This window comes from Lithobates pipiens, unplaced genomic scaffold (genome assembly GCF_037356315.1).
Source record: "Lithobates pipiens isolate NorthernLeopardFrog02 unplaced genomic scaffold, aLitPip1_a1.2 Scaffold_1, whole genome shotgun sequence".
Classification (NCBI taxonomy): domain Eukaryota; kingdom Metazoa; phylum Chordata; class Amphibia; order Anura; family Ranidae; genus Lithobates; species Lithobates pipiens.
The window spans coordinates 45,825,766-45,969,944 of NW_027507685.1; the positions used below are offsets into that span (position 1 = coordinate 45,825,766).

Genomic DNA, 144,179 nt, shown 5'->3' on the forward strand with positions numbered 1-144,179 from the left:
CCTAACATGTCACACTTTAAAATTGTGCACGCTTGTGGAATGGCGCCAAACTTCAGTACTTATAAATCTCATTAGGAGACGCTTTAAAAAAATTTACAGGTTATATGTTCAGCGTTACAGAGGTGGTCTAGTGATAGAATTATTGCTCTCGCTCTATTTGCAGCCACTGACCTCACTGCACATTCCTGCTCTCTGCATGTACACTTGCATGCATATGCATGTGCACATTCAGTGTATGTGATAACCAAAGTCTATAAATAAAATTCATAGAGAGAAAAAGGGGGACAGGACTTTATATGAGACACAAAAGATGTGTCTCCATCCATATATTGGTTACAAAATAAAAGTTTGGGATTTTATATGAAGCATATAGCAGACCATAAAATGTGTAAAATTATCAAAGTATTTATTATCAAAAAGTATATCAGCACATAATATATACATGCAGAATTTATATATGTTCAAAACACGATTACATTGAATATACATTACATTGAATATATATACGTGCATATATTGCGTTGGTGTCAAGGCATGTGCTAGTGGCCGGTATGGTATGTAAGGCTTTGTGTGATTAGTAGAAGATAATAATGGTAAAAGCTATAAAGATATATAAAAGGAACATGGTGGATTGAAGTCATGACTGCATCCTGAATAGGCCCAATGCGTTTCATGGTAAAAAACACTCATCAGGGCGGATGTGTCGTCATGTCTGAATAAAGACCAGTAAATTTAATAAAAACCTCAAGAAGTAATATAGATACAGTATACAATAGCAAGGAAAGGAAGTATCCAGTCCTATAAGACTTACATGAAGCTAATAGGCAAAACATATGGTATAGTCCATCCTGGGACCCATACAATAAAATTCATACAGTGAAAAACACAGTCTCTGTCGACTGTAAATAGTGACAGTAGTGCAACAAAGAATATATATATAAAAATATGTAAAAACTTTAGAATAAATGATGATAAACAAATATGCTAGTAAGTGCTAATGTGCATCCATGTGGTAAATAATTATACCAAAATTAACAGGATCATAAATGATATATAATTTGATCCACAAGAGAAAGATATAAAGAAAAGTGCTTCTGTGTGCATATGTGACATCCAATTATATCAGTTCAAATGTGCTTTAATGTCCATGCAATTCGGAAACTGCTGTGTGGATAATCCAAAGCAAGCTGCAGTGATCACACTCTGGTGCTCCTCCCTAGGTATTAAACGCTCACCTCAAAGCATGTGACTTTGCACTTAAGCTCAGTCATAACACACCTGTATTTTTAGACATTTTCATTTTATGTAGAGTGGCGCACTGACGCGCCTGATCTATGTGAGTACCCCACAGGGGGGTTTTTATGATTAATAAACTGTTCAAACTATATTACACCATCCAGTCCTTTTTTTTTACTAAACCAAGGTATTGCACTGACGGACCCAGGAGTCTGGTTAAAACTGCAGAGGCCAGAGGTGGTTCACAGGTGTTTTATGACTGAACTTAAGTGCAAAGTCACACGCTCTGAGGTGAGTGTTTAATACATAGGGAGGAGCACCTGGATGTGATCACTGCAACTTGCTTTGGATTATCCATGCGGCAGTTTCCGAATCGCATGGGCGCCTTTGAACTGATATAATTGGATGTCACATATGCACACAGAAGCACTTTTTTCATTTTTATCTTTCTCTTGTGGATCAAATTAGATATCGTTTATGAACCTATGGACACTATTAATTTTGGTATAATTATTTACTACATGGATGCATGTTAGCACTTTATAATAGCATATTTGTTTTTCGTAGTTAGTAAGGTTGAATAAAGACACCAGTCCATCCAGTTCAACCTGAGTGAGTGTCTACAATTGTCCCTATCCTTGTATATTGCACACTCACATTGGTCCCTACCCTCAAGGAGCCCACAATCCAAGGTCCCCATTCATATACTAGGGCCAATTTTGGACAGAAGCCAATTACCCTACCTGCATGTCTTTGGATTGTGGGAAGAAACCGGAGTACCCGGAGGAAACCCACACAGGCACAGGGAGAACATGCAAACTCCAGGCAGGTAGTGTTGTGGTTGGGATTTGAACCAGCGACCCTTCTTACTGCTAGGTGAAAGTGCTAACCACTACACCACTGTGCCATCATCATTGATTCAAAAGTTTTTTTACATATTTTTATATATATTTTTTATTTGTTGCACTATTGTCACTATTTACAGTTGGCAGAGACTGTGTTTTTCACTGTATGAATTGTATTTATATTTATGCACTTTGGTTATCACATACACTGAATGTGTAGAGTTTAGTTTGTAAGCGCAGCGTATGTAGTTATTTTGGAGATTTCAAATCCCCGGACCGGTAAAGCGGCGACTCGATGTCTCACAGTGGGTGATTGTGGGACTCTAGGTCAGCGGGAACTGGGGAAGATGGGTAGGGGGGTTTTTGAGCTTCGTTCCTTCTTCCTGGAAACTCTCCTCCATGTTAGCCAATGTGTCCATGCATTCGATGGCTTTTCAGGAGTTTACAGGCATATGCTCTTACTCGTTTTTTTGAGAGGAGCTTTCGAGCAGAAAACTCACTTAGGTGCGCGAAAAAGCATGAAAAAGCTCAAACAAGGTCAAAAAACACACAAAAGAATTAGCTGAAGGGAGAGTTTGTGAAAAGAAAATGCTTATGCTCAAAAAAGTTCAAAGAAACTCAATAAAAACATGCAAAAGAGCACAAAAAAGCACACGCTTCTTCAAGCTGAAATCAAAGTTCAAAAAATGCCTGTAAAAGCAGCTTTGTTTATTGAGCTGTAGTGTGCATGAACCCTAAAAGCTATAGAAAAGACTATGTTTATGTATGTGTTCATTTCAGGAAACAGGAAAAACTTGTGCCTGGGAAGAAGATGCTATGGTTGGCGATGGTGAATGGTATTTTACATTGCAAATATCCCTGCTAGTCAAAAGCAGAGGCCCTGAACAACACATATGCTCTATTCTCAGGTCAGAAATGCAGGGTTGATAACTCTTATAAACATTTACGTGTTTTTCACGGACATCAGATTCTGAACTTGCCAAAGTACAGGGTTGGTTGAGCACAATCTGTGTACAGGATATGGAATGCAATGTTAAAGGGGCACCACAGTAAAGCTAAAGTTCACATAAAAGAACTATAAAAATAATAAACAAGATAAATTCATGGAGATCCACCCAAAAGTCAAATATGTATCACTCCAGTCCTACTATTTATTTATTTTATATTGTTAACCACTTCAGTACCAGGCACTTTTACTCTCTCACTGTCCAGGCCAATTTGGAGATTCAGATGATTGGTTGGTTGGCTGCATGGTACTATTGAACCTTACTCCTCCTTCATCTTTTGGTCATAACCTGGCTCCCACGCTCAATATACGAGGTAGGAACCATTATTTGTGGACACTTGCCATTTGCCTGGTTGCACTCATATGTATATATATTATATGCAATGTATTATGTCTTTTTATATATATATATATATATATATATATATATATATATATATATATATATATATATATATATATATATATATATATTGTAAATTTTCTTTGTGTATGTATCATTAATATTTGATTGATATGTACGTTTATTTACTACGGATGTATTGTATGCAATGTTTTTATTAGGGATGGGCTGAACTCCCCCGGTTTGCATCCAGAACATGCAAACGGACCGAAAGTTTGCGCAAACTTTTGAACACCGTTAAAGTCTATGGGACTCGAACATGAGAAATCAAAAATGCAAATTTTAAAGGCTAATATGCAAGTTATTGTCCTAAAAAGGGTTTGGGGACCTGGGTGCTGCACCAGGGGACAAGTATCAATGGAAAAAAAAGTTTTAAAAACTGACTTTTTTTGGGAGCAGTGATTTTGATGATGCTTAAAGTGAAAAAACAAAAGTGAAATATTCCTTTAAATATCGTACCTGGGGGTGTCAACGGTATGCCTGTGAAATGGCTCGTGTTTCCTGTGCTTAGAACAGTCCACAAAATGACATTTCTAAAGGAATAAAAGTCATTTAAAACTGCTTGAGGCTTTAATGTTGGGTCCCAGCAATATAGATGAAAATCAGTGAGACAAACTACCCATTACCAGGCCCTTTGCGTCTTGTATGGATATTAAGGGTAACCCTGCACCCAAATTAAAAAAAGAAGGCGTTGGGCCCCCCAGGCCCTATATAATCTGAGCAGCAGTATACAGGCAGTGCAAACAAGGCAGGGACTGTAGGTTTGTTCTTATGTAGAATCTGTTTGTAATTTGGAACAGGTACATTTTGTAAGTGTAGCTCCAGCCAAAAAATCTTTTTTAAAGATTTTTGGAAAACATAGGGAAGGGTTATCGCCCCTGCAACATTTGTTTTGCTGTCTGTGTCCCTGGTCATAAGATTTCACTTTACTTTCTGTCCCAATGACAATTGGATTTTGAAAATTTGGGATTTTTAAGGGAAACAAGCATTGGTGATAAATCAGTGGAGGAGACACCTTTTTCCCATACTAACTCTTACAGGAGAGAATTTCCCTTCCTATAGGTAGATTTCCTCTCACTTCCTGTTGACTCCCTCCGTTTGTAAGTAGGCATTGTTTTTAAGTCGGATTTTTGAAAATAGGGGACCGCCTGTATATACTATACGGCTTGCCCTACACACTCTGTGGAAAATTGGACCTTAGGTGTTGGTGGCACCAGAACACTGTAAGCCCTCACAGTTACTCTTGGTGGACGCTGGAAGGGGCCCTGCTGTGAAATATTATATCAAGAATTGTAATTACATGCCCCTGTTTAACAGGGGCAGAAAAATTGGACCTTAGGCAGTGGCGGTGGCGGTGGCACAACACTGTAAAGCCTCACAGATACTTTTGTTGAGCACAGGCCCTGCTGTGAAATATTAGATCAAAAATTGTAATTGCACGTCCCTGTTAAACAAGGGCAGAAAAATTGGGCCTTAGGCAGTGGTGGTGATGCCACAACATGCAACCCCTCACAGATACTCTTGTTGAGCGCAGGAACAAGCCCTGCTGTTAAATATTTGATCAAAAATTGTAATTACACACCCCTGTTAAACAGGGGCATAAAAATTGGGCCTTAGGCAGTGGTGGTGGTGACACAACACTGCAACCCCTCACAGATACTCTTGTTGACTGCAGGAATGAGCCCTGCTGTAAAATATTACAGCAAAAAGCCACTGGTGGTGGTGCCCAGAACCAAAAATGTTCTTAGAAGCTATCAACATGAACATTGAGGAGGAATAGGATAGTCACTCGGCATAACAGGATAGTCACTCAGCATCAGCATTGGCAGTCTTGAAGGGATCTCACATTCATAAAAAAAATGAATTGGTTACATTAGCATCAGGTGCTTGGTAGCTGGTGATCCAAGATTAATTTTTATGAAGGTGAGCCGATCAACCAAATCGGTGGACAGGCACACTCTGTGATTGGTTACAAAGCCTCCAGCAGCACTGAATGTGCGTTCAGAAAGAACACTGGATGCAAGACAGGCCAGTAGCTCAGTTGCATACTGTGCAAGCTCTGGCCAGTGATCCATCATCAAGACCCAGTAACCCAGTGGATTTTTGGTTGGAAAGGTCTCCAAGTCTAATCTTGCCCCTAGGTATTCCTGCACCATGTACAACAGACACTGGTGATGGTTGCTGGAACCAATCAGACCTTGGGGCTGCAAAATAAAAAATTGTCTGAATGCATCGGTCAGATGGCCACCTTCTCCACCACTCCTTCTGTGACTGACCGAAGCCTCAGCAACACGTTGTCCAGGAGTACCAAGAAATTGTAACCTCTGAGGCTCTGGAAGTGCATTGCACAAACCTTTCTGCAAGGCCTCCCAAAGATGTTTCATCCTCTGCTCCCTCTGCAATGGCTGTATAAGTTCCCGGCACCTTTGTAACGTGGATCAAGAAGGGTTGCCAGCCAGTGCTGATCCCTCTCCTTGATACCACAAATCCAGGGGTCCTTTTGCAGGCTTTGCAAGATCAGGAAGGCCAGGCAGCATAGGTTTGGTGAGACATTAGGTCCGGAGTCCTATGGGTCACTAAGGACGACATGATCCGCAGCCACCTTTTCCCAGCCACGTACAAGTCCAATGGTTTCTGATGACTGAAAATGATCCCTCGACATGCTGATGCTGAGTCTCCACCTCCATGCCGAAACAATCCTCCTTTTCCTGTGTTATAGGCGGGCCTGCAGAAATACTGTCTGGATAAAGGGGGCCTTGAGAGGTAAAGAAGTCCTCCTCTTCCTCTCTTTGTTCTGCCTCCAGTGTCCTGTCCATTATTCCACGCAGCGTGTGCTCCAACAGAAAGACAAGAGGGACAGTTTCACTATTGCATGCACTGTCACTGCTCACCATCCTTGTGGCCTCCTCAAATGGTGATAGGGCAGTGCATGCATCCTTGATCATTCACCACTGGCGTGGCAAAAAAAAGCGAAGCTCCCCTGACCCTGGTGCCATACTCACACAGGTACTCATTGATGGCCCTCTGCCGCGTGTGCAGCCGCTGCAGCATTGCCAACGTTGAGTTCCACCTGGTGGGCATATCACAGATGAGGCGGTTCTTGGGCAGGTTGCATTCCTTTTGGAGGTCAGCCATCCGAGCACTGGCATTATATGACTGGCAGAAAAGTCCACAGACTTTCCTAGCCTGCCTCAGGAGATCCTGTAAGCCTGGGTACCTACACAAGAACAACTGCACCACCAAATTAAGGACGTGAGCCAAACAGGGAACATGGGTAAAGTGTCCCTGTCGGAGGGTGGAAAGGAGGTTGGTGCCATTGTCGCAAACCACCATTCCTGGCTGAAGCTGGCATAGCGTTAACCACCTCTGAGCCTGCCCCTGCAGCGCTGCCAGAATCTCTGCCCCAGTGTGGCTCCTGTCCCCTAAGCAGACTAGCTCAAGCACCGCATGGCATCTTTTTGCCTAAGTTCTTGAGTAGCCCCTAAACGCCTACGGAGCACTGCTGGTTCAGAGTCCAAGACATTGCCTTCCACATGAGAGAGCTGGAATGGCCTTCCGAGAAAAAAAGTTGGCATTTGGGAACCTGCCACTGAGGTACCATACATTCCACAAATTCTCGAAAAGGGGCAGAGTCTACCAACTGAAAAGGCAGCAGTTGGAGTGCTAGCAATTTAGCCAAACTAGCATTCAGCCGCTAAGCATGAAGATGGCAGGGGCATAATTCTTTTGCCGGTTTAGCAACTGGGGTAGGGAAATTTGCCTGCTACAATCAGATGTTGGTGTACCGCTATCAGATTGCCTGGAAGTGCTTGGGACATCTAATTCTACACCTTCATTCCTCTCAGTGCAGGTCTCTGAGAGGACTGACGTTATAGTGGGGTTGGAGATCCCAGCTGATGAGGAGCAAGGAGAGGTCTGCCTTGTTCTTTGGTGTGGGTCTGTTGGCTGTAGACACAGAGCCTGCTTGCCCTCTTTTAGTGGCCTGTGAGCGTCTGCCTCTCCTTGGTGGCTTTCCAGACATACTGTACAATTAGATTAGCAAAACAATGCCTGAAGTTTACTAAAAACAGTACACAGGAATAGCCTACAGTCATGTATAAGCTTGACTAGACATATATATATATATATATTAAATGAACTGCAGCTTACTGAGTCACCTGCTTGAAAGTGTCTTTGAACACATACTCCAGGAATGGCCTACAGTCAGGTATAGGCTTGGCTGGACTACAATGCAGTGGATATATTAAATGAATTGCAGCTTACTGAGTCACCTGCTTGAAAGTGTCTTTGAACACATACTCCAGGAATGGCCTACAGTCAGGTATAGGCTTGGCTGGACTACAATGCAGTGGACATATATTAAATGAACTGCAGTTAACACTGAGTCACCTGCCTGAAAGTGTCTTTGAACACGTACTCCAGGAATGGCCTACAGTTAGGTATTGGCTTGGCTAGATATATATATATATATATAGAGCCTGTATATATCTATTAAATGCACTGCAGCTAGCTGAATCAACTACCTGCCTGTAGTATATTAGAAACAGTACACCAGGTCTGCAGTGAGATTAAGCTAAACTGTATACAGTGTGTATATCTATATATAGATATACACAAAGCTGGGGTGTGTATGTATATGTATATATATATATATATATATATATATATATATATATATATATATATATATATATATATATATACACTGCAGCTAACTGTATCACCTGCCTGCCTGAAGTATATTAGCGACAGTACACCAGCTAGATCTCACTGCAGACCGTTCCTGCTGTACTGTTTCTAATATACTTTATCCAGGCAGTTGATTCAGTTAGCTGCAGTGTATTTCATATATATATATATATATATATATATATATATATATATATATATATATATATATATATATATATAGAGCCTGTATATATCTATTAAATGCACTGCAGCTAGCTGAATCAACTACCTGCCTGAAGAATATTAGAAACAGTACACCAGGTCTGCAGTGAGATCTAGCTAAACTGTATACAGTGTATATATATATATATATATATATATATATATATATATACACACTGGACTGACTGTATATATATATATATATATATATATATATATATATATATATATATATATATATATATATATATATATATATATATATATATATATATATATATATGAAATACACTGCAGCTAACTGAATCAACTGCCTGGATAAAGTATATTAGAAACAGTACAGCAGGAACGGTCTGCAGTGAGATCTAGCTAAACTGTATACAGTGGATATATATATATATATATATATATATATATATATATATATATATATATATATATATATATATATATAGCAGTCTGACTGGTCTGCAGTGAGATCTAGCTAAACTAAATACAGTGTATATGTGTATATATATATATATATATATATATATACACTGTATTTAGTTTAGCTAGATCTCACTGCAGACCAGTCAGACTGCTATATATATATATATATATATATATATATATATATATATATAAACCAGCATGCACATATATACTAAATATAGTTACATAGTCAGGTTGAAAAAAGACACAAGTCCATCCAGTTCAACCTTACACTGCAGCTAACTGAATTGCCTGCTCAAACTAAATTACATGACACTCTCTCTGCCTCTCTCTTAACAACGCCACCAACACACTACACACGGCCGACGTGCAGGCGGCCTTATATAGTGTGGGGCGTGGAATTAACCCCCTGAACCATAATTGGTCAAAGGCCTTTAGGGGAAAAGGTGAACACATGGAAGAGCGAATATATATACCCATTTTTGGAGGATACATTTGGAGAAGCGGTGGTTACCATTACCCTTGGTGGAGATTTCCATCTTTTCTGCACCTGTTGGTTTGCTTGGATTTCCACCAGCTTATAGAGGGGACGGTCGTATGGCTCATCCTGACAGCTTCACCTCATCATACTGGTTCCACGCTTGATAGATCCACCACCATACGGTGAGCTGGGTCCACTACTTCTGGTAAGGTATCCTCTCATATCCCCTAATTTCCTGGAAGGTGGAGGCACTCCTGGGTGTATTTTTCCGTTGTCTACACATTTGTACTAAAGACTGTTGGATATCCTTACTACAGGGTTCTTCTCCGTGCACTTTGGTGCAGTATGGACTAAGATATATGTGTTTTGACTTTTATTTACACCTTGTGGTTCACTTATCACATGTTTATGAATATACGGATTTACTCACGTATGTTGATACTTTGTGGTAATTTTTAGTAGTTGTTACTACTATTTACATATTTTAGGGCAAATCCACTTCTTGTTCCATTTAGGTTTGCAACAACGAAAATATTTCTATCACATACATGTGATGTATGTTGGTTTGATTTTCGTATGTTAATTATGCTCCCTCTAGTGGGCTATTCTACGTTTCTACATGTTTATTTTGATCACATTGGCACATTGTTATGCACTATTCACGTAGTTTATTATATATATATATATATATATATATATATATATATATATATATATATATATATATATATATATATATATATATATATATATATATATATATATATATTATTTATTTATTTTTTTTCTCTGCAATTTTCTATTGCACAAGGTTTTTTATAATCTTCAGAGTGCTATTCATATAGTTCATTGCTGCAGTGTGATTTTCTTCACAATTCATTATTGTATGAGGTTATATACCTTAATAGATATTTTATTTTTAGCGCTACACTTTTTATCCACATATTCGTTCACAATTAGTCTTATTGTTGTGTTGGCTGCTTCTATTTGGGGTTGGCGCAGTATTTTAATACTACAATTATATACTCATGTAACTGCCTTCGTAGCTGCCTATTCTGTGAGTGCTCAGAGGAAGACTCCGCAACACCTTCCAGTGGGCCTCCTACAACCCATACCCAATGGAGAGAGGCCCCGGACCCACCTGTCTATTTCATTGTGGAGTTACCCAACTCCCAGGGCAACACAGTTATCGTTATGGTGGTTGACCGGTTCTCAAAGATGTGTCATTGTATTCCACTTAAGAAGTTGCCCACTTCTAAGGAACTGGCTTTCATTTTTGCTCAGGAGATCTTTCACTTACATGGGCTACCCAAGGTAATTGTCTCAGACAGGGGTAGTCAGTTTGTGTCTCGGTTCAGGTGAGCCTTTTGTGCACAGTTGGGAATTCAGCTTGCTTTCTCCTCTGCGTATCACCTGCAGTGTAATGAGAATAAACCAATCAGTCCTTGGAGCTATTCCTACGTTGCTATATTTCTGACCATCATAACAACTGGTCAGACCTATTACCGTGCTTTGCCAATCACAGCGCCGGCAGCAAGGAGAGCCATGATTGGCCATAGGCAGGATGCCTGTGGCCAATCATAGCTCAGGTTGTGTAGTACACGCCCCACACTATATAAGGCCGCCAGCGCGGCGGCTTTGTGTAGTGTGTTGGCGTCTGTAGGAGTTAGTGGGTGTTCTGTGTACCTTCAACACAGTATACACCGATCGTTATCGGCCGATTTTGCGTTCTTGCTCTTCTGTAGTGGTTGTTGTCTGCGTACACCGCTATATCCACCTATATAGCTAGCTATATTTCTGTTTTTTAATAGAGCTTGCAGTCAGTTGTAGGAGATTGTGCGTGCTGTCTGCGTGCCCTGAACCCAGTATACACCGCTATATCCACCTATATAGCTAACTATCTTGCTCTTTTTTAATAGAGCTTGCAGTCAGTTGTAGGAGATTGTGCGTGCTGTCTGCATGCTCTGAACCCAGTATACACCGCTATATCCACCTATATAGCTAGCTATCTTGCTAGTTTTAAATAGAGCTTGCAGTCAGTTGTAGGAGATTGTGCGTGCTGTCTGCATGCCCTGAACCCAGTATACACCTCTATATCCACCTATATAGCTAACTATCTTGCTCTTTTTAAATAGAGCTTGCAGTCAGTTGTAGGAGATTGTGCGTGCTGTCTGCGTGCTCTGAACCCAGTATACAACGCTATATCCATCTATATAGCTAGCTATCTTGCTTGTTTTAAATAGAGCTTGCAGTTAGTTGTAGGAGATTGTGCGTGCTCTGAACCCAGTATACACCGCTATATCCACCTATATAGCTAACTATCTTGCTCTTTTTAAATAGAGCTTGCAGTCAGTTGTAGGAGATTGTGCGTGCTGTCTGCGTGCCCTGAACCCAGTATACACCGCTATATCCACCTATATAGCTAACTATCTTGCTCTTTTTAAATAGAGCTTGCAGTCAGTTGTAGGAGATTGTGCGTGCTGTCTGCGTACTCTGAACCCAGTATACACCGCTATATCCACCTATATAGCTAGCTATCTTGCTCTTTTTAAATAGAGCTTGCAGTCAGTTGTAGGAGATTGTGCGTGCTGTCTGCGTGCTCTGAACCCAGTATACACAGCTATATCCACCTATATAGCTAACTATCTTGCTCTTTTTAAATAGAGCTTGCAGTCAGTTGTAGGAGATTGTGCGTGCTGTCTGTGTGCCCTGAGCCCAGTATACACCGCTATATCCACCTATATAGCTAACTATCTTGCTCTTTTTAAATAGAGCTTGCAGGCAGTTGTAGGAGATTGTGCGTGCTGTCTGCGTGCTCTGAACCCAGTATACACCGCTATATCCACCTATATAGCTAGCTATCTTGCTCTTTTTAAATAGAGCTTGCAGTCAGTTGTAGGAGATTGTGCGTGCTGTCTGCGTGCCCTGAACCCAGTATACACCGCTATATCCACCTATATAGCTAACTATCTTGCTCTTTTTAAATAGAGCTTGCAGTCAGTTATAGGAGATTGTGCGTGCTGTCTGCGTGCCCTGAACCCAGTATACACCGTTATATCCACCTACATAGCTCTTCTCTAATTGAGCCATCTGCCATCTGCAGGAGTAAGTGGATGTTGTGTGTGCCTCCAGCACAATATACACTACCCAATTGCTGGTTTTCCCATCTCCCTTCAGGCCATTACCATGTCTGGAAGGCCAGCAAGGAGAGGCAGACAGGCGCGAGCCAATAAAAGAGGGCAAGCAGGCTCTGTGTCTAGAGACAACAGTGCTGGTCATGGACGCGGTGCATCATCATCATCAGCACGTGGCCATGGGACACGCTTGTCCTTCTTTTCGGCAGCTAAACATGTTGAGCCGCAACATGCCAACGACTTGGTAGAGTGGATGACCAAGCCCTCTTCATCCTCCTCATCCTCTCTCACCCAGGCTCAGGGTACTAGCAAAGCAGCTGCCAACGCATCATCTTCCCTCCTCTCAATGTCATCATCAGTGACTCCTTCCCTAGACCCACCACGTCCTCCTGAGGAGTCTCCTGAACTCTTTGAGCACAGTGTTGGGTACATGCTCCAGGAGGATGCCCAGTATTTTGTAGGCTCTGATGATGATACTCAGCTAGAGGAAGGCAGTAGCGTGAATGCAGAGAGAGGGGATGCTCAAGAAGGACAGCAATCTGGCAGTCATGTTCCACAAGCTGCAGCATACTGCCAGGTTTGCTCCAGCGATGAAGAGGGAGGGGATGATGAGGGCACTGACTCCACGTGGGTGCCTGGTAGGAGAGAGGAGGAGGAGGAGGAGGCACATGTCCAACGATGCAGGATGCCCTCCGGGGGCCAGCTTAGGGGCAGCACACCGACTGAATCACACCGCAGAACTCCGCCTGTGCAGGGCGCTGCCTCTGCGCGTTATTCTAAAAGTTCTTTGGTGTGGGCCTTTTTTGAGACGAGTGCATCAGATCGCACGCTGCTATTTGCAACATATGTCTCAAGCGTATCTCGCATGGCCAAAACATCAGCCGCTTGGGCACCACATGCTTGACCAGACATATGTTGACCTGCCATGCAGCTCGTTGGCAAGCGTACCTCAAAGACCCACACCAAAGAACAAAGCGGACCTCTCCTTGCTCCTCATCAGCTGGGATCTCCAACCCCACTAGACCTTCAGTCCTCTCTGGAACCTGCTCTGAGAGGAATGAAGGTGTACAATTAGGTGTGTCACAGCCAAGTGCTTCCGGGCACTCTGCTAGCAGTACACCCACGTCCGATTATAGCGGGCAAATGTCCCAGCCATCCACATGCCCAGCGGTTGAATGCTAGCTTGGCTAAATTGCTAGCACTTCAACTGCTGCCTTTTCAGTTGGTAGACTCGGCCCCCTTCCGTGAGTTTGTACAATGTGCGGTTCCTCAGTGGCAGGTCCCCAAACGCCACTTTTTCTCACAGAAGGCGATTCCGGCTCTCTACCGGCATGTGGAAGGCAATGTCCTTGCCTCACTGGACAGGGCGGTCAGCGGTAAGGTGCATATTACCGCTGACTCATGGTCCAGCAGGCATGGACAGGGACGTTACCTGTCTTTCACGGCCCATTGGGTCACTCTTCTGGCAGCTGGGAAGGATGCAGGACAAGGTGCAGTAGTGTTGGAGGTTGTTCCGCCACCACGCCTCCAAAATGCTACTATTGGTTGTGACACACCTCTCTCCTCCACCCCCTCCTCTTCTTCTTCCTCCATGGCCTCTTCCAGTGCTCTGTCCTCAGAACCAGTGGTGCTCCTTAGGCGTTCCAGGGGCTACGCAAGTACGCAGGCAAAACGATGCCATGCCGTGCTTGTGCTGTTTTTTTGGGGGGACAGGAGCTACACTGGGGCGGATGTTTTGTCAGCTCTGCAGGGGCAGGCCGAGAGGTGGTTGACGCCATGCCAGCTTAAGCCAGGAATGGTGGTTTGCGACAATGGCACCAACCTCCTCTCCGCCCTCCGACAGGGACAACTGACCCATGTGCCCTGTGTGGCTCACGTCCTTAACCTGGTGGTGCAGCGGTTCTTGGGAAGGTACCCGGGCTTACAGGATGTCCTGAAGCAGGCCAGGAAAGTCTGTGTGCATTTCCGCCGATCATTTAATGCCTGTGCTCGGCTGGCTGAGCTCCAAAAGGAGTTGAACCTGCCCAAGAACCGCCTTATATGTGACATGCCCACCAGGTGGAACTCAACGTTGGCCATGCTGCAGCGGCTGCACACGCAGCAGAGGGCCATCAATGAGTACCTGTGCGACTACGGCACCAGGACAGGGTCAGGGGAGCTCGGTTTTTTCTCACCACACCAGTGGGGCATGATCAGGGATGCATGCACTGTCCTGTCACCGTTTGAGGAGGCCACAAGGATGGTGAGCAGTGACAGTGCATGCATCAGTGACACTGTACCTCTTGTCCACCTCTTGGAGCATACGCTGCGTGGAATAATGGACAGGGCACTTGAGACAGAACAGAGGCAGGAAGAAGAGGACTTCCTTGCCTCTCAAGTCCCCCTTTATCCAGACAGTGTTCCTGCTGTGCCACCCATCACACAGGAAGAGGATGAGGAGGAGGAGGAGGATGATTGTGTCAGCATGGAGGTGGAGGCTGGCACTCAGCATCAGCAGCAGCAGCAGTCTTGTAGGGATGATTTACAGTCTCAAGAAACCCGTGGACTTGTACGTGGCTGGGAGGAGGTAGCTGCGGATCATGTTGTCCTTAGTGACCCAGAGGACTCCGGACCGAATGCCTCAGCTAACCTACGCTGCATGGACTCCCCGATCCTGCAAAGCCTGCGGAAGGATCCTCGTATTCTTTGGATCAAGGAGAGGGACCATTACTGGCTGGCCACTCTCCTTGATCCACAGTACAAGGGTAAGGTTGCCGACCTTATCTTGCCGTCACAGAGGGAGCAGAGGATGAGACATCTCTGGGAGGCCTTGCAGAAAGGTCTGTGCAACGCGTTCCCAGAGACTGGGAGGTTACAAACTCCTGGTCCTGGACGTGTTGCTGAGGCATCGGTCAGAAGGAGCGGTGGAGAAGGTGGCCGTCTGACCGATGCTTTCAGACAATTTTTTAGTCCGCAGCCCCAAGGTATGATTGGTTCCAGCAACCATCGCCAACGTCTGATTTACATGGTGCAGGAATACCTAGGGGCAAGGTCAGACTTGGACACCTTTCCCACCGAAAATCCTCTGGCTTACTGGGTCTTGAGGATGGATCACTGGCCAGAGCTTGCACAGTATGCAATTGAGCTACTGGCCTGTCCAGCATCCAGCGTTCTTTCGGAACGCACCTTCAGTGCTGCTGGTGGCTTTGTTACCGATCACAGGGTGCGCCTGTCCACCGACTCAGTTGATCGACTGACCTTCATCAAGATGAATCAGTCTTGGATCACCCACAGCTACCAAGCACCTGAAGCTGATGTAACCAAATAATTTTTTTAGAAATATCACATCCCTCTGCAAAGGAAAGGGGGGAAAAAAGCTCGCAACAGTCTGCCACAGCAGCTAAATTAGAACAATTTGCTCATAATCCTGTACAGTCATCTCAGACCCCTCCAAAAAAGGGGCAGACAAAGGGGCAGCAAGGAGTAATGCCTGAAAGGAAAAGTATGGGACAGTCAAACATTAATATTAATACGCAGGCTGGAGCAGTGGCAAAATGTTCGGTTAATAAAAATGCGGGTGCAGGGGAACAGAATATAGAGATTACAACGGGTGACCCTCTTCCGCTAGAAAAAGAGCCAACCATGTTACTGGCAGTAAACGCATGTAACATCTCATTGAAAGAACTTTGTAATCAAATGAAGGGAGTGAAGGAGGATCTATTGGCGGTAAGGCAAGACTTACAGAAAGTGGTGAAAAGGACGACAGAACTTGAGATAAGGACTAGTAGATTAGAAGACGACACAACCTTCCTAATTAAAGAAGTAGAAAGCTTGAAGGAGCAGTTTATTGGATATAGAACAAGAATGGATGAAATGGAAAATAGGCTCCGGAGGGATAATGTGCGCATAGTGGGTCTTCCTGAAAAAAGCGAGGGTGTAAATCCCGCTGAGTTTATGGAACATTTATTAATCGATTTGTTTGGAAGGGACTCATTTTCAACAACATTTTCCATAGAGAGGGCGCATAGAGTGCCCTTTAGAGCTCCACTTGAGGGGGGCCACCCTAGGCCATTGTTGATGAAACTACTTAATTATAAAGATAAAGTGGTGTTGTTGCGGAAAGCAAGGGAAATGGGGAATATATTGTACAAGGGTGTTAGAATCTCATTATATTCTGATTTTTCCCCAGAACTCCAGAGAAAAAGGGCAGAGTTTTTCCAGGTGAAGCGCAGATTACAGAAACTTAGGTTGACGTATGCTCTCCTTTACCCTGCAAAGCTACGGATTAATGCATTGGGGTACACCCAAATTTTTAGTTCTCCAATGGAAGTAGAAAAATGGATAGAAGAAAATAGAGAAAAATTCTAGTCATTATGTTTCCTGGTCAGGAGTATGAGTGTGGTAGGTAGGAAGGTAGAAGGGGGGGGGGGGGGGTATGTATGTTTTTTTTTTCTCTCTGTTTGGGGGGGGGGGAGGGAGGTAATACACGGTGAGAAGGAGTGGAGAAGGTGTATGTGGTATATATGGTGTAAAAATAGTGGAATAAGGTCACTAAGAAGCCCCTTGGGTAACACCTGGGTAGGTGGGGGGGGGAGGGAGGGAGGCTGGATGGGAGGGGAGGGAAAAATATGGGGGAGGTTGGGGGAAAAAAAACGTACTTGCACTAATGAATGGGGTTCAGGAGATAACTCAAATAAAGAAAAGACACAAAATATGGGGAGGTAAAAAACAAGGAAAATTTATTGGTTACACAGGAAAAAATTGTAATAAACAATTATACAGCATAACTCACATTAGGAGATATATAATATATGAAATAACGGTGATGGTTAGTCAATTTGTTACCTTATTGGGGATTAAGGTTTTGGAAGTTTTGTATGATTTAATAAAGAGGCATTTTTGAGGGGACTCCTGATCCAATCTATAGCAAAAATTTATAGAAAGTCGAGAGAGCAGGAGGTAAGAATAGGGAGAGAAGTGCTAGAGGCTGAAAGGGACTATATATGTGACCCCATTCAGGGAAAAGAAAAAATCTGGTTATATAAACAAGAAGAATTTAGGCTAATGATTTTGAAAAAGGTGGAGTTACAACATATGTTCCATCGTCAAGTCTCTTTTGCAGAAGGGGAAACTATGGGAAAAATGTTGGCACAACTGGTGAAGAATAACTCTGGGCCATCTTCAATACTGGTTATTAGGACAATGGAGGGAGAGGTTATAACGGAAACTGGGAGTATATGTCAAGCATTTAGAGAATACTATAAAAAACTGTATACTGCGCAGAAAGTGGGGATGGATGAGCAGATGGAAACATTTCTAGGTCACTTAGAGGTACCATGTTTGAAACAAGAAGAAAGAGAAGAATTGGAAGCCCCAATAACCTTGAAGGAGCTTCAGGAAGCAGTTGCGAGCATGTCAAATCAGAAATCACCTGGGCCGGACAGGCTGCCGATTGAAGTATATAAAAACTATGGTGAGATACTGCTTCCTGAACTTCTGGAAACTCTAAGAGGAGTAATTGGGGAGGGTAAATTGCCCCCATCAATGATGGAGGCAATTATAATTTTGTTGTACAAGGAAGGGAAGGACTCATTAGATGTAGCAGCGTATAGACCAATCTCTCTCCTGTGCACTGATGCAAAGATTCTGGCCAAGGTATTAGCATCTAGGCTTAATCGAGTTATAGCAAGATTAGTGCACATGGACCAAACAGGGTTCATAGCCAACAGGTCAACCAGCATAAATATCAGGAGAGCCTTTTTGAACCTACGGATCCCAACAGATAATGACACTCCGGGAGCAGTAGTGGCACTAGATGTAACGAAAGCATTTGACAGCGTAGAATGGGGATATATATGGAAAGTATTGGAGAAATTCGGCCTGGGTCCTTCTTTTATTGGTTGGATTAGGATGTTATATGATAAACCCAGCGCAAGACTAAAAATCAATAACGAGCTTTCCGATAAAATAGAGTTGGAGAGAGGGACGAGGCAGGGGTGTCCATTGTCACCCCTGCTCTTCGCTCTTGCCATAGAGCCCTTGGCCTGTGCGATTAGAGCAAATCGGGAGATAGTTGGCTTTTTGAGAAAAACTGGGGAGGAAAAAATTGCGCTTTATGCAGACGATATTTTGTTATTTCTGGGCGATATGGGACATTCATTGATAAAAGCAATAGGAATGGTGCAGGAGTTTGGAGGTTTCACAGGGCTGGAGATTAATTGGGAAAAGTCGGAATGTCTCCCTATGGACCCAGCCAGTCAGCAAACAGCCCTGGGAATCCCCCAAATGTCAATAGTGGATAATTTGAAATATCTTGGAGTAATTCTGACAAAGGATCCCAGGCAATTTATAAGTTATAATTTAGGCCCGTTATTAGTTAAGTTTAAACAAAAAATTGCTATATGGAAGCGAATGCCTCTATCGGTGGCTGGCAGATGTAATCTGATAAAAATGATCTGGATGCCCCAACTTCTATATATATTGCATAATACCCCAATATGGATTAATAGAAGTTGGTTTAATAAGATCGAGATGTTGTTCAGGGAATTAATATGGAAGGGAGGACAGGCCAGATTGCGATTGCGTATGCTCCAGCTACCGGTAGAGGAAGGAGGCTTCGCAGTCCCTTATCCGGAGTGTTATTTTTGGTCATCACAATTAGAACAGCTAGGGGGAATCGAAGTGGTGAATGGAGGAACCCCAAATGGGAGATTAGTTTTAACAGACTCCCCACATAGAACGCTGATAGAGACGTTGGAAGCAGATTCATTCCAGTATAGATGCCCTACAGTAAAAATGATGTTAAAGATATGGGATATAGTTAAAAAAAAGATGGGATATAGGGAAATAATGTATACTCCTCTCTGGAACAATAGGAAGCTACAAGAAATTTGGCGGGTTGGTAAAATCTTAGAATGGGAAAAATGGAGGCAGGGGTATTAAATCATTTGAAGAACTGCAAAAAGAATTTAAGATATCACAAAATACATTCTATGCATATATACAGGTGAGACATGCCCTAAAGACCCAGTTTGGAAATTTATTATTGGTATGGGAAGAATTGCCACTGTTACATCTGGTAGCACAAGCAGGTCCCACCAAAGGATTAATATCAAAACTTTATTCTCAGTTAGATAAACAGATTAATCGTGAGAGGAAAAATGGGGCTGAGAAGGGGAAATGGGAGCTAGACATGGGTAATATAACACAGTCACAGTGGAAAATGATTCTAGAGGCATGCCCAAAGGTTTCGGTCTCTCCTCCCCATAAGATATCTCACCTGATGGTGATTAATAGAGCATACTATACTCCCCAAAGATTATTTAGATTTGGTAAAAGAGCGGACGACAGTTGTCCCAGGTGTGGGGGGACGGGAAACTTAATACATATGCTCTGGAAGTGCCCCAAATTATTTCGATATTGGAAAGGAGTAGTAGAGACACTGAGCGGGGTCTTTGGGACCGCGATAGAATTAAATGCTGTGGTGTGTATCTTAGGATATAGAAATGAGAAAGTAGAGAGAAAGGGAGTAACTATTGTTATTCTAAGATGCCTATTCCAAGCCAGAAGGATGATCGCTAGGAGATGGCAATCAAACCTAGCCCCCACAGTAGAAGATTGGGTGAGAGCTGTAAACGAATATCTATGTAAAGAGAGAGCAGTATATGCAAAACGGAATAACCTAAAAGAGTTTGATAGAAATTGGCGAAATTGGATAGAGGAGATGCATACCCCGGTATAAACTATAATAACAAAAAGGAAGAGGATAAGGGGGGGGGAGGTGGGAGGGAGAAGGGAAGAGAGGGATAAGGGTATTGGAATCACTCTAAGAAACTGGGTATAAAGGGAAAGGGGAAAAGAAAAGAAGAGAAAAACACAGAAGGGTAAAAGTATAAACATAACACTGGGGGGAGGGGAGGGGGGGATGAAGGGATAGAAAGGGAGGGAAGGAGGGGGGGGGGGGTTATTTAACAAGAAAAATGAAAAAAGTGGAAAAACAGATGAAGAGGGAAGATGGGGAGTTATGGTATTGTTCAGATATTGTTTTTACTTTGTTTTTTTTGGAGTATGGATGCATATACCCAGCTCCCCCCTTCCTTAAATCTCAAACTCTTGAATGGAAGGAATTTGTACTGGAATGTTGGTAACTCTATGTTATTTTTAAAATGACTTAAAAGATGTTTGTATAATGTGTAAAATTTAATAAAGATTAATATAAAAAAAAAAAAAGACTGCCTATGCTGATGCTGAGTGACTGTCCTGTTATGTTGATTGTCTATCCTCTTCCTCCTCCGCTGATATGTTGGAAGAACATTTCTGGTTCTGGGTGATGCCATCAGCCCAATTTTTCTGCCCCTGTTTAACAGGGGCGTTTAATTACAATTTTTGATGCAATGCTTTGCAGCAGGGCTAATTCCTGCAATAAAAATAGAGTATATGGGAGAGGTTGCAGTGTCGTGGCACCAGCACCAGTGCCTAAGGCCCAATTTGTCTGCCCCTGTTTAACAGGGGTGTTCAATTACAATTTTTGATGCAATGCTTTGCAGCAGGGCTAATTCCTGCAATAAAGCAAGAGTATATGGGAGAGGTTGCAGTGTGGTGGCACCAGCACCAGTGCCTAAGGCCCAATTTTTCTGCCCCTGTTTAACAGGGGCGTTTAATTACAATTTTTGATGCAATGCTTTGCAGCAGGGCTCATTCCGGCATTACAACTAGAGTATTTGGGAGAGATTGCAGTGTCGTGGCACCAGCACCAGTGCCAGCAGCCCAATTTTTCAGCCCCTGTTTAACAGGGGCATGTAATTACAATTATTGATATAATATTTCACACAGGGCCCGTTCCTGTGCTCACCCAGAGTAACTGTGAGGACTTGTGGTGCTGGTGCCACAACACTATAACCACCAAAGGTAAATTTTTCTACCACTGTTCAACAATGGCATGTAATTACAATTCTTGATATAATCGTTCACAGCAGGGCGCTCCAGCGCCCACCAAGAGTCACTTTGAGGGCTTACAATGTTGTGGCAAAACCAACACCTTGTTCCGCCATTTCTGCAGAGCATATAGGGCAGGCCCCTACTTTCAAACATCCAACTTACAAACATCTCCTACTTGCAAACGGAAGGAGACAACAGCAAGTGAGATGAAAAAAGACGGACGGCAAAACAAATTATACAGGGGTGATAACCCTTCCCTATGTTTTTCAAAAAGCTTAAAAATAGATTTTTTGACTGGAGCTACACTTTAAAAATGTATCAGTTGAAAATTACAAACAGATTCTACTCAACACAACAAACCTACACAGTCCCTGTCTTGTTTGCACCGCCTGTATACTGCTGTTCTGAGTATATAGGGCCTGGGGGCCACACGTATTTCCTTTTTTTAATATGGGTACGGGGTTCCCCTTAATATCCGTACAAGAAGCAAAGGGGCTGGTAATGGGCAGGGAGGGCTACCCATGCCATTTTTCTCAATGATTTTCAACCATATTGCAGGAACCAGATATAACATTAAAACCGCAAGCAGTTTTAAATGAAGTTATTTCCGTTAAATGTCATTTTGTGCAGGGACTGTTCTAAACATGGGAAACACGTGGCACTTCACAGGCATACTATACTATAGACACCCCCCAGGCACGATATTTAAAGGAATATTTCACTTTTTTTTCACTTTAATCGTCATTAAAATCAGTGCTCCCGCCAAAACGGCCATTTTTAAAAACATTTTAGGCATTGACCAATGTCCCCTGGGGCAGGAGCCAGATCCTCAAACCCTTTTTAGGACAGTATCTTGCATATTAGCAGTTAAAATTAGCACTTTTAATTTCGAACGTTCGAGTCCCATAGACTTCAATGGTGTTCTAACGTTCGTACGAATTTGGGGTCCCTTCGGCTCATCCCTACTGACCGCAGATACCTGCCTGTGCCTTCCTACCAGGTTGGGGACAGGGTCTGGCTTTCATCTCGCAACCTCCGACTTCATGTTCCCTCACTGAAGTTAGCACCTCTGTTTATTGGGCCTTTCCCTATTCTTCACAGGATTAACCCAGTGGCTTACGCATTAGACCTTCCTTCTAATATGCGTATTTCAAAAGTATTTCATGTCTCCTTATTAAAACCTTTGGTCTGCAACCACTTTACCACTTCGATGCCACGTCCTCACCCTGTACAGGTTGAGAACCATGAGGAGTATGAAGTACAGTCCATTGTTGACTCCAGTAGGTTCCATGGGCGCATACAGTACCTGGTGCATGGGAAAGGGTATAGTCCGGAGGAACGCTCTTGGGTCTCATTCTCAGATGTACATGCCCCTGTCCTCCTCCATGATTTCCATAGACGTTTTCCCCTCAAGCTTGGTGGTCCTCCAAGGGGGAGTGGTCATTGAGGAGGGGGTACTGTCAGGACTGGGCTCAGCCCTTCTTTCTCTGAGCTGACTGCTCAGCTGTTGGCTAATTGCCAGCTCCTTTCTCTCCACAGTTAATCAGCTGTTGATGATATCCTGCTCGTCAGTCTTGCCTACTTAAGCCGTCCAGTCCAGAGAATCTCTGCCTTTGCCTTGGTCAACATCACAGAGACTAGCTCCTGCATTCCTGTTAAAGACTTGCTTGGCTGACATCCCTCCTGGTTCCAGATCCTGCTTGCTGTTTTACTGCACTCATCTCCGGCTCCCTGACGTTAGGCTTGTCTGACTATCCGTTCTGATTCCTGAACTCTGGCTATGTTTTGACTACGTTTGTTCTATTTACTTTTATTATTAAACAAGTGTGATTTAACTGTACTCCTGTCTCGGTCTGATTTCATGCCCTGACAGTATGACAGTGGGCAGTATGTACAGGAGAGAAATATATGACAGTGAACAGTATGTACAGGAGAGGAGTATGGAGGGTATGACAGTTGGCAATATGTACAGGGGATAAATGTATGACAGTGAGCAGTATGTACAAAAGAGGAGTGTGGAGGGTATGACAGTGAGCACTATGTACAGGAGAGAAGTGTGTTACAGTGGGCAGTATGTACAGGAGAGGATTGTGGGGGGGTATGACAGCGGGCAGTATGTACAGGACAGAAGTGTATGACAGTGGGTAGTTGTCACAAACCACGAATCAGACTGAGACAGAAGTACAATTAAATCACACTTGTTTATTAATAAAAATAAAAAGGTAAATAGAAAAAGCGTAGTCAAACATAGCCAGAGTCCAGTAACCAGATCGGGTATTCAGCCAGGCCAGAAGTCAGGGATCCAAGTAGAGCAACAGGAAGCAGGATAAGGAGCCAGAAGGGATGTCAGCAAGCCAGTCTTTAAACAAACTGCAGGAGATGGTTTCTAGTCATGTGATCAAGGCGAAGACAGAGGTGAAGTTAGCTGGAAGGCTTTAAGTAGGCAGGTCAGACGAGCATCATCAGGAACAGCTGGTAACTGTGGAGAGAGAAGAGAGCTGGCAATTAGCCGACAGCTGGGCGGTCAGCCCAGAGAAGGAAGGGCTAAGCCAGCCCTGACAGTAGCCCCTCCTCAATGACCCCTCTCCCTCGGAGGGCCACCGGGCTTGAGGGGAAACAGTCTATGGAACTCGCAGAGGAGGACACGGGCATGTACGTCAGAGGATGAAACCCAGGAACGTTCCTCCGGACCGCACCCCTTCCAATGCACCAGGTACTGTATGCGCCAACGGAACCTACGGGAGTCAACAATGGATTGTACCTCATACTCCTCATGGTTCTCCACCTGAATAGGGTGAGGACGTGGCACCGAGGTGGTAAATCGGTTACAGACCAACGGTTTCAATAAGGAGACATGAAACACATTTGAGATGCGCATACTAGGATGAAGATCCAACGCGTAAGCCACTGGGTTAATCCTGTGAAGGACACGGAAAGGCCCAATAAACCGAGGTGCAAACTTCAGTGAGGGAACACGAAGCCGGAGGTTTGCGAGATGAAAGCCAGACCCTGTCCCCAACCTGGTAGGAAGGCACAGGCAGGCATCTGCGGTCAGCATGGAGTCTGTACCGATCATTAGCATGTCGCAAAGCCTCCTGGACTTGTGCCCAAGTGGAACGAAGACCATTGAGATGCTCCTCTAACGCAGGAATACTCTGCGGAACAAACGAGTCAGGCAACATGGAAGGTTGAAAACCATAATTCGCCATAAATGGAGACAATCGGGAGGCAGAATTCAAGGCACTGTTGTGAGCAAACTCTGCCCAAGGTAATAGGTCAGACCAGTTGTTATGATGGTCAGAAATATAGCAACGTAGGAATTGCTCCAAGGACTGATTGGCTCGTTCTGCGGCCCCATTAGACTGCGGGTGATACGCAGACGAGAACGCAAGCTGGATTCCCAACTATGTGCAAAAGGCTCGCCAGAACCAGGAGACAAACTGACTGCCCCTGTCCGAGACAATCACCTTGGGTAGCCCATGTAAGCGAAAGATCTCCCGAGCAAAAGTGGAAGCCAGTTCCTTAGAGGTGGGCAACTTCTTAAGTGGAATACAATGACACATCTTTGAGAACCGGTCAACCACCATAAGGATAACAGTGTTGCCTTGGGAGTTGGGCAACTCCACAATGAAATCCATAGACAGTTGAGTCCAGGGCCTCTCTCCATTGGGTATGGGTTGTAGGAGGCCCACTGGAAGGTGTCGTGGAGTCTTACTCTGAGCACACACGGGACAGGCAGCTACGAAGGCAGTAACATCAGCCCGTAGACTAGGCCACCAGAATTGTTGGGAAATGGCCCAAATGAGTTGATTCTTCCTAGGATGGCCAGCTGCCTTGGGAGAATGGTAAGTCTGGAGCACAGCAGTACGGAGACTCTCTGGGACAAAGCAGTGGTCACAAGGTTTATCAGGAGGAGCATGGAATTGAGCAGCAAGAATTTTGTTACCCAAAGGAGAAGTAAGACTGGTGCGAACCGTTGCCAAGATACGAACAGGAGGAATCACAGGAACCGGAACTGACTCCGACTTGGAAGTGGAGGAAAATTGTCATGACAAGGCATCAGCCCTTACATTCTTAGTACCGGGTAAGAATGAGACAATGTAATTAAAGCTCGACAAGAAAAGAGCCCATCGTGCCCTTCTGGGAGAGAGTCACTTAGCCTCAGACAAAAATGTAAGATTCTTATGGTCAGTAAGAATAAGAACAGGCACAGTGGTACTTTCAAGGAGATGTCTCCATTCTTTCAGGGCTAAAATGCTCGCCAACAGCTCTCTGTCACCAATCTCATAATTACACTCAGCAGGTGACAATTTCTTGGAAAAGTAGCCACACGGATGCATAGCGCTCTCAGAGTTAGGACGTTGAGACAGAAGGGCGCCAACTCCAGTCTCAGAAGCATCAACTTCTAGGATAAAAGGCAACATAGGATCAGGATGTGCCAACACAGGAGCATAAACAAAGGCAGCCTTGAGCGTCTCAAAGGCCTTAATGGACTCCGGAGACCAACTCTGTGGGTTACCGTCCTTTCTGGTCATATCAGTCAGGGGCTTGACCAGAGACGAGAAGTTATGAATAAACTTCCGATAGTAGTTGACAAAGCCCAGGAAACGCTGCAGAGAATGTTAACCCATGGGTCGAGGCCACTGTAGGACTGCAATGGAAATGATATAGCCCAGGAATGTAACCTGTTCACGATGGAACTCGCGCTTCTTCAGTTTACAATAGAGATTGTTCCCTCTTAGTTTCTGAAGCACATGACATACATCTGTGTGGTGGCTCTCCAAGGACTTGGAAAATATGAGGATATCATCAAGATAAACCACCACACACAACTGCAACAAATCTCGGAGGACATCATTAATAAATTCCTGGAAAACTGCCGGGGCGTTACAAAGGCCAAAAGGCATTACCAGGTATTCATAATGGCCTGTTCTGGTATTAAACGCAGTTTTCCACTCGTCTCCCTCCTTAATTCGCACGAGATTGTATGCCCCTCTCAAGTCAAGCTTTGTGAAAATGGTTGCTTCCCTGAGGCGGTCAAATAACTTTGTAATCAATGGAATCCGGTAGGCATTCTTAATCGTGACATGATTGAGACACCTATAATCTATACAAGGTCTCAGTTCACCGCTCTTCTTTTTCACAAAGAAGAAACCAGCACCAGCAAGAGACGAGGATTTGCGGATGAAACTTCGAGAAAGTGCGTCAGCAACATACACCTCCATGGCCTTATCCTCCAAGACTGACAAAGGGTAAACCCAGCCACGAGGAGGTATGGCACCAGGTTGAAGGTCAATTACGCAATCATAAGATAGGTGTGGAGGCAAACTACTGGCTTGACCTTAATCAAAATCATCGCTAAAATTACTCCTATGGCAGGGAGGGGAGTGAAGAGGTGCACAGGACCTTGGATACCTTCAGGAAGCATGTCTGACTGCATTGTGGTGACCAGGAGAGAACCTCAGTATGGAGCCAATCAAAACAGGGGTTGTGCCTCTGTAACCAAGGATAACCAATAACCAGCGGAAACCTGGGTGAGGAAATAACTTGGAATTGGATTATCTCATGGTGAAGAGCCCCTACAGCCATGGACAACGGAACCGTCTCATGAGTCACATGGGCAGGCTGTAAAGGTCTCCCGTCAAGAGCCTCAATGGCAAGGGGAGTGTCAAGCAGCTGCAACAGAATCGAGTGCTGCAAAACAAATGCAGCATCAATGAACAGGCCTGCAGCCCCAGAGTCGATTAGAGCCTGTATCTCAATGGATGACTCAGCCCAAGAAAGGGTGACCAAAACCAGGGGCTTATCCTTTTGGATAACTGGGGACGAAACAACGCCACCTAAGGTCTGTGCATGGGTTCATCTTCACTGACCAACTCAGTACCAGGAGGCATGAGAGGTGAGGTGATGAAGGCATGGGTGGGACAACAAAGCTTGGAGGCAAACGCACAGGAGGCTTCCGCAAGCGCTCCTTAAGAGAAAGTCTTTCTCTGAGTCGGGAGTCAATGAGGATGGCAAACGAGATCAAGCTCTCCAGCTCAGTGGGTATATCTCAGGCTGCTATATCATCCTTGATGGATTCCGAGAGACCCTGAGAAAAAGCAGCCAGGAGGGCCTTATTGTTCCAAGGAACCTCTGCTGCTAGAGTACGGAATTCAATGGTGTAGTGGGCAACAGTTCTTGTACTCTGTTTGATGGACATGAGGCACTTGGCAGCAGAAGCGGAGCGTGCGGGAACGTCAAATACCCTTTTAAAGGAGGCCACAAACTGAGGGTAACTCAAGACAACAGGTTTTTGCGTCTCCCAGAGAGGGTTAGCCCAGGCCAAGGCTCTCTCAGAAAGCAAAGATATCACGAAACCTACTTTGCTTCTGTCCGTGGGAAGCGCCTGGGGCAGAATCTCGAAGTATATCTCAACCTGATTGAGAAACCCTCTGCATTGAACTGGATCGCCCCCAAATCGCTGGGGAAGCAGAGCAGAACCAGACATACCTCTTATTGAGGTAATACTCGAGGTGAGTGCCTGCACAGAGCCTAGTGCAGCAGCAGGGACAGCCTGTGACTCAGGTTGTACCGGAGCAGCCACCGTGGGGGATTTCAGGTGAGCCGTGCGATTCAGGAGCGTTTGTAACGCTATGGAAAACTGATCCATGCGCTGATCTTGCTCATCCAATCTGGAAAAAATATTACCAACAAGTGGATTGACTGTATCTTCTGAATTCATGGCCTTCGCCTACTGTCAGAAACCATGAATCAGAATGAGACAGAAGTACAATTAATTCACACTTGTTTATTAAAGTGGAAGTAAACTCCCCTATCGTTTTCAGCCAAGGAAGCTGCCATCTTTGCCTCTGTTTAATCTTCAACTGCTATGGTGCTGCACATGTGATTCGTTATGACACCAGCCATTGGATGGTTTGATAGTTTGGCTGAGAGCACAGCCAATGTGCAGTTAGCATTCCCGGCATGCCTTTTTTTTTTTAACTGTTTAAATCCATGGGTTTACTTCCACTTTAATAAAAATAAAAAGGTAAATAGAAAAAGCGTAGTCAAGCATAGCCAGAGTCCAGTAACCAGATTGGGTAGTCAGCGAGGCCAGAAGTCAGGGATCCAAGTAGAGCAACAGGAAGCAGGATAAGGAGCCAGAAAAGGGATGTCAGCAAGCCAGTCTTTAAACAAACCGCAGGAGATGATTTCTAGTGATGTGACCAAGGCGAAGGCAGAGGTGAAGTGAGCTGGAAGGCTTTAAGTAGGCAGGTCAGACGTGCATCATCAGGAACAGCTGGTAACTGTGGAGAGAGAAGAGAGCTGGCAATTAGCCGACAGCTGAGCGGCCATCCCAGAGAAGGAAGGGCTAAGCCAGCCCTGTCAGTAGTATGCACAAGAGAGGAATGTGGAGGCTATGACCGTGGGTACTATGTACAGGTGAGAAGAGTGGAGGGTATGACAGAGGGCAGTATGTACAAGAGAGGAGTGTGAAGGGTATGGCAGTGAGCAGTATGTACAGATGAGGAGTGTGGAGGGTGTGACAGTGGGCACTATGTACAGGTGAGGAGCATGAAGGAATCTGGGAAGGAAAAATGTAAAGGTTTGTGGAAGGATGCTTAGGGACTGAGTAGTGGTTAAGCGGGCCATACATGGATTGAAATTAACCAATTAAGCAGAGACCAGCCATAGTTGATCTATGTATGGGCTAGCTGGTTGTACACAAGTCAATATATTAATCGACTTGAGTACAACCAGACAGTCAGGTTTTTCCCAAAACAATCAGTGCTACCTGCTATAGTTAGCAACTCTGATGATTGTTTTGTGTGGGTAGGGAAGGCTGGTAGAACAGAATCCACAGGTCAGCAGGTGAGAGAGTGTGTGGGGACAGGCTGGAGAGAGAAGTCTGTCAGCTGGGAGATGTGAGGTGGTCATGGAGGGATATCAATCAGCGGGTAGGAGTGAGTAATTGGGAGTGATATCTAAAGCCGCGTACACACGGGCGGACTGTCTGTCCAACTTAGTCCGCCGAAACACATTTCAGCGGACAGTCCGCTCGTGTGTGGGCTTCAGCGGACTTTTTCAGCGTGCAGTCTGGCGGACTAAGTATTTCGGAATTTCCGTAATATTGTCCGTCCAACTTTGGTTTCAGCGGACAGTCCGCTCGTGAGTAGGCTAGTTGGACGGACTAAGTATGGCGCATGCTCAGAAAGGATTTACACGGCGAAAGGTCGCATTGCTGTGTATTGGACGTCCTATTTCTAGTCCCGTCGTACGTGCTGTACACGTCATCGCGCAAGCTTTCAACGGACTGTTTGTTCATCGTGTGTGGTCAAGTCCGTTCATTCGAAAGTAGGACGGACTGTCCGTCGGATTGTCTGACGGACTAAGTTGGCCATACAGTCCGCCCGTGTGTACGCGGCTTTAGGGATAGGGTCTGTCATCTGCAGGTTGGGAAATGGTCACCTGTGATATAAGTTGAAGGGAGGTGGCTAACATGGGAAGTGGCTGGGGAATGACCTGGTTGGTGATGAGTGTGAAATTGATGTGTTTCAAGTTTCTTTCACATTTGCGGTAATGCTTACTGCCCTCTGAAACATAATCTGTGGTGGATTGTTTTTCAATGAATGTTATAGCAGCAGCTGACAGACATTAATGAGGTGCTACTGCCGCCTCCTTGTTTTTTTGTATTTTTATTTTTACATTGCTGAATGGTATTTTTACATTGTTGGACTATGCTGCTACTGCAAGCGAGTATGGCTTGCAGTTGCAGAGTGGCCCTATTGAAATCAATAGGCGAGTTTGACAGGCGGTGATGCCTGTCAAACTCTGCAGGCTGAGTTAAAGATGCTGGAGCTAAAAAAAAAAAAAGGTTGCAGCTGTGAAGTAAAGCATCATAGCTACGGCATTTGTACAGCACTGTCCAAATGTATTTTTAAGATTTGGGTCAGGGACGTGCGGTGAGGTCAGCGGCTGGTGAGGCACTCGCTAATATTGGCGTCGGATACACACAGGTTACATACACTGTGACCGTTAGAGCGAGAGCAATAATTCTATCAGTAGACCTCTGTAACTCTAAACATGTAACCTGGAAAAAATTTGAAAGCATCACCTATGGAGATTTTTAAGTACTGAAGTTTGGCGCCATTCTTCAAGTGTGCATAATTGTAAAGTGTTACTTGTTAGGTTATCTATTTACTCGGCGTAGCACCATCTTTCACAGTATACAATAAAAACCAGCCTAACTGTAGTGTTTATTTATTTTTATTCATGTTGGAACACAATAGCTCAGCAGGGGGGGGGGGGGGAATCGCTGTACTAACTTTGCTTGTGTACCTGGCTCATGCTGTCTGGTGATAGATAAATGAACAGGATAGTACAAGCATCAATCTGGTCACAAATCAATGAACAGGAAAAAACACTAAGATCTCTGGTAACATATAAATGAACAAAAGAGTGTGCTAAGCTTAAGTGTGCTTACAGATAAATTAAAAGTAAAGTACACTGTAAAGGCAATTCATCTAATGTCAAATGCATTATACAGTCAAATGTGTTATCTGGTAATAGATGAATGAACTAAAAAATGCACTTAGCTCTACAGTGACAGATGAATAAATTATACTATTAAATCAACTCTCCAGTGGCAGATGATATAACTGTACCATGCACCAAGCATTCCAGTGAATGATGACTGAGATATATAATGCATTGAGTTCTGCAGTGACAGACAATTAATATATATAGTCAACTGAGCACTGCAGTGACAGATGATTGAGATATATAGTGCATTGAGCTTTGCAGTGACAGTTTATTGAGATATATGCTGCACTGAGCTCTGCAGTGACCGTTTATTGAGATATATAATGCATTGAGCTCTGCAGGGATAAATTATTGAGATATATAGTGCACTGAGCTCTGCAGTGACAGTTTACTGAGCTATATATAGTGCACTAAGCATTGCAGTGACAGATTACTGAGATATATAGTGCACTGAGCTCTACAGTGACAGTTTATTGAGATATATAATGCATTGAGCTCTGCAGTGATAAATGATTGAGATACTGTATAAAGTGCATTGAGCTTTGCAGTGACAATTTACTGAGCTGTATATCCACTTTCAGACCGGACCATTTTGCTGGCTTAAGACCAGACCACTTTTTGCGATTCGGCACTGCGTCGATTTAACTGAGAATTGCGTGGCCGTGCGACGGGGTTCCCAAACAAGATTTACGTCCTTTTTTTTCCCACAAATAGAGCTTTCCTTTGGTGGTATTTGATCACCCCTGCGGTTTTTATGTTTTGCGCTATAAACAAAAATAGAGCGACAATTTAAAAAAAAAAACACATTTTTTTTACTTTTTGTTATAATAAATATCCCCCAAAAATATGTAAAGTTTAGGCCGATACATATTCTTCTACATATTTTTGTTAAAAAAAATCGCAATAAGCGATTATTGATTGGTTTGCGCAAAGGTTATAGCGTTTACAAAATAGGGGATAGTTTTATGGCATTTTTATTCATTTTTTTTTTTTACTAGTAATGGCGGTGATCAGCGTTTTTTATTGTGACTGCAACATTATGGCAGACACATCGGACATTTTTGACACGTTTTTGGGACCATTGTCATTTAAACAGCAATCAGTGCTATACAAATGCATTGATTCCTGTGTAAATGACACTGGCAGTGAAGGGGTTAACCAGGGGGTGGCAGTGTAGGGGTTAAGTGTTCCTAGGGGCGTGTTACTAACTGTGAGGGGCTGGGCTTTGTGTTACTGAACACTGATCTCTGCTCCAATCACATGGAGCAGATATCAGCGTCACTTGTTGCTAGGCAGAACGGGGAGATGCTGTTTACAACGGCATCTCCCCGTTCAGCCGCCCCGTGAGACAATCGTGGACCCGCGACTGGACTCACGAGGGTACCGACCGGCACGCTAGTGCGCCGGCACGCACACGATGGCAGGGTGGCATATAAAAATGGACATACCTGTACGCCAATATGCCTGCCCGTGCCATTCTGCCGACATACATTGGCGTGCGTCGGTCGGGAACTGGATATAGTGCACTGAGCTTTGGAGTGACAGTTTGAGATATAGAGTGTAGAGTGCACTGAGCTCTGCAGTGACAGATTACTGAGATATATAGTGCACTGAGCTCTGCAGTGACACATTACTGAGGCATATAGTGGACTGAGCTTTGCAGTGACAGTTTATTGAGATATATAATGAACTGAGCTCTGCAGTGGGACTTTATTTGGATACATAGTGCACAGAGCTATCTAGTAATATATATTTATATATATATATATATATATATATTTTTTTTTTTTAACAGAAGGAATGTTTTTCGAGATATTCAATCAGTTACATGTTAAGCATAGCAGTTATTACAGCCATAAAAAGACAACGCAACATCGCAGAAGGGTCAAGTGACGGAACCAAAGAAACAAAATATAATGCATCCAATGGGCATGTTCCATCAAGGTTATATCCCAGAAGGGCTTGAGGACAGAGTGATATCTGAATTTAATCCTGCGTAAAGATTGTCATTTGATATGCTAGATAGTACATAATTACCAGCCTCAAGGTACTTAGATGATGAGAGCAATTAATACAGTCCATGGAGGAGGGGGGGGATGGAAAACGACACTGTCTGGAGTTACTGGGCAAGGTGGGGGGGACCAGGAGGATCCCCAGGAGGGTTAGGGAAGGAAGTGGAAGGGCGGGACCCCCCCCACGTATAACTATACCATGAGATGTCTGGCCTCCGCCCATTCCGCCCAGATTTTCAGCTTATAAAGTAGGAGTTCACCAATTCCCTCCAAGTGGAGGCCTGGAGGGGGCTCTGTCACCTTCTATTAATATTGTTTTCCTGGCATAATATGCCGCATAAAAGTTTTTTGTGTGTGGTTGTGGACAATTGTCTGTGATACCCAGCAGCAGAACTAGGGGATCAAGCCCGACAGATTTCCCACTAATCGAGGATATGTCAGCAGCCACTGCCTGCTAAAACTCTTGCACTTGTGGGCAAAACCACACCATATGTATGTAATTATTAGGGATGAGCTTCAGTTTGCCCGTTCGGCTAATTCTGAACGTTATGGGCCGTTCGCGCCAAATTCGAGTGACGCGTTACGGCCCATAATTCACTGTGGCATCGCAGTGCATTGCTGGCTGCTGATTGGCCAAGCATGCACTATGATCCGCATGCTTTGGCCAATCACATCGCATAAAAAACGGAGAGCCATGATTGGCCAAAGCCAGGGTGGCTTTAGCCAATTATGTCTCAGGGGGTTTAGTACATGCCCCACACTATATAAGGCCACCTGCGTGGTGGCCTTGTGTAGTGTGTTGCGGTGGTGGAGAGAGATAGACAGAGAGACAGTCTCATTTGATTTAAGTTACATAGAATAGGCAGGCGAGTCAGTACAGTGTGTAGAGGATATATATGCATCCCAGGTGTGTTGTCTATATATTTATACACTGTATTCAGTTTAGCTAGATCTGTTCCTGTTATTCTCTTCATAATATATTGACAGGAAGGGAGCTGCACTATTTTCATTTACTGTACTATGTCCTTTGCACGGTGTGCACCTAAAGCTTTAACTGAATACAATTGCCGGCATTCTCATACAAATACAGGCACAGAGCTGCAGTAGTTTGTTTTAGTGTCCTTTGCACAGCGTGCACCTAAATCTTTACCTGAATACAATTGCCTGCGTTCTCATACAAATACAGGCAGGGAGCTGCAGTATTTTGTTTTTGTGTCCTTTGCACAGTGTGCACCTAAAGCTTTACCTAAATCCAATTGCCGTCGTTCTCATACAAATACAGGCAGGGAGCTGCAGTATTTTGTTTTAGTGTCCTTTGCACAGTGTGCACCTAAAGCTTTACCTGAATACAATTGCTGGCGTTCTCATACAAATACAGGCAGGAGCTGCAGTATTTTGTTTTAGTGTCCTTTGCACAGTGTGCACCTGAAGCTTTACCTGAATACAATTGCCGGCATTCTCATACAGATACAGGCAGGTAGCTACAGTATTTTGTTTTAGTGTCCTTTGCACAGTGTGCACCTAAAGCTTTACCTGAATACAATTGCCGGTGTTCTCATACAAATACAGGCAGGATCTGCAGTATTTTGTTTTAGTGTCCTTTGCACAGTGTGCATTTATAGCTTTACTGGAATACAATTGCCGGTGTTCTCATATTAATAATACTACAGGCAGGCAATTGATCCTGCTAACTGCAGTATAATCAGTATATATATATATATATATATATATATATATATATATATATATATATATATATATAATAACAATAAATAGTGTAGCGCTTCTATTAGGTGGATATGTGATCCAAAAAGAAAAGAAAAAGCCAAGGTGTGATCACACCTTGGCTTTTTCTTTTCTTTTTGGATCACATATCCACCTAATAGAAGCGCTACTGTCACGTACCTTCTAGTAGCGAGCCCGGATTGCGGAGAGAGGCCTCCTTTACGACTCCCACTACCGGTTTCCTGGCAATACAACAGGGAACACAGGAGTAAGGAGGGGTACAGGTGCCTGGCAGGATCAACAGATGGGTAGGATGGGTAGGCGAGGATCAGTGGAGCAGGTGATCACAGTGAAGGGACCAGCAGGTAGTTTATAGCAGATACACAGTTCAATGGAGCAGGTAACTTGGAGATAAACAGTGCAGGGAAGCAGGTCACTAGTAGCAGGTGAACAGGGTAATATACACAAGTGCTTGCAGCAGATAACAGTCAATATAAGCAGGTACTAGAAGCAGATGGATAGTGTAATACTAGCAGATCACTTGTAGCAGATAATACAATCCAGTATAAGCAGGTGACTTGCAGCAGACAGGTAGTTCAATATGAGCAAGCACTTATAGCAGATGAACAGTTCAGTAAGCAGATTATTTGCAGCAGATAGGTAGTTCAATATGAGCAGGCACTTATAGCCGAATCGGATACCAGGCGGGAACGAAGTACAAGGGAACAGGCAGGAGAATAGTCACAACAAGCCGAGGTCGGGTGCAGGCGGATAGCAGATGGGTCACAGGCAGGCCGGGTCAAACAGGAACAAACAACACAGATCAGGTCTCACAGGTATAACGCTGTTGAGCAGACAGCAAAGACTGTTGGCAAGAGGCTGGTTTAAATAGGCCGTTTGGCGCCAATACGGACGCACGCACGCGACCGTGCGCGTGCCCGCGCACGCGCACCTGTGTACGAACGTAAGGGCGTTCGTACGATCGTGCGTACCCGCGACGATCGTACATCAGAAGACCTGGAGGACAATCTCTTCGTGAGATTTTCATGACAGCTACACTATTTATTGTTATTAACTGTTTGACTTTGTTTGAAGTGTTGGCAGCTGTTTTTTTCACTTATCTTTCCTGTTATAGCGCGATGTTTTCCCCCTTTTTCTTTCGATATATATATATATATATATATATATATATATATATATATATACGTCCCAGCTTTGTGCAGCTACATTAGTATGTCTGGAAGGCCAACAAGGAGAGGCAGACAGTCACGAGCCAATAAAAGAGGGCAAGTAGGCTCTGTGTCAAGAGGCAACAGTGCTGGTCATGGACACAGTGCATCCTCATCAGCATGTGGCCGTGGGTCACGCTCGTTCTTTTTTTCGGCAGCTGGCCATGTTGAGCCGCAACATGCCGAAGACTTGGTAGACTTGGTAGAGTGGATGACTAAGCCGCCCTCATTCTCCTCATCCTCTCTCACCCAGGCTCAGGGTACTTTGTCTGGCAAAGCAGCTGCCAACGCGGCCTCTTCCCTTGGCTCAATGGCATCAGTCACTCCTTCCCTAGCCCCACCATGTCCTCCTGAGGAGTCCCCCAAACTGTTTGACTACAGTGTTGGGTACATGCTCCAGGAGGATGTCCAGCGTTTTGAAGGCTCTGATGATGGTACTCAGCTAGAGGAAGGCAGTAACGTGAGCTCAGGGAGAGGGGGTGCCCAAGAAGGACAGCAATCTGGCAGTCATGTTTCCCCAGCTGCAGCATACTGCCAAGTTTGCTCCAGTGATGAGGAGGGAGAGGATGATCAGGTCACTGACTCCATGTGGGTGCCTGATAGGAGAGAGGAGGAGGAGCAGGAGGAGGAGGCACATCTCCAACGAGGCATGATGCCCTCCAGGGGCCAGCTTAAGGGCAGCACACAGACTGCATCACACCGCATGTGCAGGGCGCTGCTGTCTCTGTGTTTTATTCTAAAAGTTCTTTGGTGTGGGCCTTTTTTGAGATGAGTGCATCAGATCTCACCGCTGCTATTTACAACATATGTCTCAAGCGTATCTCCGTGACCAAAACATCAGCCGCTTGGGCACCAAATGCTTGACCAGACATATGTCGACCTGCCATGCAGTTTTTTGACAAGTGTACCTAAAAGACCCACACCAAAGAACAAAGCGGACCTCTCCTCAATCCTCATTAGCTGGGTCTCCAACCCCACTATACCTTCAGTCCTCTCTGAAACCTGCACTGAGAGGAATGAAGGTGTAGAATTAGGTGTGTCACAGCCAAGTACTTGCGGGCAATCTGTTATCGGTACACCGATGTCAGATTGTACCAGGCAAATTTCCCTGCCCCAGCTTCTGCACCACCGAAAGAAGTTCACTCCCAGCCATCCCCATGCCCAGTGGTTGAATGCTAGCTTGGCTAAATTGCTAGCACTTCAATTGCTACCTTTTCAGTTGGTAGACTTTGCCCCCTTCCATGAGTTTGTGCAATGCGCGGTTCCTCATTGGCAGGTTCCAAAAAAACCACTTTTGCCAAAAGCGATTCCGGTTCTCTACCGGCATGTGGAAGGCAATGTCTTGGCCTCGCTGGACAGGGCGGTCAGCGGTAAGGTGCATATTACCACTGACTCATGGTCCACCAGGCATGGAAAGGGACGTTACCTATCTTTCATGGGGCATTGGGTGACTCTGCTGACAGGTGGGAAGGATGCAGGACAAGGTGCAGTAGTGTTGGAGGGTGTAACGCCACCACGCCTCCAAAATGCTACTACTGGTGATTCTGACACACCTCTCTCCTCCACCCCCTCCTCTTCTTCTTCCTCCATGGCCTCTTCCTGTGCTTTGTCCTCAGAACCAGCGGCGCTCCGTAGGCGTTCAAGGGGTTACGCAAGTACGTAGTCAAAAAGATGCCATGCGGTGCTTGAGCTGGTGTACTTGGGGGACAGGAGCCACACTGGGGCAGAGATTCTGTCAGCTCTGCAGGGGCAGGTTGAGAGGTGATTGACGCCATGCCAGCTTAACCAGGAATGGTGGATCATGTCATCCTTAGTGACCCAGAGGTCTCCGTACCAAATGTCTCAGCTAACCTATGCTGCATGGCCTCCCTGATCCTTCAAAGCCTGGGGAAGGATCCTCGTATTCGTTGGATCAAGGAGAGGGATCATTACTGGCTGATGCACATTACAAGGGTAAGGTTGCGGACCTTATCTTGCCGTCGCAGAGGGAGCAGAGGATGAAACATCTTCAATTGAACTACTGGCCTGTCCTGCATCCAGAGTTCTTTCAGAACGCACATTCAGTGCTGCTGGAGGCTTTGTAACTGATCACAGGGTGCACCTGTCCACTGACTCGGTTGATCAACTGACCTTCATAAAAAGGAATCAGTCTTGGATCACCACCAGCTACCAAGCACCTGATGCTTATGTAACCAAATATATTTTTTGAAATGTCAGATCCCTTCAAGACTGCCTATGCTGGTGCTGAGTGACTATCCTGTTATGCTGAGTGACTATCCTCTTCCTCCTCAATGATCATGCTGATAGCTTGTAAGAACATTTTTGGTTCTGGGCACCGCCACCAGTGGCTAAGGCCCAATTTTTCAGCCTCTGTTTAACAGGGGCGTGTAATTACAATTTTTTATGCAATATTTTGCAGGAGAGTTTGTTGCTGTGCTCAACTGCAATATCTGTGAGGAGTTGCAGTATTGTGGCACCAGCACCAATGCCTAAGGCCCAAATTTTCAGCCCCTGTTTAACAGGGGTGTGTAATTACAATTTTTAATGCAATACTTTGCAGAAGGGCTCATTCCTGCGCTACAACTAGAGTTCCTGTGAGGTGTTGCAGTGTTGTGGCACCAGTGCCTAAGGCCCAATTTTTCTGTCCCTGTTCAACAGGGACATTTAATTACAATTCTTGATCTGATATTTCACAGCAGGGCCCATTCCTGCGCCCACCAAGAATAACTGTGAGGGCTTACAGTGTTGTGGAAACACAACCACCACCACCACCACCACCACCAAAGGCCCAATTTTTATGCCCCTGTTCAACAGGTGCATGTAATTACAATTCTTGATATATTTCACAGCACGGCTTGTTACAGTGCCCACCAAGAGTAGCTGTGAGGACTTACAGTGTTGTGGCACCAGCACCACCACAAAAGGCCCAATTTTTCTACCACTGTTCAAAAATGGCATGTAATTACAATTCTTGATATAATAGTTCACAGCAGGGCATTCCAGCACCCACCAAGAGTAACTGTGAGGGCTTACAGTTTTGTGGCAACACCAACACCTTAGGCCCAAATTTCTGCAGAGCATATAGGGCAGGCCCCTACTTTCCAAACATCCAACTTACAAATGTCTGCTACTTGCAAAGGGAATGAGACAACAGGAAATTAGATGAAATCTACCCCTAGTAAGGGAAATTCTCTCCTGTAAGCCCTTGTACATGCGGTCGGACACTCCGACGGAAAATGTCTGATTGGACCGTGTTGTCGGATAATGCGACCGCGTGTGGGCTCCATCAGACTGTTTCCATTGGAATATCCAACCGCCAAAGTTTTAGAGCTGGGCTATAAAATTTTCCGACAACATGATCCGATCGGACTTTGTCCGATCGTTTGTAGGGAATTCCGATCGGACACGTGCCACGCATGCTCAAATTTCTAGACCAAAGCTATTGGCTACTAGCCTGAACATAGTCCCGTCGTAACGAAATAACGTCATCACGTTCTGAATGATCGGATTTTGTATGCAACACCAGTTTCTGGCAAAATCCGACGGATTTGGTTTGTCGGAATGTCCGACCGTGTGTACAAGGGCTTAGAGTTGATATGGGAAAAATTTGTCTCCTCTCCACTAAGGCAGCGTACACACGGGCGGACTGTTCGCCCAACCTTGTCCGCTGAACAGTGTTTGGGCGGACAGTCCGCCCGTGTGTGGGCTTTCAGCGGACAGTTTCAGCGGACAGTTTGACGGACAAAGTCTTTCGGAAATTCCGAAAAACTGTCCGCTGAAACTGTGTTTGAGCGAACAGTCCGCCCGTGTGTGGGCCTGTCCGCTGTACTTTCGAAATGAGCGGACTGTTCCCGCTCGCAAAGTCCGCCCATTTCGAGCGCGTGTACAGGTAGGCGGGGCCCGCGAAGGAGACGTCGCGGGCTCCGCCGCCTGGAATGGGCTTAAAGGGGAACCCCAACGCCGAAAAAAATCGGCGTGGGGGTTCCCCCAAAGTCCACACCAGACCCTTGTCCGAGCACGCTACCCGGCCGGCCAGGAAAGGGGGGCGAGCGAGCGCGCCCCCCCTCCTGAGCCGTACCAGGCCGCGTGCCCTCAACATGGGGGGGTGCCTTGGGGAAGGGGGGGCCGCGCGGCCCCCCCACCCCAAAGCACCTTGTCCCCATGTTGATGAGGACAAGGGCCTCTTCCCGACAACCCTGGCCGTTGGTTGTCGGGGTCTGCGGGCGGGGGGCTTATCGGAATCCGGGAGCCCCCTTTAAGAAGGGGGCCCCCGGATACCGGCCCCCCACCCTATGTGAATGAGTATGGGGTACAATGTACCCCTACCCATTCACCTGTGAAATAAAGTACAAAAAAAAACACAACACAGGGAAAAAATATTTTATTGCACAGCTCCGGGGGGTCTTCCGTCTTCGGGGGTCTTCTCGCCGGACTCCTCCGCTATGTGTGTGTAGCTCTTTTACTAGCGGAGGAGTCCGGCTTTCTTCCTCCCCGCCGCCGGCCTCTTCTCCCGACTTCGGGGGTCTTGTCCCCCTCTTCGGTTCTTCTGCCGGGCCACCGCGCCTTCTTGTAGCTCTTTTACAGGCGGTGGCCCGGTCTTCTGTCGCCGCTGTCGTCGCCGCCGCCGCCTTCCGTTCTTGTTCTTCTTCTTGTTCTTCTTCTTCTTCTCCTGGAGATGTTGACTCGACGAGCTCTCCGGCCGGAATGCCAGGGACACGCTCCGCTGCCACTTATATAGTGACAATGGGGCAGTGTCACATGGTATATGTCACATGGGTTGGTCACATGGTGACCCCGCCCCCTTACGATGTCATAGTCCCCATGTGACATCAACCCATGTGACCAACCCATGTGACATATACCATGTGACACCGCCCCATTGTCACTATATAAGTGACCGCACAGCGCGGCTCTGGCATTCCGGCCGGAGAGCTCGTCGAGTCAACATCTCCAGGAGAAGAAGAAGAAGAACAAGAAGAAGAACAAGAACGGAAGGCGGCGGCGGCGACGACAGCGGCGACAGAAGACCGGGCCACCGCCTGTAAAAGAGCTACAAGAAGGCGCGGTGGCCCGGCAGAAGAACCGAAGAGGGGGACAAGACCCCCGAAGTCGGGAGAAGAGGCCGGCGGCGGGGAGGAAGAAAGCCGGACTCCTCCGCTAGTAAAAGAGCTACACACACATAGCGGAGGAGTCCGGCGAGAAGACCCCCGAAGACGGAAGACCCCCCGGAGCTGTGCAATAAAATATTTTTTCCCTGTGTTGTGTTTTTTTTTGTACTTTATTTCACAGGTGAATGGGTAGGGGTACATTGTACCCCATACTCATTCACATAGGGTGGGGGGCCGGTATCCGGGGGCCCCCTTCTTAAAGGGGGCTCCCGGATTCCGATAAGCCCCCCGCCCGCAGACCCCGACAACCAACGGCCAGGGTTGTCGGGAAGAGGCCCTTGTCCTCATCAACATGGGGACAAGGTGCTTTGGGGTGGGGGGGCCGCGCGGCCCCCCCTTCCCCAAGGCACCCCCCCATGTTGAGGGCACGCGGCCTGGTACGGCTCAGGAGGGGGGGCGCGCTCGCTCGCCCCCCTTTCCTGGCCGGCCGGGTAGCGTGCTCGGACAAGGGTCTGGTGTGGACTTTGGGGGAACCCCCACGCCGATTTTTTTCGGCGTTGGGGTTCCCCTTTAAGCCCATTCCAGGCGGCGGAGCCCGCGACGTCTCCTTCGCGGGCCCCGCCTACCTGTACACGCGCTCGAAATGGGCGGATTTGCCTCCTCCTTACGTGGGCGAGTCCGTTCATTTCAAAAGTTGAGCGAACTGTTTGCCCAACCTTGTTCGTCAAACAGTCCGCTCGTGTGTGGGCAAGTCCGCTCATGCAAATTTTGAGCGGACTGTTTGCCGAAACTGTTTGACGAACAAGGTTGGGCAAACAGTCCGTGCGTGTGTACGCGGCCTAATGCTTTACCACCAATCCTTGTTTCACTAAAAACCTCGCATTTTCAAAAAACATTTGTCATTGGAACAGAAAGTGAGGTGAAATCTTCTGAAGAGGTGCACAGACAGCAAAAAAATGTTACAGGGGTGATAACCCTTCCCTATGTTTTCCAAAAAGCTTAAAAATAGATTTTTTGACTAGAGCTACACTTTCAAAATGTACCAGTTCAAAATTACAAACAGATTCTACTTAACAACAAACCTACAGTCCCTGTCTTATTTGCACTGCCTGTATACTGCTGTTCAAAGTATATAGGACCTGGGATGCAGGGCTCCCCTTAATATCCATACAAGATCCAAAGGGCCTAATAATGGAATGGGAGGGGGGGGGGGGGTACCCATGCCGTTTGTCTTACTGATTTTCATCCATATTGCTGGGACTAGGCATTACATTAAAGCCGCAAGCAGTTTTAAATTACTTTTATTCCTTAAAAATTGCATTTTGTGCACGGGAAACGCGCCACTTTACAGGCATACTATAGACACCCCCCAGGTACAATATTTAAAGGAATATTTCACTTTTTTTCACTTTAAGCATCATTAAACTCAGTGCTCCTGAAAAAACGTGTTTTTTTTTTGCATCGATACATGTCCCCTTGGGCAGGACCTGGGTCCCCAAACCCTTTTTAGGACAATAACTTGCATATTAGCCTTTAAAATGAGCGCTTTTGATTTAGAACGTTCGAGTCCCATAGACTTTAACAGGGTTCTAAAGTTTGCAGAAATTTTCGGTCCATCTGAAGTTTCTGATGCGAACTGAACTGGGGGGTGTTCGGCTCATCCCTAATAATTACCAATGTCTCTGTTACATTTAGGACATTTATCATCAGGGGTATGAAACAGTAATGCCAGCCTTTGGGGCGTATATAACACCCTATGGAGAAATTCTAACTGTATAAATTTGTACTTTACAGAGATCATAAGAGGGATAAACTGTTGTAGGACCTCAGACCAGTCCTCCTTAGTCAGCGTCAGAAGGTCACGATGCCAGTCTCAGAATGCCCTGTTAGCCCCAGATCTTCCTGCGCATGTAAGTCAGAGATAGATGGAAGATAATATTCTATCTATGATGCGGGATGTAAGCAGTCTCTCCACTGAGTGGGGTTCAACCTTAATAGAACCGGGGAACTGTGTCCTAAGGGTGTGTCTTAACTGTAGGAACCTAAAATACATCCAGAGGGGAAAGCCAAATTTGCCCTTCTGTCCTCCAAAGGAGAGCAGATGTCCTTCGGGCATGACATCTCTCAGTGTTCTTACTCTGTACCTGGCCCACACCTGTGGGTCAGGTACAGTTCGCAGATGGGGCATTGACGGATTGCCCCATAGGGGTATATGGGGAAAGAATGTCTGCGGCATGAAGCCAGTCTGGTCCCCATGTATCAAGGAAAGTATCACTGCATTGAGACGATTAGCGAGCACTTTAGTTAAAATTTTAGCATCCACATTTAACAGTGAAATTGGCCTGTATGATGAGCAGAGCTCGGGATCCTTCCCAGGCTTGGTAATGACCACAATCACGGCTCTCATCATTAGGCGAATTCCGAACGTTATGGGCCGTTCGCACCAAATTCGTGTGGCGCTCACGGCCCACAATGCACTGCGATGGCGCAGTGCATTGCTGGCTCATGATTGGCCAAGCATGCACTGTGACCCCACATGCTTGGCCAATCACAGTGCCGGCAGCGAGGAGAGCCATGATTGGCCACAGGCAGGATGCCTGTGGCCAATCATAGCTCAGGCTGTGTAGTACACGCCCCACACTATACAAGGCCGCCAGCGCGGCGGCCTTGTGTAGTGTGTTGGCATCTGTAGCAGTTAGTGGGTGTTCTGTGTACCTTCAACACAGTATACACCGATCGTTATCGGCCGATTTTTCGTTCTTGCTCTTCTGTAGTGGTTGTTGTCTGCGTGCCCTGACCGCAGTATACACCGCTATATTCACCTATATATCTAGCGATATATCTATCTTTTATAATAGAGCTGTCAGTCAGTGTTAGGAGATTGTGCGTGCTGTCTGCGTGCTCTGAACGCAGTATACACCGCTATATCCACCTATATAGCTAAATATCTTGCTCGTTTTAAATAGAGCTTTCAGTCAGTGTTAGGAGATTGTGCATGCTGTCTGCGTGCTCTGAACGCAGTATACACCGCTATAGCCACCTATATAGCTAACTATCTTGCTCGTTTTAAATAGAGCTTGCAGTCAGCGGTAGGAGATTGTGCGTGCTGTCTGCATGCTCTGAAAAAGACGGACGGCAAAACAAATTATACAGGGGTGATAACCCTTCCCTATGTTTTCCAAAAAGCTTAAAAATAGTTTTTAAGGAGGACTGGCCGAGGGTTATAAAATGACAGGTAAGACAACCTTGTTACTTGCACTGAAATATTCCAACCCTATTGTTAAAATAGCACCTAATATCCATGGTTCTGACGGAATTGTTTTTTTTTAGGTTTTCTAGGAGCAATGCAATTTCTGAGAGTGCGAGCTGGGGGTTGGGTGGGGGTTGGGTGGTAAATGCAGACCTAACCTGGGGTCTGAACAAAGAATAGGCCAATGCTTACGGATAATGTTGGCAACTGCTTTATAATTGCCATTAAAACCTGTGATGAACCTGGCTCCTGAGTTATGAGGGGCAGCAATGGCTCCATCGGCAGTCTGTTCGGTAAGACAGGATTCAAATGCTTCCTGCAAAAGATCATCCGGGTAGCCTTTCTCTCTAAACTTGTTGGTAAGTAACCTACTCTGGGCAATGTAATCGGTATCCTTCGTGGAATTCCTACGTAACCTCAGGAACTGCCCTTTTGGAATGTTCTTCTTTCAAAGAGGGTGATGGCAGCTTACAAAGTGTAAGTAGGAATTACCCCCAGTAGGCAGGCAATGGCAGGAAAAAACTCTGGATAGCCCCCACCGGAAAAAGACTTAAAATCCTGTGTTTATATTAAAAGTCGATTGTCACATCACATCAAATAATCCACAGCAAAGGAAAATGGTAAAAAATTTAGGAATTACCCCCAACTGGTTTGGAATGGTTGATAGTAATAATAGAGCCATTTTCATGGGTCAATTCCAGATCCAAAAATACCAATTGTTCACAATCGATAAAATGCGTGAATGTGAGTCCTAGGGGATTGTTATTACAATAGGTCACAAAGGCCGAAAAATCATCAACAGTCCCATCCCAAATGATAAGCACATCATCAATATACCTGCCATAAAAAATAGATGCTTAGCATAGGGATTATTGTTCCAAATTGAAGAGTCCTCCCAAAAACCCATCGTTAGATTCGCATAGCAGGGTGCGAAACTTGCACCCATCACTGTGCCTCTAGTCTAAAGATAGAACTTGTCTTGAAAGGAGAAATAGTTGTGTTTGAGGCAGAACTTAGTCCCCTCAAGTATGAACTGGGCCTGATGGGAATTGTACCGTAAGTCTCTGGATAAGAAGTTATTGAGAGACTCCAGACCCACCTCATGGGGAATGGAGGTGTAAAGAGAACACTCATCCAAACATGCCCAAGATAATGACCCTCCCATGAGTAGTTCTGGAAGATATCAATCACATGTCCAGAGTCCATATATAGGAAGAAATATTTTGAATGATTGGCTGTAAAAACGAATCTATATATTGGGAGAGTCCACTGGTGAAGCTGTTAGTACCAGCCACTTTAGGTCTACCAGGTGGATTCTGAAGCGATTTATGCACCTTTGGAAGGTGGTAAAAGTATAGGGTGCTGCAAGAAGTAGGAGTTAAAAACTGCGCTGTTCACCCCTATGATTATATCTTCAGTCCTCATTTGTCTATGAGTTTTGGACAGCAGCGGCCACAGCTACATTTAATTTTTCTTTTTGATTTTTCACTTGGCCTCTGGTCTGTGCACCTGGATTTTTGTTTTTAGATGAATGACTGGTACTGTGCCTTGAGCTCTTTGGGGACAGAGTAATGAACTGTACAATGAAATAAGCTCTCTGGTGATAGATAAATGAGATGTATTTGTGGTGAGCTTTCTGGTGACAGCTGAATGATCTCCACAGCACAGTGATCTCTGTAAAAAGATACATGACCTATACAGTGCAGTGCGTTCTCCAGTAGAGAGATGAATGAACTGTAGAGTGCAGTGATTTCTCTGGTAACTGATACATGATCGGTTTAGTGCAGTAAGCTCTCCATTAACATATGATTAAACTGTAAAATAAAGTGATTGCCCTAGGTAAAAATGTATTATTTGTACAGTGCAATGATATTTCTGGTGACAGATGAATGATGTGTAAAGTACAATGGGATCTCATATAACAGAAATTAAACTGTTGTGGCAGTTGAATGTTCTGTACAATGCAATGAGAGTTCTGGCAACATGAATAAATGATAAGGGCCCGTGCTTACCAGCGCGTGTTAACGCAACAGATAGTAGTACACATGGTATGTTAGTGCTATACAGTATTGCATAGCACTCCAATGCACCTGCGCTAAAAGTAATCCCTCTCTCTGCAGCAGTAAAGTGATCTTTTCATTAACAAGACAATGTCTAACATAGCATACTGAATGATGTGATATGGAAAAGAATGTTTACTGTACAATCCACTGTTACGCCATTGCCCAAAGGGGGGACGTGGCTGCGCCCCATGCCATAGCAACAGAGACCCGCGTCACATGCTCACCAGCGCAGACGGTACCATGATGACCAGGAAGCTTCCTGGTTGGATGGCATGGCTATGTCAGTAAGCCTGTTGCCAAAACTCCAATTTAGTCTTGCCTACATAAAAGCAGGAGAATTCACAAAAAAGTAAATAAACTATGCCTTCTGTTTTGCAGTTGGCATAGTGTTTTGGAATCTTTCTCCGTTTGGTAAAGTTACAGGGTAATTAATATGCATGAACCTACAGTAATTACACCCTCCACATTTAAAGGTACTCCATCTTTTGCAGGGGTCTTTTCCTAAAGTGCCTTTAAATTCACTAAAGACTAGATTATCATTGATTGATCTAGCTCATCTAAATATGAATGCTGGGGTCTAGGAAACAAAAGAACCAGCTATTGGATCCATAGTGAGCATGTGGCAATATTTTTTCACAATCTTTTTGATCTCATTGTGTTGATTTGAGAATCAAGCAACGATTTGAATGGGGTTTTTGTTTTTCTGTACAGTAGTTTTGTTATATAATAGATCATGATGTGTATTGGCACGCGCTCGCTTAAAGGCTTTTTTGAGGCAGGTATGTGAGTAGCCACGTGCAAGAAGTCTCAATCTGAATGCATCAGCTTCCCTTTTGAAGATGCCTCATCTGTACAGTTTTGTCTGATCCACAAATACTGACCATAGGGTATCGAGGTGACCAAAGGTCGAGGGTGGAAGCTGCTAGTATGCAGGATACAATTTCCTGCAGTTGATTTCAGAAAAAGACTGCTGGTAGAGAGACCATCATTTCCTTTATGTATCTGAACATCCAGGAAGTTGATTGAATGTAGACCATGAGTCATGGTGATGCGCAGGTTGAAGCTGTTGTTGATGGACCGAAAAAGGGACTGCAGTAAATCTGTGGGGCCATCCCATACTATAAAAATGTTGTCAATAAATCTTTACCAGAGTAACACACACTTCGTAAAAGAAGTATGGTCCTCCGATATATTGAGCATTCGTTTCCACTCCCAAAGGGTTCAAATTGGCGTAGGATGGGGCACAACATGTCCCCATTGCTACGCCCTGCACCTGAAGGTTGTAAATACAAAGTAGTTATGTTGCAGTATGAAATTCAGTGTATCAACAACAAATTGATTCAACGTGCGATCATCAGGGCTTGTCTGAAATGATGTGTTGGATACAGGCTAGAACCTGATCATGAGATTTAAGGGCATTCCTTTCATCCCGGGAAAGATTGTTATGATCACTATGTCTGACTTTAAGTTTTTTAATTTCATTATATATTAGTTTAATGAAAGCCATGACATTTGAGTTGATGTTTAATGCTGGGAATTTGTCAGATTTTTCTTATTGCAGTCTCGTTCTCTGTATATCATATTCAGTTTTATCAAGATGCTGGAGCAAATGTTCCAGATCGATCCGATCAATGAGTGAATCTATTGCTTCCAATTCTTGGGATTACTGATACCCTCTTTTGAATAAATTTGTTCGAGAATTAGGCTTCATGTGCATGGGAAGTTTTTATAAACTCTCCTGAATGATTTAACTTGACAGATAGTAACCCACATTTAAATCGTCAGTTTTGCTGTGTTTGCATGCTGTGTTTAGCTGCGTTTGCTAAATATATATATATATATATATATATATATATATATATATATATATATATATATATATATATATATATATATATATATATATATATATATATATATATATATATATATATATATATATATATATATATATATATATATATATATATATATATATATATATATATATATATATATATATATATATATAGATATTAATTTTTTTCAAAATGGCCAAAAATGAAAAATGCCTGTAAACTAAATACGTCTAAACGCGAGTTACCGCATTTAAAAGCGTTTGCTTGAAATGCTTCTAAGCTCTAGCTAGCTTCTGAACCAATTTTTTTGCGTTCCAAAAAAAAAGGCTCTAAACTCAACTGCCTAGAAACGACTGTAAACGACCCTGTGTACATGTACTGATAAGCCCCATGCACACGAGACGCTGGTGCAAACTCTGCTGAACACATGTTTTTAAAAGCTGAAACCGGCGTTTAGAAATGCCTGCTTTGCCGCGATTTATGCAGCGTTTTACCGTGTTTGTGTCCAGATGCGTTTAGTTAAGATAACATCATAGACCCTCCCCAAGCTCAAAAAACATTCAGCCATTTTGTGAGACCAGATTGAGTAGCAGCAGCTGTGAGAGCAGCAGTGAACCCCCTCACCCTCTGGAGAAACTCTTCTGAGTTCTATAGAACCCACTCATCCTCTGCAAGAACCCTCTTCAGCTCCATGGACCCCCCTCATTCTCTGAAGGAACCCTCTCATCCTCTGAAGGAACTCTGAGTTCAATGGAACCCCCACATCCTCTGGAGGCTTGAGTTCCATGAAACCCCCTCATCCTCTGGAGGAAACCTATTGAGTTCCATGGAAGCCCCTCATCTTCTGGAGTTCAATGGAACCCCCTCATTCTGCAGAGAAACCCTCTGGAGCTCCATGAAACCTCCTCATCCTCTGGGGTTCCATGGAACCCTCTCATCCTCTGGAGGAACCCTTTGGAGTTCGAAGGAAACTGCCCATCCTGTGGATAAATCCTCTGGAGCTCAATGGAACCCCCTCATCCTGTGGAGGAACCCTCTGGCGTCCCATTGAACTCCCTGATCCTCTGGAATTCCATGGAACCCCTTCACCCCCTGCAGGAACCCTCTGGAGTTCCATGGAACCCCTTCATCCTGTGAAGGAACCCTCTGGAGTTCCACGGAACCCCCTCATCCTGTGGAAGAACCCCCTGGAGTTCCATGCAACCTCCTCATCCCCTGGAGGAACCATCTTATCCTTTGGAGAAACCCTCTGGAGTTCCATTGAACCCCCTCATCCTCTGGAGGAACCCTCTGGAGTTTCATGGAACCTCCTCATCCTCTGAAGGAACACTTTGGAGTTTGGTGGAACCCTCATCCTCTGGAGGAACCTTCTGGAGTTCCAAGGAAACTGCTCATCCTGTGGATAAATCCTCTGGAGTTCCATTGAACCCCCTCATCCTCTGGAATTTAATGGAACCCCCTCATCCTCTAGAGTTTCATGGAACCCTCTCATCCTCTGAAGTAACCCTCTGGAGTTCTATGGAACCCCCTCCTCCTCTGGAGAAACCCTCTAGAGTTCCATGGAACCCACTCATCCTCTGGAGGAACCCTTTGGAGTTCCATGGAACCCACTCATCCTCTGCAGGAACCCTCTTGAGTTCCATGGACCCTCCTCATCCTCTGAAAGAATTCTATCGAGTTCCATGAAACCCCCTCATCCCCTGGACGAAACCTCTTCAGTTCCATGGAAGCCCCTCATCCTCTGGAGTTCGATGGAACCCCCTCCTTCTGTGGAGGAACTCTCTGGAGCTCCATGGAACCCCCTCATTCTCTGGGATTCCATGGAACCCCCTCATCCTGTGGAGGAACCCTCTAGGGTTTCCTAGAACACCCCCAATCTGTGGAGAAAACCTCTAGGGTTCCATGGAACCCTCTCATCCCATGGAGGAACCCTCTGCAGTTCCAAGGAAACCGCTCATCCTGTGTTTAAATCCTCTGGAGCTCAATGGAACCCCCTCATCCTGTGGTGGAACCCTCTGGAGTTTCACTGAACCCCCTCATCCTCTGGAATTCCATGGAACCCCCTCATCCTCTGGAGTTTCATGGAACTTCCTCATCCTCTGCAGGAATTCTCTAGCGTTCCATGGAACCCCCTAATCCTCTGGGGGAACCCTGTCTGGTTCAGTGGAACCCCCTCATCCTCTGAGGGAACCCCCTCATCCTCTGGAGAAACCCTTTGGAGTTCCATGGAACCCCCTCATCCTCTGGAGTAACCCTCTTGAGTTCCATGGATCCCCCTCATCCTCTGAAGGAAGCCTCTTGAGTTCCATGGAAGCCTCTCATCCTCTGGAGTTCAATTGAACTCCCTCATTTTGTGGAGGAACCCTCTGTCACTCCATGGAAGCCCCTCATCCTCTGGAGTTCAATGGAACTCCCTCATTCTGTGGAGGAACCCTCTCTCTATGGAACCTCCTCATCCTTTGAGGTTTCGTGGAACCCCCTTGTCCTGTGGATAAACCCTCTAGGGTTCTATGGAACCCTCTGGAGTCCCAAGGAAACTGCTCATGTTGTGGATAAATCCTCTGGAGCTCAATGGAACCCCCTCATCTTGTGGAGGAACCCTCTGGAGTTCCACTGAGCCCCCTATCCTCTGAAATTCCATGGAACCACTTCATCCTCTGGAGAAACCCTGTGGAGTTCCATGGAACCCCCTCATCCTGTGGAGGAACCCTCTAGAGTTCCCTAGAACCCTCTCATCCTCTGGAGTTCCATGGAACAACCTCCTCTTCTGAAGTAAACCTCTAAAGTTCCAAGGAACCTGCTCATCCTGTGGAGGAATCCTCTGGAGTTCCATGGAACCCCCTCATCTTCTGAAGTAACCCTCTACCATTCCAAGGAACCTGCTCATCCTGTTGAGGAATCCTCTGGAGTTCAATGGAGCTCCCTCATCCTGTGGAGGAACCCTTTGGAGTTCCATTGAACCCCCTCATCCTCTGGAGGAACCCTCTTGAGTTCCATGGAACCCCCTCATCTTCTGTAGAAACCCCCTCATCTTCTGGAGGAAACCTTTGGAGTTCCATTGGAACCCCGGTAGAGGAAAGCTGGCCTATGGGGAAGGGGAGAGATGCCACTGCCCTCCCGATGATAAAAAGTTGTGTGGGTGGTTCCTGCTGGGCAGGTGAGGTTGTATAGACGGGTGCTTTGTGCCTGGCAGGTGAGGAGGTATAGGCAGGTGGTCGGTGAAGGTGGGTCAGCAGGATAGAGAGACCTGTCCGGCAGAGGGGTGAATATGTTTGTATCTGGCAGTGGCAGGGAAGACACTGCTGACCTATGGGCCTTCATGTCCCACTCCCCGGCCCTGCTCTGTAGTTCGGTGAAGCGGAGGCCTCATATCCTGGCTCCTGTGATCAGTACGATGAGGACGGCGCCGGGTGGACTGTGTGCTCCGCTGACAGAGGCGGCAGCAGAAGCTCAGCATCCGCAGCAGGAGCTGTGACGTCAGCGCTGTGGCTCCGGGGCGGCACTGCGGCCAGAGGCAGCTGACAAAGGGACGGAGAGGCGGCGGAGAGAAGGTACACGGAGGGACGGGGGGGAGGAGGAGGCAGAAGCGGGACTACACAGCAGCCCGGGGGGAGGGGGACACGATCACCGCCACTGACCCGAATACCGAGCAGAGTACACAGTGTGTGATCTGCAATGACATGGTGTCCTGACACTGCACAGCCACAGATTATCAGTGTGTGTGTCCAGACATCCTCCGATCACACGTGTATGGAGGACAGGCACTCCGAGCACCTACCTACCTCCTACACCGAGCACCTACCTACACCGAACCCTGTCCTATCTACACCTAGCATTGTCCTACCTACACCCACTACTGTCCTACTTATGCCCACCACTGTCCTACCTACAAGAGCTCCTACCTACACCGACCACTGTCCTACCTACAGGACCACTGACCTACCTACACCGGCCACTGTCCCACCTACACCGGCCACTGTCCCACCTACACCGGCCACTGTCCCACCTACACCGGCCACTGTCCCACCTACACCGGCCACTGTCCCACCTACACCGGCCACTGTCCCACCTACACCGGCCACTGTCCCACCTACACCGGCCACTGTCCCACCTACACCGGCCACTGTCCTACCTACACCGGCCACTGTCCTACCTACACCGGCCACTGTCCTACCTACACCGGCCACTGTCCTACCTACACCGGCCATTGTCCTACCTACACCGACCACTGTCCTACCTACACCGACCACTGTCCCACCTACACCGGCCACTGTCCCACCTACACCGGCCACTGTCCCACCTACACCGACCACTGTCCCACCTACACCGACCACTGTCCCACCTACACCGACCACTGTCCCACCTACACCGGCCACTGTCCCACCTACACCGGCCACTGTCCTACCTACACCGACCACTGTCCTACCTACACCGGCCATTGTCCTACCTACACCGGCCACTGTCCTACCTACACCGGCCACTGTCCTACCTACACCGACCACTGTCCTACCTACAAGAGCTCCTACCTACACCGACCACTGTCCTACCTACAGGACCACTGTCCTACCTACACCGACCACTGTCCTACCTACAGGACCACTGTCCTACCTACACTGACCACTGTCCTACCTACACTGACCACTGTCCTACCTACACTGACCACTGTCCTACCTACACTGACCACTGTCCTACCTACACTGACCACTGTCCTACCTACACCGACCACTGTCCTACCTACACCGACCACTGTCCTACCTACAGGACCACTGTCCTACCTACAGGACCACTGTCCTACCTACACCGGGCCACTGTCCTACCTACTCCGGCCACTCTCCTACCTACACCGACCACTCTCCTACCTACACCGACCACTCTCCTACCTACACCGGCCACTGTCCTACCTACACCGACAACTATCCTACCTACATCGACCACTGTCCTACCTACACCGACCACTGTCCTACCTACACCGACCACTGTCCTACCTACACCGACCACTGTCCTACCTACACCGACCACTGTCCTACCTACACCGGCCACTGTCCTACCTACACCGATCCCTGTCCTACCTACACCGATCCCTGTCCTACCTACACCGAACCCTGTACTAGCTACACCGAACCCTGTCCTAGCTACACCGAACCCTGTCATACCTACACCCACTACTGTCCTACCTACATTGAGCATTGTCCTATCTACACCAACCACTGTCCTGCCTACACCAAGCATTGTCCTACCTACGAGAGCTCCTACCTACGCCGACCACTGTCCTACCTACGCCGACCACTGTCCTACCTACAGCAACCACTGACCTACCTACACCGACCACTGACCTACCTACACCGACCACTGACCTACCTACACCGACCACTGACCTACCTACACTGAGCACCGACCTACCCACACTGAGCACCTACCTACACAGAGTACTGTCCTACCTACACCTAGCATTGTCCTACCTACACCCACTACTGTCTTACCTACATCGAGCATTGTCCTACCTACACAGAGTACTGTCCTACCTACACCGAGCATTGTCCTACCTACACCGAGCATTGTCCCGTAACCTGTAAACATTTTGAAAACGTTGCCTATAAAGATTTTTTAGTACCGAAGTTTGTGGCCATTCCACAAAGGTACGCAATTTTAAAGCGTGACATGTTAGGTATTTATTTACTCCGCGTATAATCTTTCACGTTATACAAAAAAATTGGGTAAATATGGTGTTTTGCTTTTTTTTTTTTTTATTATTCATTAAAGTATGTTTTGGCAAAAAAAATAAAAAATGTGTTTAAAAGACTGCTGTGCAAATGCAGTGTGACATAAAATATTGCAACAATCACCATTTTATTCTGTAGGGTCTCTGCTAAAAAATGCATATAATGTTTGCGGGTTCTAAATAATTTTCTAGCAAAAAATACTAATTTAAACTTGTAAACAAAGAGTCCCAGAAAAGGCCTTGTCAGCAAGTAGCTAAACCCAGGACCCTGCATTCACTTTATCTGGTCTCCCACAGTACACAGAACGTGGAAATTCAATCATTTTAGTAAATTTAACCACTTAAGGACCGAGCCTCTTTCTGAGATTTGTTGTTAAAAAATGTTTTTTTTTTACTAGAAAATCACGTAGAACTCCTAAACATTATACATTTTATTTCCAACACCCTAGAGAATAAAATGGCGGTTGTTGTAATACTTTCTGTCGCACCGTATTTGTGCAGCGTTCTTACAAGTGCACTTTTTTTGGCAAAAAAAAAACACTTTTTTGAATTAAAAAATAAGACAACAGTAAAGTTAGCCCAATTGTTTTTATATTGTGAAAGATAATGTTAAGCTGAGTAAATTGATACCCAACATGTCACACTTCAAAATTGAGCCCGCTCGTGAAATGGCAACAAACGTTTACCGTTAAAAATCTCCATAGGCGACGTTACATTCTACAGGTTGCATGCTTTGCGTTACAGAGGAAGTCTAGGGCTAGAATTATTGCTCTCGCTTTACCGACTGCGTGATGCCTCACATGTGTGGTTTGAACACCGTTTTCATAAGCGGGTGCTACTCACGTATGCGTTCGCTTCTGCACACGAGCTCAGCAGGACAGGGAGCGTTTAAAAAAAAAAAAAATCTTATTTATTTTTTATTTTTACACTGTTCTTTAAAAAAAAAAAAAAATTGCTTTTATTCCTATTACAAGGGATGTAAACATCCCGTGTAATAGAAAAAAAAGCATGACAGGACTCTTAAATATGAGATCTGGGGTCAAAAAGACCTTAGATCTCATATTTACACTAAAATGCAATAAAAAAAAAAAAAAAAAAAATTGTCATTAAATTTTTTTTTTTTTAAATGGCCCTTTAAGAGCTATGGGCGGAAGTGACGTTTTGACGTCACTTCCGCCCTGCAATGGTATGGAGATGGGTGGGTGCCTTCTTCCTCTCGCTCGTCTCCATACCCAGGAAGGAGAAGCATCGGATCGCCTCTGCCACTACCGACGGCTCCATTAAGCGGCAGAGGGCACCAGAGCGCAGCGGGAGGCCCCTCTCCCGCTGCTGATAAAAGTGCAGCGAATCTGCTGCGGAGACCACTATTATGGGAAACCGAACCCCCTGCTAAAGAAGAGGATACCGGGGTTATGGCAGCTAGCTGCTGCTGCTTAGTCCTGACCAGCGGGCAGTCAGCTGTGTGCCAAACGGCGCTCTGCAGTAAGCTTTTATACCGCATATTTTTAGAAATGACATGCACTTACTTCTTTATATCGGAGGAAACTATAGAAAAAAAAATATTGGCTTCACAAACACTTCAAGTGTAAATGAGGCCTAACACACATTGAAAATAAAAATAATAGATCCATATGTAAAAATAGGAATATACTAAAAAAAGAGCGCAAGGATAAATCATAATAAATTAATTATAACAATGTAGCAGTTATTCCTGTTAATTACATCATTGCTAGGAAGATATTAATACTTTTAAAACAACATATGACCATTTCCCCATGGATGAATCGTCTCTAAGGAAAAGCATAACAATATTATGCAACACAGGAAGCAACCTTTTGATCACTGAAGTCAAATGAGGATGAGTCCAATTTAAATGTATTTTTATTACATTTTACTGTGTTGGGGCATACTATTTATATATCATTTCTGTTTTTAAACAATGTATCTATTAAGGTTAGGAGAAGTAGCAATGTGCCTTCTGTAGTTTAAGTAATTTACTACAGTATGTTTTGTACAGGTGAAATTACAGGGAAACACATTATTTATCTATATGCACCTCGAATTATACAGACATATACCAAGGAATGCAGAGAGACAATGTAAAGATAAATGCACTCTGGTTGGATTATTGAGAGATCATTTTTGATGGGTTGTTATGGGCTACTGCAGACTGTATTTTGATCTTTTAGGGTCCTGTCCAACAATTTGTATGCAAGAAAGAAGTGGCGGTATACAACATAATAGTAAGCTAATTGACATAAGCTAACACAATTAATCCTTACTAGTTTTCAGTGAGGTCCTGCTGACAGCATATGCTGGTGTAGTACATAGGTAACCTGCATTACGGTATATCACAAGGGAAAAGGGCTATGCATATGTGGGAATACATAGAGTAGGTTTTAGGTCATCACACCACTGTGTGCTGTTTTGGCCTACAGTTGCAAAATGCATATAAACCATTGTTATGTATTATATGTGAAACAGTGTATTGTCTAAATACTAGAAAAACACCTAAGAAACTATTAGCGGTGTATTTATCAAAAAATTGCAGAACATGTATGAGCGTGCAGTAAATGTACATTTGTTCTGTATGAATGGTAGGCAAAATTGAATGTTACTAGTCTGAGTTGAATGGTATTCCTTCATATAGAACAGTGTCAATAAGAAGAATACTGCAATATGGCCACTAGCGCTGCAGAAACGGTTGGCACTATATAAATCCTGTATTATAATAATAATAATAATAATAATGACGATCACAGGAAATACTTATAACTATGATCATCTGCTCCGTCTAGTACCCATAATGTGGTATTTTTCTGACTTATTCTGTTCTGTATGAATGAATAACATTCAACCTGGAGAGAAAATAGCCTGATAACATTTAACTTTGCCCTATGCACACAGAACAAAGGTACATGCAGATTCAATTAACCCTACATGTTAAGCTTGAGTGTTGAACTTATCTCAGTTGGTGTACATTAGGGCTGAAACAACAAATCGATTAATCGTCAACGAATCGATTATGAAATTAATCGATTACTATTTTTAGAATCGATTAATCAGCCAGTAACATAATGGGGTTAAAAAAACTAAAATTAGCCCCTTATAGTACAAAAAGAGCAAATAATTGCTGCTGTAAATATTACTTTCACTGTTCAACAGAAAAAAAAATGAACCCCTGACAGTAGTGATTATCTGCTTTTTTTTCTACAATAAAGGGCTAATTTTAGTTTTTTAACCCCATTATGTTACTAAACGTCTTAGACCTGGTTCACATCTATGTGTTTATTGGTGCTTTTTGCAGAAATGCACTACAGTTAATTTACATGGTTTCCTATGGGATACGTTCACATCTGAAACGCAAAATGGTGCTTTATTGGTTCAATATACTTCAATGGAGAAGCTGTAGAAAAGCATGTAATGCGTTTTTGCAGCAATTTGTGTTTTTTAATCTGCCCAAAAAAAATGCAAATTGCAGTAAAATCACGTGCGCAAAAATCAAAAAGCACAGCAAAAAGCACTGCAGAAACAGATCAAAAGCAAACTGCATAGGTGTGTACCGAGCCTTATGCTGGTCACACAGAAAATTTTTCAGGTGAGAATATTCCGATGAAAAATCTTTGTACATTCGCTGAATGAAAGAAGTTTGTTTGAAATTTTCACTTGTTTTTAACATTCTGTTTTTAAAATGAATGTAATTTCTGAATGAAAACCACATACACTGTCTGAAAATTCCTTTGACTACGAAGTTTTCTATTATTTCCAAATTTTTCCCTCACTGTGGTTGAAAATGAATGTCAATTTGACCCCACTTTTCTTTTTTTTTTTAGGTTATTAACCAATTAATCTAAATAATAATCGGCCAACTAATCGATTATGAAAATAATTGTTAGTTGCAGCCCTAGTGTACATCATTCATTTGTATTCCATATAGTAGGTTCACCGTTTTGGATGTGAAGAATATCAAAAAGAAATATATTATTTTGCAGGCCCAGAAATGTTGGCCAATTCAATTCATTTTGCCAGTAATTATTTTGGGCCAGTCCACGTTAAAGTGGTTGTAAACCCTATTACATCACTTGTACCTACAGGTAAGCCTATAATAAGGCTTACCTGTAGGTATTGTAGATATCTCTTAAATCTGCACGGTTTAGGCGATATTTACCATATACGCTGGCACCAACGTCATCGGCGCATGCGCACTGAAGAAATGGCTCTCTCGTGCCGTTTCTTCAGCAGCGTGCAATGACCAGCGCATATGCACGGGAGTGACATAATCTCGTCTCCACCCAAACACAGCGCCGGAGCCCGTGAACCTGGAAATAACTCCGGGAGACATGTCGCCAGTCACAGCGGTGTGCGGGGCTGCTGCAACAGCTTCGATCTAAGGTAAGTATTTCATAATGAGCTAGTATGCGTGGCATATTAGCTCATTATATCTTTGTCTTACAGGGTTTTTTTGTTTTGTTTTGTTTTTGATTTGGGGTTTACAACCACTTTAACATGTAAATAAATAATGCATTGTGACCCTAAGAGCCGGTTCACACAGCGGGCGATGCGAGGCGACACGACTCGCCTCGCCTCGCTCTCGCAAGTCGCCCCCGTTCTGTACAATGGAACCGTTCTGAGAGGAGCGACTCGAGTCGCTCCGACTCAGAAAAAAGGTTCCTGTACTACTTTTGGGCGACCTCGGGGCGACTTGCATTGACTTCTATACAGAAGTCATCTGCAAGTTGCCGCTGAGGTCGCGGCAGGTCGCGGCGAGGCAAGTCGGAGTCGCCTCGCCTCGCCTGCAGTGTGAACCGGCCCTAAGAGATATATGTAAAATTGAGTATACAAGCCACTTAGCTATTCCTGTGTGTGGGTAATGTGTAACAATACAAAACTTAAAACATACCTTCTGTTTTTTTTGTTTGAAAAATTTTATAATTTTTATTTTTAGGCCCCTATTTATCTTTTTTGCAGGAAATATGCACAATAAACATACTCCACCTTCCCAGCCAATTCAGTAGTGTCTCGCTGTAGTTTGCCACACACCAATACCCACACCACCATCTTCCATATGGCCTGTACACACGCTCAGAAAATAGTAGGAAATATACCACTTTTTAAGTGTTAGCACGATAATCTGATTGTTAGTACACAGCTTTAAAGAGCCGATCACTACAATTCATCTGATATTATCTGATTGGACAAGCAAGAAAATTTTTCTTGTACGATACCAGACCAGTTGACATTCGAAAATACAATATAAATACACTACAACGCATTGCATCACTTCCGTATTTTTATTCTGTTGTATGAAAATTTTCAGAACTTTAGTAAACGTTTCATTTTCGATATGAGATTAGTATAGAAAAAAAAAAAACTGACCGATCATTCCTCTGTGTGTACCAGTCATTATGTCATCAGGGGCCGGCTCGTTCTCTTCCAGGTTCTTGTGCTGGCCCCTGATGACACGCCGCAGCATCCATCCTCCTCCAGCTGTAGTGTGGAAGCCGATGCCACCAGGGACATGTGATGTGCATATCCCAGGAGGCTTTAGGAGGAAAGTTAATGTCATTCTAGTCTAGGTGATAATGGAGGCAGCGAAATATGCTGGAGTGTTAAAGAAAAAGGTAAATAAACATACAATATAATGATGCCTGTTTTAGTTTGGGGGTATTGGGGGGGGGGGGGGGGGGAGGCTTGCAAGGATACAAATGGCATTTCTTTGTGTGAATGTTGTCTTCAAATAAATAAATAAAAATATATATGTGTGTGTGTGTGTGTGTGTGTGTGTGTGTGTGTGTGTGTGTGTGTGTGTGTATATATATATACACACAATTTTTTAATGTATTTATTTGAAGACAACATTCACACAAAGAAATGCCCTTTATATCCTTGCAAGCCCCCCCCCCCCCAATGTGTGTGCATGTGTGTGTATGTATATGTGTGTATATATATATATATATATATATATATATATATATATATATATATATATATATATATATATATATATATATATATATATATATATATATATATATATATATATATATATAAAATTGTATTTATTTTTTCAGACACATATGGAAATAATAATGAGAATAAGTTTATTTTAGTATGAAAACTATATTGTATATTTAATAATACATTTCTTTTTAATACTATTACTATGCATATTTTGCTATATATATATTAGTGTGATCAATTCAAGATGGATATTTGCCAAACATTTGCAGTTATCTAACACAATGCAGCCTTTGGTGTATGTATGACACAAGGAGAGCAGCTGCACAGCCATTTTGAAGGGATTATGGAGACAGAAATATGGCAGCATCTGCTGTGCCTTTGTTCTTTTATGTGGGACAAGACCCTTTTGTCTCCCTGTAGCTGGGCGGGCCCTGTCTTGCAAGGTTTGCTTGTAGGCCTAAGATTTCACAGACGTCAGCACAGTTTGCAGCCAACTCAGCTCAGTGATTGGCTTGACAGACAAACAGGGTGAGTGCTGAGGCTGTGACATTATAACCCTGTGTCTGACTACAGCCCTGTTCTGTAAACATGCTCACGTGACTAGCCACGTGGAGCTGAGCCTGTAAATGGCAGGGGGAGGGCAGGCCAGGCGACTGTTGTGCAATGCACCGTCATACTGGCTTTTACACGTCTGTTGAGAAAATAGAACCGCAGCCTAAAAAAACATCACAGCTTGAAAGACAGCCTAGACATAGAAAATAAAAACATCTGCCGTGACGAAGGACTTGCTCACAAATGTAAGGTGTAGTACTGCACAACAGCTGGTGTGCAATGTGAAGACAACAGCGCCAAAGAGCTCCAAACAGCATATTGCACTGTAATCTTTTTTTTATTGTTAGAACTTTATTTCAACGTTGCAAAGTTACATTTTATTCAGTTCTGTTGGATGCAGCACAGTGCAATGCAGTAAAATGCGTTGCACCACGCTGGGTCTTAAAAAAGTACTGCATGCTATGCGTTTTTCAGCTCACACTGCCATGATAGGAAACAGGGATTATTGCCTAGCCCAACACATCTGGTGTGATAGCTTCTGTCTATAAAAAAGCATTTAAATTGCTTCTGTGATATGTTCAGAGGCCCCCAGGGTGCACAGAAGAGGAATTATGACATGGCAGGAATATATACAGGTCCCTTGTCCTTGCATGAATTTATCTCGTGTTATCCTTTCTGGTCAAGTGCAGGCATGTCCAGCTCTGTATTGGGCTGCGTAGTCTTGCTTGGGCTTGCATAAATATGACCGTATACTACATTACTACAGTACCTTATATAGATTTTAAAATATTTAGCAGCTGATTTCATGTATCAAATGGCTGGATCATTTTCTGCAGAAGCTTAATGTACACGGTACATTTTACAACCTCTCCGTAGCAATCTAACTTGACAGATAGTAACCAAAGTTTAAAAACGTCAGTTTTGCCACGTTTGCGTTTAGAATCGTTGTTTTTTTCTTCAAATAGTCAAAAATTTAAAACTCCTGCAAACTAAACATGGCTAAACATGAGTTACTGTGTTTACACGCATTTACAAGCTGTTACAGGAATTTGGCGTTTCAAACGCCTCTGAACATCCATCCTGAATGCATTTTTTTGCTTTCCAAAAATGCTCCTAAACTCAACTGCCTAGAAATGACTGTAAAGGACACCGACACCGTGTACATGTACTGATAAGATAACAGAGAAGTTCAGGGGCAGCTGAAAAAAAACGCCCAACTGCTCCTAAACGTCTATTTATCCGGAGTAGTATACATAAGCCTAAGCCCTTGTACACATGGTCGGAGATTCCCACGACCAAATCCGTCGAATTTTGTCCGACGGCTCTTGTCCGAAACTGTTGCATACACACGGTCGGACGAAGTTGTCGGAAAATCCGATCGTTCAGAGCGTGATGACGTTATTTCGTTACGACGGGACTACGTTCAGGCTAGTAGCCAATAGCTTTGGTCTAGGAATTTGATCTGAGCATGCGTGGCACTTTGTCCGATCGGAATTCTCTACACATGATCAGAGTATGTCCGATCGGAGCATTTTGTCGGAAAATATTTCTGGCAAGTTGGAAAATTTGGTCCGACGGATATTCCGACAGAAACAGTCCGATGCAGACCACACACAGTCGGAATATCCGACAAAACGCTCCGATCGGACACATTCCGTCGGAATCTCCGACCGTGTGTACAAGGGCTCAGACGTTTTTAAAGCTTGTCATTCATTTATTTGTAATCCTTGAAGTAACTGAAGGCAAAAATATGTTTCAGTTTGGATAGGGTAGAACCAGCCAAGATTCAAACCATGTATGGGCAGGCTGATTGTACCCAAATCGTTCCATCTATCAACTTGGGTACAACCATCAAGTCAGATCTTTGAGATCATATTATTGGCAGCTTCTATAGCCACTAGCAATAATCACTGTGTTCTTCTGGCAGGGATGAATATCCATGTCCCACCCCGCTGGGAGAACACTTAGCCCTCGTTCACATCGGCATGTTTTGACATGTGATTTGACAGGTCAAATCGGAGACTATTGCTGGCAATAGGAGCGTCCCAATAGGTGCAACGCTGAGACTGTGGTGCCGCAATGATTTCCAAAAGTAGTTCCTGCACTACTTTTGGCGACTCCGGGGGGCGATTTCAATAGACATCTGTGCATGAACCCACACAGATGTCTTTCGAGTCACCCCCAAAAGTTGAACAGTGGCCTCCATCCATGGGTGTCTGCAGGTAGGGGTATGGGGGGGGCAAAGCCCCCCCCCCCCCCGGAATCAGGGACCAGATCAGGGGTTCCCCACTCGGTCTTTATCCTAGTGCCGGCCCTGCTCGCACCTGTACACAGTTTAGCACGGCCAGTGACAATTGGTGCGAGGAGCAGGACAGCCGCAAGGGGTGGGCAGAATGATATCACCCGGTGTACAGAAGACAGAGGTCACAGGAAAGGAGAGCAGCAAGATGCCAGGAATAGCAGGCACAGCGTCCCCGACGCTTTCCGGAGCCTGGAAGCCCTAGGCTCCTTAAACCTCCTCACCGCTCATAGGCCTGGATGACATACTGACTGGGGTTCACTGAACAAGGGTGGGCAGGAAATGCAAGCAGCCAGGGACCACTTCATGTCACAACATAGATCTGATGGAAGGAACAGAGCACCTCCTGTCCTCACCCAGAATGAAAATGGCTCTTGCCAGCTGCTGGCCATCATGGACATTCTTCTGGCATGCAAGGTATCCTACTGAGCATTGTACCTTGTCCCTATTCTCTGACCATCTCCTGTAGTATGTCTGCAGTCTCTGATCATCTTCTGTACTACGTCTGCAGTGATAATGGCATTGTTGAAAAGCATCAGAGCATGGGTGACCTTAAGCTCTTGTGGGAAAAAAATATGGAAATTTTGTTTGGGTACAACGTCGCACGACCTCACAATTACCAGCTAAAGTGACTCAGTGCCGAATCACAAAAGATGCTCTGGTCAGTAAGGGGGTAAAAATCTTTCGGGGCTGAAGTGGTTAAAATGATGTAGTCCCCCCCAGTCAGGGAGGTGATCAAGAACCCAATGGTCACTCTGACAGAGCTCCAGCCTTTCTCTGTGGAGAAAGGAGAACCATCCAGAAGAACAACCGTCTTTGCAGCACTCCACCAATCAGGCCTGTATGGTATAGTGGCCAGACGGAAGCCACACCTCAGTAAAAGGCACATGACAGCCTGCCTGGAGTTCGCCAAAAGGACTCTCAGACCATGAGAAACCAAATTTTCTGGTATGATGAAATAAAGATTAAACTCTTTGGCCTGAATGGCAAGCGTCATGTCTAGAGAAAATCAGGCAACGCTCATCACTTTGCCAATATCATCCCTACAGTGAAGCATGGTGATGGCAGCATCATGCTGTGGGGATGTTTTTCAGAGGCAGTAACTGGGAGACTAGTCAGGATAAAGGAAAATATTAATGCAGCAATATAGAAAGAAAGAAGATGTGAAGGGGCGAGTGGCGCTACCTATATGTCAAATAGTGCTCTACCAAATCCCTCTATAGTGACTAAGTATTAAAAGACACAGTGTTATTGTGGAATAAATTATAACAAAACAGTTACCATAAAGGTGATAGTGTAATCGTTATCACACCTCACCTACCCCAGGAGTACTAAAACCCTCTAGGTGTGGACACCAATCCTACACAGGAGAGGTTATCACCAAAAAATATAATGGCTTACAAATTAGTGTATAAAACATCCAGACATGAATATCATGATAGTATAGTGATTCTCTGCTTGTAACAGTGTGTGTAGTGTCCAAACCCAAATGACAGGATGTGGGTGAAGCCAAAAACCAAATCCAAATAAAAATGCAAAGAATCGCACCAAAAAACAAAAAAGTTATAAAGAATCGCACCAAAGTCGCACCAGAATCTAATTATCGCACCATATACAAAAACATATAAGTATATACATATAGTGTCCCAATCATAAAACCAAGGTGTTTATAAACCAAAAATGCAAAAAAACCCCCCAAAAGAATGCAAAAAAATCACACCAAAAAATGCAAAAATCGCACCAAAATGCAGTTTATCGCACCGTGTACAGAAAACACATAGGTGCATTCATCCCAATGAAGGTGACTGTTCACGTTTAGAGGAGTTGTAGCAGGTGACTTTAATGATCACATAATCTTGACAGGTGACTTGCGTGCTCCCCCTCAAGGGTAATGCACATGTAGCTCCTTAGGTTGGCAGGTAACCACTGGTGTCAGCCTTTGCAGTTCCTTGAGCAGCCTTGGGATATCCGGGTTGTGATAGATGTAATTTTCATAATCCTCATAAAAAAAAGAAATTGGCTCCCATAGTGCAGTATAATTTATTAAAAGATTATTTTTAAAAATGTATAAAAGAAAACAGACAAAAAATGCAGTTCATAAATTGATTAAAGCGGAGCTCCAACCTAAAGTGGAACTTCCACTCAGCGGATTCCTCCCCCCTTCCGGTGCCACAATTGGCAGCTTTCGGGGGGGGGGGGGGGGGTGCAGATACCTGTATAATACAGGTATCTGCACCCACTTCCAGGCATAGCTAGCCGCATACTGCATGCGCAGTAGGGAAACGGGCAGTGAAGCCACAACAGCCGAGAGACGAGTGACTGGACAGGTAAGTCAGCAGCTGCAGTATTTGTAGCTGCTGGCTTTTAATACGTTTTTAATGGTGGAGCTCCGCTTTAATGTAGCAATGTACAGAGCCATCCTTGATGAAAACCTGCTCCAGAGCGCTCTGGATCTCAGACTGGGGTGAAGGTTCATCTTCCAACAGGACAACGACCCAAAGCACACAGCCAAGATAACAAAGGAGTGGCTATGGGACAACTCTGAATTTTCCTGAGTGGCCCAGCCTAAGCCCAGACTTGAACCTGATTGAACATCTCTGGGGAGATCTGAAAATGGCTGTGCACCGACACTCCCCATCCAACCTGATGGAGCTTGAGAGGTCCTGCAAAGAAGAGTGGGAGAAACTGTCCAAAAATAGTCGTGCCAAGCTTGTAGCATCATACTCAAAAAAGACTTTAGGCTGTAATTGGTGCCAAAGGTGCTTCAAAAAAGTATTGAGCAAAGGCTGTGAATACTTATGTACATGGGATATGTTTTTTTAAAAATAAATTTGCAAAGATTTCAAACAAACATCTTTCCCGTTGTCATTTTGGGGTATTTTTTGTATAACTTTGAGGAAAATAATTAATTTAATCCATTTTGGAATAAGGCTGTAACATTAAAAATATGGAAAAAGTGAAGCGCTGTGAATACTTTCTGCATACACTGTAAGTGATTTATAATCTATTGAAGCCATAGTATAGGCATGCCACCCAAACATATCATTTTTTAGGAAGAGTGGTCAGCAATGGCAACCTATATGTTTTTGATCACGACTGGATTAATTTAAGGCTCCATTCACACTTGTACGACTCGAAAGTCGTGCGACTTTGGAATGCAACTTTAATAACTGACGCAATTTTTCGATGGTGCGACTTGGATGTAACTTGTTATCCCTCTGCAACGTTGGACCCACTGTTGCATGTAAAACATTCAGGTATGTCTTTAACCAGTTGAGATCCGCGCTATAGCCAAATGACGGCTACAGCGCGGACCTCCTTTGCCGGGACTACATCTATTGACGTTGTCCCGTGCACGAGCGGCCTGAGCGCCCTGTGATCGGCTAGTCTATGAGACTCGCCTGATCACGGATCCGAGCAAGGGGTCGATCCCGACCCCTTACCACGTGATCAGCTGTCAGCCAATGACAGCTGATCATGTGATACAACGGAGCTGGTAATCGGCTATTATTCCTCCTTGCGCTGTCGCGAGGAGAAAAAAAAAGAGCCGATCACCGGCGGCCGTGATCGGGACATCAGTCCCGATCACGGCCAGCCCTGCCAGAGCCCACCTGCCCCCTGCCAGTGCCACCTCATCAATAAATAAGTGCCCCCCGTCAGTGCCCATAGTGCCACCCAGCAGTGCCCATAGTGCCACCCATCAGTGCCGCCTTATCTGTGCCCATCAGTACTACCTTATCTGTGCCCATCAGTACTACCTTATCTGTGCCTATTGGTGCCACCTTAACTATGCCTATCAGTGCAGCCTATCAGTGCCCACCAGTGCAGCCTATCAGTGCCGCCTCATCAGCGCACTTCAATGAGGAGAAAAATGGCCTGTTTGCAAAATTTTATAACAAACTATTAAACATGATTTTTTATTTTGCATCTTTTTTTGTTTGTTTAGCAAAAAATAAAACTCCCAGCTGTAATTAAATACCACCAAAAGAAAGCTCTATTTGTGGGAAAAAAATGATAAAAATTTCATTTGGGTACAGTGTTGTATGCCCGCGCAATTGTCATTCAAAGTGCATCAGCGCTGAAAGCTGAAAATTGGTCTGGGCAGGAGGGGAGTTTAAGTGCCCAGTAAGCAAGTGGTTAATGCAGTTTTTGAGGGTTAACATTGAAGTCTATGGCCCTCACATGGCATTAAAATTGGATCAAAGTAGTGCCTGAACTACTTTGACGTCGCTGATACTTTCTCACTTATATGAATGTTATTATTGGAAAACATGGGGTAGGACGACTTGTCATTTGGCTTTGATGTCCACGCACACGTGTGAATGGGGTGTAAAGAACCAATGTAGATCAGATTAAAGTGGTAGTAAACCACAGCCTTTAAAAAAAAACAAACAAAAAAAAACTGCAAGACAATAGCATTACCTTAGAACAGTGATTGTGAACCTTGGCACCCCAGATGTTTTGGAACTAGATTTCCCATGATGCTCATGCCTTCTGCAGTGTAGGTGAGCATCACGGGAAATGTAGTTTCAAAACGTCTGGGGTAAAAACAATATATGTTGAGCTAAGGTATTTCTACCATGCAAAGCTGTATCATCTGCAGGATGGGGGAAGGGTTAAAATGTGAATTCTGAACATACAGTCCAAAGTTCCAGAAAGGTGAGTAGCATAGAGTCAATAATTGAGTAAAAATAACGTTCAAAATGACTTCCGATAGGGTGTAAGATTTTGTAGGGGGAGTCCACAGCCTGGGTGGTTTACCACAGGGAGTGTGGCTGGCACTGGGAAGGCAGCATGCTGAAGGGTAGAAGAACCTCTGGGAGAAATATAAAAAGGACAAGCAGCGCCAATCTAAGTGCAGCAATAATTGTAACACGTTTAATTAAAAGTAATGCCCTTACTCAAAGTGAGGTAAAAGCAGGCACATCTTAGTTAATGTCAGATGAAGGACAGGGATCCAAAAACAAGCAACCAGGCAGCGCTACAGGGTCTTGCTCGGTGGTGCCAATGGTTTTCAGTGTCCTGGGCTTGAACATGCAGGGCGCAGGAGGAAGTTGCCACTCAGAGGGTTCCTGGTCTCAGCAGGATGATGCTGTGATGTGCACGTGTTCGGAGCATGCCTGCTCCTTCATCAGTCATACCGTTCAGCCATATTGGGTATAGCATATAGGGCTGGCAGGGCAGGTGGGCCAATCAGATCACTGGACCGTCCCCTTTTTTCCTTAACCAAACACAGGGGAGCTGAGGGGCAGGAATTGGGCGTGCATTGTTACAAGGCAATAGGAAAGTAGTATATGGACAAGAAGAACATAGTGTAAGGAAGAACATAGGACAAAGAAGGGATAAAACACACAGGAACGGAGAGGAGCAAGAGACATAACATACTAGGATTTGCAAGATACATATCTAAAAGGGAATGGACAATCTGATTGGCGGTTGAATTTAATAAACATTTTAAAAGGAAAATATACATTATTATTGATAAAAATTAGAATAAAAATGAAACATGGAAAATAAAATAAAAATACACAAACACATATAATTATTATTTATTATTTCTTTTGTTTTTAATTTTTCATCTTTCATCCTTCATTTTCATTTTTATTCTCATTTTTATTTTTATCAATAATAATAATGTATATTTTCCTTTTAAAATGTTTATTAAATTCAACCTCAATTCAATCAGATTGTCCATTCCATTTTAGATATGTATCTTGCAAATCCTAGTATGTTATGTCTCTTGCTCCTCTCCGTTCCTGTGTGTTTTGTCCCTTCTTTGTCCTATGTTCTTCCTAACACTATGTTCTTCTTGTCCATATACAACGCTCTTCTTGCCTTGTAACAATACACGTCCAATTCCCACCCCTCGGCTCCTCTGTCTACGCTTAAGAAAAAAAGGGGACGGTCCCGTGATCCGATTGGCCCGCCTGCCCTGCCAGCACTATATACCATACCCAAGATGGCCGAACGCTATGCCTAATGAAGAAGCACGCCTACCTCCGAATGCGTACTTGTCACAGCATGATCCCACTGAGACCAGGAAACCCTCTGAGTGATGACTTCTTCCTGTGCCCTGCATGTTCAAGCTTGGGACACGGGAAACCACTGGCAACGCTGAGCAAGACCCTGCAGCGCTGCCCGGATGCTTGTTTTTGGATCCCTGTTGTCCATCTGACATCAATTAACATGTGCCTGCTTTTATCTTACTATGAGTAAGTGCATTACTTTTAATTAAACATGTTACAATTATTGCTGCACTTAGATTGGTGCTGCTTGTCCTTTTTTTATAAAGTATCTGGGGTGCCAAGGTTTGCCATCACTGCCTTAGAACAAAGCCCTCCAGCAGTGCGCTTACAGAGCTTGCATCTTCACCTGGTCTTCCTTCCGGGTTTATGTGCTCCGGCCGTCTGACTGGCCGAGACGTGATGACGTCACAGCCGTGGCATGGAGCTCTGAAGGGACGGTATGGATATGCTGTTTCTTCAGAGCGCATGCGCTGGTGACATCACTGGCTTCATGCAGTGTGAATATCTCCTAACTAGTGCAAATTTAGGAGATATTCACTGTATCTACAGGTAAGCCTTATTATAGGCTTATCTGTAAGTACAAGTTTAGGAAAAAAGACTTTATTACCACTTTAACAGTTGTCTATATCTACCAGTCAGATTCCTCTCTTTATAGAGAGAGAAAAAGCTTGATTGGTTGGTTAGAATGGCTTGTTTTTCCACTTTTACTCCATTCATGCTCCTGCGGTATTGTTTCAGTTTCTCTATATTATCCACATCCATGTATATTATCCACATGTTCCTTCTATGGATGGATATAACCTTTTTTTTTTTATCTACTGTGTGTATATATACTGAATTTGTATTTTAAGGAACATCTCTGCTAAGAGCAATTTGCATCTATTCTAATCAGTTATTCTCCAGGATTTTGTCACACGCTAATGCTTTCCACTGTCCGGTATTCCCTAAAATTTGCAAGTATAACATTTATCAATGGCACATTTGTAGGTTTATAAATACTATAACTGCTGTAGTGAATCCAGGCAAGCAAACTTACCTGGGTTTGCTCACACTTTAACCACTTCAGCCACGGAAGGTTTTACTCCCTTCCTGACCAGCCAATTTTTTTGCGATACGGCACTGCGTTAGTTTAACCGACAATTGCGACATTGTGCCCAAATGAAATTGCTTTCTTTTGGTGGTATTTGATCACCTTTATGGTTTTTATTTTTTGCGCTATAAACAAAGAAAGAGCGAAAATTTTGAAGAAAAAAATATATTTTTTTTCTTTCTGCTATAAACATATCCAATAAAAATTTAAAGAAATGTAATTTCTTTATCAATTTAGGCATTCTGCTTAAGGAAATCCCAATAAGCGTATATTGATTTTTTTTTGCAAAAGTTATAGTGTCTACAAACTATGGGATATTTTTATTTATTTACTAGTAATGACGGCGATCAGTGATTTTTTTTTTTTTTTTTTTAGCGGGGCTGTGACATTGTGGCGGACAAATCAGACACCTAACTGACACTTTTGACACTTTTATGAGGACCAGTGATCTTATTACAGTGATCAGTGCTAAAAATATGTACTGTTACTGTACTAATGTTATTGGCAGGGAAGGGGTTAACACCAGGGGCGATTAAAGGGTTATGTTTGTCCCTAGGGGGTGCTTTCTAGTTGTGTGGGGGTTGCTCTGACTGTATGAAGACAGAGATCCATGTTCCTGCTCAGCAGTAACACAACCTTGTTCTGCCTCTCCCTGGCATCTCCTCTGTCCATCAGAGGAGCAGCAGGCATGCGCTCCCTGTGGCTATTGCACAAATGAGGTACAAGTACGTCATTTTGCACAATAGAGCTGACCTGCCACAGTAAATATGCTGTTGGCAAGTGCTTAATGAATTAAAATACCTATGTTGTTGATTGTCGTCAGTGGTGTAGCATGGGGGGTGCAGCCAGTGTGGTCACCCCTGGTGAAACATTTAGAGGGGTGCAGTCAAAGAAATCTACCTGGTAGAAGATTGCTTTAGATCCAAGGATATAGTGGTTGGAGCAATGCACTGCAGTTCCTTCGCTGCTGCCGGCAGGTTTCGCTGTGCTGACATGCACCCCACCTTCACTGCCCGGAGATTGGCCTGCCGATGTTATTCTATTGGAGGAATCCAATGGTGGGCGTATCCCAGCGTCAGCAGGAAGTGGGTACAAGCTCTGTCCACAATGCTCAGCATTTGCGGATCACGGGCGGTGATTGCCGCCATACTGGTGGCGGTGACCGGGTCCTGCTGGCTCTGATCCGACAATGGCTGATGGATACACCTTCTCCCATGAGGCGATCCTCCACCCTGGCCTGGAAACACATGGGTAACCATGCCCCAGATTGGTCACTCTTCAGCCTGGTCACATATTTGGGGTGTCTGCTGAGGTAAGGGGGGGGGGGGGTGAAGGGCCTTGGAGTGGTTTTTAGGTGGCCCCAGGATAAATGAGACAGGAGGAGGAGGGGGCCCCAGGATGGTTGGTGGAGGAAGAGAGGACCCCTGGGTGGCTGGTGAAGGAGGACATCTGCGTGTATGAAGGAGGAGCAGAGGGCCCCGGGTGGTTGGCAGAGGAGGAGCAGGACCCGGGATGATTGGTAGAGAATGAGAGAGCCCTGGGTTGGTCAGCAGTGCAGGAGTGGGCCCTTGGGTGGTTGGAGGGGGTCTCTGGGTAGTCCCAGGTTAGTAGGAGAGGGCCTTGGGGTGGTTGGTGGAGTAAGAGGGTCTCCAAAGTGGTTGTTGGAGGAGGAGATGGTCCCCAGGTTGTTGTTGGAAGAGGCATGGCCGAACTGGGTAGAGGGGCAATTGCCCCCTGAGCCACTCTGATGCCCCATAAAAGTGGACACACCAATGTACCTGCTCAGCCTCTGCTTGCTAGAGACTTGGCCCCGACACTCTAGTAAAGCCAAAGCTGGTTGCCAGGTAACAGAATGGAGAGGCGTCAGTCCCACATATCTGACATCAGAGCCGGACATGATGGATCTGGAGTCCTTTTCCCTACACAATGACAGCACCAAGGTGTCTGGGAATGGCACGACCAAACTGCTTAGCTTTCCAAATGGCACCGCTCTGGCCTATGGCAGCCTGCTGGGGATGGCTCTGCTCCCCATCTTTGGGGCCATGAGGAGTGTCGGCTGTGCCCGGGGTAAGGTGAGGGGAAGCAGGACTCTGAAATTATATAGCATATGGACTCTCTGGACATTATTAGTAGTTTTGGGTGGTGTTTAACCCTGTGTTGTTTTCCCCCCAGCTTTGGGAGACTGAGGAATGACAGCTCACTATGCTGGGACTTGTAGTGCCCTCGGTCCCCCACAAGGGGCACTACAAGTCCCAGCATAGCAGCCTGCCATGCCTCAATCCCCACAGAGGACAGTACAAGTTCCAACATAGCAGGCTGTCATTCCTCAGTCCCCCACAAGGAGCACTACAAGGCCCAGCATAGCGGGCTTCCATTCCTCAGTGAGGAATGGCAGCCCAATATACTGGGACTTACAGTGCCCTCTGTGGGGCCTGAGGTTTGGCAACCTGCTATGCTGGGACTTGTAGTGCCCTAGACTGTGGGGGACTGAGGAATCCTCAGTCCCCAACATGGGAAACTACAAGTCCCAGCATAGCAGGCTGCCATATCTCAGTCCCCACAGAGGGCACTGTTGGGGACTCTGGAAATTCTGATGGAAAGGGGAGCTCTGGTGACCGCATAGTTCCCATTTACACCAGAGTCCACATCATTCCCAATTACATCAGAATCTGCAGAGTTCTCCCTTACAGTGTAAAGGGGAACTCTGGAGACTCTGATGTAAAGGGGGCTCTGTAAGCCCTGATTTAAGGGGGGCTCTGCAAGCTCTAATTTTAAGAGGGGTACTCTAATGTAAAGAGTAAGTCTGTGGACTCTGATGTAAGGGGAAACATTGGGGATGTAAGGTAGGAATGCTGGGGAGAATATGATTTTAGGGAGAACTCTGGACTCTACATTTAAGGGGCACTCTGGTGTAAGGAGGAACATTGTAGCCTCTGATGTAAAGAGGGACTCTGGGAACCATGACCTATAGGGAAATGCTGGGAATTGTGATGTAAGGGGGGACTATGATGTTAACAGAGGGTTCATCCTGATTGCTGCACGCTATATGCTGTTTTGCAGGTTAGTTACTCCTGACTCTTGCACTCTATACATTTTGGTTGTACATGACATAGCCCACCAGTTTGGGGGGTGCAAACAGGGGCGTACCTAGACTATTTGGCACCCGGGGCGGATCCTATATCTGGCACCCCCCCCCCCCCCCCAGGTGGGCAGTCGGCACACCGCACATTGACATAAAATTACGTCATGTGTAGCGCCTCCACGCTCTGTGGCCTGTGCTGCTGCCAGTGGCATTACTAGGGCTGGTGTCACCTGGTGCAGTAAAACATGGTGTCATCCCCCCAAAAAATATATATTTTCCTGTTTTCTGAAAATGCGCCAAAGATGCAAACTTTTGGTGCATTTTCAGAAAATGCAGAAAAAAATATGCAACCTAAGAAATCTACAGCACTGCATCCATAACTGCTGGTAAAATGTAGGAAGACCCCCTATACATTACACAGCCCCCACACCTCTGGACCCCTTTAGGCCCCTTTCACACTGGGGTGGAGGGTGCGTCGGCAGTAAAATGCCGCTATTTTTAGCGGCGCTTTTCGGCCACTAGCAGGGTGCTTTTACCCCCCACTAGCAGCCGAGAAAGGGTTAAAACCACTGCAAAACGCTGCTACAACGCTTCCCCATTGATTTTAATGGGCAGGAGTGGTGTATACATCACTCCAAAGATGCTGCTAGCAGGACTGCCCTGCCAGCGCACCGTTCCAGTGTGAAAGCCCTCAGGACTTTCACATTGGAGACGCAGAAGTGGCTCTTTCAGTGCGAAAGGGGTCTTACATTGCATAGCCCCCATTGACACCAATGCTGTGGGGGTAATTATAACATCCACTGACATCATTGCTTGGGGTTATTAACAAATGGGCTTATTTTACTCCTGCTCTGCCTTGCTGCAAAAAAAAAAAAAATAATTACATTTACAGCCTATTATGCATCTGTAGAACAGAAATAAAATAAAATTATGGGCGCATTGGAACTACTAAAATAAATACTGTTAAAATGTATGCGTGATATCTGATTTGAAATATTTAAAGGGGTTTTAAACCTTTGCGGTTTTTCACCTTAATGCATCCTATGCATTAAGGTGAAAAAAAAAACAACACACCTGTCAGTCACCGGACCCCCAATCCCCCGTTTACTTACCCGAGCCCCTTCATCTCCTCGGCGGGGACGCGCTGTCCTCCTCTCCACGGAGTCTGGCTTTGATTGGATAGATTGATAGCAGCACAGCCATTGTCTCCCGCTGCTGTCAATCAAATCCAATGATGTGGGTGCTGGGGAGTGGGGACAAGTCATAAACTTGGCGTATGTGGACACCAAATGAATGAATCAAGAGTGAGTCAGTAAAATAACCCCCACGTGAGAGCGCTTCTCCTAGGGCAGTGATGGCAAACCTTGGCACCCCAGATGTTTTGGAACTACATTTCCCATGATGCTCTGGCACTCTGCAATATAGTTGAGCATCATGGGAAATGTAGTTCCAAAACATCTGGGGTGCCAAGGTTCGCCATCACTGTCCTAGGGAGTTATCTAATTCGGGGAGGAGCCACGAGAGCCACTGAGGGACCCCAGAAGATGAGGTTCAGGGTCACTCTGAACAACAAACCTTTAGTACCACTTTAAGAGCTCATTTATACCAGAAGGTGGTGCAGGAAATCCATGTTCTGTATGCGTTTCCCACACTGCATACGTGATCTCCTGCAGGTGTACATATATTTTTCTAAGGACACCTTTAACACAGATCACAATGGCAGTGCTTTTGCCTGCTCCAGATTTCATGGTACCATAGTATCATGCAATTTGGTGCAGTACGCTTTTGAAAAACTAGTGTGTGCGATTCAATGTGATTTCATCCCAGTTAAATGAATGAGTTGAAAATTGCACCGCATGGAGTTGCACAGGAATCCAGAAGGCATTTCTAAAGCCGCATTGGAAAAACAACAAGCAAAATATGGAACAGCATGCAAGTAAAAAGTCCAATCAAAAAATGACACTCAGGTAAAATTTTATTGAAAATGATTGCACTCCAATCACTGAATCACCCTTTAAACTAAAAGCAGTGAGTTAGCACATTAGTCAGTGGTGGACATAGCAGCCTCCCCCCTTCCCCCTTATTAGACCAGGTAAGGGAGGCAGAAACAAACACCCCACAGCAACTGAGGGCAGCGACCACCATGCCAACCCACACCCCCTTATCACAAGCTCACCTCGGAGGACACTGGCAGGGAGGGCAGCTGGCTCAGCTTCAAGTACACCAGGGCAGCAGCTAGCAAGGTCTGGAAAACTGTGCAGGCTTGGTTCGGGAGTGCAGCAGTGGTGGGAGGAGCAAGGAGGAAAGCAAAGAGTAAGACCAGACCATTGCTGCCGAAGCACGGGGGTGATCTGGCTGGAAAAAAAAACGGCCATAGAGAGCTGCCAGGGCTCTCCCCACCCTCTGTAAGTGGTGTCAGTGTCACCCAACCCGGGTGTGGACTGCACCCCCATTAGATACGCCACTGACACCCCCCCAATGTGTGTCACCTGGGGCGGACCGCACCCCCCGCCCCACTGTTGGTACGCCCCTGGGTGCAAATGACTTGCTGACAACCCACCATACGCTACTGATTGTCTCCATAGCATGTCTAAGTTGTGCTCCATTCCTCAGAGACAAATCTTTTTTTTTTTTTTTTTTTTTTTAACAGACTGGGACAAATCTTTAGTCTTTTTTAAAGTCTGCAGGGAAACAGATATTTCTGGGACTATTTCCACTCCTGAGAAATCTTCTAAAGCCTGAAATGCAACAGACATGGAATTGTCGATTTCCTGGGTTCCCTGCAGCTTTCATTTGTTATCACTGCTGACCTCCACCCATTGCAGGATATGGTAGATGTGAAGGTCAGCAGTTGGAGTTTTGGGGGATCCAGGAGACTTTCCCTGTAGATTTTAGCAGATTTCTCTGTATGATCATAAATTGGTTTATAAAAATGTGGTATAATAACATGGTCGCTTGAAGCCTGATTGGGAATTTGACTAGGATGAAAATGATTCCTATAATTCAGCCTTGCTGCTATCCAGCATAAAACAAACATCTATATGGACTAGAATGACTGGTTACACTAGGGATGACTTGTTTGAATATTGTCTGGCATCAGGAATGTAAGCTCTTCCTAATATCTGCAGACTGATTCAGGGATTTTAATAGCCAGAATGCTGCTGATAATTACACTAAATTCCACTGATATTTTACAGGCTGAATCATGGAATGGAATACAGTGTATTAGCAGGTAAGATCCTCTCTTTCTCTGTTTGCTTTAGGAACTGTGGCTTTATGTGTTGTGGCTTTTTTCAAAATTGAAAGCTTTCATGCTAATGCGTGTTGTTTTCCTGCTTTTTGATGTGCACTTCAAACGCGGGTCAGCCGTGTTCCATTGACTTTAAAGCTGAACTCCAGGCACAGCAAGGTTTTTTAAGGGCTCGTTCACATGTGTGACCAGGAGGCGGTAAAACCAGGTGGTTGAGATGCTGTTTTACCACCCCTGACTGCCCAAGTCTGCAAGCGGATGTGCAGCCGCTCAAGGCTAAACACGTGCTGGCCACAGCAAAAATTAAGCAGCATGCTGCGTTACCAAATTCTACCAATGCAAGTCTTATGCTGCGTACACACGATCGAATTGTATGACGTACTTAGTCCGTCATACAATCCTACGGACAATCCTTTCTACTGAACGGACTTGACCACACACGGATACACAAACAGTCTGCCGAAAGCTTGCGCGATGACGTACAGCACGTACGACGGGACTAGAAATAGGAAGTCCAAGACACAGCAAAGCACCCTTTGGGCTCCTTCTGCTGACTTTGCGTTAGTGGAAGTTTGGTTAGAGACGATTCGCGCTTTTCAGACTTCAGCTTAATTCGTCCGTTTTTGTTTTTTTAATTTATTCTCGAATTGGAATATTAATCATAGGATGAGGATGAATAAAGACATTTGTGATAACTCTGTGTGAATATAAGCAGCAAAGCAACTTCACTTTTCTTGCATTATGAAGAAGAAAAGAATGTGCTATATTAAAAAAACACAAAATTAGCAGCATGACGAATATGCTAGCTTCAATACGAACACTAGTTCTACAAGACAGAACGCTTCCGCCCTGTAAATCCTTTCTGGGCATGCGCTATTCTTAGTCCGTCGGACTAGCATACTGACGACCGTATTGTCCGCTGAAACCAAAGTACAACGGAAAGATTGTTGTGCAAACCGAAATTCTTAGTACTCCGGACTGCACGCTGAAAAAGTCCGCTGAAGCCCACACACGAGCAGATTGTCCGTTGAAATGTGTTTCAACGGACTAAGTACGTCATACAGTTCGATCGTGTGTACGCGGCATTAGGGGCCACACTGCGGCCATCCCTCGGCTGCATGCAGTGCACGCAGTTTCATTGTGGAGATGCAGCATTTACGGGGTTTAAATCAGGCAGATATGTTGCCACCTGTAAAATGTTCCACCGTGTAGGGGCATCAAAGATTGACACATGTGAATGAGCCTTAAACCTTTAGATGTAACTTTTTGAAAATATTCCCTTCTTTTCCCTCCAGTGGTCCATGCAAGCTATCAATAAGATCAGTAGGTTGCCTTCTGACAGTCATAAGGCATATTTTTCTTCACTAGTTGACCAATCACTGCAGCCTGCTCATACGTGTCAGCCAGCTGGTCAACTAACTGCTCCTCTGTGTAACACTGACACCACTACATCCACAAGGCAAATAGGAACACTGGGGTTTAGTTACTAAAACTGAAGCATGCAAAACCTGTTAAAGCTCTGTGCAAAAACCAATTAGCTTCCAGGTTTTATTGTCAAAGCTTAAATGAACAAACTGAAGTTGGAAGCTGTACAGAAAAGGAAATTGGTCACTATTGCTGAGGCGGTGACAGAACTTAGGAAGTTGGAAGCTGATTGGTTACTATGCACAGTTGCACCAGATTCTGAGTGTTCCAGTTTTAGTAAAGCTGGCCATAGCTGGTTTGCACCTCGGTCAGTATAAGCAGGGACTATCCGAGATTTGAACCATTTATAAGCAGGCAGATTGCACCTCTGTTGATCAATCAGTCGATTGACTTGCATACAACCAGGCTATCAGATTTTTTAAGCAATTATTGCCAGTGGCTATTAGGGATGAGCTCCGGCGTGTTCGCATGCTCCACGTGCAGAGCCCGCCAGGAAGTCGGCGCAGCGCTGCACTAGTCAGGGGCAGTGAGACATTGCCCGATCTCTGCAGCCGCGCATCGGGAGAATGTCTCACTGCCTGTGATTAGCACAGCGCTGCCCCGACTTCCTGGTGGGCTCTGCACATGGAGTGTGTGAACACGCCGGAGCTCATCCTTAGTGGCTATAGCTGCTAGCAGTAATCGATGTGTGTTCTCCCAGCAGTGACGGCCTCCCAACCAGGGGGAGAACACAATAGGTCTGCAGGAGGGTTTCCCCTATCAACACTGATTGTGTTGATGAGGGAATCTAGCTATTTTCTTTCCTGCAACCTGTTGTTGGAATGAAAATCGCACCATCTATGGCCTGCTTAAATCTCCCCCACTGTGTACTTATAGGAGTTGTGCTTTGCCTTGCTCTGCCAAGACTTTTTTCTTTACTGCCATTGCAAACAGGCAAAGCTGATTATACACTTGTAGATTTCCGAGCAAAGGTTCTTACGAACATTCTTACAAACATGTTGATCTGTACATTCGATAACTTTTCAAATGTCGATTGAAAACACTTCAGGATGTTTTTTAAATGAATAGACTTTCCCAAACAAAAACCACTGCAAGTAATTTATTTGTTTGAGAAAAACTTTGAATCTTGCTTCTTCAAATTTTCTTGTCACTTCAGTCAAAAACTAACATGGATTTGAACATACTAACCATTAGAAAATTCAACAAACGTTTTGGAAGTTTTGGAAGTGTATTCTACAAGTGTATGGTCAGCTTAACCACTTGCTTACTGGGCAATTAAACCCCCCTCAGTCCCAGACCAATTTTCAGCTTTCAGCGCTGATGCACTTTGAATGACAATTGCGCGGGCATACAACACTGTACCCAAATGACATTTTTATCATTTTTTTCCCACAAATAGAGCTTTCTTTTGGTGGTATTTAATCACAGCTGGGAGTTTTATTTTTTGCTAAACAAACAAAAAAAGATGCAAAAAAAAAAAAAAAAAAAATCATGTTTAATAGTTTGTTATAAAATTTTGCAAACAGGTCATTTTTCTCCTTCATTGAAGTGCGCTGATGAGGCGTCACTGATAGGCTGCACTGATAGGCTGCATTGGTGGGCACTGATAGGCATAGTTAAGGCGGCACTAATAGGCACAGATAAGGCGGCACCAATGGGCACAGATAAGGCGGCACTGATGGGCAAAGACGGGCACAGATAAGATGGCACGGATGGGTGGCACAGATGGGTGGCATGGATGGGTGGCACTAAGGGGCACTGATAGGTACCACTGATAGATGGGACTGCTGGGCACTGATAGGTGGCACTGATAGGTGGCTCTGATAGGTGGCACTGATGGGCGGCACTGATGGGCGGCACTGCTGGGCACGGATATGTGGCACTGGGGTGCAGCACCTTTGTTTAGGCAGACTGTGGGCACTGCTGGGTGGCACTGTGGGCACTGCTGGGTGGCACTGACATGGGGGAGACATTGTTTATTTAGGCAGGCAAAGCAGGGGGCAGGTGGGCACTGGCAGGGCTGGCCGTGATCGGGACTGATGTCCCGATCACAGCCGCCGGTGATCGTCTTTTTTTTTTCTCCTCGCGCTGTCAGAGGAGGAATAATAGCCGAATACCGGCTCCGTTATATCACATGATCAGCTGTCATTGGCTGACAGCTGATCACGTGATAAGGGGTCGGGATCGACCTCTTGCACGGATCGGTGATCAGGCGAGTCTCGATCACAGAGCGTGCCGCGCGCGCCCCTCAGGGGGCGCGCAGGGCGCTCGTGCACGGGACTACGTCTATTGACGTCGTCCCGGAAAAGGAGATCCGCGCTGTAGCCATCATTTGGCTATAACGCGGATCTCAAGTGGTTAAAGAGGAAATAAACCCTGATGGTTCCTGGTCGTTCCCTGTAAAGTAAAAGCATAATGGGCTGGTATGCATTGTGACATCACTCACGCGCATGACATCATTGGCGCACTTCAAGGTAAATATCTCCTAAACGGCGCACGTTTAGGAGATATTTCCACTACCTATAGGTAAGCCTTACAGTGCCTTGCAAAAGTATTCACCCCTTTAGCATTTTTCATGTTTTGCTGCTTAACAACTTGGAATTAAAGCGGAGGTCCACCCTAAAGTGGACCTTCTGCTCATTGGAACCCTCCCCCCCTCCGGCGCCACAATTGGCACCTTTCAGGGGTGAAGGGGGTGCAGGTACCTGTACAGTACAGGTATCTGCACCCACATCCGGTGTAGATTCTGCAGAAGGTACGCCCCTTTCCGCAGAATCTACGCCCCTTTCCGAAGGTCTCCCGCTGCCTGCTGGGAAACACACAGATCCCAGAGACAGCGGGGACCATCCTTATTGCGCAGCGCGACTCACGCATGCGCAGTAGGGAACCGGGAAATGAAGCCGAAAGGCTCCACTTCCTGATTCCCATACCCAAGATGGCGGCGGCAGCACCCGAGAGACAATCGAGAGATCTGCTTCGGGTGCCGACATCGCGGGCGCGCTGGGTCATTATTTTAAAAGTCAGCAGCTGCAGTATTTGTAGCTGCTGGCTTTTAAAAAAAAAAAAAACGGCAGACTCCCGCTTTAACATGGATTGTTTGAGGATTTGCATCATATAATTTACAGAACATGACCACAACTTTGAAGATTTTTTTTTTTTAACTGTGAAGCAAACAATAAATAGAACAAAATAACAGAAAAAGTCAATGTGCATAACTATTCACCTGCCCTAAAGTCAATACTTTGTAGAGCCACCTTTCATCACAGTTCCAAGATGCTTTGGATAAGTCTCTATGAGCTTGCCACATCTTACCACTGGGATTTTTGTCCATTCCTCCTTGCAAAACTGCTCCAGCTCCTTCAAGTTGGATTGTTTGTGCTTGTGAATAGCAATCTTTAAGTCTGACCACAAATTTTCTATTGGATTGAAGTCTGGGCTTTGACGAGGCCATTTACCGGTTTCCCCATAAACCACTCCAGAGGCAGCTCTAGGCTTTGTGAGGCCTTAGGCAAATCTTAGACATGAGGGCCCACTCGCACCCAAAATGGGAAAAATAATTCAAGCAATATAAATTAACTGTATAAATCTCAGGCAGTCAGTCCACCCCTGGACAGGGAAACCTAGTGGCGTGCACTGCAGGCCTCACATTAAGGACGGTCCTGGGGACACTGACTTGGGGGCATTCCCTTCCACTCTAACACAGACACACATTAGACAAATTTGCCAGCCGCGGGGCCCCTGGGAGTGCGAGGCCTTAGGCGACTGCCTAATTTGCCTAATTAGAGAGCCGCCTCTGAACCACTCAAGTGTTGCTTTAGCAGTGTGTTTGGGGTCATTGTCCTGCTGGAAGGTAAACCTCTGTCCTAGCCTTAAATCACAGAGCTGTACAGGTTTTGCTAAAAAATATCCCTGTATTTAGCACCATCCATCTTTCCCACAACTCTGACCAGTTTCCCAGTCCCAACTGCTGAAAAACATCACCACAGCACGGGATGGTGTTCTTTGGGTGATGTGTTGTGTTGGGTTTGCGCCAGACATAGCGTTTTCTTTGGACAAAAAGTTCCATTTTAGTCTCATCGGACCAGAGCACCTTCCTCCATACATTCAGGGGGGCCGAATACAAATGCACGCCACACTTCTGATGTTTACTTGTAAAAAATTGTGAACACCATTTATCATTTTCCTTCCACTTCACAATTATGTGTCATTTTGTGTTGGCGTATCACATAAAATCCCAATAAAATACATTTACATTTTTGGCTGTAACATGACAAAATGTGCAAAATTTCAAGGGGTATGAATACTGTACTTTTTCAAGGCACTGTAGTTGCCAGGATACAAACAGCACTGAGCAAGGTAGCAGAAAAGCAGTTTTGTTCCCAGTGCCATATTTATAAGGGCACAAAAGGGGCTACTGCCCTGGGCTCCCTGACAGAAGTGGACAGCTGCTATACAAAAATAATATAAAACAATACAAAAAAAGTATAAAATAATAGTAAATAATAATATAAAATCTATAATAATCAAAACATGACTTTCTTTTATTAAATGTATCTTGGAAAGTAATATTTGGCGAGCCATCATCTGTAAAATGTTTTACTGGCATATTTTATTGTTTTAACCACTGAAAGACTGGGCCTATTTTCCAGACTTGGCCTTTACAAGTTAAAATCATTTTTCCCGCTAGAAAATTACTTAGAACACCCAAACATTATATTTTCTTTTTTCAGACACCCTAGAGAATAAAATGGCGGTTGTTGCAATACTTTATGTCACACTGTATTTGCACAGCAGTCTTACAAGCACAATTGTTTTGGAAAAAATACACTTTTTTGACTTAAAATTAAGACGGCAGTCAAGTTAGCCCAATTTTCTTTTATATTGTGAAAGATAATGTTACGCTGAGTAAATTGATACCCAAAATGTCATGCTTCAAATTGCGCCTGCTCGTGGAATGGTGACAAATTTTTACCCTTAAAAATCTCCATAGGTGACGTTTAAAAGTTTCTACAGGTTATCAGTTTTAAGCTACAGAGGAGATCTCGCACTAGAATTATTGCTCTCGCTCTAACGATCACGGCGATACCTCACATGTGTGGTTTGAACATTGTTTTCATATGCGGGTGCGACTTATGTATGTAAACATACCTTGTAATAGAAAAAAAGCATGACGGACCTTTTTAAATGTGAGATCTGGGGTCAAAAAAGACCTCAGATCTCATATTTACACTAAAATACAATAAAAAAAATAAAATAATAATCTTTTTTTTGCAACAAAAAAATTTCCCTTTTAAGACTGGAGGGTGGAAGTGATGTTTGACGTTGCTTTCGCCCTCCAATGTTATGGAGCTTAGTGGGGGCCATCTTTCCCTCACTCTGCATTCACCAGCCTGTGAGGGGAGAGGACTCGATCGTCTCTGCCACTACCGACAGCTCCGGTAAGCGGCAGAGATGACCGGAGTGCGGCAGGAGGGAGGGGCCCTCTCCCACTCCCCATTAAAATTGATCTTGCGGTGAATCTGCCACAGAGGCCACTTTTATCTCAAAGAGGACCGTCCGCTCTTGAAGAGGATACCGGGGTTATGGCAGCTAGCTGCTGCTATAACAACGGTATTCCTCTTCAAACAGCCGGCGTACAATGATGGCGGGCGGTCCTTAAGTAGTTTAAAAAAATGAATTTTGGCAGCTCAAGCAAACCATATGTAGGGCGCTATGAGTGTGTGTGTGTGTGTGTGTGTGTGTGTGTGTGTGTGTGTGTGTGTGTGTGTGTGTGTGTGTGTTCACGTATGACCTCCAGAATAACATTGTGTCAGGAATTTTAAAAATGTTTGACTGTCATAGACAATATAAACCAACTCAGTGTATGAGGGGCCCTCAGAACCTGCAGTGCTCCAGACCCCCCAAACTCTCACACTGTGAATGCAATACAGAGAGGAAGGGGAAGGTAATCAGAGACTCAAGAAGCTATCCTGCTTTACTCAGCACTGTCCGGATTCTGTAGTTGCTGGGATCCTGACAGTACTGGGCATAGCAGCAGAACAGTGGTATTGGGACTGGCTGCCGATGCTTACACTGTGCTTGTCATACATAGAAAAAAGGGTAGGTGATCAGAGATTCAGGAAGCAGCAACAATGTTTTATTCTGATACAGTTGGAGCTTAAAAATAAAGATATTTTTCATAAAGATACATCCCAGGACAGCTGAACTACTAAAAACAATACACACACAATATTTTCAGTGATTACAGGGGAGTTCTCTGCTTCCCTGTCACCACCTATGCATAGATCCATAGTCCCACCCATACTAGCTCTGACTGGTCACCTTTTCGATACAGGAGGATATGTAGGGTGCCTTGCCAGCCTTTTCTACCAGATGCAGCTATTGGCTATTCTGATGGATAACCAGTGATGATGTCAGAAAGATTAGAACTTTGAAAAATTTGTACGATATGTGGAGTCTAAAAAGGTTCTTCATAATAAGTCAATTTAAGCTTTGCAAATCTTCAGATGATCAGGAATGGCAGTGATTTTCTACGTGCTCCATTCCCACTGCAACACAGCCTGGACGAGCAGTGCATTGAGCTGCAGTAAAATGCAGACATGTGACATTTTTACCACAGCACACAGGTAAACACAACATTTTCACTTTGTGCACTTCAATTAAAATGAAAGAAAATAAAAGAATTTCAAAATCCTACAGAAATGTTTCACAAACCCATGCCAGAAGCAAAACACAAACGCCTGTACACATTTTGGGGCAGGTAGTAACTGAAAACAGCCCTGGGCCTACAGTACATTTCTTCGATGCTTATTTTCTGGTTATCTGTATTTTAGTCAATAGTCTAGTGTAAAACTGCTGAGATAATATCACTTGTAGGATAGGCTACAGTGTATGTGTGTATATCTTTTTTTTTTCTTCTTAGTAGGTAGATAGCAAAACTGTGAATTACAGCAACCATGCAGTACTACAAAGCAGGATGCACACCCTGAATTTGTAATGAGGAAATATGGCTTTTCCTGTGCACATACAATTACAAACACTGCATAAAACACAATTTTTATAGTGCTAACACACATTTATCAGATTATTTACCCAATACTAAAACTGTTACAAATCTGACACACATAGTGTCATGAATGAACTCCCAAAAACCCAGAAGTAGCTAGGGAGCGTATCATGGTGCCAGTGAGGGACCTTGCAGATGTTGGATCTTAAGTGGATCAATATGGAGGTTTAAAAGGCAGGCTCAAGCTTTACATTTCCAAAGCGGAAACGGCACTCCTAGGAGAAGTACAGAGTCCCTTGGAACTTTCATCTGTATCTGTAGACCATCATCACGGTAGAGGAATAGATGAGGCAACTGGATGGATGGCTGAACAGGTGACGGGGGCTGAGACTGGAACCTCTGCAGCTTCCGCAGAAGATCGGGGTAGAATCACCTCATTGTAGAAGAAAATGAACAGCAGGGCGCTGAGGTTAGTATCAAATAAAAATCACTTTATTAAAATAAGCAGCACACTTACATTGAAGTTAGCATGAAAGAGCATGGATAGGGGGCACATGAGACCAAGCAACTGTGATCAGTGTGAGTCTGTAGGCATTACTGAGAAAACAGAGACCAAGGATGCATGCATTTGAAAAAGAGGGCAAAGTCCCTAGAAAGACGTCATGCACACCCCTTTCACGACATCCACCAGGCATTTTGACAGCTGTCATCCTCGTGTGCAGCCTAGAATGCTGCTGTTGATATCCATACTTTGAGCTGGCTGGCTCCCTGTCATCCTCTGTATCTGTTTGCTCAGTGACGCCTACAGCCTTACACTGATCACAGCTGTTTGGTCTCAGGTGTTCCCTAGCCATGCTGATTCATGCTAACCTCAATGTAAGTGTGCTGCTTATTTTAATAAAGTGATTTTTTTTTATACTGACCTGAGTGCCCTGCTGTTCGTCTTCCTCTTCCAGGCTTACATTTACATGCCATTTGCACAGAATTTTTGAATTGCCCAGTTATGTGACAGGTCAATTAAACTTGATCATATATCAAAGACTGTAATATTAATGAAACACTGAATAGGAGGAAACTTTGTCATAATTCTAAGCTAATTTTACCTCCTGCTCCACTTTTATGCATGTCCCCAGGTAGCTTATAAAATCAGGTATTTGGTGGAAAATGAGTCTTACTAAAACTGTAGAGCTGTCACTTGCAGAAGAATATTTTCCGAAGTCTTAAAATAAACCTGTCACTGTAGTAAACACAGACAGAGCAGGCATCTACTTTTTTGTTACCTTCCAGGGTAAGTTGGGGGTTTCAATCTGCAAATACTGACTCTTAGCTATTTTTAGCGGTGCTTTACCGTTGTTTATGCACCATTTTCAGCCGCTAGCTGGGCGCTTTTAACCCCCGCTAACAACCGAAAAAGGGTACAAAAGGCACTGCCCATTGAAATCAATGGGCAGGGGCGCTTTAGGAGCAGTGTATACAACGCTCCTACAGTGCCTCAAAGATGCTGCTTGCAGGACTGCCAGCGCACCGCTTCAGTGTGAAAGCCCTCAAGCTTTTACACTGGAATGAGAGGAGAGGTGCTTTGCAGGCACTTTGTAAAGCCCCTCAGTGTGAATAAAATAAAATAGAAATAAAAAAATAGTCTTCAGATAATGTAATGTGCACTGCTTCTTTTCTGAGTCTCCTGTGACCAGCACACAGCTCCCAGCTACAATTAAATTAGGATCAATTCAGCCAGCCCCTATTCACTGCACACAGGGGCTCCCTGTGTATCTAAATAAACATTTAAAATGCCCCCCCTCACTAAAGAAAATCACACCAGAATGCAACTGTTCATACTGATATAAAATCATCTTACATTCATTAGTTCTACAAACAATTTTAGCTTTTACTGTTTTACAATTACTGGTGTTCTGTTTCCTGATTTTAGGCACTGGTGATGTAACCAGGGCCTCACAACTGCATTATGGGAAGGCTACATCACCATTGCCTTCCCCCTCAGATGTTGTGCACTGTCACATGTTCTAGGAGGCAGACCCAGAGTTTCAGAAAGTAAGGAAGATAGACTTATCTGCTTTTAATGAAAAGGGCCACTGTGATGTAAACAGAGAAGTGTGCAAAGAACAAAAACCCTGCAATTATCTATTGGTATCTGTTTGTAGGTTGCCATTACTAAACATTTCTAAGGGTGCCCTTGTTGTAATTTTAACCACTTCCCCTCTGGAGAAACTTTTTACTTTTTCACACACATGTTATAATCAGCAATTTTGACTATAAAATGACATAAAACCCTGAGAACATTATATATTTTTTGATCGCAGAGGTCTTAGAGAATGAAAAGATGGTACTTGCAGTTTTTTATGTCGCATTTTTGCATATGTTTATTAAATCTAGATTTTCGGATAAACATGCACTAAAATTAATTTTAAAGCCCAAAAACAGAATTTAGTCTTCATTGTTTTGTGCAAAATAAAATATGAGGTTGTGTTGAGCAAACAGATACCAAATCTGTTAATCTTCAATACTGCATGTCCCTGAAAATGGCAAAAAATACAATACTTAAAATGATCAATAGGTGAGACTTTAAATGCCTTTACAGTTCAACAGTTTAGAGTTGACCGTAAATGAGGGACCTAAAATTATTGCCCTCACTTTGGCATGTGCGGTGATATTGTGTAGCGCAATCATTTGTGTTCGTATGTGTGTGTGTGCAGGTACATGGGTGCTTTTAATTTTTTTTTCACATAATTTCATTGCTATAATAAGGGGGCTAACAAACCACCTATATAAAAGCATTGGACAGGTGACCTGTACTCTTTCTAGAGACATCAGGGGCATTATAGACCCATGATGTCTCCCCTGCCCACAGTTAAACAAGCATAGACTATGCTTGATTGGCTGTGCACCCAGCTTTAAAGCCATGATTCTGACAGCTGTGAATCTAGAAACACTCAGAGCATTCCTGTAAGCAATCAGGCAATTCTATAGTGCTATATCACTTTGAACAAATGCTGGGAGGTGGCAGTACAAAACAGAAAAAAGCTTACAGCTGCTACTGCAGCCATGAGCATGTTTCAATATGTTCAAATTTTGAATGTACTAGGTATGTCTAAAATGTTAGACAAGATACGGGTGAAGTTCCCTGTTAACCCTTTTGATGCCAGGCCTTGCGCTCCACTTTAAAACTCGGGTGACGAGACCATACAGCTTTCAGAGTTGGTAAAATACCCCCCAAACCATACATTTACTGAAAGAACATGACCTGTAGAATAAAAAGTAGGTACTACTTATTTTTTTAGTTGCACAGATGTTTATAAAAACAATATTTTTTTTCTAAAAATACACTAAAATCTTTATTAGCACACACAAACACAACATAACTTACAAAATTCTGCTAAATTTCTACTAAGGCCTTGTTCACATGGGGTGTACTAATGCATAAACCCATGTAGGGCTGTGTTTACCAAGTTATTGTTGGCCAGATATTGAGCTGGGTCTCAGTTCTCCAGTGAGAATCCCCTCCCTTTCCCAAGGGAAAAAAATGTAACCGTCTGTTGGCGGTATTACTGGATTTTGCTGTCTGCCTTGTCTGCTGCTTTGCCATTCGTTCGGCTCCCAGGGGATACTGCCATATTCATGGTGGCATTCTTGGGTTTGAAATTAGAGGAATCCCTTCTTTCCTTTTTCTTTATGGAGGAAAAACAATGCAAGTTCATATTAAGTGACTCAATGTAATCTGCTGGTGATAATTATTCACTGCTAGCCTGTCTCAGAATTATTTTAATTAGGTTTACTGCCAAGATATTTTCAGAATGTACCTAAAACAATGGAGACATCTGCTTAAAAAAAATACTATTTTCCAGAAGCTCAGAAGATAACAACTGACATAACAAATGACACGCAGGTCCTTTGAACAATACAGCTGCAGCAGAGTAGTAGGACATCCTTGTAAACATAGGAGGAGTAGAATATACTTATTTATATGGCAGTACAGTGACAAAAGAATAACAACCACATTTATATAATATAATCCTCCGTCACATCACCCCTTATTGTGTTTGCAGCCATTCTACCAGCACAGAGCAGAATCAGAATATAATACATAAGCGAAATGTTACAAACATCTGTTTCTATCACCAGTCTATTTCTTATTCATGTGTTTATTTCCATCTACTTTTGTAAGTCTCAGTAGTCTGTGGTTCTATTGTGTTGTACTGCAGTATGTTACGTTTAGATGCCCAGAACAAACCTAAACTGTAGGTACCTGTGACCGCTTTCTCCTCTTCCCCTGCAAACTTCTTATCGCCCAAATATTTGTCGACTCTCTCACTAAAATGAATCTGTGCAATAAAGGTCTCCCTGCAGAGAAGACATTGAATAGTCCTCTCTCCTGCTGCCTGCACCACTGAGCTCTGCAGTAGTGAAAAGAAACCACCATCTGAAGATCCTGCAGGCTCTGACACAAGTGTTACTAAACCCACAACAATAAAATCAGTCTGTATATGCAGTAAAGCATGTTTGTATACTAACTTTGGAACCTAAGAGGTTAATCCTCTGCATTATGTAAAAAGACTGTTTGATCCTATCTTCTCTGATACTCCCCTTCTTCCACTGTCCCCAATCCATCACCAGATAGAACAACGCCTTTGGGGTCACTCTGCGCATGCTCAGTTTGGTGTGTATTGCTAGAGTTTTTTTCTCATGGGAGAGTGCATGTGATCAGCACAGGGCCAATTAGCGCTGTCCAGAGAGAAGGTCAGGGGTCCTGCAGCCTCATATGACAGTTAGAGTAGAATGAAAACTCCTCCTACGAGCTTTAAAGTGGATGTAAACCCGATTTTTTTTAATTTTGTTTTTGATGTCATAATGTAGAATATAAGATTTCCTATCATTTGAGCCCAGTCTTGCCAAAAAGAGTTAATTCAGCTCTGAGCAATCCTCTTTTATTGTTCAGTGATAAATCTTGACAAACAGAGGAAAACTTTGTCAAATCCTCCCTCTTGCTGTGAGTGACAGGTGATTTACATATATCTCGTGCACTAGCCTAAGAGAGATGCATTATTTTTTAATTCCTTCCCACTCCTTTCTTCTGCTGCTCTGCAAGGATTGGCTGTTCCACACCTCAGCATTATTGGGCATACTGAAGTCATGTGGGGACTTTTCTGAGTTTTGACTGGATGTTAGTGATCATAGCAGAAGTTCAGTGTAAGAAATACACAGGAGAAAATGCATATTGATAAGGGGAGTGTAGAGGTGGAAGGGAAGTCTACTGACATCACGACTCCACCCACTGAACCCTGGAAAACAGGCCCACCCACAAAATCTGCAGTTTTTCAGGTCTCATAGCAGACAGAGGGGAGACTTTTGACAGATAAGTATATATGCAGGAGGCATGTATATCCTTCTAGAAAACCAATATTGCAGTAGTTTAGAAAGAATGAGAGTGGGTTTACATCCACTTTAACCAGGCACTGACAGAAGTCACAAGACTGCTATATACTGCTGAAGAGAAAAGGCATTTAGCAGTTTATATTTATTAATATATATTAATTGCATTTTCCTGTTCTGTGTACTGTGGGAGACCAGATTTAATGAATGCATGGTCCTGGGTTTAGTAACACTTTAAGGAAGCATCTGGTTTCTCTTCTTCTACCCCCCTACATCAACTGATTTGATGCACTGATCCGTTTGCTACTATTGTCTCCTGTATAGATGTAGGCTGAAGGAACTACAATGTGCATTGAGGAATTTGACACTCCCAGAAGTTAATGTTCATTACATGGATACATTTTAGTGACAGATTTGGTTAACCAGTTCCTCCCTATAATCTTCCCTTTGATGAATACCTGACATCTGACCTAACAATGAAACCCTTTTAGTACACCTGTCATAAGAGACATATGGAGGCTGTCATTACACACTTCCTTCTACAACAGGGGTGCCTGACATTTTGAAGAGCGAGGGCCACTTAAGCGACTTGTTAACCGGTCGCGGGCCACAATGAGCAGAGCAGTTGGATAACAGGTCCATGCAGAGTGGACACGGACACAGCCCACTCTACTCTATGGGTCCTCCGATCCGATCCACCCTAACGGAAGGAGATTGATCCCCTCTGTTTTTTTTTTTTGTTTTTTTAGCAAATCAGATTGGTGGTAGGCGGGTGTAAAAGGACACAAATCTGTTTACATCTGCCGTTTCATAGAGGTGAATGGAGGGTTTGATTGAGTTGGACCGATTGTGTGAAAGGGGCCTTTCACACTAATGCAGCGCAGTGCACCTGTGTCTTTCCTGCGGGTTAGCTAAACTTTGCCATAGACCTCTATTATATCCTGCAGGTTTGGTGCACTTTCTGAAAGCTCACCAAACCCGCAGGTAATAACAGAAGTCTATGGCTCAGTGCAGGTAACCTGAAGGTGCACTGCACCTGCGGATCAATTTGAAAGCAGCCCGGTAACCACTGCGCAGATATGCCCATATATACACTGCAATTCTAGTAATAAACTGACCTTTAATAACAGTCTTCCATTCAGGTATTGCCTGCTGTCCCCGGCAGAGTGCATTTGGTATCACTCCACCTGTGGCAAGAGACAGCACAGTACAGGAAGCATCAGCTTATACAGCTCTGCTCCACAGATGCTTGCTTTGCCGGCTTCATTAACAACACAGATGCTCTGGGATGGCGGGTCTGCAACCCATGATCTGGGCTTGCCAATCTGCCATCCCACAGAAGGAGGTTGCGGGCCACATCAGAGGGCTCCGCGGGCCACATGTTGCCCCCAGGCCACTGGTTGGGCACCCATGTTCTACAATGAATGAATGAATGGAAGGTCTTTCAACGTGTCCAGGCTTTACTGGGACAGAACTTTAAAAATACATTACCATTTATAAATCATTTAAATTATAATCTGGTTTCAGTCTGTTAGGTGATGATGACCCTTCTGTGCTTCCATATAAGGAGCTCTGCTTAAGTGGTGAGAGATATTCCACTTTTATTGAAAAAAATATCTTTAAAGAAATTCATCTCTTTGAAATGATGTGCCACAGTCACAGAATTCCGTACACCAACCGGTAGTGAGCATAGGATTATGGCCTGCAGACAGAAACGATTCTAGGCCAGGATTGCTCATGTTATTAAACCCTGACTCCAAACTTTTATCTTTTGTTTTGGATGGTATAGGTAAGAATTAGAACCTGTCTTAGGCCGCGTACACACGGCGGACTATCCGTCCAACTAAGTCCGTCAGACAATCCGACAGACAGTCCGTCCTACTTTTGAATGAACGGACTTGACCACACACGACAAACAGACAGTCCGCTGAAAGCTTGCGCGATGACGTGTACAGCACGTACGACGGGACTAGAAATACGACGTCCAATACACTGCAATGCAACCTTCGGCCGTGTAAATCCTTTCTGAGCATGCGCCATACTAAGTCCGTCCAACTTGCCTACTCACGAGCGGACTGTCCGCTGAAACCAAGTTTGGACGGACAATATTATGGAAATTCCGAAAGACTTAGTCTGCCAGACTGTCCACTGAAAAAGTCCGCTGAAGCCCACACACGAGCGGATTGTCCGTCAGACAGTCCGCCCGTGTGTACGCGGCCTCAGGTTCCCATTGGGAAGATTTTCTCTCATTTCCTGTGAGTGATGGGAAATCTTTTTTACTGGGACGGAGACAACAATCAAACAAATTTAGATTACCTGAAAAATATGTTGCAAATGAAATAATTTTTTGTATTTCATGAAGCTCCTTTATTACCGTGGTATATAAAGTGTAGAGAATAAGGCATGCTACTTTTTTACACTGATGTGTATTACATTAAATCTGAACTTCGAGCACAAAGCTAAATGCGCAGTTGAGATACATACCTGTAAAATGTTTATCAAAGGATTTGTAATTCTGTCCAGCCATGTGATACGGTCACCTCTGCCAGAGACAACTTCCAGGTCAGGGACTTCATATACTATACTGAATGTAGTCAGTACATAGCGGTGAAGGACGGAGAGGACAGTAAAGGAGCAGCAGCAGACTGATGAGGTAACCCCTTTGCTCTCCTCTTCTGTAAGTTTTTTTTTTAGAACAATTTTAGACTGACAGCACTATCCAAAGCAGAAATGTTTCTGACATCACCCTGCCTCTCCACCCCCAATCAGAGAAAGCTTTGCAATCATTGAGAAAACACAAAGTTTTCCCTGGATGGTGCCCATGCCAAATGAAAGACCTCCTGCGCTCAATAAGCAGCAGGACAACCTCTTTGAACAGGACTCAGAAGCTAGTGGAGATCACTGTAGTAGCTGAGCCTATTACAGTGACATCCAGCTTCCACAGGGATCCCACAGGTATGGCACATACATTGGTACAGGCTGGACCAATGTAACTATGCACAAATATCTGTACCTAAACTTCAGCTTTAAACAGAGGGAGCGCATCCTGTCTTTGACCTTTCTATTGGTGCAGACTTACCCTAAAAGTGTTGAAAATGCTTGCAGTCAGCCATGACACCTCTTACAAAACATCTAAACGGTAATAAATATATGTAAAACATTTTTAGGTATGCTGTGTGAATGGGAACACATAACAAACACATAGGGGGGATTTACTAAAACTGGTGCACTCAGAATCTGGAGCAGCTGTGCATGGTAGACAACCAGCTTCTAATTTAAGCTTGTTCTCTTAAAGGAGTTGTAAATGCAGAAGGTTTTTTATCCTAATGCATTCTGTGCATTAAAGTGATTGTAAAGGATCGTTTTAATTTTTTTTAAATAACAAACATGTTATACTTACCTCCACCATGCATCTTGTTTTGCCAAAAGTGGCCCCCAACATCCCCCGGCGGCTCTGCGGCTCCTCCCCGCATCATTTAACCCCCTAGGAGAAGCGCTCTCCCGAGGGGGTTACCTTGCAGGCGCGCCCCCGAGTCCAGCATTTGCGTCCACAGACACGAATGATGGACTCGGTCCTGACCCTGGCAACAGCATCATTGGATTTGATTAACAGCAGCACGAGCCAATGGCTGCTCTGCTATCAATCAACAACTGGGACCCTGCGGAGAGAGGGCCTGCGTGTACCTGCCGAAGAGTTTAAGGAGCTCAGGTAAGCAAAATGAGGGGCTGGGGGGCCGGTGACTGCCAGGTGTTTTTTCACCTTAATGCATCAAACACAAGGGTTTACAACCTCTTTATGATAAAAAAAAACCTGTGTGTAGCAGCCCCCCCCCCCGGAACCCCCCTAATTACCTACCTGAGCCCCTTCTCTCGCTGGTGATGTCCACAATCCCCTCAGCCATCCAAGACACTCCTCCTGATTGGATGAGACAGAGCAGCAGCGCCATTGGCTCCCGCGGCTGTCAGTCAGCCAATCTGGGTAGAGAGGGGGTGGGGCCAGGTCGGGGCTTTGTGTCTGAATGGATAGGAGCTCTGACTCAGCTTGGGTGCACCCTATAGCAAGCTGCTGGCTGAGGGGCACTCAAAGGAGGGGGGGGGCTATGAGCAGCAAAGAGGGACCCGAGAAGAGGAGGATCCATGCTGCTAAGTATAACATGTTTGTTATTTTTACTTTTTTTTTTTTAAACGAGCCTTTACCTTAACCAACCTTAAGCAATGGCAATAAAACCTGGAAGCATATTTTGCACGCTCCAATTTTAGTAAATAACCCCTATAGTTAAAGTGGAGGGTCACCCTAAAAAAAAAAATTACATTAACATTCTTAAAAAAATATTCAAAAAAAATTTGAAAAAAAATTTTTTTTTACTCAGAAACCCCTGTTGCTTGGCAGTCTTCCTAATCTGCCTCTTCCTATTTCTTCAATTCCTCCTCCTTGGCCCTGTTGTCTTCTGGGACCTGTGTGTGTCATAGGAAACAATGGGGCCATTCACAAAGCACCGCGCGGCTCCTGCATGCGCAGTAGGAAATGGTCAGTGAAGCCGCAAGGCTCCACTGCCTGTTTCCCTTAGTTAGGATGGAGGCGCCGGCAGCTGATCCAATGGACGATGGGGAAAAAAGGTTTTCAAAAGTTGACTGCAAAAGCACTTTAAAGTGTAACAAAGGGCAAAACTTTTTTTTTTTTTTTGGATGGGGTAGAGAAAGATTAGAACACTTGTCAGTTTTTCATTGCTGTCTGTGTCCCTGTTAGGGAGATTCACCCACCTCTATTTATCTTTATTTATGTTTAACGTTATCATCAAAAGTAAAAGAAAATCGCAAATTTTGGGTTGTCATCGGAGCACTAATAGAGAGGAAATCTTCCAATAGTTCTGGTGACCCTGGAGACACACCGGGATTCCCTCACTTTGGAGAAATTTCCTCTCATTTCTTGTTTTAGCTATGGGAGAGGAAGTGAAGAGAAATCTCCATAATAGGACACAGATGGCAAAAAAACAAAAAACAAAGCTGACGGGATTAGAACCCTCCCTTACTCTATCGAAAATGAAAAAAAAAAAGTTTTACCTTTAGTTACGCTGTAAAGCTTATTGGGCAGTGGTTAATCCGAATAGCCGAGTGTTTTCAGGAAATCACAAGGGAAATAAGCAAGTATTCTGAGACAGCAGCTAGGAAGGGGTTAAACTGCTTGAAATGGCTCGGCCTAGCTGTGGTAACCGGAGTTCCAGCATTTTGGCAGTGGTAGAGTGACATGGCATCTGCTGTGTAAAATAAGAGAGATTGCTGTCCTGATGTTTCTCTTACTCCTGCAGAACTGACAGGATGCACTAGAGGTCTTCCCAGCACCAAAAAAGAAAACTGAAATTCCGGGAGACAAAAGGAGCTGAAGAGGAAATACGGATTCTGTGCCAATGCAGCAGCAGAAACGGCAGCCAGAGCTAGTGGAAGGAAACCTTCCTGTGTTTGTCTTTCCAACTGAACTAATATTTTATGCCGATGATCAGTCAACACACAAGCAAGTGTTAACGTTGTACAACCCTTATGAGTTTGCCTTAAAGTTTAAAGGTAAGTGAGATCAGCCGTCTCTGATATGCTGTACAGATGTTTTCATTATCCTCCATATTATCATGGCTGTAAGCCATGCATAGCAAATTCAACATCACAGCATGGATAGAGTTAAAGGAGTGGTGTGTTTTTTTTATAGTAGATGGGACTCCTTTATACAGCTTGACTTTGTTGCCCAGTTTAAAGAAGAGGAGGGTATGGAGATTTCCTAAAGGAGAAGACCGTATAAGAGAGCCTACAGAAAGACAGCAGATTAGCAAAAAACACTGGAGTGCAGCTGTTGTTCATTTTAACATATTTGTTTTAACTTTAATTTTACTTAAAGTGGGGTGCCCCCTAAAAAAAATAAAAAATTTAAAGGCAGCAGCTACAAATACTGCAGCTGCTGACTTTTAATAATCGGACACTTACCTGTCCCAGGGTCCAGCAATGCGGGGGAACAAAGCCCCCCTCATTCCCCGCTCCGCTCGCATCTGCATTCTTACTGTGGGCACCCGGCTGTGGCTTCACATGCACGAGCGGCACGGGGCACCGTGATACGCTGCACAGTCATCTGAGGCACGTGACAGGTCCTAGATGACTGTGCAGCGCGAGGGGAAGTGATGTCACCAGCCTGGGCATTGAAGAAGGCAGACTACGAGGGACCCCCTAGCAACATGCATTTAGAGGTGAGTAAAAAAAAAAAAAAAAAATTTCCAATTATTACTTTTTTTTTTTATATGAATTTTCAGATTTTTTTTTTTTTTTTTTTTGGTGGCAACACCACTTTAAGGCAAAAACGATTCTAAAGAAAATAAAACTGTTGGTATTTCATCCCTAAAGCTGTGCTCCAGTTGGAAGATTTTATAAGTCTCCAGATCCCCCCCAGATCCAAACTGCAAGTCTGTGGTTGGGCTGTGGGTTAGGAGTTGCATCTCTCCAAAGCTCTTTTGGAACTACATGTCCCAATGCTCATTGTGGTGGTAGTTGCGGCAGACAGAAGGGAAGTAATGCTCCATGTTTGTCCTTTGGTGTTACCAAAGTTTTTTTGCAGTGGATGATTTAAAGTATTAAAGTAACACTGAGGCTCGGTTCACACTGGTACGATGTGGGAAACGTGCGATTCCTGCGTGGGTTCCCGGATCGCACCTAAATCGCACAATGTTTCACATTGACATCTGAAAACCGCTGCGTGTGTCAATGTGAAGTTAATGACACCCCCAGATCGGTTCGCAGATCACAGTGTAAACTGAAATGGTACAGGAATCAGATCACATGGGTGTGAATACCAATGCGATCCGATTCCAGTGTAGACCAAAAAAAAGGGTCCTGTACCATTTTGGTTCGAATGCGATGCAGATTCAGCCATACAAACTGTATAGCTGAATTTGCATCACACAGACATTGCATGTGATCTGCACAGCAATGTGGTGAAAATAACATCCGATGTCTGTGTTCACACCAGTGTGAACCCAGCCTAAATATATTTATTCTCTGAAGATAATCCTTACAAATCCACAACTTAATGTCCCTGTAATCTATTGTTCATGAAATAATATCTTACTGTGTTTTTCTTGTAACATCCTCTGTGAGCTGCCAAACCTCTCCTTTTACCGCTCACTTCCTTTTGTTTGGAACAAAGAGTGGATGTTAGTTGTTGGTCATGTGCACTGCTCTATGCACACTACACATTCGATCGTTCATAATTCATCTGGGGAAAGAGCAAGAGCTGTGGCTACCTTCCCTTATATGGTGGAACCATGGAGAGCAAACATAGCTACCCTTTAGGCTGGGTTCATATATGTGGGAATTCAATGGGGTTTTAACCGCATTCATTTAGCATGACATGTGAATGTGACCAGCTTTCAATGGAGCCGGTTCACACATGTCCAGGGCGGCCGCGGTTTCCGGCAAGGTCCTGTGCATTTTTGGGAACGGTTCAGGTGCTAGTTCAAGCACAAATTTGGCCCAGTGAACAGAAATGCACCGGACCCCAAGCCACAAACCGCAGCCGCACATATGTGAATCCGGCCTTAGCATTAAGTCGGATCAGACTGAAACAAAAAAAAGGAATTTGGAGTAGGCTGAGAGCAATAGAAGGTCCTTCCGATAATCCAGCAGAGAGACAGAATGGAGGTCTGCCTATGTAAACAAGGCAGATCGCCATTCTGACAAGAATAGATCCTGTGTCTCCGTAAAGCAGGGTTCCCTGCCTTCTATTCATAATACCATCTCCCACACTGTAATAAAACACAAGCCAGACACAGTTACTCCTTTGATCACCCCTGATGTTAACCCCTTTCCAGCCAGTGTCATTAGTACAGTAACAGCGCATATTTATAGCACTGATCACTGTATTAGTGTTACTGGTCCCCAAAAAGTGTCAGTGTCCAAATGTTCGCTGCAATATCGCAGTCCTGCTATAAGTCGTTGATCGCCACCATTAAAAGTAAAAAATATATCAAAATAAATTTAAATATTCCATAGTTTGTAGACGCTATAACTTTTGCGCAAACCAATCAATATACGCTCTTTGGGATTTTTTTTAAACAAAAATATGTAGTAGAGTACATATTGGCCTAAATTTATGAAGTAATTCGATTTTTTAAATTTTTTTATTGAATATGTTTTATAACAGAAAGCAAAAAAAATGTATATATACATTTTTTTGCTTTCTGTTATAAAACATATTCAATAAAAAAATTTAAAAAATCGAATTGTTGTTTTTTCAAAATTGTGTTTTTTTTTTTGTTTATAGTTCAAAAAATAAAAACCGCAAAGGTAATCAAATACCACCAAAAGAAATCTCTATTTGTGGGAAAAAATTACATAAATTTTATTTGGGTACAGCGTCACATGACTGCTCAATTGTCAGTTAAAGTAAGGTAGTGCCATATCGCAAACAATGGCCCGGTCATGGAAGGGGGTCTTCTGGAGGTCAAGTGGTTAAAGTGTTTAACTTTTCAGCAGGGACTGGCGAGTGGGAAAGATGTCCGGTGTTTGTTCACCTTTTTATTTTTCCTGAAAAGGTGAGCTAACGCTTTAGGAATACATAACTTTAAATAGGATTTTTTAAATCACAGTTTAATGTCACACTAAACTTTAACCTGTGACTAGAATACATATGCCACTCAAGAAAATGGGTGTTAATAGGGTATTAATCCTATTACTAAATCCAACACCCATGGCAGATTTCACCTTTAGTTGAATAATGTATTAAAATCAATAAAATATTATATATTATATTATATTACTACTAATTTGTACAAATTTTTTAGTGCTTTTTAGATTAAACAAACAAAAAATAAGCAGCTTATTGGCATTTATTGTTCTTATGTCCATCGCTGTATCCAAATTGTCTGTTGAACCAAAGAGGTGTATGAGTGGGTAGCAGATTGTTTACTTCACTGGACACCAAAAAGAATTGTACCTTTTGTAGTTTGTTAGGCTTTAAGTAGGTCACCTAGCAATCAGGTTGTCATTAATTTACAGCAGGTTTGAATAAGTAGAATGTTATATGATTGGCTTGTTGCTGGAAAGTAACAAGTCACAAGCTTATATTTGACACAACTATCTTGCTATGTATGGTCACCCTTACACATTTCATTCATTGGCTGAAAGAACAGATTTGTTTACTGAGTCAGTAAATATTTTTGCACTCACGTGCATGAGCATCACATGACTAATGAACATGGTCTAAATGGAATGCAGAGATGTCAGAGTAGGAAGAATGCTGTGGATTAGCTCACTCAAGCATGCGTTGTTTACTTCAGTGTTGTTGTGTTTCTAAGCCCAAGGCAAAAAAGAGTGAACCTCCTTATGGGAAGAAAGGTAGGTTATAGATTTTTTTTTTTCAGAAGTTTTTAATTGAAGTTTTTAATCCTGTATTGTACTGTAATTGTGTTGTCCCCCCTATACGTTGTAAAGCGCTGCATAAACTGTTGGCGCTATATAAATCGTTAATAATAATAATAATAATTGAACTTGGAGCTAATTTATTTTTGTTGGTGTTTTTTATGTGTCTTTTTTTTTTTAATAATAATAGTGATTTTTTTCCCAAAATGTTTACTGTAAACTTCTTTTTTTTATGCAAATATTTGTAATAAATAAACGAATCACGCTATTTCTTTGTCCTCTCTAGTTCTTTGTACGTCCCCAAACAAGTACGCTGTTGTTGATGCTGCAGGTGCAGTGAAGCCACAGTGTTGTGTTGACATGTAAGTACTATTCTCAAATAGCTGAATGTGACCCTGGCACATAATGAAAGACTCTCCAGCAAACACTTACCTGAAAAGAAGAAACAGAATACTTAAGGCCCGTACACACGGTCGGACTTTTTGACAACAAACATGCAAATTAGCTGTTTTGGAGCAACATCCGACTGTGTGTACGCTCCATCGGACAAACTTTTTCTGTTTTCATCTGACTTTTGTTGGCTGTGCGAATGGACAAACTTTCTGGCAACAAAAGTCCGATGGAGCAAAGTCCGACCGTGTGTACACAAAAGCATCAGACATTTGTACAAGATACAAACACGCATGCTCAGAACCAATGCAAAAGATCAGACTACAATACAGAAGTTGACCAAAGGTGGCGCTGGAGTCATTGAAAGTCCTCTTTTGAAGTGGCGTCAGTATGTTGTGACGTCACTACGTTCGTGTTTGTTGCCAAAAAGTCCGACCGTGTGTATGCAATACAAGCTTGTGGACCACGCTCTTTGTACAAAAGTCCACGGAAAAGTTTGTACAAAGTCCGACCGTGTGTATGAGGCTTAACACTGCTCTGTTCGAAGAAATTGCCCCCTGAACTTCACTGGGAAACCGATACTCTCGGTTGATGTCGATTTTCAGGGTTCCCCACAGTTATGACTGGTTCTTCCTGCTTCCTCCACATCTCTGAAGTGCAGGGAACATTAGAAGGAAATGGGCTGCTTAATATAATGTTGTACGAAGGTTTGCCCACCATACCTAACATTTTAACACTGTTCTAAAGGCAGAAGGTTTTTTAACTTAATGCATTAAGGTAAAAATAAACGTATGTGTATAGCTCCCCTCCAGCCCCCTTTATACTTATCTTATACTTTATACTTATCTTAGATGTTGATCCAGCGTTGCGCGTGAGAGCAGCATCGCTGCCCTCTCTCAACGTCTTCATAGGGTCAGAAGCAGCATCAGTCACAATTGGTTCCTGCTGCTGTCAATCACAGCTAGTGATGAGGGAGTGGGGGCAGGTGAATGGACACACAAAGCGCGGCTGAGGAGCGAGCCCACATGAATTGCCCCTACAGCAAGAAACTTGCTATGGAAGGACTCTGCAGGGGAGGGGAGCCAGGAGCACCAGCAGGGGACCCAAGAGGAAGAGAATCAGGGCTGCTCTGTGCAAAAAGAGCAGGTAAATATACTGTTATTTGTTTAAAAAAAACATTTTTCTATTGACAGTCACATTAAAGCGGTTCTCCACCCTAAAGTGGAAGTTCCGCTAATCTGATCCCTCCCCCCCTCCGGTGCCACAATCGGCACCTTTCAGGGGGGAGGGGGTGCAATTACCTGGATAATCCAGGTATCTGCACCCACTTCCGGTACAGACCGCCGCAGGTGCCCCGCCCCCCCCCCCCCCCCCCCCCCCCCTCCGTTGTGTTCTGGGAAAAACACAGTTCCCAGGACACAGCAGGGGACCAGAAGAGACGCGCAGCGCGACTCGCTCATGCGCAGTAGGGAACCAGGCAGTGAAGCGGCAACGCTTCACTTCCCGATTCCCTGACAGAGAATGGCGGCGGGGGCAGCAGAGAGACGAGCAATCGCTCGTCATCTGCCGCCGACATCACTGGACCCTGGGACAGGTAAGTGTCAATTTATTAAAAGTCAGCAGCTGCAATATTAGTAGCTGCTGGCTTTTAATATTTTTTTTTTAGGTGCAGAACCGCTTTAAAGAGGAAGTAAACCCTTCCAAACAACTTGGACCTATAGGTAAGCCTAGATTAAGGCTTACCTGTAGGTCCAAGCAATATCTCCTAAACCTATATGGTTTAGGAGATATTTGCCCGAAAATGGGCACCGCTGTCTACGGCGCATGCGCCGTACACAGCGGCGCGCATGCGCACTAAATGCGGCAAATCCAAGAATGGATTTGCCAAATTTGTCGACTCCCGTGCGCATGCGCGGGAGTGACGTCATCGCGGCTTCGCCGTATGACAGCGGCGGAGCTGCGAGGCGCGACTCCCGTGCGCATGCGCGGGAGTGACGTCATCGCGGTTGCGCCGCTGTGATTCGTCGGAGCTGCGAGACGCCACAAGCAACATGGATGCGGCGGACTACAGGGGACAGCGGCGACTTCGCTGGCTCCTGTGTCAGGTAAGTGACACATAATGAGCTACTATGCGATGCATAGTAGTCCATTATGCTTTACCTTTGCAGGGAAAAAAAGAGGAAGTAAACCCATCAGGGTTTACTTCCTCTTTAAGTGAGCCTGTACTGCCTTCCATTAAAAATTAGATTAGATAAAACATCAAAAAGCAAGTTTTTTTTACTTATGATTTTTTCCTTTGAAATTTCTACTCTGATTATATGAGTGATCTAGGCCTATCATAGTGGTTATGGAACTGTGTGACCGTTTTACTGTTTATTAAATGACCTGAAGCTGCATTTTACTGTATTTGTCTTTATGTCTTGTTTGTGTATTTGTATCCTTATTTAAAAAACACATGAAAATTCTATTACCGTATATACTCGAGTATAGGCCGACCCGAATATAAGCCGAGGCCCCCAATTTACCCCCAAAAAAACTGGCAAACTTATTGACTCGTGTATAAGCCGAGGGTGAGACATGCCTGTCCATCCCTGTGTGTGTGTCCGTCCATCCCTGTGTGTCCGTCCATCCCTGTGTGTCCGTCCATCCCTGTGTGTCCGTCCATCCCTGTGTGTCCGTCCATCCATCCCTGTGTGTGTGTGTGTCCATCCATCCATCCATCCCTGTGTGTGTGTGTCTCCATCCATCCATCCATCCATCCCTGTGTGTGTGTGTCTCCATCCATCCATCCATCCATCCCTGTGTGTGTGTGTCTCCATCCATCCATCCATCCATCCCTGTGTGTGTCTCCATCCATGTGTGTGTGTGTGTGTGTGTGTGTGTGTGTGTGTGTGTGTGTGTGTGTCCAGCCTACCTTTGTCCCGAGCCTCCGTCCCGTGCCTTGCCTCCTTGCCTCCGTCCCGTGCCGTGCCTTGCCTCCTTGCATCCGTCCCGTGTCGTGCCTTGCCTTGCCCCCGTCCCGTCCCGTCCCGTGCCGTGCCGTCCCGTGCCCTCTTCGTCGGCGGCCATTGTAAAGTTCAAAAGCTGCGCCGCCGCCTTCGCCTGTGATAGGCGGAACACTGAATTTCCCAGCAGCCTGTGTTCCGCCTATCACAGACGTCGTATCATCCTCGTCCGTAGTACGAGGATGATACGATGTCCGTGATAGGCGGAACACAGGCTGCTGGGAAATTCAGTGTTCCGCCTATCACAGGCGAAGGCGGAGCCGGAGGCGCGGCTTTTGAATAGAATGGCCGCTGTCTGTCTGCTCGACACGCTGATCGAGCGGGCAGACAGCGATGACTCGAGTATAAGCCGAGGGGGGCACTTTCAGCCTCAAAAAAGAGGCTGAAAATCTCGGCTTATACTCGAGTATATACGGTAATTCTCCTAACCAAATGCATTGTACATTTTTTTTTCCTCTGTGCTTTAGTGTTATCCGGCACAAAGATGTCCGAGCCAGTCACTTCGGGGTTATCGATAAATTTCGCCTTCAAGTGTCCGAACAAAGCCAGAGAAAAGCACTGGGACGTAAAGAGGTAATAGCAATGCTGCTTCCATCCGCTAAAGAGCAACAGCACAAAGAGGAGGATGAAAAAAGGTTCAAGGAGCATATAGCAGAAAGTGTCTTCTTTGAGCAGACACCTTGCCAGCCAGGTCAGTGAAGTTATTCACCTTATATATTTAAAGCGGATCTTCACACAATTTTACAAGTTAAGCTCAGTGGTTTCCAAATATAGCACAGAGTGCTCAATGGACCTTTTTTTTTTTCGTACCTTGAGATATGTGGCTTGCCTGTGTTATGTCCCTGCGGCTGTGGGCAGGGATTCGCATAATTTCCTGTCCTCGCTGCACTGTCTCCTGGGATCTCGTGTCATTCATCCCAGGAGTCAGTGCAGAGAGCCGCCGCAAAATCTCGTGGGATTTCAACTGACGCGACGCTTCACATCACAACTGGGGGCGGGAACTTCCTAAGACGCCACCCGTTGTGATGGCAACAAAGATGTTTAAGTCGCTCGATGCAGTTACCACTGAGCATGCCCGGGAACCAGCAAGGAATGATGGTACATCTACTGTACTGGAACCAGGAAGTGATTGCTTGTGGGCTTCAAATGCCCACAAGCAAGATGAAAACTGCAGTATATTATTTATATAAGTTGCGATTTTAAAGAAAAACGGACATGGATAGAGGAAAAAAACACTAAAAGTGGGTGTGACATTAGAAATGGAATTTTAAACTGTAAAAAAAAAATAAAAAAAATCGGGAGTGCACATCCCCTTTAACTGTTGCAGACAAACTTTAAGAAACATTTCAATTAATTACTCCATTGTTCCTGGTTTTTTTACATTGGTACTGAGAAACTCTCTGTGTACCTGAGTATATTTTTAAAGAGTCAGTCCACCCAAAAATATTTCACTTGGTAGATACTGGAAAGTTAAACCCCTGGCATATTTTTTATCTTCTGGGAATGCTATTTATGAGATCTCTATGCTTTAGTTCCTGGGCTGGCCCACCTGCTTGCAGCCATTATGAGGGGGCCCCATTCTCCTCGATGCAGTTTTTTCTTTTTTTCTAATTGGCTCTTTTCTGTCATTGTTTCTGGTAAAACTCTGCCAATTGAAAGTGAAATATAATATGTTTACCATGTTCCTCCATGAAATAATTAATGCTTTATTGCTATAGATGAGGTTTATTAAAGTGACTTTGTAAATAAAAAATGTGGGCGCTGACATTGCTGGCCCTCTTTTAAAAATACTAGCTGCCTAGTTTCAATACTTTTTCAGGCACAGACCTGGAACAAGCGTGCTTTTAACCACTTGCTTTCCTGGGCACTTAAACCCCCCTCAGTCCCAGACCAATTTTCAGCTTTCAGCGCTGATGCACTTTGAATGACAATTGCGCGGTCATACAACACTGTACCCAAATGACATTTTTATCATTTTTTTCCCACAAATAGAGCTTTCTTTTGGTGGTATTTAGTTACAGCTCGGAGTTTTATTTTTTGCTAAACAAACAAAAAAAGATGCAAAAAAATAAAAAAATTAAAAAATAAAAATCATGTTTTAATAGTTTGTTATAAAATTTTGCAAACGGGTCATTTTTCTCCTTCATTGAAGTGCGCTGATTAGGCGGCACTGATGGCTGCATTGGTGGGCACTGATGGGCTGCATTGGTGGGCACTGATGGGCTGCATTGGTGGGCACTGATAGGCTGCACTGGTGGGCACTGATAGGCATAGTTAAGGCGGCACTAATAGGCACAGATAAGGCGGCACCGATGGGCACAGATAAGGCGGCACTGATGGGCAAAGATGGGCACAGATAAGATGGCATGGATGGGTGGCACAGATAAGTGGCACGGATGGGTGGCACGGATGGGCACTGATAGGTACCACTGATAGATGGGACTGATGGGCACTGATAGGTGGCACTGATAGGTGGCACTGATAGGTGGCACTGCTGGGCACTGATGGGCGGCACTGCTGGGCACTGATGGGCGGCACTGGGTCGCAGCACCTTTGAGGCAGATTGTGGGCACTGTGGGTGGCACTGTTGGTGGCACTGCTGGATGGCATTGTGGGTGGCATTGTGGGTGGCACTGTAGGTGGCACTATGGGCACTGATGGGGGGCACTGATGGGGGGCACTTACTTTTATTCAGGATGGCACGGCGGTGGGCAGGTGGGCACTGGCAGGGGGCAGGTGGTCAGCTGTATTGCTGGCCGTGATCGGCTTTTTTTTCTCTCCTCGCGCTGTCAGCGCGAGGAGGAATAATAGCCGATTACCGGCTCCGTTTTATCACATGATCAGCTGTCATTGGCTGACAGCTGATCACGTGATAAGGGGTCGGGATCGACCCCTTGCACGGATCGGTGATCAGGCGAGTCTCACGGACTCGCCGATCACAGAGCGCGCCGCGCGCGCCCCTCAGGGGGCGCGCAGGCCGCTCGTATCCGGGACGACGTCAATAGACGTAGTCCCGGAAATGTAGGTCCGCGCTAATGCCGTCATTTGGCAATAGCGCGGATCTGTAGTGGTTAAAGAACATAAAAAAAGTTTTAGAATTCTATATGCTTATGCTTGTTCCTGGTTATAAGACCTGAATCTAAAACATCAACATAATGGGCAGGCTACTAAAATTTTTAAAGAATTTGTGATCATGCTCATTATGGCCACCATAAGTGTTCTTTCTCTCAATACAGATCTATCAGTATGATTAGGCATCGTGGCACATCTTGCAATTTAAGTTTTATATCAGCAGAGATAATATTTATTTTTTGATGAATTTTGTAAATAAATGAAATGTGTTAAGCTCTAGCCACAAATATTGTACATAGCAATAGAACAGTTTTATTCTTATTGTTTCAGATATCAGAAACTCCAACTCAGGGCCCAGTCTGCTGATGATCTTCCTCGGCATGGTTTGCATCGCTGCACTGATGATGCCCACTATGGGTGAAATGGAATCTGTGGTGCCTCTCTACCTCCACTTAAGTGTGAATCAGAAATTAGTAGCTGCCTATGTTTTAGGTAAGAATACTTTAGTGATAATAAAATATGCCACAGGCTCTATTCTATCATCTGTAGAGCGTTGTTGTTGCTGTTTGAGTGTTAAAGGCCCCTTCTTATATGCATTACCATTCCTCCCTATGCACGCATGGTTTGCTGAAACTTTAAGCCTTACTTTTTGCAAAACACTACACCCACAACACACCTAAAATAGCAATCAGTGCGAATAGAGTCCACCAGTACCATCCTAAAGTGGAAGCAGTTTTTTATTAGAACAGGTAATTGTTAGCTCTGTCAAGTTTTTTTACTCGTTCATTGAGGGACAGAGACAATTGAGGTATATTGCAGGAGGATTTGGACACTGGCAAAAAAAATAAAAAAAATCAGTGACCAGCCAATAATACTCCTGCCACTCCCTGCATGCCTTTTTTTTCTAGCCATTTTCTTTTTCCTTAAAGATAATATTTCCCTCAAGATCTGCTTAGGCTGATTTTTATACACAGCTATCGCAATAAGTATATCCTTAGCAGTAGCTTTGGAGACCACGCCTGGACTTCACTGGACTGGACAATTGCAGGTATAGTCTGGAATATGTTGTTTGGGAATCAGGATCTGCATTGTGGCACTTTCCAGACCTCAGTGTATTGTGTTAAGTCTGGGACACACTAGTAGTTTTTTTTTTGTTCAACCCAGCAGACTGAACAAACAAAAACTCTGAAGAGCTCAGGAGGAGCTGCTCTACTAACAATCCAATGTTAGTACAGTGATCTCCCCTGCTGAGCTATTGTGTTCTGACAGGGGGATTCACCCCCAAACCCCCCCCCCCGGATAGAACACACCAGTCAGCAGACCCTTTTTGGTCATGCCCCTTCGACAGAAGCCTGCTGAACATGTGGCTTCTGTCAGACCTGCTGCCGTACACACAATCTAAATGTCGGCCGCTTTCTGTTGAATTGGCCGATGCCACCTGATATTCGGCCCATGTGTACTAGGCTTAAATTAACCATGGAACGCTTTCTGGGTCCAGAGCTTTGGCACAGCCTCTGGTGTGACTTTGTCTTTCAAGACTCAATTTGTGAGTAGACCATGTAAGCCAAGCATCAGGAGCTATCTTAAATATCCCTGTTTGCATTGTTTTACGCAAAAAAAGGCCAATGCTGAAGAACTGAGTGATGACACTTTCTTTCTGAACCCCTCCTGCATCAGGCAGAGTCTGTTTGTGGGAACCCAAAATTTAGCTTACTATGGATATTTCATTATCCCATTCTGCAAAGTGCTAACAATTCCTGTAGATGCGTCTATTTGGAGATCCTTTCCAAAACGTTGTTTTCCATGACTGGCCTTGCAGTACAACCTATATTGACCATGATGCTCGTCTGTTAAATTATTTTGTTATTTGAGTCTATCATTTATTACTGTTGCCAACCCCTCTTTTGGACACTCCAGTTGTTTCTGAACCATGTGTCTCTTAGTAAATGAGAAATTATTTTCTTTTTGTATTTACTCTAAAATACCTTTCTTGGAGTTTATTGAGGGACACAGGTGTCTATGATCTTTGCTTCTAGTTTTGCTTTTCTACAAAATTTAGACATGCTGGGAGTGGACCAACTGGTAATTTTTTTTATTTGTGTCCAAATCCTCCTGTATGTGACGGTATAACCCATTTGTCCAAATTCCATGTCCCTCAATGAACTCCAAGAAATACATATTACAAAAATCTATTTTTATTGCTGTCTGCATCCTTATTGGGGGTATTCTGTCTCTCTGTGTAATCAAGGGTTACGAAATCATTGGAAATATCAACAATAAGGACACATACATTAATAAAAACCTGACGGAGGATCTTAAGCATCCTCAGTGGAAAAAGTGTTGGTTGGAATTGAACTTTGAAAGCCCATGTTGTTGCACTGAAATCCATTATCATTTTTCCGTTGCAATAAGCTGTATGAAGCCTACATATTTAACACAGACAAAGCCAAAGCAAATATATGGAGTCAGTAGACTATATTGTAAAATTAGCACATGTCCCAGCAGGCACTCCTCTGTTACTGTCAGGATGTTGTGGGTAGACTTGCTATTGACTTGGATTGTCTCTGTTATTACAAATCCCTACATTCTGTTCCATGTAATCAGGTAGGTAATCTTCCAATCAAACACATTCAGTACAAACACAGACTGTGGTCAGGACTTAGGGCATTCAGATGTAAAGTGAAAAGCAGAACTTGGCATTGTCACTGATATTATCTATGTGTAGCCTACCATGCAAGGATACAGGTCAGGCAGTGGCTGGACTAAATTATTGTATTAAAATATTTGCAGACCTGTTTGGTCTTGCTTATAAAGTTAGTTTAACAATCCTTAATTTTGTAGTCTGTAATAGTCTGACAAGTTGCACCATTCATTAACTCTACGTTAGATACTTTTAACTGTCTCCTTACAGTCCAGACAGTGTAAATACTGTATATCCCACAAATCATAGCTTTATTTGCATCTACACTGGCCATACATACATACCATAATGTATTTGACATTTTGGAAGAAAACAATAATTATTCCTGTGATAAAATCTTTCATTTTAGTGAATCTAACACACAAAAAAAACACATGTGACCACTACCTTTTAGCATTTCATAGCTGTATGGGTCTTAACCAGGGAAAAAAAATCATCTTCCATGATGAGGCATTAAGAGCTTCCCCTATTATATGTAAGCTGTTTAGCATTATGTCTTGAAAGAGATGGTCATACAGTACCTTAAAACAAATCCAGACACTGTCTACAATGTAGTATTTGCTCTCCCAGAGCAAGGATAAGAGGTAAAATCGTTGCTAGTTCTATTTAGTTGCTCTAGCTTTGTTCTGCATGTCAATGCAGAAGTAGACCACTGAAAATACAGCATTTGTAAAACTTAGGCAAATCAATTTTATATTTGCAGTAAGATCACTACAAGGTAAAATCTCAGCCTTCACTCAAGGGTGTTGCTAGGACTGTGAAAGACCTGGGGCACCCAGAGAAATGAGATTGGGTGATGCACCACATGGTGGAAGAATTAACTTTTCCTTTATATGTGTTTTTCTGCACATAACCTACCCTAAGCAGGAACTTCATAAAAAATAAATAGATAAAAAACAGTAACTACTTGGCAACCAGCAATTGTTGAGACAATAAACACTTTGATTAGGAGTATATATTGTATAATATAGCATATAAATATAGCAAAAAACAGCGGGAGTCAAAAGTACATAATGTTCTATTGCAGTTGTCAGGAGTATATATGTACCACTTAGTATATATAGTGCAGGGGTCAGGAGTGCACAACACACAAGGCTCAGTAGTGTGTATTTCAAAGAGCAAGCGAGTCTGGAGTGCATAACAGGGTACAGGGCTCAGGAGTGCATATTGGACAGAGAGCAGGATTCTGGAGTGCCTAGCACACAGAGCACTGGGGTCAAGAGCACATTCCATCTACAATAACACACAGAGCACTGGGGTCAAGAGTATGTAAAGCACATCGTACAGGGTTAGGAGTGCACAATGTGCAGGGCTCAAGAAACAAAACAGTTGGGCAGATGCAGTTTTGGGACCCTGAATGTCCAACACTAGCAACCCCCATGGAATATGTGTCTAAAGGATTAGTTCACCTTAAGGAACATGTTACCTTTTACAAACAAATTTGGGGTGTAACCTGTTCCAGTACCTGTCCACTCCTCACCCCCAGTGTATTCGTAGTCCATTGAATATTCTTCCAGCTTTCTAACTGAAAGCCTATACAGAGGCACAGGCAAAAAGCTGGAGGGAGAGTGTGCGCAGGAGCCTGACATTGAACATGTGATTCATTGATCGTGAGTGCAATACTTTGCAGGCTCCTGTGTAAAAAATAGTAATGCACATTTTATATGTTTTTATTATTTTTGACTTAAAGTTGACCTTAGCCTTTAACTGCTTCCGGATCGCCCACCGTATATATACTGTGGCAAGGTGGCCTGGCTGCGCAAAATCACATACATGTACGTGATTTTGTGCACACGCCACTCCCGCTGTGATTGGACACTGCGGAAGCCAATTAGAGGGTCCAGCAGCCGCGATGGAGAGACGGAGCAGTGGTCTGCCTATGTAAACCAGGCAACCCACTGATCTGTCATGGAGCAAAAGAGAGATCTTGTGTTTCAGCTCAAGCTTCAAGCTGAAACACAGATCTCTCTTTTCTTCCAGTGTATCCGTTTCCCACGCAGTTAGTAAGCACCTCCCAGGGACACACTTAACCCTTTGATTGCCCCTGGTGTTAACCCCTTCCTTGCCAGTGTCATTCATACTGTGACAGTGAATTTTGTTAGTACTGATCACTGTGTCCAATTTGTACGCCGCAATGTCGCAGGCCCGCTAAAAATCACTGATCGCCACCATTACTAGTAAAAACAATAAAAATGTCCCTAAATATATCCCATAGTTTGTAGATGCTATAATGTTTGCATAAACCAATCAATATACGCTTATTGGGGGGGGGGGGGTTACCAAAAAAAATATATAGCAGAATATATATTGGCCTGAATTGATATAGAAATTCGATTTTCTTTTTCTTTTTATTGGGGATGTTTTATAGCAGAAAGTAAAAAATATTGTTTTTTATTCAAAATTATCGCTCTTTTTTTGTTTATAGCACAAAAAATAAAAACCACAGTGGAGATCAAATATCACCAAAAGAAAGCTCTATTTGTGGCAAAAAAAGACATCAATTTTATTTGGGTACAGTGTCACATTACCACGCAATTGTCAGTTAAAGCAACGCCATGCCCTATCCCAAAAAATGGCCTGGTCAGAAAGTGGGTAAAACCTTCCAGAGCTGAAGTGGTTAAAGTTAACCTTTTTGCAATATTAGCCTTTAAAATTATAGTTTAATCTTGCATTTAGGCTTAAGAGTTTTCATAATAGGTTAAAGGAAAAGCTAGGGTGGATAATTCAGTTAAAACCAAAACCCAGTTTGATCCCAAACCATTGTTGCTTTGCTGTAGGTGTAGTGGGAAAGGGCAACATTTTTTTGTTGTGTGTATCCCCACTGGAGCGATTTCTTCTCTTCCTGTGCTGAGGATGGCGTAGCAGGGAAAGGAAGTGATGGGACATCTTTCCAAGTGGGGCAGGAGAAGAATCAAAACATCTTGTATACGAAAGAGGATAAAGGATAGCGTCTTTGTAAGTTTACTCCTACCAATACCCCCAAAAAATAAAATAAAACTTGAGGTTTTAGAGCCTTAGGGAGTTTGAAAACCAGCAGAAGGTAAAGTGGCACATTATACCTTAATGATGGATCCAAGTGTAGAGGAAGTTAAAGTGTAACTGTGAACAAAATAAAAAAATGACATATAGAATTAGGTCTGTTAATAGCATTTACGCAGGTTTGATTTTTAGGACCCTCCATTTTCATCCTGTTAGTAGATCCATTGATTCTTTTACTTCCTGTAACAGGTCAAGCTGCCCAGCAGAAGTGAAAAAGGCCTGAGACAGACCATATTGTACTGCTGGGGGTACTTACCACTGGGTCAGCCTTTATTTATGTGCCTCAGACCTACTATAACAAATCCACAGACAGGATCATCAGATAATAAAACTGTATTACGGGGGAACTTATTTAAACAAAAACTGTTTTGTTAATGCTAGTGACAGACCACATCATATATGTAATGGTTATAGATCAGGGCATATAAGGGAACATACCATGATGTAAACCACTGTTCTGCTGTTTTATTTTTGTACCAAAATTTTGCAAAGGGTTGTGCTCTCTTTATCTTCGCTGTCAAGCTTGTCTCACACCACACAGCTTAGCTTCAAATTGCTCCCAAACCAGCACTACATCCCCTGCATGGATGGCCTGAACTACGTTGACTTCATTGGAATGCTTGTCCACAGCCCCTCAGCCTGCTAACACTACTTTAAATGTCTGATGACTACATGCCACCCATGTGCAGTGCCTTTGCTATGCAACAACTGGGAAGATTTTTTAAGTAAGACTGCATTGCCAGGCAAGTTATACAGTGAAGATCTCAATGGAGCTGCAGTTCAGGTAAGTAAAACACTAAGCATAGCACACTCAACCCGTACCCTAGCAAGTTTCTTGTTAACCAAGCAATCTAAATTTCAGTAAAGATTGCGCAAAACCACCACAGTTAACTTTTGACTTTTGTGAATCGGGGTCAATCAATTCATTTGTAGTGCAGTGCCTTTTCTAAACAGCAGGGGGCCCTCAACAAAAATAGTAGCACTGACACTTGAAGGCTGAAAATGGGTAGTCCAATGCACTAGAACTTGAACTAGAAGAATGCTAAGAGATAAACAGTACCTCCCTTCACCTTCTTATGTATTAAATAAGGCAATGCTGTACTTCACAGTATTTCTGTCAGCAATCTTATTGGCTCCTTTTGGCATTTCTTAATTAACAAGTATAACTTTATATAAAAACCCAGCAACCTACTTCTGCAGCCCAGTGCCAATAAGTGAAACGTAATAGAGTAGTTTAGATGGCTATAAAAGGTACTACACTCAGCAAATGAACTTAAAAGAAAATGGGAAATGCAATTATTCCCTGTGGTCCTTCCACATCTGCAGTTTGATGCATGCAACAGGCTCTCCTAATAACCATTTGAAATTATGGAAAGAGGACTCTGCCGGGAGTGGATAGGAAGGAGGTGGGTGTATATTTTACAATCCAAACATGTATACTATTGTGTTTCACTTTTTAATGCAGAGGCTGAAGCTGAATGTCTGGATGAGAACCAATGCATGCTGAGAAATGAAAAAATATTTTCCTAATCATACAATCACAGGACAGAGAAAATGGTTAATTCTTAGACCATTGGCTTATGCTGTACCGTCAGGTAATTGGATGCTGGTGAATAGCAAAGTTTTGCTCAACCCTGCATAACTCCTCTCACTCCCAGCATTGCTAGTGTCCTTAGATGATGAGCATGCCTCTCTGGTGAGAAAGCTTCCCATCTGTTATTCAGTTTAGATCTTCTTCATATTTGCATTCAGCCGCTGAGCCCTTGGTGCTCTTGTAAACCCCAGTGGACCCTGGGAAGAACAACAGGAACAACCTCTGAGCTGCTACACACAATGGACCCTGCGGAAAGCATCATCCTTGGCAGGGAGTCGCAATGCATGAGTTATCCGGTATTATACAAGTACAGGGCCTTGGTCTGCTTTGGTGGAGCCCAGTCCCTAAAGACTCTGTGATCATAACTGACCTGGAAAGGGAAGGCTGAGCCACTCTGAAATGATCACACTGTAAATAATTGGCCCACCATTGTGTTCCTGCTTTCAGGCTGTGGGAAAGCAGGCATGGTTGTCTGGGTTTTCCCAATGAAAATGGGAGTCAAGGTGTGTGATTGGTTAGGGCGCCTGTGGTAAACACAGAGGGTGCCATTGTCCTGAATTGTGGATTTGCAAGTGTTGCCAGCTGGGTCAGACTGTGTATGTGTGAGCATCATCTTGGAAATTGCGTCTTTGCATTTGGGACACCGACCTCGCTCCACACATCCCCTCTAGCTCCCCAGGGCAAATCACAAGCCGCATCATGACCTTGGGACCTCAGACCTCCCAGTAGTGAGACAATGGAAGGCTAACACTCCCCACTGTATCCGGTGTTGTAAGTAGCACACCTCTTCTGAAGGCACAGCTATCGGGGTGGATTTGATTCAGGGAGAGAGCAAACTTGGGGACAGAAGCTCATCATAGGACCTGTGTCAGTCTTCCCCCCTACAAGTTGTTCCTTGGGGCAAAAGACTGGCTCTGGATCTCAGTCAGCATCTAATTGTTTTTTTTTATTCCTTCAGGGGCTGCTTCCTCAGGTTTATATCCAAGCAGGAATTTTCTTCTGCTTTGGCCACTGTGTTGGAACACCTGGCAGATATCCGTAAGGATTTAGGACAGTGTCTCCTCAGGAGCTGCTTTGTGAATTCCCCCTTCCACCCTTCTTAGAGCTGGAAGAGGAGGAAGTGGAGGAGAGAGGGTCTGAGAAAGTGGATTCCCCTGAAGCAAACAAATCTTCACTAGAGAAGACTTAAGCCTCAAACATTTCCCAGGCCCAAAAGGCCACAGTGGGAATCCTTGCCAAGGTGGTCTGTAAGAAATGTCTTGGTCTCATACTGAAGAGGAATTATATGAGCACTGGCCTAAGCTGGACAAGGTTTTTGTGCCCTCAAAACGGTTCATGCTATAGTATACGATGGAAGGAATCTAAAAGCTCTACAAAAATTGTGCAGTCCCTGTTGTAGACCTCACACTGTCTCACCTAAATAAGATGCATACAGTCCTGGTGGTGATGTTCTGGTGTTTAAGTACCCTGTGGAAATAAAATTTTAATCCCTCTTCAAAATGTTCTTTTGCCTGTTTTGTGTCCTTCAGGCAGATTTTTCAGCTAGACAAACATTCCCAAAGCATTCCATTTCTGTGTGGATGGGTTGGGAAAATCAGATCAAGCTCTGGCCCTGTCCATGGTGTATATTACAAGTGTGGAAAATTGCAGAGCGTACTTCCTAAGCCATCAACATCTGAATCCTGAAGAGTGGCACCAGAGGTGTTTTGGTCATTCTGGCTCCAGTGAGGAATGCTCTACGTAGGACTAAGACTAAGGATCCTAGAGCCTTTGCATTGGATATCCTTGTGGCTCCATGACATCAGTTCAACCTGATTTTACGTGTTTCCCCCTAGAATGCATCTCAGTCATTCTCACAAAATTGGTCCATGAGGGCATGCTACTTGGACACAGGCAGACTCCTAGAAGACTCTAGGAGCTCTACTGGATCATCCGGACTTTCTATAGGAACCATGTTCCATCCTGATTTATGGTCGCTGGCTTTAATGGCTTGGCTGTTGAAGCCCAGGTTCTGAAAGACAGGATGCTTTGGGATTGACTTTCTGGCCTCCCCCACTGCCAGGAAAATCCTCTTCCCACAGGGTTTACCACTGCACATGGAAAGCATACTTTGCTTGGTGCGAAGGGAGGAAGCTTCATCCTAGAAAGTACTCTGTAGGATGGGTTTCCATTCCCTTGTGAAAGCTTTTGTCCAGGTTGTGTGACTTTCTTGTGGCTATTACCTCTGTTAGGAGGGTTACTGAACCTTTGGCCTTATCCTGTAAGGGGCCATTTCTTGTGCTTCACAATGACGAGGCTGTTTTGAGACCTCAAAACTCTTTTCTGCACAATGTGGCTGCAGCTTCACATTTAAATCAGGATATTGGGGGTTATTTACTAAAGGAAAATCCACTTTGCACTGCAAGTGCACTTGAAAGTGCACTTGGAAGTAAAGTCGCTGTAGATCCGAGGGGGACATGCAAGGAAAATAAAAATCAACATTTTAGTTTGCACATGATTGGATGATAAAATCAGCAGAGCTTCCACTCATTTCAGATCTACCTCTTAGATTTAGAGCGACTGCACTTCCAAGTGCAGTTTCAGTGAAAGTGGATTTCCCTTTCGTATATAACCCTCATTGTGTTGCCATCATTTTGTCCCGCTCCTAAACATCCTAGTGATATTGCTTTCCACAGTTTGGATGTGGTTAGGGTTGTGTAAGTTTATCTCCTTTACATATCCTTCATTCATCTATCTGATTCTCTGCTTGTGTTGCCTTTTGGTGCCTGAAAGGGAGCTGCTTGATCCACAATTGCTAGGTGAATTCAGCAATTTATTACTCAGGTGCATGACCTGAGAGGGAAGGTTTCCCTTTTCCTTTAAAGGCTCACTCCACCAGAAGTGTTGGTGCTTTGTGGTCTTTTCAGCATCAGGCCCCAGTTTCCCAAGTCTGTGAGATTGTCACCTGGTATTCTATTCACACTGTGACGATGCGGGGTGATTAGGTTCAAGTGGTGCATGCAATGTTCCAGAAACGTGCCACTCCAGACTTGTGTTTTTAGTACATGGCAACCCACTTTTATTTAAAGGAAACAAAAAAGTTCAAACAAACAGTAATCTTCCCTCGCAGGGGGTTCCGCCATCACTGTATAAACAAACGGTAGCTTCCTGGCTTACTCGCTGTCAGCTTCGTGCTGCTTTAGTCACAGGCTACACCTGCCTGCTTCAGACATACACCCAGACTGTCACCTGCAGTCTTAGACTCCGAGACCGCCTCTCTCTTTCTTCTGGAGCCGTCTCCTACTGGAACCCTCCCGACCTCCTGACCAGACTTCGTGTCTGCTGGGTGGAGCTGTCTCCAAGTCTGATCACTGACTTCTTTTCCTGGCATGTTTATGAACCCAGCCCATAGGTGTGTAATTAGTATTCCTGCCAAAATCAGGCATATACTGCTTATATGCTCCTGTGACATGGGGTCACATCTCCACAACACGTTTGCAAAATTTACGCGGTAGATGTTCAGGCCTCAGCGAACGCTGGCTTTGGTTGGCAAGTTAGCGAGATAAGGCAGGGAAAGGGTTATAAGGTGGAGGAACTGACTCAAAGAAGCTGCTGCTGACCTAACTATTACATTACTGGGAAACCGATTCCTTACATTGGTGGTCAGTTGGAGAGATTCCAGAAGAAAGAATGTGCTGTTACATTGGTAGGAAGTTGCAATAATGGCACTCTTTACCTTTTCACTGACATACAGTAACTATTATATTGGTGGCAGCACTTGCCATGTAAACAATCTACCAGAGGTTATGGCAGCCAGAAGTCTGTTTTAAATTTTAGCTCCTGGCTGCCAGCTATGTAGTAGAAATGATTTGAACAGCTGTATAGCCAGTAAATCACTTCTACATGTGATACCATCCAACTCTCAATATTTTATTCTACAGGAACTATGCTTTCAGAAAATATATAATGTTTTGGAGGTTTTAAGTAATCTCCGGGCCTAAAATGTGTTAACCAGCGAAATAGTTAGACAGCTAACATTATTATTGGTGTCATTATCTGAGAGATGATAGAAAAGTCTGCACTAGTTCTACACTGTTGGCTCCGCTGAGTGGCATCACATAGGCAGCATAAAATAAGAGATAAGTCACTTCTGTTTAAGCAACTCCTAGAATCCGCTGGAGGAACCCTAGGGTGCCACCAATCCATGGTCCGCAGAGGCTGGTGTATTTGCATAGTGTCAATAATTAATATGTTTTAGGGGTAATGAATTGAAAGTTACAACCATTCAAAAGGAAGGCTGCCTCTCTTGATTCAGACTAAATTAAATGCTTTCATATTTGACATTAGTGTGAAGTTGGCCATACACTACACAATCTTATTATGCAACATTTGTACAATATCCTTACCAAAACTATGTAATATGAGGAAGAACCTAAACGATTCATTTAATTTATATCAAAACAGGTAAACCTTTGCATACATAGTGATGGTAAATCTGATGCCGCGTACACACGGGCGGACTGTATGGCGTACTTAGTCCGTCTGAACACATTTCAGCGGACAGTCCGCTCGTGTGTGGGCTTCAGCTGACTTTTTCAGCGTGCAGTCTGGCGTACTAAGTATTTCGGATTTTTCGAAATTCTGTCCGTCGTACTTTGGTTTCAGCGGACAATCCGCTCGTCAGTAGGCTAGTTCGGCGGACTAAGAATGGCGCATGCTCAGAAAGGATTTACACGGCAGAAAGGTGCTTTGCTATGTATTGGACTTCCTATTTCTAGTCCCGTCGTACGTGCTGTACACATCATCGCGCAAGCTTTCGACGGACTGTTTGTGCATCCGTGTGTGGTCAAGTCCGTTCAGTCGAAAGTATGACGGACTGTCCGTCGGATTGTATGACGGACTAAGTACGCCATACAGTCCGCCCGTGTGTACGCGGCTTAAAGGAGTTTGTATGATTATCTTAACCTGCAGGCATTTACTGTCCTTGTTTTCTTATTTTTTTTTATAATTTATTATTCAAAGTCATACAAAGTACTTTATTTTTCTCTGTCTTGCAGGTCTTATAACAATGGTTGTTCTTCGAACATGAAGGTTCTAGTTTACATGAACTGTGACTGTGTCTGATCACTTCATCATGAGGACCGCATTCAGCTGTCATGTCGGCAGAGCTCGCCCTACATGCAGGAATAGCAGTGGTTTTAAGATAAAATGGCAGAAGTACAATATATTTTAACTCTGTATTACTGTAATTGAATGACATAAGCATTTTATCAGTGACTTTGTAAAAGACAGCCAAGAATCTTTGTTTTATGAAGTCTACGAGAGGAAATCTGAAAAAAACGCATTTTATATGTATGCCTGTACAATAATTTTATTGTAAAATGGACGGTCATTTTTTACATTTTGTTTGTGTTTCATTTTTCAATAATAATAAAATTAACAAAAATTAAAATGTTGATCTAGCTGTTCATTTATATCATAATCTAAATATTTAATGTTTACAAAAGATGCCTCTACATGCTGCAAGTAGGTTGTCCAGGGGTGCCAAATTAGTGTATGTAAACCCTAACAATGCTCCTTTTGGTCTGTTTTTTTAAACCAATGGCATTTTGTTGTATCTGCTTGATAAGTGCAAAAAAAAAAAAAAAAGTTGAATGTTCTCAGAAATTTAGAGCTGATCTGTATCTTCTGCAGCCTTCCTGTATTATCTCAAAGAGCATATTCCTAGTTTTTATCTTGAACTCCAGAATGATGAGCCTTGATGTTGTAGAAACCTGAGAATGGAAGCGTTGAGTAGTTTAGCAAAAGACACTGGGCAGGGCCGACAATACGCAGTCCATAAAATGCTGCAACACACTTCCTCTTTAAGCCTTCTTTACACTTGTGATTGGTGGGGCTATAAAAACACGTGACTGAGCCAAATTAATGACTAACTCCAGCTTTTTAAGCAGTTACAGAAACCGTTTTTCCCTTTTGGGATAAAGGGTTTTACCTAAATAAAAATAAAGCTGATCATTGTAAGAACCCCTGTTAAATGGTTTGTCTCAACCTCTAACATCTTCTTTTGCTGCACAGATTGGTCTGTTAAAGGAAGCAAAAGAATAACAGGATCAACAGGGGGACTCAAACAAACAAAGACCACTTTGTTAATGCTAGTGACAGACTGCATGATATACAGTATGTCATTTTATATTTAGGGTTTGAATGCATTTTTTGGCAGCTCAGGAAGTATTTTTCAACCCCTTGGTCTGTTGTTATAGTTCTGGCGGCAGTCTTTCAATAAACCTGTTGGACGGATGTTGGTGTGCAGCTATTTTTTGTACTTGGTCTACATGTTCACGTTTGTGAGTCAGAGCTAGCTCCAAGCCCTTCCTTTCTGGGCGATTATCATACTCACCTGGAGCAGCGATCTGTTTCATTGTTCCAGTATTTTTCTGTACTTTCAGAGTTTGTAAAGAGATGAGACCTGGAGAAATTAGCATGACATACACTTTAATGTAGAATTCTCTAGCTCAGTGGTTCTAAACAACCAGGCTACAGCGCTCCTCCTGCCAGGTTCTGGTTTCATGTCTGCTTTGACAGCTAGATGTTAGATGATGGAGCAGTTCAGCAGACATGCATTATCCTGCACTCCCCCTGGCTCAAATCTTCCAAATACATGCACCTTTAGACATCAGATCATCCCCAATGCATGTTGCTTCAAGATAGGTCCCACTTTCTGCATCTTCAGACCTCATACCAACCCCATTTTCTGGACCTTCACACTATATATACCGTATGTATATGTGTATATATATATATATATATATATATATATATATATATATATATATATATATATAAATAGTGCATAGACATTATAAAGAGGAACTCCAACTCAAATCCTTAAATTTTAAAGTGATACTAAAGTAAATTTTTTATCCTAAAATAAAAAAAGGTTATACTTGCCTGCTTTGTGCAACAATATTGCACAGAGGAGTCCCTTACCTGCTCTTTGGCAGTCCCCCAATGGTGCTGCTTCTTCTTCCAAGTGGCCCCCTAACAAGCTGGCTGCTAAGCGGGTACTCGTGCTGTATGCATCCATGACACACACAGCTACAGTAAGCGCACCCCCACTCCCTCCTCACAGGAGTTTGACTGACAGCAGCGAGAGCCTATGGCTGATGCTGCTCTCAGAATCTCATGTGAAAGCAGGAAGAGAGGAGAGAGGTGCTGCAGCCAAGACAGCACTGGGTCAGCGAGAGGAGTCAGTTAAGTGTTTAAAGATGAAGTTTGGTAGGAAAGGTAGTGTGAGTTTTTTTTACCTTAATGGTAAGTGTGTTTACCTCTAGGTGTGTTACCTGTAGATCACTTCTATTTACTGTGCAATTCATATATTTGTATATGATGGATAGTACAGCTAGCACTTTACCTCCACAGCTGCAGCTCCTATACAGGGAAGTGATCGTGTCAATTATCCAACCCTCCTCTTTCCTTTTTTTTTGGGGAAAATTATTTTTATTGAGATTTTATGCATAACATACAGAAAAACAAAAAAACATATAACTACATCCGACATGTGCCAGCACAACACCAGCCCACTTCAGGGACCACACTGGGTACAGTACAAATACATATTTTCAACCTATTTAACATAGTCCAACTGACTAACAAGTACATATCTCAACCTGTTCCCTCCCTCCCCCCTCCCCTCCCGCTGTCACAACTCTACCAAGTCTTGATGTGATTTCTACTTATGACCGGATAAATGACATACAACAAAAAAAAAAAAAATCTTTAACTTCTGGATACATAAATCAGGCCTCTTCCATTTCTAATTGTAATACTGGGATAACAAATATTCCAGGTGGGTTTTCACCCTGACCCTTAATGAAGCCCAACTTAAATGCTGGACCCTTGCTGGTAGCCCCTTTTATTAATCAGTCTCACATATTATCCTACAGTATCGTGTGAATTGTACCATGCCTGCCACACCTTATAAAATTTCTTCCTGTGTCCTCTGGCTGCGTAAGCGGCCTTATAGTAAGCATCATTGCATTCACCAATCTCTTCCAAAAGACCACATCAGGAAACCCTGGCTTCTTCCAGTTTAGCAGAATGGCCTTCCTCCCATAAAATAATAATAAATGAATCCACATTCTAAGAGCCCTGGACGGCACTTCCTCATCCACCAGACACATCAGGCATACTCTCATAGTCATAGGTATTACCAGTAAGTCTGAAATACTGGAGGTGATCTCAGACCAAAACTGCTTAATCAGGGGGCACCCCCAGAAAATATGATCAGCATTGGCAGATGAAAAGGAGCATCTCCAGCACTCTACTGAGACTGAGTGAAAAATCTTGGCCAACCTAGCTGGAGTAAAATAGCTCCTATGCAAGAACTTAAATTCAATCAACCAATCCCTGGCTGATACAAGGTGTTGAAAGGGTTGAGTCCACATGTCATCCCAGTCCTCCCCCTGAAGGTCAGGCACTTTAGCTACGTATTTTTCTCTACATCTGGTTATAGCCTGGGGAGTCTTTTTAAATAATTCTTTATAGGTCACTGAAATGGGTTTGACCAGATTTTTATCCAGTAGTAAGGTTTTTAGATCTGAGGACACTTATTCTACCCTCAGCTCCCTAAAATGCATTTGAAATGCATGACGGAGTTGTAAAAAATCGAAATAGATAGGAGTTAGGAAGATCATATCTTGCTTTCATTTGTAGAAGCGTCAATAGATCCCCATAACAAGTGATATCCTTTAAGGTTTTAATTCCCTTGATCACCCATACCATAGGATCAGGTAGGGTATAGAAGTTGGATAATGCAGGGTTCATCCATAAAATGGCAGAGGGGGTGATGCCCTGATAACTAGGGCACGCTAATTTTTCCACTGTTTCCCAGGCTTCATTGTTAAAGTTAGCAGGAGGTTATATTTAGTGCCCCTATAAAGATCCAAGTGCAAACTTTCACATGAACCCCGGTGAGCTGCCTCCAAAACATTGTCTTCATCTCCATCATCTGCCAGCAGCCACCTATGGGCAAACACCATTTGACCAGTTGAATAGTATTTCTGCCAGTCACGTAAGGCCAATCCCCCTGATCCCCCGATCCTGTAACACTTTAATACCTATTGTAGGGGTCCATAGGAAGGAATTAACAATGTCATCTATCTTTTTAAAATTGGATTTTGGAATCCAAGTTGGTGCATGTCTCAGGAAATATAAAATGACAGGGAGGAGTTTAATTTTAAGCAGGCTAATCTGACCTATCAATGACAAGGGTAACTTAGTCCAAGTCTGAACTTTCTGCTTAAAGTGGTTGTAAACCCTTACAAACCACTTTGACCTACAGGTAAGCCTAGATTAAGTCTTACCTGTAGGTCCAAGAAATATCTCCTAAACCTATACGGCCACCGCTGTCTACGGCACCGGAGCAGCGCCGGAGCAGCGAGACCTGGAAGTCACTCCGGGATCCATGGCAGCGGTGGACATGAAGAACGGACGACCGCTTTGGGGCCTTTGTTCTCAGGTAAGTTATTCATAATGAGCTAGTATGCTATGCCTTTGCCTTGCAGGTTCCTTTTTTTATTTTATTTTTTCAACTGCCTTTACTTCCTCTTTAAGTAGCGTCAGCATGGGGAGTAAATTAAGGGAAGTGTAATCATGTACGTTTGCTGTAATTTTCACCCCCAAATATTTGAGAGGAGACCCATCGCAATGGGAGGTCTGGGTCTGCCACCTGTCTGGATCCCATATCGAATGGCAGAATAGACAACTTGTTCCAGTTTACCTTCAAACCAGAGTACGTGGCGAACTGGTCAAGTATGGCTAGTGCGGCCTGTAATGAAGCTCTCGGGTCGTTAAGAAACAGGAGCAGATCATCAGCTAGAGTGCAAAGGACCCTTTGGTGCCTACCCTGATCTGATAGCTTTGACCTCCCCTGATGCCCAGAGGGCAACAGTTAAGGGTTTCATGGTAAGAGCAAACAGGAAGGAGGACGATGGACACCCCTGCCTAGTGCTCCTGCCTACTCCAAAACATTTAGAAACTGACAGCCCACTTTCCTTGATACAGCACAGCTATTTCCAAGTAGAAATGCTTGTCTCCTGCCAGTTTGCTGTACAGAAGGACCCTTGCTCTGTGTGTGTAAGCAGTGGTCTTTCTGCAGAAGTCCAACACACCCCCTGCTGATTCAGAGCTAGAACTCTCTAAACCGCTAATTTCAGAGCTATAGGCCCAGTGTTGGGTGTCTCCAGAGATATCACAGCTTTCTCAGATGGGAGCAAGTGATCTTTTGTTTTAACACACATGGAATGCATTTAGCAGATTTAAACTGGAAGTTAATTTGGGATTTATAAACATCTGTTGCTATAAGGTCAAAAAATGTAGTACAAATAAATAGTTTTGCAATGAAAATCAACATTTCATTGCAACCTTTTAATTTATAAATCTTTTATATTATTATTATTTCTTGTTACAGCTATTATTACAGTTATTTGTTTACAGGGTACCAAAGTTAAAGAAGAAGATTGGGATTTGAAGAAAAAAAACACACGTATAGCTCCATGCTGCAGCATTGGCATGATGCTGCAGCATTGGCGTGAAGCTGCAGCTGTCTCATGTTGGCTCTAAATCTGAGAACTGAATGATCATATGACCACGATCACTCAGGTCTCAGTCTGCTCGAAGTCAAGAGAAGTAACTGTCAGTCACCGATACCAACTCTGCTCCTGCAGCGCTCACTGAAGCTCCTGGCAGGGGAGGGGGCGGGGCGGGAGCAGCTGGCTCTGATATTCAGCAGCCTGCTGAGAGGCTGAGCCAGCTGCTGAACAGGCATCTGGGTGGATCCAGACAATATTGTTGGGATTGTTCTAGATCCTGGAGCGGCACTGTGACACCAGCTGACAGCAGGCAATAGCAGGTCACAGGAGAGAAAAAGTACGTGCACTTTTGTGACCCAGAATAGAAGTAGGGCCAAAAAAGCTTTGGCCAACAGAGAATCTACAAAATAAAATGTTTATCTGTATGAGGATGCACAGATATTATGTGCAAGAAGTCCCATTTATGTTAATTGGGATGCAGCAGCTGCACAGGCACAGCTGCTGCTCCAAAGTTGAGATCTGTGAGAAACAAGAAAAGCCGCTCCAGGTGAATGAGTCTCTGGTTAATCCTCACTCACACTAGTCAGGTGCTAGCCCAGCTTGCATGCTGTGTAACATGAGGAAATGATTCCAGATGACAGCACTTCCAAAAATCCTTTAATTGAAGGTTCATATGACAAGTGGTTGACAGATGGAGCAGGGGACAAAAAGGTAGACGTGTTTCGTGCAAATGTTAGCACTTAGTCATTAACTCCTTAGTCATTACCTTGAGATCTATGTGGGCACCTGGCTTGAATGAGACATCGTGAGTTCAGGGACCAGCACCCACACTAGGGTTGCCACCTCATCCCTTTAAAACCAAACACATTAATTACATAGTATCAGTGGCTGAATAACGTGGTATTTAAACTCATGTAATATCTTAAATGCATTAAATTAGCCTCAGAACCTATGTAATTCATATGTGTTTGGGTTTAAATGGATGAGGTGGCAACCCTAACCCACACAGATGTCAAATTGGGGGAAGCAGTTGTGTCCTTTCAGCCGCTGTGTCCCAAGTGGCATTAATGGGACTGACTGCTCGGGGATGCACAGAAGACCTCACAGGGGAATGTGCTATAGTATGCCCTGTGTGAACAAGGCCTTAGACAGAATGTGGACAAACTAAAGTAAGCCTGTATTAACTACTTCCCACCTGGCCAATGTACATATACGGCTGGGTGGGAGCTCCCTACTTCTGAGTGGATGTTCCTGAACGTCCTTCAGAAGTAGGGGGATCGCACGCGCAGCGGCGCGATCCCGATGCGCTCGTGTCACCCGGACACGGCGCATCTCAGATCGGCAGGAGGGCTCTGCGATTGGACCTCCTGATCACATGACAGCCGTATCCAATCACGGCCGTAATGTGATGTAAACAAACAGCCGGTTGCTAGGCAATCGACTCTCCTCTCCTCACACAGAAGTCGTTGCTGAGGAGAGGAGAACGGATCGCTGCAGCCGGCTGGTGATCAGTCAGTATGAGCTGTTTTTTACAGCTTTTTACTCACTGATCACCAGTCTAGTGAAAACACAATATCCCCACACATGTCCCCAAAACACACATGTCCCCCACATATGTCCCTCTAAAATCACATGTCCCAATGATTATCTGCACACATATGTCCGTGATCACCTGCACACATCTGTACATGATCATTTGCGTACATATGTCCATGATGACACAAACCAATTATTATACACTTAACCAAATATTTTTTTACCAAAAACATGTAGCAGAATACATTTTGGCTTAAATTTATGACAAAATTTGATTTTATTGGATTTCTTTTAAAATAGAAAGAAGAAAATATTGTTTTTTTTTTTTCAAAATTTCTGCTCTTTTTTCGCCTATATCGCAAAAAACGGAGTCATGAATAAATACCACCAAAATAAAGCTCTATTTGTGCAAACAAAATGATACGAATTTAATTTGGGTACAGCGTAGCATGACGGCACAATTGTCATTGAAATTGCGAGAGCGATGAAATCTGAAAATTGGGCTGGGAAGGAAGGGGGCGAAAGTGCCCTGTATTGTAGTGGTTAAACAGGATTGGTTGAAGCTTAGCAGTCTAAATGGAACTTATACCTGCCTACAAATGCAATCAGTCCTATGAGTTGAACTCACCTTATGCAGTAAATAGTTAATTGTTTGGATCAGGGTTACATTTGCTGCCTCTGCAGAAACCTATTTAGCTCTGAAACAACCTGATACTTCCGCCTGTTCTGATTACTAAATTCCTACTTGTAATATGATGAGTAATACGCATAAAAAACATCAAGAGTTCAAGTACAAGCAACCACCGAAGCTGTCTTGCTCCATTATATCTGCCCAAAACACAATTTATTGTTTTGTAAGGCGATGCAAATATTAACAATTATATGCTGAATGTAGTGACTCATAGTAAATAGTCATATTTCAATTTGCCGGTCAGATAGAGAAAAGATTTGTTCTGATTGGTTGATATGGGTTACTGTCTTTGTATCAGACTACTGTAATTACCTTATTTGCAAGCCCCAAGCTGGGAGGGGAATCCAGTCACTGCACAGTGGGGTTTATTTACTAAAGCTGGAGAGGGAAAAATCAGTCTCACTTCTGTAGAGAAACCAATCAGCTTCCAGAACTTGTCCCACGGGGACGCAGTGGGGTTTTACTAAAGGCAAATCCACTTTGCACTGCAAGTGCACTTGGAAGTAAAGTCGCTGTAGATCGGAAGGGGATATGCAAGGAAAAAAAAAAAACAGCATTTTAGCTTGCACATGATTGGATAATAAAACCAGCAGAGCTTCCACTCATTTCAGATCTACCCCTTAGATTTAGAGGGACTGCACTTTCAAGTGCACTTGCAGTGCAAAGTGGATTTACCTTTCGTAAATAACCTTCACTGTCTCTCTGCTAGGGGGTTCTCGGCTGTTGTTTGGATAGATTGATAGCAGCGCAGTCATTGGCTCCCACTGCTGTCAATAAAATCCAATGATGTGGCCGCTGGGGCCGAGTCCTGCATTCGGCGTCTATGGACGCCGAATTCTGGCCTCTAAAGCGTGCCTGCAAGGTTCAGGGCCACTCTGTGCAAAACGAGCTGCACAGTGAGGTAAGTATGATATGTTTCTTATTTAAAAAAAAAAAACATGAACCTTTAGTGTCACTTTAAAGCGGAGGTCCACCCTAAAGTGGACCTTCCGCTCATCGGAACCCTCCCCCCCTCCGGTGCCACAATCGGCACCTTTCAGGGGGGAGGGGAGTGCAGTTACCTGGATAATCCAGGTAACTGCACCCACTTCCGGGATAGCTCTCTGCGGAAAGGGGCGTAACTTACGCCCCTTTCCGCAAGTGCCCGCCCCTTCCCGCAAGTGCCCCGCTGCCTGCTGGGAAACACACAGATCCCAGAGGCAGCGGGGAGCGTCCTTATTGCGCAGCGCGATTCGCGCATGCGCAGTAGGGAGCCGGGAAATGAAGCCGAAAGGCTCCATTTCCTGATTCCCATACCCAAGATGGCGGCGGCAGGACCCGACAGACGACCTAGAGATCGGCTTCGGGTGCCGACATCGCGGGCGCGCTGGACAGGTAAGTGTCACTATTTTAAAAGTCAGCAGCTGCAGTATTTGTAGCTGCTGGCTTTTAAAAAAAAAAAAACGCGGTGGACTCCCGCTTTAAGTATTTTCTAATATTCACAGCAAAGCCACCCATGTTTCTGTGCTTTTTGTTCCCTGAGAAATCACTTTGAAAACCCCCCTAGCATTTCTGGCCGTGGCCATCTTGAGTAAGGGAAGATGATTCATGCAGCATTTACTTCCTGGAATCTCTCTGTCCTTAGCACAGGAATGCAGGCAGGAAGGTGGGCTTAGCTAGAAAACCCCTCCTCCCGTCCTGAAGACTCTTGGGATGTATGACATCATTCGCCTAGGCCTGTAAATTAGCAAGTAAATTTAATAAACGTTAAAACAAGTAAAAACGATTAAAGATTTAAAAATGTTGACTGTAGTTTGTTTTAAATGTGCATAGCCAAAATTAACACCTTACTTGCACCAGTCACAAATATTATATATATAATATACACTAAATTACCAAAAGTGTTGGGACGCCTGCCTTTACACACACATGAAGTTTAATGGCATCCCAGTGTTAGCCCATAAGGTTCAATATTGAGTTGTCCCACCCTTTGGAGCTATAACATCTTAAACTCTTCTGGGAAGGCTGTCCACAAGGTTTACAGGTGTGTCTATGAGAAGCGCATTTGTGAGGTCAGGCACATATATGGTCGAGAAGGCCTGGCTCACAGTCTCCACTCTAATTCATCCCAAAGGTGTTCTATCGGGTTGAGGTCAGGACTCTGTGCAGGCAGTCAAGTTTCTCCTCCCAAAACTCGCTCATCCATGCCTTTATGGACCTTGTTTGTGCACTGGTGCGCAGTCATGTTGGAAAAGGAAGGGGGTCATCCCTCCACAAAGTTGGGAGCATAAAATTGTCCAAAATGTCTTGGCATTGTGACGCCTTAAGAGTTCCCTTCACTGGAACTAAGGGGCCAAGCCCAACCCCTGAACAGCAATGCCAAACTATAAATCCCCCTCCACCAAATGATTTGGACCAGTGCACAAAGCAAGGTCCATAAAGACATGGATGAGTGAGTTTGGGGTGGAGGAACTTGACTGGTCTGTACAGAGCCCTGATCTCAACCCGATAGAACACCTTTGGGATGAATTAGAGCAGAGACTACGAGCCAGGCCTTCTTGTCTACATCAGTCCCTGACCTCACAAATGCTCTTCTGGAAGAATGGTCAAACATTACCATAGACACACTCCTAAATCTTGTGGACAGCCTTCCTAGAAGACCTGAAGCTGTTGTAGCTACAAAGGGTGGGCCAACTTAACCGGTTCCCAACCAGCGCACGCCGATGTACGTCGGCAGAATGGCACGGGCAGGCATATTGGCGTACAGGTACGTCCAATCTTCAATGCCGCCCTGCCATCGCGAGCGCGCATTTCTCCATTCTGCCTAGCAACTAGTGACGCTGATCTCTGCTCCATGTGATTGGAGCAGAGATCAGTGTTCATTAAATGAAAGCCTAACCCCCCACATTTAGTAACACACCCCTAGGAACACTTAACCCCTACACTGCCACCCACTGTTTAACCCCTTCACTGCCAGTGTCATTTACACAGGAATCACTGCATTTATATAGCAGTGATTGCTGTATAACTGACAATGGTCCCAAAAATGTGTTAAAAACGTCCGATGTGTCCGCCATAATGTCGCAGTCACAATAAAAATCGCTAATTGCCGCCTTTACTAATAAAAAAAAATAATAAAAAATTATTAATAAAAATGCCATAAAACTATCCCTATTTTGTAAACACTATAACTTTTGCGCAAACCAATCAATAATCGCTTATTGCGATTTTTTTTACCAAAAATATGTAGAAGAAAACGTATCGGCCTAAACTGAGGGAAAAAAATGTTTTTTATAGATTTTTAGGGGATATTTATTATAACAAAAAGTAAAAAATAATGCGTTTTTTTCAAAATTGTCGCTCTATTTTTGTTTATAGCGCAAAAAATAAAAACTATAGAGGTGATCAAATACTACCCAAAAGAAAGCTCTATTTGTGGGAAAAAAAGGACGTCAATTTTGTTTGGGAGCCACGTTGCACGACCGCGCAATTGTCAGTTAAAGCAACGCAGTGCCGAATCGCAAAAAGTGGTCTGGTCTTTGACCAGCAAAATGGTCCGGTCTGTAAGTTGTTAAAGTGGTGTTGCCACCAAAAAATAAAAATTTTTTAAAATTCTTAAAAAAAAAAAAAAAATTGAAATTTTTTTTTTTTTTTTTTACTCACCTCTGAATACCTGTTGCTAGGGGTCCCTCGTAGTCTGCCTTCTTCCTTGCCCGGGCTAGTGACATCACTTCCCCTCGCGCCGCACAGTCACCTGGGACCTGTCACGTGTCCCAGGTGACTGTGCAGCATATCACGGCGTCATTAAGCATTGACTATTTTCATTCTGTATGCTACTAGCATTAGTAAATAGAAAGGATTATATATTATATTTACTTGCCTTAAACTTTTTTTTTACATTTAATCAGTTGTTTTCTGGTTTTCTGCCTAGGCTAAAATTATGTCATGCATCCCAGGAGTCTTCATAGGCATTTTTTTTGTGAAATCCTACTTGACAGATTTTTGGGAAAATATCTGCTAGCCTCTACTTCTATGACCTTGTACACATGGTCGGACATTCTGACGGAAAATGTCCGATCGGACCGTGTTGTGGGCTCCATCGGACCGTTTCCGTCGGAATATCCGACGGACAAAGTTTTAGAGCTGGGCTATAAAACTTTCCAACAACATGTTCCGATCGGACTTTGTCCGATTGTGTGTAGAGAATTCCGATCGGACAAAGTGCCACGCATGCTCAGATCAAATTCCTAGACCAAAGCTATTGGCTACTAGCCTGAACATAGTCCCGTCGTAACCAAATAACGTCATCACGTTCCGAACGATCGGATTTTCCGACAATTTTATCCGACCGTGTATATGCAACTCAAGTTTCGAACAAAATCCGTTGGACAAAATCCGACGGATTTTGTTGTCGGAATGTCCGACCGTGTGTAGAAGAGCTATGAGTTTCTCTAATGTTAATAATATTAGAAATAATAACTAAATGGAAACTGGTGCTTGATAGATGTAATATTTTCTTTTATTGAGTTCCAAGTAGCAGATCACAGCATATACAGTATAATAATTAGTGTGTATTTTATCTAAATAATACAGTACATGTTGTGAATACATTTTGGCCATGTCCATTCCAAAGCTGTGAACTTTAGCATCTGCTTGCACCTTATGGAATCCAGCCTCAGGCCAGTTCTGTATTTAGTAGTGACAAAGATGCAGAGACAATTAAGCATTTAATCAGCACCCCATGGGTAGAAGTGTCACAGTCATTTCATCCATCACAATGGTAATATTCATAGTCATCATTCCTGCTTACATGTCAAATGTGCTTTAGAGATGAATAGACGACACTGTGAGTTTATCAGCTCTACAACTGCCTAGTCACACAGAACTAATCTGCATTGCTGACCCATAACAGCCAGAGGGGGAAATGATCTGTATTCAGGGAAAAGCTGTAGCATTCTGGATACTAGTAGTGAACTAGTAGGTACAATGACTACAGAATTCCCACAGACTGCAATCACAGTAATGGTTTTATAACTGAGAAAATAGTTGGAGTTTAAGGATTTATGAGAACTAGCCTCATTACATAGGTTTGTTCCAGAAATCACTGTTTATCCACTTGCTTACTGGGCACTTAAACACCCTTCCTGCCCAGACCAATTTTCAGCTTTCGGTGCTCTCACACTTTGAATGACAATTACTCAGTCATGCAACACTGTGCCCAAATTAATTTTTTGTCCTTTTTTTCCCACAAATAGAGCTTTCTTTTGGTGGTATTTGATCACCTCTGGGGTTTTTATTTTTTGCGCTATAAATGAAAAAAGACCGAAAATTTTGAAAAAAACCCCCATATTTCTTTGTTTCTGTGACAAAATTATGCAAATTATTAATTTTTCTTCATAAATTTTGGCCACAATTTATACTGCTACATATCTTTGGTAAAAATAACCCAAATTAGTGGATATTATTTGGTCTTTGTGAAAGTTAGAGAGTCTACAAGCTTTGGTGCGAATCATACAAAATTGATCACATCTCATGTACTGGTGGCCCATCTCACTTCTTGTGACCCGAACAAGTCAGGAAAGTACAAATACCCCCCAAATGACCCCTTTTTGGAAAGTAGACATTCCAAGGTATTTAGTAAGAGGCATGGTGAGCTTTTTGATGTTGTCATTTTTTTCCCACAATTCTTTGCAAAATTAAGATTTTTCATTTTTTTCCACAAAATTGTCATTGTAATAGGTTATTTTTTTCACATGGCATGTGTATACCACAAATGACACTCCCAAAAAAATTCTGCTACTCCTCCTGAGTATTACAATACCACATGTGTGGGACTTTTTCACAGGCTGGCCACATAAAGAGGCCCAACATGCAGGGAGCACCATCAGGTGTTCTAGGAGGATAAGTTACACATCTAACTTGTTGACTACCTATTACACTTTTGAAGGCCCTGGAGCACCAGGACAATGACACATGACACTGATGACAGATGGCACTGATACGTGGCAATGATGACACTTATACGTGGCACTGATGACAGATGCCACTAATATGTGGCACTGATGACAGATGGCACTTATACGTGGCACTGATGACAGATGGCACTTATACGTGGCACTGATGACAGATGGCACTTATATGTGGCACTGATGACACGTGGCACTAATACGTGGCACTGATGACAGATGCACTAATACGTGGCACCGATGACAGATGGCACTAATACGTGGGGCAGATGGCACTAATACGTGCCACCAATGACGCGTGACACTGATGACAGATGGCACTGATAAGTGGCATTGATGACACATGACACTGACAACAGATGGCACATGACACTGACAGGTGGCACTGATGACAAATGGCACTGATACGTGGCACTGATGACAGATGGCACTAATATGTGGCACTGATGACAGATGCCACTATGTGGCACTGATGACAGATGGTACTATGTGGCACTGATGACACGTGGCACTGATGACAGATGGCACTTATACATGGCACTGATGACAGATGGCACTGGGGACAAATGGCACTGACAACAGGTGGCACTGGGGACAGATAGCACTAACAGGTGGCACTGGGGACAGATAGCACTAACAGGTGGCACTGGGGGCAGGTAGCACTGGGGAGGATGGCACTGGGAGAGGATGGCACTGGGGCGGATGGCACTGGGGCGGATGGCACTTTTTTTAACTTTTTTTTTTTCCACTTACGACCGCTGCAGCCGTTCATCTCTCCCCTCTCACACGCTGTCTGTGTGAGGAGGGAGAGCGGTGCTGAGAGATGATCTCATATGTTTACATATGAGATCATCTCACATTGGACACGCCGATCGCGCTGTAAACAGCCGCTGTGATTGGCCGTTTACAGCGATCTGTGTTTGCCTGTCTCCGGGGGACACGGCAAACACAAAACTTCCCCGATGCGCGCCCGCGGCGGCGTGCATTGTGGAAGTAAACACAAGGACATCCAGGGATGGCCTCCCGGACGAGAGCGTCCGCTCTATAGCCGTCATTCGGCTATAGGGCGGACGGGAAGTGGTTAACTGTACTCTAAATTACTATATAATTATTATTATTATTATTATTGTGGTCTGGTACATAAGGTGATGTATCAACTTTCCTAGAATCAAAAAATCACATATATGAACCACCCATTAACCAAATAATGTAAGAGTATCCTGTATAAAATGTGACAAAAAGTGAATGCAGCTTGTATACTGTATGTAAAATTAATGGCATGTTCACTGTTCAGCAAAGCCTTGGTGAGTGCTGGCACTTGCATTCACCAGATTCAATAAGGCATTTGTGACACATTTATGGTGAAGAGTATGTAGTTGGAAGCCTTGCAAAAATACTGCAACATTTCCATTGTTAGTACTGATGCTGTAGGCAAGCTGAAGCTGCCAACAGTGAATTCCGGGATTTTGTGTGGTTGGCTACCTAGTATACTTATTAGTCTCATGCCTGAGCAGTATATATCAAACTTAAACTGAAAAACATCATTTTACAGAAAAAAAGTGGTAACTACCCAAATGCTAGATATATATGGGAGGCCATTAGAATAAGCAACACTTATAAAAAGGGTGAAGATCCTGATAGGGAAATCCCAGAACTTAGGGGATTCCAATAACATGTTGACTGCTGAACCACATTCAAAAAGATGTAGTTAATATTCAAGCCTATAGTTTTAGCCATAGGCAGAGGAGCAAATGTATATAGTACATGGTGAACTTGTAATTGTAAAATGTAATTAACACATCCTCATGCTTCTTATCAGTCACTGTATATACTTTCATATGCTCATTCTTGGCCATATAATATTTACTTGCCAAAATAGTTGTTTATTGTCCCCTGCAAAAATCCTGGCTGCGGCCATCGCAGCTGTGGGCAAGCTGAAGCCGACAACAGCGAATGCCGGGATTTTGTGCGGTTGGCTACCCAGTGTACTTATTAGTCTCACGCCTGAGCAGTACTGACAAAGCACATTGCTTAGGATGCCCAAAGGCATTGATGATGCCGATATCCCAGGAGTTTTCAGGATATCATGTGCTGCATATATTATTCGCCTCTTCATCCACAACCAGAAGCGGCACAAAGCTTAAACTGAAAAGCCTAATTTTATAGAAAAGTGGTAACTACCCAAATGCTAGATATATATGGGAATCCATTAGAATAAGCAACATTTATAAAAAGGGTGAAGATCCGCTTTAAGGAAAGTGGAGGTAGATAAGACTTTTACAATGCTAAAGTTGATTGTGCTGCAAGTTTTATGATTGTATTGCATCCTTGGGACAATTCTGCAACAAAATTTGCTCTTAATCTGAGATTTAATACATTTCTAGTACTCTGCCAACTTCTCCAAATAGCTTCTCTGCTGTAAAGGCTCATGCACACAGAGCTTAAAGAAAGGCCACTTTTATAGGTATTAAGTGATTTTTTTTCAGCCTGTAAAAGCACACATAGGTGTTTTTCCAGGCATATTAGAAGGGTAGCATTTACAGCCTATATAAAAACCCACCAGAGTAGGGAGAGGAAAGAGAGAAGCCAATGAGCGTAAAAAAATGCAGAACTTGTAAATGCATTCTAATAGCCATAATAAAGGAATATTCTGGCCAATAGAATGCATTAACCCTCAAACACTAGGAATGCCTAAATGCAAGTGCAATACAGTGGATATAAAAAGTCTACACACCCCTGTTAAAATGTCAGGTTTCTGTCATGTAAAAAATCGATAAAAGATAAATCATTTCAGAACTTTTTCCACCTTTAATGTGACCTATCAACTGTACAACTCATTTGAACAACAAACTGAAATCTTTTAGGTGGAGGGAAGTAAAAATATAAAAATAAAATAATATGGTTGCATAACTGTGCACACCCTTAAACTAATACTTTGTTGAAGCACCTTTTGATTTTATTACAGCACTCAGTCTTTTTGGGTATGAGTCTATCAGCGGCACATTTTGACTTGGCAATACTTACTCTTCTTTGCAAAAACACTCCAAATCTGTCAGATTGCGAGGGCATCTCCCGTGCACAGCCCTCTTCAAATCACCCCACAGATTTTCAATCAGATTCAAGTCTGGGCTCTGGCTGGTCATTCCAAAAGTTTAATCTTCTTCTTGTGAAGCCATTCCTTTATGGATTTGGATGTATGCTTTGGGTCGTTGTCATGCTGTAAGATGAACTTCCTCTTCATGTTCAGCTTTCTAGCAGAAGCCTAAAGGGTTTTTGCTAATATTGACTGGTATTTGGAACTGTTCATAATTCCCTCTACCTTGACTAAGGCCTCTGTTCCAGCTGAAGAAAAATAGCCCCAAAGCATGATGCTGCCACAACCATGCTTCGCGGTGGGTATGGTGTTCTTTTGGTGATGTGCAGTGTTGTTTTTGCGCCAAACATATCTTTTGGAATTATGGTCAAAAAGTTCAACCTTGGTTTACTTAGACCATAAAACATTTTCCCACATGCTTTTGGGAGACTTCAGATATGTCTTTGCAAAGTTTAGCCGGACTTGGATGTTTTTCTTCATAAAAAAAAAGGCTTCTATCTTGCCACTCTACCCCAAAGCCCAGTACTTGGCAGATTTTCTTCATAAGAAAAGGCTTCTATCTTGCCACTCTATCCCAAAGCCCAGTACTTGGCAGATTTTCCTGCAGCTCCTTCAATGTTGCTGTAGGCCTCTTGGCAGCCTCCCTGACCAGTTTTCTTCTCGTCTTTTCATCAATTTTGGAGGGACGTTCAGTTCTTAGTAATGTCACTGTTGTGCCATATTTTTCCACTTGGTGATGACTGTTTTCACTGTGTTCCATAGTATATCTAATGCTTTGGAAATTCTTTTGTACCCTTCTCCTGACTAATACCTTTTAACAATTAAATCTCTCTTATGTTTTGGAAGTTTTCTGCGGACCATGGCTTTTGCTGTAGGATGAGACTAAGAAAATGTCAGAAAAGACCTACTATAACAGCTGAACTTTATTTGGGGTTAATCAGAGGCACTTTAATTGATGGCAGGTGTACTGACTCGTATTTAACATGAGTTTGAATGTGATTGCTTAATTCTGAACACAGCTACAACCCCCAGTTATAAGAGGGTGTGCACACTTATGCAACCACCTTATTTTTTTTTTTTTTACCCCCCCCAAAGATTTTAGTTTGCTTTTCAATTGAGTTGTACAGTTTATAGGTCACATTAACCACTTCAGTCAACCCCGGAAGATTTGGCTGCTCAATGACCAGGCCATTTTTTGTGATACAGCACTGCGTCGCTTTAACTGACAATTGTGTGGTTGTGCGACACTGTACCCAAACAAAATTGACATCTTTTTTTTTTTACCGCAAATAGAGCTTTCTTTTGATGGTATTTGATGACCTCTGTGGTTTTCATTTTTTGTGCTATAAGCAGAAAAATACAAAAAAAAAAAATTTTGAAAAAAAAAGGAAAATTGTTTCATACTTACCGTAATTTTCCTTTCCTGGTGCCTATCCATGGCAGCATACCTGTGAAAAGCTCTGCCCCCGGGGTCCTCCCCTCAGGATAGTTAATAGCTTATAAAAATGACAACCATACCCCCCATAGCATTCTCCAATTATATCGAATACCAAGGGATGGCATGTATGCTGCCATGGATAGGCACCAATAAAGGATAATTACGGTAAGTATGAAACAATTTTCCATTTTCCTGGTGCCTCCATGGCAGCATACCTGTGATACAATAAATAGCTAAGACCAGGATGGGCAATGCTTTAAAAGAACATTTATTTTAAGGAAATGCAAGAGCTGACCCAATCGCCTTTCTTCGAAACTCCACCGAAGTGAGTGTTCCTGGGTCAATTCTGTAATGACGCATGAACTTATTTGGAGACGTCCATGTGGCTGCTTTGCAAATAGTTTCCAAAGATACGCTTGCCCTTGCCGCCCATGAAGATGAGACTGCTCTCGTAGAATGGGCTTTAACTACCGGTGGATCCAACCCTCTCGCTCTATATACTTTTTGAATTAGTTTACAAATCCAAGAAGAGATAGTCCTTGATGTGGCTTCCTTCCCCTTATTCCTACCCCAAGGTAGTATGAATAGTATATGTGATGCTTTAAAGGGGCTTATGACCTGCAAGTAGCGTGTTAATACTTTGGAAATGTCCAACTCTTGTAGTGTCCCCGAAAGTGGATCTGTAAAAGTACGCAGTGCCCAGGCTTCAGAGAGAGTGGCTTGGGATGAAACTTTTGGGACAAATCCTTGCACTGTCCGTAACTCTACCCTGTCCGCGAAAAAGGCTACGTGTTCCTTTTCCTCTCTTAAAGCTTGCAATTCCGAGGCTCTTCTCCCTGAAGTTATTCCAACTAGGAAAACCGTTTTGAGAGTCAGGTTCTAAAGTGAAGCAGCTTCTAACGGGATAAACGGCTGAGCCATTAGACAGTCCGGAACAAAAAGGCAGATCCCAGGCTGGGAAGGAACGCTTTACGGGTAGACGGATTTTCTTGACTGCCTTGAAAAACTGTGCAATGAGTGCATCTTTTCTGGGTACTCGCCAAAATTGCTGCCACCTGGACCTTTAGTGAACTTAGACTGAGTCTCAGGTCTAAGCCGGTCTGTAAAAATTCCAGGATTACTGTGGTGGAAGGCTGACTGCTTGTTCTCTGCAAATTTTTAGAATTCATTCCATATCTTAGAATAAGGCTGCTTTTACACTGCAGCGGGAGCGGCGTCGGCGGTAAAGTGCCGCTATTTTTAGCGGCGCTTTACCGTCGTTTTAGTGGCGGTGTGCGGGCGCTAGCGGGGTGGTTTTAACCCCCGCTAGCGGCCGAAAAGGGGTTAAACCCGCCCGCAAAGCGCCGCTCCTTCACCGCTGCAAAGATGCGGCTGGCAGGACTTTTTTCACCGTCCTGCCAGCGCATCGCTCCAGTGTGAAAGCCCTCCGGCTTTCACACTGGAGTTAAAGGGGCCGGTTTTTTTCAGGCGTTACACAGGCGCTATTTTTAGCGCTGTAACGCCTGAATACCGCCCCAGTGTGAAAGCAGCCTTAATGTCATTTGTGGAAATTACACCTGCCGAACATCCTAAGGATTGGAATTTTTCCCGTTCAAGATCCAAACATGTAGGTTCAGCTTGTGTGGAGCTGGATGAATAAACTTCCCCTGTGAGAGCAGCTGCGGAAATACCGCAATCTTGAATGGAGGACATATGCTGAGGCTCATTGCCCAAGGGTACCATGGCCTTCTCGGCCAGTAGGGAAGAATCGCCACCACCCTGACTGATTCCCTTGTCAATCGAAGCAAAAACTTTGCAATCAAGGGTCTGGGGGGAAACGCATATGCCGTCTTGCAATGCCATGGGCTCGCGAGGGAATCTACTACTTCCGCTCTGGGATGTGGCAGGCGGGATAGAAATTTAGGCAACTTTGCGTTCATTTGGGAGGCGAACATGTCTATTTCTGGAGGCTTCTGCAAATTCATGATCCAACTGAACAGTGTTGGGTGTAGAGACCACTCGTTGTTTTGAAAACAACTAGATAGATGATCTGCCTGCTGATTCAAATGGCCCGGAAGGTAGATTGCCTTAAAATCCAGCAGATTCCTCTCCGCCCACAACATAAGGCTCCACTTCTCTTAATAACGTGATGTGTGGGTTCCCCCCCTGCAGTTGTATATACGCCACTGCTGCTCTGTTGTCCAGATGGACTAGAACCTGTTTCTGAAGCAGATGCTCTTTCAGATTCACCAGAGCCAAATAGACTGCTCATAGCTCCAAGATATTGGAGACTATCCCCTCCATAGGGACATCCCATTTTCCTTGCACCGCCAGGTGATCGCAGTGTGCTCCCCACCCCTTTGAGCTTGCGTTGGTTGTAAGAATGGTCCAGGAAGGACAGTGCAGGAGATGTGGCTTTGAAATTATGTTTTCTTTCGACCACCAAAGTAGACCCCTCCTCATGGACGTCGAGATAGTTATCCTTTGATATAGTGACTTCCTCCTCCATTTTGTCAAAAAGCCCCATTGAAAAGTCCTCAAATGCCAATGGGCTCAGGGTAACATCAGTATACAAGCTGACATGGTCCCTATTAGACTTAAGCAATTTGACACTGACAGGTGAGAGAGTGTTCTGACATGGCACATCTTCTGAGCGATCGCCGTCACCTTCTGGGGGGGAGGCGTACTGTACCGGCTTTGGTGTCGAAAAAGGCACCAAGGTAAACCATTACTTGAGTCGGGGTTAGGAAACTCTTCTCTGTGTTTATCAACCACCCAAACTCTCTCAGGGTAGACAGAACAATCATCAATTGGTCTGGACTAGATGCTAACACTAGAATGTCGTCCAAAAAGTGGAAAACTCAAAGTCCCTTTTCCCTGAGAGGTGCCAGAACTGCGATTAACACTTTCGAGAATATCCTTGGTGATGTGCACAGGCTGAAAGTAAGGCACTGAAACTAGAGGTGTGTTGAGCCTACTGCCACTCTTAAAAACCTTTGGAAGGCTGGTAGAATGGTCACATGGAAATAAGCATCTTGTAAGTCTACCGAGATCATCCAGTCTCCCGGTTGGACCGTCTGGATGATCATCTGTAAGGATTCCATCTTGAAAGAGTCCAGATGAATAAAATTATTTAACCTCTTCCGATCCACTACCGGTCTCCACTTTCCACTCTTTTTGGGGATAAGAAAGAGAGGAGAATAGAATCCTGTGAATCTTTCAGAGGGAGGGACAGGTATTACTGCTTGCTGCACTAGTAGAAGTTGAAGGTATCTTTGCAGAGCTTCCACTTTTTAAGGCAAAGTTGGAATCTTTGTTAGAATGAACGAGTCTTGTGGGGGCCAATCTTGGAACGTCCAAAAATGTTGGAGCCGGATAGTAGATACCACCCACGGGTCTTTGCACCAGTGTAACCAGATCTCTGCAAACTTCATCAACCTTGCCCCTACTGGTGGGGTGGCTTTTTGTCAAAAGGATTTCGTCCCCTCCTGGGCACTGGGGAAACTTCTCTGTTTGTTTGTCTTCAGAAACGTGGCCTGAGTGCTTCTCTAATACTTTTTGGAGTCCCTATTTTGTCGGAAGTTGGTGAAGTTCTTGTTTGTAGACCACTGAAACTTACAAGACTAAAATGGGGCGTGACCGGATGTCAGGGTGAGAGGTCGCGGCGGGCTCAGACCTACTGCTCGCTCCAGAGACTAATGCTGCCAAGGTAGTGTGGAGGAGGAGGAGGGAAGGAGAAGCCGAGCGTTGAGGTGCCGAAACGAGGGGACGCTGTGAAGCTGTGACACCACGAAAGCGAGAGTAACGGTACATTCGGTTGACCGAACGGCGCAACAGTGGAGATATGTGGAGGTCGCCACAGGAAGCTCTCCCATAGAGGAACACCGATCCCCACGTAAGAAACCCTGTGAGAGAGGGAATCAAAGCGAAGGGAGGGATTGAGCGATACCCTCCCCCCCGGTGGAAGAGACGTAAGACCCGAAGGTATGACTAGGAAAAGGGGGGTGGAGGAGGAGACCACACATAATGGATCACAAACATTACGTAGTTCCAAAGATAAGGCTGGCCACTCGACCGGGCTGACAGGCGTTGCTGCTGCTGCCACCGCTTCTAAACTGGAGCGATATGCCCATACGCCTAATCAGACCCCAAACCAAACACCTAAAAAGAACGTGCAAGTCGGAGAGGGGCGGCCGCAGAGTACTGCAGCCGTGCAAACGGTCGGAAGGAAAAGCCAGGGCTTGACGACCGAAATAGAGCCGACAAGTTTAAAAAAAAAGCAATATGTGTGGCAGTCCGGTCGGACACTACGGGTGTAATGGGTGGAATATCGGAAGCACAAGCGTCCGTGAGTAATCTCTCCTTGGAGAGGGGGACTGGACGGGACACTGAGATAAGTACAGAAGGAGAAATTTGGGCAAAAGGTAAAGAACCATCACTAAAAGAAATTCTTTCTGCGGTGAATACATGTAAATTATCATTGGATGATGTATCAGACCAATTAAAGCAGATAAGAGAAGATGGGATAAATCTTAAAAATGAAGTACAGAAAACTGCGGCCCGTATATCAGATATGGAGGAGAGAGTCAGCCAGGTGGAGGATGATGTACTACCGTTGAAACAGGAGATGCAAATGATGAAGGGCCAGTTAAATTTGTGCATGGCTAAAATGGACAATATGGAAAATATTATACGCAGGAAAAATATCAGAGTTTTAGGTGTCCCGGAGAAAAGTGAAGGCAATAATCTTGCTGAATTTATGGAAATATGGATAAAGGATAAAGTAGGGAGTGAGAAGCTATCAAGATTTTTTGCAATTGAAAGGGCGTATAGAATTCCGTTTAGGATGGTGGAAGGAAGAAGTCATCCTAGACCCATAATCATCCAATTGCTGTCCTATAGAGATAAAGTTGTTATCCTTCAAAGAGCAAGAGAACTGCGTAACCTTGAATATAATGGGATAAAGATTTCATTGTATCCGGATTTTTCCCCAGAGCTGCAAGGACAGAGAGCCAAGTTTATAGAGTGCAAAAAGAAATTGCAGAGTCTTAAAGTGAACTATGCATTGCTTTATCCGGCAAAGTTGAGGGTATCAGCATTTGGGGAAAACACATTTTTTAATAGTCCAGAAGAAGTTAAGTCGTGGTTGGAGGAAAATAAATGTCTGCTGCAACAGAGGGGAATGCTGTAATATGAAAATAGAAAGAAAATGGACTTTTTTTTTCCTTTTTCTGGACTAAGAGGGAATGCCCCCATATTGCTCTGTTTGTCTCCCTCCCTCTCTTCTTCCCCCCTTCCCTCTTTTTTTTTTTTTTTTTTTTTGGCAGTAATGTGGACTATTTTTTGTTATAGAAATAAGAGTTATGGGAGTGGGTGGGTAGGGCGAGTAGGTGGGGAAGATATATCACCCTGGGAGGTAAAAACGGTCATGTTGGAAGCCCCTTAGAAGGGCCCCAAGTGGGGCATGGGAGGGTTGGGGAGGGGAAAGAAAAAAGGGATGGGGAGTATGAATGGATGAATGATAGTGAGAGAAAGGAGGTTGAAAGGATAGGAAAGGATATAGGTAGGCATGGTAAAGGATTATTAATTGCACAAAAAAAAAAAAATATTTAAGAATAAAGTTGATGGGTGAAATTGCATTGAATACGGTGGTCAGGGGAAAAGGGCACAAGAAAATGAAATTAAGAGAGGCACAAGGAAATAATATTGTTCAATTTATATAAAATGTGTGTAAAATGTGCATAAGAAATAAGGTAAATATGAGATACAAAATATGTGTGGGATTAAAATTTTGGAGCACAGGGAAAAAAGAAAAAAGCAAGGGGGAGATCACGTGTGAAAACACAGAGAAAGCACGTAGAATGGAGAATAAAAGTATGATATTGTGATTTAGGTTTTAAATATGGGAGTAAGCAGTAAGGTAGGGAATTTCATTAAAAAGGTTAAAATTTGTTCTTGGAATATACGGGGGGTGAAGGAACAGCTGAAGAGACGTGCGTTATTTTCCATGGGGAATATGGGTAATTATGGGATGCTCTGTTTGCAGGAGACCCACCTGGACCGTGATACAATCAGTGTGCTAAGACACAGAAAATATAGGATACAATATCATTCTACATACACTTCCTACTCAAGGGGAGTGAGTGTCTTAATAGATCCTGGGTCGGGCCTAACCTGCAGGCAGAGCATCGTAGATGTTAAAGGGAGATATGTGTTCCTTTTTTGTGGTATAGAAGATAGAGTATGTGTGATTGCAACTGTGTATATCCCACCACCATTTAATGCAGAAATATTACATGAACTGCTGAAGTTTATAAAGGATAAGCCTGGAATCCCAGTCATAATAGCAGGGGACTTCAATATGATAATGGATCAAAAAATAGATAGGTTCCCACAGAAGGTCGGTGGTAGGGAGGGACCTAATGGGTTGTTATTTCAATTCTGTGAAGAAACGGGTTTTGTGGATATATGGAGAAGGTGGAACCCCTTAAAAAAACAGTATTCTTGTCACTCTAAGACGTACTCCACCTTGTCCAGGATCGATATGGTGCTGTGTAATGAAGAGGCGCTGGGGATGGTGGAGAAAGTGGAGTACGAGCCAAGGGGAATTTCGGACCATTCACCGGTAATGTTTTTAATGACAATAGGGAGAGGATGTAGTAGAAGGGAATGGAAGATAAACCCATTTTGGTTAGAACTAATGGATAACATGGAGGGGGTAAAAGAAAATCTAAAAGAATTTTTGAGCATAAATGTGGGATCTACGTCCCTGGGAATAATGTGGGATACCTTGAAAGCCTTCTTAAGGGGGGAACTAATAAAAAAGATATCGCAGATTAAGAAGAATGGGGTAGCAAAGGAAATAGAAGCAAAAGAAAGGGTAAGGAGGTCAGAAGAGAGGTATATAAGGGCCCCCTCAGAAGAAAGTTCCAAGGAATGGGAGAAAAATCAGGTAGAATATAAAAGACTTATATGGGAGAAAGAAGAGAAGAAAAGGCAGTTCCAGAGGCAGTCCTTCTTTGGCGAAGGGGAACAAGTGGGGAGGGTATTGTCAATGATTGCTAAATCAAATAGTTCGTCCCCAATAATACCGGCGATATTGGACAGGGAGGGAGGTATGAGGAAGTCAACACCTGAAATAGTGGAAGAGTTTAGAAAATATTATGAGGAACTATATAAAGTTTCAAACTCTGAAGTAGAGGGGGAGATGCAGGAATTTTTTGGGAAAATAACATTACCCAGGCTGTCGGAGGAAGATAGGGAGGGCTTGGAAGCACCATTGACCCTGGAGGAGCTGCAAAAAGTAACAGCAGAAATGACAAATCAGAAAGCACCAGGTCCGGATGGACTGCCGATAGAGATTTATAAAAAATTTGGGGAGATACTTTTACCGGCTCTCCTACAGGTGTTCAATGGCGCTTTCGAAGCGGGACAGCTGCCGCAATCAATGATGGAGGCCACAGTGGTGGTCCTAGCAAAAGAAGGGAAAAACCAATTGGAGACCGCATCATATAGACCTATATCGTTACTGTGTTCAGATGTTAAAATTTTGGCAAAAGTACTTGCAACAAGGGTAAAAAACATAATATCAAAACTAATACATCAGGACCAAACTGGGTTTATCCCAGGGCAGTCCACAAATATGAATGTGAGACGCACCTATTTAAACATTCAGATTCCTTCAGAAAACAAAGGGAATAGAGCAGTTATGTCCTTAGATGCAAAAAAAGCCTTCGATAGTGTGGAGTGGCATTATTTGAGGAGGGTGTTGGCGGAATTTCAATTTGGTCCGAGATTTATGCAATGGATAAGAGTACTGTATACAGGCCCTAGGGCGAAA

General features: G+C 44.0%; 1 protein-coding gene across 4 annotated transcripts; it reads left to right on the plus strand.

Moving 5' to 3' along the window:
• Positions 1–51,474: 51,474 nt before the first annotated feature.
• On the plus strand, positions 51,475–118,519 carry MOSPD1 (motile sperm domain containing 1). 4 transcript variants are annotated; one of them, XM_077491652.1, is made up of 8 exons: positions 51,475–51,650; positions 56,008–56,061; positions 76,026–76,060; positions 95,201–95,453; positions 99,574–99,649; positions 103,150–103,373; positions 106,085–106,246; positions 118,125–118,519. In XM_077491652.1, exons 4-8 carry the CDS (start codon positions 95,300–95,302, stop codon positions 118,154–118,156), a joined length of 648 nt encoding a protein of 215 aa, XP_077347778.1. In that variant the 5' UTR covers positions 51,475–51,650; positions 56,008–56,061; positions 76,026–76,060; positions 95,201–95,299; the 3' UTR covers positions 118,157–118,519. The 4 variants fall into 4 exon arrangements, with proteins under 4 accessions (XP_077347778.1, XP_077347703.1, XP_077347853.1 ...); XM_077491577.1 differs by lacking the exon at positions 56,008–56,061; XM_077491727.1 differs by lacking the exons at positions 56,008–56,061; positions 76,026–76,060.
• The last annotated feature ends 25,660 nt before the right edge of the window (positions 118,520–144,179 follow it).

Excerpts from the sequence above, each read along its gene's own strand:
- MOSPD1 (XM_077491652.1), top strand. The coding sequence starts at position 95,300 with ATGCAGCAGCAGAAACGGCAGCCAGAGCTAGTGGAAGGAAACCTTCCT. Across the intron at positions 103,374-106,084 it reads GCAGACACCTTGCCAGCCAG|ATATCAGAAACTCCAACTCA; the intron begins GTCAGTGAAGTT and ends TTATTGTTTCAG. Across the intron at positions 106,247-118,124 it reads AGTAGCTGCCTATGTTTTAG|GTCTTATAACAATGGTTGTT; the intron begins GTAAGAATACTT and ends TCTGTCTTGCAG.